The sequence below is a fragment of the Pempheris klunzingeri genome, chromosome 23 (genome assembly GCF_042242105.1).
Source record: "Pempheris klunzingeri isolate RE-2024b chromosome 23, fPemKlu1.hap1, whole genome shotgun sequence".
NCBI classification, from domain to species: domain Eukaryota; kingdom Metazoa; phylum Chordata; class Actinopteri; order Acropomatiformes; family Pempheridae; genus Pempheris; species Pempheris klunzingeri.
The window spans coordinates 18,079,163-18,223,341 of NC_092034.1; the positions used below are offsets into that span (position 1 = coordinate 18,079,163).

The window sequence follows — 144,179 nt, forward strand, 5'->3', positions numbered from 1 at the left end:
GAGTGGTGTGATTGCACAACAAAAACTTGACACAAATCCCATTGTTTGCTTCAGCCCTTTTCCACACGGTCAGTTCTCAGTCCTGTGATCAGTCAGATGTCAGGGGCTCACCCCACAAACTCAGGGCCAACGCTGCTCTGGAGAAGGGCCACCAAGACCGAGGCTAAAGTTAGCGTTAGACCAGTGCCAGGATTGCTCCAGTGTAAAGTGTGATACCACTGACACAGATTTGATTGACTTTTGCCCATTAAATATAAGGAGTGGAGTGAAAACCTACATGTACAAACCTTAATCATGTTATGATTGTCTTTTCTCTGTAATATTCTCCTTTCAACATGAACTTACACCTGTAAATAATGATAATAATAATGCCTGTATCCCTTCCTTCTGCCAGGTCTTATGGCCGTTCCAGATAATGATTTGGTCTCTCCCTTACTATGAGTCAGGCCACTTTTATCACTGCTTTGTCTTATTGTTCGCAATATGACAAAATTGAAAATTCACGTCATACTTTTAAGATAACAAAGGGTGGGTATACAAGAGAAGTTGGGTCACAGGCAAAGGAGGCTCTCAGGCTCTCAAAATATATTAGTTGGGTCATCTCCAGCATTTCTGTGGGCCTATAGAAATTTAATTTGTTTTTCCTGTGGTGTGATGTTGTTCCACATGGATGTTTTAATTTGATTTATTTTGTTGCCTAAAGGTATTCTTTAACAGTTTCATCATATGTCAGATACTTCTCCCATTTCAAAATGTAATGTAGTAACATGTCTGTGAAGATTCTCAGTCATCCAGGTCAGTTAAAGTCCAGTTGACTCTTGCTTACTTAAATGTCATTAAAGTAATATGCTTACTGGAGTGCAATGTTCTAGTATTGGGGCGGCTGTGGCTCAGACCTCATCAGAAGGTCGGGGGTTCGATCCCCAGCTCCTATGAGTCAAAATGTCGAAGTGTCCTTGGGCAAGACACTGAACCCCAACTTGCTCCTGAAGCCTGGCTTCAGTGTGTGAATGAGTATGAAAGAATAGTCTCCTCCAAATTAGATCCCATTAGATGAATGATGTGTGAATGGGTGAATGAGGATGTCATGTAAAACGCTTTGAGTAGTTGAAATAACTAGAAAGGCGCTATACAAATACAGACCATTTACCATTTAGTACTAGCACTCTAGTACCTAAACAAAGAGCATCAACTCAGCATAAGCAGAGTTTCATTCCAGCCTAACATAGGGCTCTATGATGACTCTGGAAAATGTATTTGTTGAGTTGAAAATGACCAACATGGCTGATGGTACCAATTTTGGATTTGGGATTTTTTTTAACCTTTTTATCTTTTTTAACCTTTGCAGATGAGAAGTGAACCTTTGGTTTCTTCGGTCACAGAAGTGCCGGAGATAACCCAACCAATATACTTTGAGAGTCTTGATATGGTGTGAATTTCTATCATGAGATCTTCAGTGCAAATGTAAGCTCCCTATTCAAATTTGGGTTTGGGATTGTAACCACATCTCTCTCAGGAACATTACTCAAGTCAACAAATGGACCATAGCTGCTTACGCTGAGAAACTTGGCAGGACCAGGCAGGACTTTGTGTTGCTGCCATGAAAAAGGTGGGGGAGCTCTAGTTTTGTTGACCTGAGGTTGTAGGGTCATATGTCACTCATTGACCAATGGTGGCTGCAAGGGGTAGGGGTCCAGGGGTAATTTAGCACATATGTGTGAAACTAAAGGACTCTGGGAAACTGAGTTCAGAGAGGGAGCCCTTTTGTTCAAAAGACAAAGAAACATGTAGTCCTCACCATTTCTGGAGGGTCCAACAACACTGTCATTCATTCATTGATCTGATGCAATGTTATAAGTCAATGAAGATAAGCACTTTTTACATAGTGAATAAATAGTGAGTACTGCATAGTGAATAAAATGGAAAAAGTCAACATCTGACTTTTTGAGGATCTTTGTCAGGATGGTATAATTACTTGTTAGGAGGAAGAAGTTCTAAGGTTACAGTTTTATGATAATGTTTTGGTCTGGTAGACAGTGTTGTCGGGAAACTTTTATGAGGGCCAATTTGAAAAGCAATAATGCTCTTTTGTACTCCAAACTGTGGTATCCGCATAAGACTGCAAACTAATTGATATGTGTATAACCTATGACCATATCAACCTAGCAAAGGATCACTTTGCTGCCTTCAGGGTCAACTTAATTAGCATTTCTGTGAATTTTGGACTTATTATTTGAGAGGTGATTAATATTTTGCAATCCAGAACAACTACTGTGCTAACTAACTGCAACTAACCCTTGGACTTGGCAGTTTATTATATGATAGAATAATACCTATATATAGAGCTGGAGCCAGGATTTCAGGTCATGAGTCCGAATTCCCTAAGAACTTCTTTTGTCAGTAGTCACCAACAATTTTTCCTTCTAACTATTCTTCTAAATCTATTCTTCATAACTGAGGGTCTTAATGTCTTTCCCACTCATCCAGAGACATAGTTTTGGTAGAGAAAATCTCACTGTGATGTTTGAATTTTATTTTATAGTCTTAGCCTTAAAGCAGCAAATTTAAAGATATTTGCTCTAAAAAAGATCAACCTTCAAAATTAGCATTCAAACAGGAGTTGTTTGTGTGTCATTGTTGGTTTTTCTTTTCCTGCTCAGGTTGCTTGAACCTCCACATCACCAGAATTAAGAATTAAGTTCTCTGTTTTCACATATTTATATTGTAGGACAAAGTTTGGACCATTTTTAAGTCACTCAGCCACTGCACAATTATTTTAGTTGCAGCTCACCATCGACATTTAGTTGTTAAAGTGAGTCGTTAGAGTCATTCATGTAATAAAGTTGTTTCCTGGTGAGGCCAGAGTCTCAAGTTCAGAAACGCATGAGGTGATCAGACCTGTCGCTGCTTCACTGGTAAACAAAGGACACATCTCAGACAGGAGGTAAGTTATTTTATCTCACTGGATTTATAGTTTACAGAAAGCTCTTGATTCATAAATGACTCATTGGAATTTGTTCATTTTTCTGCTGGAAAGTAGAAAATGTTCCTATGGCAATTGATTCAATTAAATTCAATTCAATTTATTTGTATAGCCCAATATCACAACAGAGTTGTCTCACAGTGCTTTACAAAGTTCACTGAAATAAACAAGAAGTGTAAGCGAACAAACAATTTAATAGAGAGTCCAGCAGTCAATGAGGCCAATGGATCAGTCCGGTGGATCAGTCCGAGGCATCACCTGCCCTTTATGACCCTCCTTCTTCGGGAAGGAAAAACTCAAAAAACCCAGTGGGAAAAGAGAAACCTCTGGGAGCACCACAGTGAAGGAGAGATCCAGCTCCCAAGGACGGACAGGCTGTAGCCTTGGACAGACGCACATCCATTGGCTGATGGAGAACCACATCAGCGGGACCAGGACCAGGATCCATAGGAACCAGAGAACCACATCAGCAGAACCAGGACCAGGATCCACAGGAACCAGAGAACCACATTAGCGGGACCGGGACCAGGACCCACAGGAACCAGAGAACCTGTGTACCATCTGCATTTGTGGATCATGTGACACACATGCATTCACTGATGTAGTTTTGAGACAATCTCTTTTTCTCTTTTGGCTTTTCACGTTGTTTCAGATGTGCGATTCACACACTCATATCTAATGCACCATTGAGGTGCCTGAAAAAAGAAGTCAGTCTGGGACCTGTAAGAAGGTGTTTATTAGCCAGGAGCGCTCCTCTATACCACACGCCTGCCGTTTACCTGACGTACCTGAAGTCCTTCATCAGAGGTGTAGGGGAAGAGGTTTTAAATGCTGTTCAACAAGCAATTGTTCAATCAGCACTCCTGTATACTGGCACATCAACAATCACTCTCTCCTGGATGTGGTATTAGATTTTATGATGTGCAGAATCATCTAATGTGGAAGGAGGCTAGCATAGCCAGACCTATCTTTACACTTCATTTATGGAAAAACTACTCACTTTGCCCATGATGCAGCAGTGGTGCCCTTGTAAAATATTGTCAGGCAGCCCCTGGCATTACATTTACCTGCAAAAGAAAACAATGTGATGATAAAAAAGCCAAACATAACTTGATTGTCGTAGTGAAGCCTTCCTAAACTTTAGCTGTGGAAGAACTCACTGGACTCAATAAAACCACAGACAATCTCACAGCTATGTTTAGCTCTTGCACAACAATATTAAACCGATATGACAGATGCTCGGGTCAAGTGATGCTGATGACATTTGAGTGTTGAGTTATCAAGTTATGTTTGATGTTCCTTAAAAAGTGATTCTTAAAAAGTCTTTTATCAGCAAAGGTTGTTGTTTGACGTTACTACGGGGACTTTGAAACACACAGGTAGAGAAAGGAAGGAGAATGCCGACTGAAATAGTCGACCAGCGGTGGGCTTTGACTCTGTGAATGCTTCTCAGTATCCTTGTTCACTGGGAAGATGAAGCTCCACAATAAACACTGTCATGTGTGATTATGTGTATGCTGCCATCTGTGTAATGTTGTTACATGTCCTTTTGGGTTGCGTATCTCTCAGCTGACTTTGGATGGAGGATGGCAGCGAATACATCAAATCCTTCAAGGACCCTGACTGAAGCCACACTCACCAAGAAGCAGGTAGTCTTGTTGTATGATGAGGACTGTACTTTATGTCCCCATGAACTATGCAGTCATGTACAGCACTCCTATGACCTACAGTGGCACAGTTAGTTAAGGAGAATATGTCACTGACATATTTGATTACAGCCTGTGTAGATCTACTGTACCTACAGGTACAGGATAGATACTGCTCAAGGGTAAAGGGAATAAGGGAGTTCCAAATTCTAGGTTCACCTTTCCTGGCAGGCTTAGCCTGATATTTTGTTTCTCAGCAAAGAAAATTCTCTGCCTTGTTATTAATAAGAAATTAATAACTTTTTAAGTAATAATTACACACAAACCCTCCACTTACCCCCTGATTCCCTAGAGCATTCTCCCTCTATGCTTACATATTTATACATGACAATAAACTGTAATTTGCAGGCTGTAATCTGAAGGGTTATCAATGTGGAGTATTAATTATAAGCTTCTCAAAGTTGGTGTTTTTTGCTCAGCTATCATTTCAGATTCATTGTCTTTGTAAAGTTGATGATTTTATGGTGTCCACCCTCTGTGTATCTTGTATATACATAGGCCAAAGCCATAGCGAAAACCACTGTTTCCAGCTCAGCACCATGGAATAAACCGTCCCTTAGTGAAATCAAGGTGAGCTAACATCACATAGCATGAGGATGGCACTAGGATTGATAAATGTCCAACAGGATTTCAGTTTTCACTCAGAAAGTGTCTTTTCATTCTGCTTCTACATATCAAGGTCAAGGATGTACAAGGATTATCAAACAGTTGTGTGCTTCCGAGCAGTTCCTCAGCAAAAAAGGTAAACGAGTGGTTACAATGTGTAAATGTGTAAGAATGTGAGTGAAGCCAGAGGATCACATTTCTTTCTTTGTTGTCTGTCTTTTCAGCCTGATCTGAAGGAAATGCAGACATTTACAGAGTGCCTCCAACTTCTTCATAAACTAGCAGAGGAGGTGAACAACATCAGCCAGGTACACAGTAGATCCCACTTACACACTTAAGAGCATTCAGTAGCACTGAAGCCTATTTTCTTGTGCTAGAATGCTCTTCCAAAGCATATTGATGTTGAGTTGTTGCCGTTTGTATCACATGATTCACAGATCTGTTCTTTGAGTGAAGCATGAAGTCAGTTACTGGTTCAGCAGAATTTAACTACAAATCCCACTTTCTTGGCATACACTACAAAACTACAATCTCAGAGGAAGCACTGCCTGTTCAACTGAATCTGTGAGACAGGCAGGCTATCAAAAAGAAGATTGATGAACTGAGAGAGTGTAAAATCAGCCAATGGAACCCCAAAGAGCAACACAGTAGTGTTAGTTTATTATTGATAACTAATAAATAAATAATTGCGTTTTACTAGATTGAAAAAAAACATGGAAAGTAGAACCACTTGAGTGACACATTTTTTAATGCATGAATTAACACAAGATAATAAAAAAATCTTCTTTTTTTATATATTTCCTGAGCTCTTAAAGGGGCACTGTGGACTAAAGCATGACATTCAGTGTTTCTCACCAAACCTCAATGACAATTTAAACTGGACGATTCCTGAAACCTGATTTGTTTGAGACAAACACAACAGGGACCAAGTCACAAAACTGCTCCATAGTGATACTAGAGGTGAAAAACTTCACAGGGGCTCTTTAATGGGAATCATTTGTTCACATCACTAATGGCTCTATTATTGCAGGTTATGGCTTACAATATATTACGTTTTTTATTATTATCAACAATTTATCTTACATGATCCACAACCTGGTACAAATTTACAAAAAAAAAACATTAAATTGATCTCAGGTGTTGTAACAAACGTTAATTACATGAGTTAATTGATTGAGATTAATTTATGATCAGGTAAGTAACACAATATCCTGTCATCACATATCTATTTATTGAAGATATGGATCAAATTCACATGCTCTACATTTACAGAGCAGAAAATAGCATGCTCATTAATGTGGACTTTTTTGAGAACACTAATTTCTAGAACTTATCCGGTAAAGCAGCAAAACTTTCAGAACTGAAACATTTAGATCATGAAAACCATATATCTCACATCCGTTTCAAATGTTCCATCTCTGCTATATTTAGGTGAAGTGTGGCAGTAAGAAGGAGAAACAGGAGGTGAGCAGCAATAAGGCAGGCAGTCTGGAGACCAGCAGAAGTCTGATCCTTCACTGGGCCAAGGAGCTGGAAATAAGCAAGGTTACTCTAAGTCACTCTACTTGTAAATGATAATAAGCAATTTTCCAATACAGACAGTGTCCTTAACTAACAGCCAGTCCTCCATGATAGAGACACATGACCTTGTTGACGACAGGTCTATGACACAATTACAATGCGTCATACAAACAGATGCCCTGGATAAACATATAACAGTATTTAGGCCACATTCAGACAGACAATTGCACTGTCTCACAAATGCTGCATTCTCCTTCATGTGAATGAGGTCATATGGGGGCTAAAGCTAAACTGTGAGGAATGAATACTGTGGCCTCTTTCTCCTTGTGCTATCAGTCATTGTTGGCATTGTAACTCTCTGGCTCTCCATTAATTCTATTCCTATAGGTAAACAGGGAAACCAAGTCAAAAGATGAAAAGAGAAGTAGTAGTGATGATGGAGGAAAGACAGAGAAAACAGATCTGGAAAAACAGAATGAGAAGCTTCAACAGTGGGCAGTGGAGCTAAAGAATCTAAAAGAGGTACGTGTGTGAGTGTGATGTGGCTGCCCAGAGAGACAGTGCTGCATTAGGGCCGCTGTGGACCAGCGGGAAGATACGGAGCAGCAGCCATGAACTCTGTGAACCCCTTGTCTCACAATAATGAAACCGAATTGAAACACAGAATGAAAAGTAGAAATCAAATCCTCTCAGCAAAGTTCAGTCCTGAAAATACTGTTTCTGTGTGTGTGCGTGTGTGTGTGTCTTACCAGGCTAACGGCATGTGTGATGAGGAACTGAAGAGAATGCTGTATCCCAGTGGACCAAAGGAGTCTAGAATGGCTGCCATTCTTCCCCTGCTGGAGTTTGTGGCTTGGTCACTATTATCGGAGGATACTGAGGTGTGAGGCATCGATGGAGAAATAGACACAAATTCTATTTGTACTTCGAGTTTAACTTTGCCATGATTCCCACACAGATTCTGGGATGTTTGATAAATACAGAATCAAAGTGTGTTCCTAAAACAAACCTGTCTCTTGAATGACAAGCAGACGATGCTGTTTGATGAATATGCCCCTACAGGAGGATGTGTCGATGCTGTGGCTCCCAACCAAACAAAAGGCCTGGAGGACAGGAACTGGAATATCCAAATACATACCTAACTCAGGTAACTCAGCTGGTGCCTTTGCTTTGAAGAAGCTTTTTATCAACTTGGTTTGATAAGTAGCTGTAATAAATATTCAGCATCTATCTCTATCTGATGAGGAACCCTTTGAACAGACTGTTGAATGATTATTATTAACATGGCGTCACACCAGCTCTGCCAAGCTGCCTTTGGGCCAGGCAGACAATGAGAGTTCATGGCTTAATGAGATGGAACGGAATAAGAAGAACAGCAACTACAAAAATGATCAAATTCAAATATTGTGTTTCTACTCTTCGATGTCTGAACAAATATCTACTGTAACATGATTCACAGCATTAGAAGCAGACCAGGAGCGAAACACAGGATAAAGAAATGATTTGTACTTATATAATATGTTATTGTGTTTCAGTGTGGCAGTGGATTCGGAGTGCCTCAGGTAATCTTTTAATGTTCCACAGCCCAGCTAGTGTGCAATGCTCTTTACACTACATAATTGGGTGTGCAAGCTTGATGTATACATATTATGAATATCCCAGTGCTTGACTTCTCCTTTATGTGACAAATAAGTTGTGAAACAGAATGTAATAAAAGCCAGGAGCATGATACAGTGCCACTTGCACCAAGTGCTGTGTTGTACCGCTTTTGACAATATGCCAAATATAATTCAGAAAAGAGTTTAACAGAGTCCTTCACCCTGACGCTTTCAAGATAACTATTGGTTGTTCATTATTAAGTGTGAGTGTTTTATTGAACAGAGAATAACATGAAATTGATGCCAGCACCATCATAACTACTAACAATGTTCCTGTGGATGAGTATTCCCAGTGTCCGTCAGGCTGGATGTCAGCACCAGCAGCTCCTGGCTGGTCGTGTCCTCAGACCGCCTGCAGGTCCAGGAGGCACCAGCGTGCCCCACTGCTCTCTCAAACAGCCAACGTTTGGATGAGTGGCCCTGCGTGCTGGGCGACACCATCATCACCGCGGGGAGACACTACTGGGAGGTGGAGGTTTCCCCAAACAGTAGCTGGAGAATAGGTGTGATGTTAGTGTCTGCTCCCAGGAAACAAAAGATGTCACCCCGAAGAGGACACTGGACCCTCTGGAAGGGCACCAGTTTGTGGGCCTGTACTGACACGCCCACGAAGCTTCAGAAGTTAGCCATGCCCAAGCTGATCGGGGTGTATGTGGATGTTGGGGAAGGTCAGGTGTCTTTTTATGATGTTGATCAAAGGGCTCACATTTATACTTTCTGTGATACCTTCAAACACAGTCTAATCCCTGTGTTCGGCTACCTGGATGGAAACACAGTCCTTAGAATAATACCAGCAGATGTGTCAGTCACTGCTGATGACAAAAACATGTAGGAGTGGGTCTGTCTAGCCTGGATCAGATCAGATCAAATCAGATCAGATCAGATAAACCTTTATTCGTCCCACGAATTTGCAAATTTGCAGCAGCAAAGAACAAGAACAGCAGTGCAAAGATAAGTTAAACAACAGGTGCCTGTAGAAGTAGAATATCGTATAAATAGAATAAAAAAGCTATGCAGTACACACAGATATAACAAAGAGATTGCACTGTAGTAGAATGGATGAAGTGATGAATTATCACACCAGTCAGAAAAACAGTACTGCACAGACTTGAATGAGGAGAAGATATTGTACATGAGTCCAGTTGAATGAACAGTTGTGATTGTACAGTCTAACAGCAGCAGGCAGGAAGGATCTGTGGTACCTTTCCTTCACACACCGTGGCTGAAGCTGAAGGAGCTGCCCAGAGAGATACAGAGAGGCACTCTGTTCAGTTCACTTCCATCTGCTGTCACTGTTGATGAAGATTCAATCAAAGCATCCTTCTTGAACAAAAAGGTGAAGAACTTGTAGTGTATAAACACTGTCCAGCTGTACAGTGGCTACAGAGGTAGAATTGTAGAAATTGAGTGTTTGTGTACATTTCGACTTTGTGTACATTCTTTGTGGGAAAAGTGTCCTTTATCATACAAATGAACAGAGTAAGAATAGATGAAGGATCTCCTCGCTACTTTAAAGTGATGGATAGATGAACAGATTTACTTAAATTACTTTATTTTGTATTATTCATCATTATGTCTTTCTTTCATAACTGCACTTGTCAATGTCTGCAATTTGTTGCAATAAATAAAATGAATCAAATACTCATCACAATCATATCTACACATAGTTTCCTCAGTAGTGGGAGGACAGGGAGCAGGTCCTGTGGGGGGAGTGAACAGAGCTCTTTGCAATCTTCTACGCAATCACATCAGATGTCACCCTGCTCCACTCATGTCACTCACAGGCCGTGTTAAAAAAACCCACTACGATGTCTTGATGTTCATTTCAGCTGGTGCCAGACCGACTCTCAAATAACACGAGCTCAAAAACATCCTTCCTCTGGTTCCTTCCTTACTTTAAACACATAACTTAATAATGCAATCTTAATGTAAATCAAATTTAAGGTTAATGTTTGTTTTAACCAAATAACAAGCCCCCATATATACTGTAAGGAAGAATGCAAGTACATGTTCCTATCAAGAGATTGTAATAAATAAGATGAGAAATAAATAAAAATAAATTAATCATTAAATAAAATAGACCCCCTCCACCCAGCCGACTAGTATTGGATACTACAAATAAGTGTTAAATATCGCTCTGTGTGCCCACTACGTGGCGCTGGAGGAACCGAAGGGCTAATGTCAGTCCGCCTGCTTGGCTCAGTGACTCCTGTGTGTGTCACAGCATAAGGGGCCGTGTTCAACCAGCGGAACCTTTGTATCACCGTGCGCACCGGTGGGACTCTTTATCTGTTGCACGTCTGATGCGAAACGTCACGTCTAACCTCCACAATGGCGGAGAAAGCCGTCCTGGATAAAGGCTCGTCCTTTATGGATCCTCTTAAAGGACTTCTGTTGACATATTTTATGCCTGAGTCATGTTATGACGAGTTCTTTCTGAACTTCAACTTCCTGGACGGTGAGTGGCTCCTTTTAGCCGAACAGGGCTCCCGGAAGCTGAAGCTACGTGAAGCGTCAGCTGCGTTTCCTCAGTGTAGAATCCACTGTAGGGTTATATGGATGAACGCGAACGTCAAAATGCTCAGTTAATTTAATATGTCAGTTAAAGTGAGACATATTCACCTCATTTATTAGTAATTACTCAGCCTGTCTCATGCTAAATACCTCCACTAACTGATCTCTGCTTGCTGTGTTTGTTTGAAACATTTGTGCCTGCACGGATCAGGATGTATTCATGACATGAACTGGTCCCTGGGATTGGAAGCGAGGTGGCTGATTATGTTAACATTGAGGGAAGTAGTGCTTCAAAAGCATTTTTACAGATCAAATACATCCAGCAGTGTTGGGGGAATCTGAGGACTCCTGATTCCTTTTGACTGTGAATACAAAAAACATCCATGACTGCAGTCACATATAACATGGGAAGTAAAATACTACAAAATATAATAAAATACTACATTCTATCTAAATCACTGCAGTACACAAAGGAAATTAGATGTTTTCCAGCATTTTGTGGGTCAGCAGAGGAGATGAACCTTTGTTCCTCTCTGCTTCCAAGTATGAAATCGTGGGATTAAATCCTGGGTGGTGTGAGGGAGTGGGTGGCACGGTCTGTCTTTGACTAATTAGTGCTGAACATGTAGATGTATAAGATGCAGAGTACAGTAGCATTAAACGTCTGTCCCGTCTGACATGGGACCCCTGCACAGTTTACCTTACCTCATGTTTCTTATGGTGAGGCAACAGCCATTGGTTGGAATTCTAAATGATCTTTATTTTAATTGCATGTGTTGACAGGACTACTGTGCAGATGCTTTAGACTGAAAGAGACATGACCGAAAAGATTCATGCAATCAGCATGATTTTACATTACATTTTAGATCTATAGCAAGCTGACTCTTGTTCAAAGTGCTGCAGAGTGACTGCAAAACCACACAGGGTGACAAATGTACTTGCGTGTCCAAGACCAGAGCCAGACCAGGTGCAAACGGGGGGGGGCTATAAGCCACAATCCTGTCTGACCCATGTCCATAAGCCAATATTACAAAAACACTAGTGTCGAACAAAAGATCACACCTTAACATACCAACAAAATCAGAGTCAAACTTCAGACAGAAATTGCTGCATTTAAAATCTGTTCATTTTGAAGAATATAGTCTTTACTTCTCTTTTGCTTGCAGACTCATGCGTTCTGTTCAGTACTTAATTGGTGTGTGTGTGTGTGTGTGTGTGTGTGTGTGTGTGTGTGTGTGTGTGTGTGTGTGTGTGTGTGTGCGTGTGTGTGTGCGTGCGTGCGTGCGTGCGTGCGTGCGTGCGTGCGTGCGTGCGTGCGTGCGTGCGTGCGTGCGTGCGTGAGAGACAGCCAGCTAATGTGTGTTCTTTTGCTTCCAGTACCATGTCTGAAGATTGTACTCAGTAAAGGCCTGGGACTCGGCATCATCCTGGGATCAGTGATGGGTAACACACCTCAGCTCACCTTCTCTTCCCTCTAACCTCTGCGTGCACAGAACCTCATGAACATTAAAATCTTTAAACATACAGTGGAAATCTTGTCAATACAGTTAGACTGATTTAGTTTTAGTTTAACATTTGTTAATTTGATTTGAATCAAACAAACAATAATCAATTATTATTGTGTTAGTCAAGCTTTAGTCAGTGAAAACCAGGCAATTTAGTTTGGGTCAGTGAGAAGTATATAAGATTGATTTTCATCATGTTTATGCCAATGATCAGCAGCTTGAAAGCTGTAATTGTGCTGTAGTAGTTTTCAGAGGATATTCCAACAGCAGTGTAAAAGTGATTATACAACATTATTACCATAATGTAACTGAAAGGCCCAGTCACTGAAATAGTATGTAACTAATAAGTCCCTGAGCTCACAGGTCCATTTATTCACACCTGAATGCTGCCCAGTACAGCTACAGTCTGACTCAGGGCTGTTCACTTCCAGTCCTGGAGGGTCAGAGTCCTGCACGGGCCACACCTGGACTCGGGTAGATCCTGGACAGATGTGGCTTATTAACCACCAGCGAGTAACAAAGAGCTGCAGGGCTCCATTCCTCCAGCACTGGAGGGGGACAGCCCCGTTGGCCCATGTGCAGAGCCACTGCAGTTGGGCGTTAAGGGTTTTGTTCAAAGGCACTTAGGTGGCAGTTCTGAGGAAGGGGTGAAGGTACATAGATTAGATACCGGCACTGTTTACTCTGACTCTCCTCCCTGTTTGTCCACAGTGAAGCTGCCTCAGGTCTTTAAGATGCTGGGAGCAAAGAGCGCTGAGGGGCTGAGCTTCAAGTCTGTGCTGCTTGAGCTGCTGGCCATCACAGGAACAATGGCCTACAGTATCGCCAACAAGTTCCCCTTCAGGTTGGGCCACATTCATATTAATTCTGTGTAAAGTCGAAATGTACACAAACACTCAATTTCTACAATTCTACCTCTGTAGCCACTGTACAGCTGGACAGTGTTTATACACTACAAGTTCTGCACCTTTTTGTTCAATATTGAGTAATTTGCTAAATGTCGCCTCAGTGCCTGGGGCGAGGCTCTGTTCCTCATGCTGCAGACAGCCGCCATCGGCTTCCTCATTCAGCACTATGGAGGAAGAAGCAGCAGAGGTAAGACTGCATGAACACTGCAGTCATTCAGGATCAGAACTGATGTCAGTATTAGTCCCTCTTGCGTGGTTACTGAAGAGTTGTAGCTGAAGAGTTGAGAGCTACGATACATTTTGAAAAGCAAACTCAAATGAATGATGTTTAAGCTGTAATCAGAAAACTGTACATATCATTTTAAACTTAAATATCAGGAGGAAAGAGTTCCCCCTAACAGCACATGACTGGGCTCTGATAGCCAATTCCCTTTTGGATTTAGGTCTAAATTCTTAAAAGATCTGCGGCCACCAAATTCCTTGAATCATCCAATCACAATCTCTGTTAGACTCATTGACTGAACATGGCTGAGGAGGGAACTCATGACAAGGGAGAGAAGTACCCTTCGCATAAATGTTTATCAGCCTCTATCATTTTAAACTTAACAACGGCTTGATCAGCCTAACACTGGTTACAATGCATTCTGTAACCCATCACATCCTCTGACCTGTAGTGCAACAGTTTTGTTTTTGGCTACAGGAAATAGAAGAAAAAACTTGGAGAGGAAATTCCAATCTGTCCATAATAAATCGCTGTTTTACTTTGGTCAGTCTCGGCTAGGCTGAATGGTAAATGGTCTGTATTTGTATAAAGTCTTTCTAGTCATTTCGACTACTCGGAGTGAGTTTACATCACATCCTCATTCACCCATTCACACATCATTCATTCAGGAGGAATCTGAGTTGCTTTCACACACTGAAGCTATGCATCAAGTTGTGGTCCAGTGTCGAACCCCTGACCTCCTGACTGAGGAGCCACAGTTGCCCTGAACTGGAACCCAAGCCTATGCCACTTTTTACACTGTGAAATAAAACTGAATCTAAAAGCAGACTCCGTTCTGATAGGAAATCCTTCAGAGTGTGTTTCTCTCCTCCCAGGTTTCCTGTTTCTGGTTGTGTATTTTGGCCTGCTGGTTCTCCTGCTGTCTCCAGTCACTCCCAAGTTAGTTGTTACCTACATGCAAGCCTCCAACATGCCAGCCATCATCATCGGCAGGGTAGGTGAAGACAACACCCATCTAATATGTATATAATAATGTAACGCTTGTATTTTTCATATCATCTTATATGGCATGTTGTGGATGTTGTCAACCAGTGAGTGGTTAACTATTATATTAACTATTAGAACTATTATTCTATCTGTTTTTCTCTGCTGTCCCATTTCTTTGAGAATGAATGACGTTGTATCTTTGTCATTAGGTTCAGATTAGAGTTTCAGTTCAAATCAATGTCATCTGGTACATGTCACATGATGTCCTAACCTGTGCCTAAATAATGTGTTTTTAAATCAGAACTCACAGACATACACAGACTGCTGCAGCCAGCAGGACTCACTACCTCCAGTGATAGTGAGCTAGTCTGCTTCAAAATCGTACCAAAAATATGTTCCCTAGAAGTCAAAATCATGCCTTCATAATTAAAACATTTGACGACACATTTTCATCAGTGTTTAAAGTATTCCAGTTGTCGTTGTCTATGGTAACGGCACATACAGGAAGAGGAACCGATGTAGACTGATTTTCTGTGTTGCAGATTCAGCAAAACATAAAGAAATGTATCTTGTGTCTTTCTGAACATAAAGAAAAGTTACTGATGTACATGCACACGCACACCACAGGAGAGAGTGACAGTGTCTGTGGTTGTCCCAGCTCATCCAGGCAGTCGCCAACTTCCGTAACGGGCACACTGGCCAGCTGTCCGCCATCTCGGTCTTCCTGCTGTTTGCTGGATCCCTCGCCCGCATCTTCACTTCACTACAGGTAGTGTGTGTGTGTGTGTGTCAGAGAGAGAGAGAGAGAACAGGCAACCAGGGAACAGATCCACATAGGGCAGGGCGATATCACCTCAAATAAACATCATGATAAATTCTCACAGTTACCTTTGTAACAGTTAATAGACCAACATCCTATCAAATCCACACATGCTCACATTCTCTATCTTTGCTGTGGAGCGCTTGATCTTTTCTACTGAACAATGAACAGAAGACGCTGCATTACACAGGAGTATTATTTAAGATTCAACACTTAAGGAGCTGCTCCAGACATGCATTCACTAGAATAGAAAGTGTGATTACAATATTATGAATAGTGCATCTATGGCTTCTGTCATCTCATTTCAACATGTTTTAGGATATGAAATGAGATGCATCCTGTGTAACAGTCCTGGTGTTTTCTGCCTTTACGTTTCTTTCCTCTCTCAGGTACTTGTCTTGTAGTGCAGCATGAATTTAATTTATCTGAATCTGAATGTGCAACATGCAGTTGGCCGGGTTAGAAAGTGAAATGTGCAGTGGGATAGGTCTGTAGAAGTGTAAAGTGTCTGTAGTTGAGTGTCAGGTATGAGGGGGAGCTACAGAGCACCGGCAGAGTTCAACAGTCTAACAGCTTCTGGAAAGAAGCGGCTCCTCAGTGTGGTGCTCCACAGCCTCCCGAAGAGTGAGGGTGAAGGGTGGGTGGAGTATTTCATGATGCAGATGGCCCTCTTCCTGCATCTGATGTAAATGTCTATGGTGGGGGGGCAGCCTTCAGCACCCTCTGCAGAGCCTTCCTCTCAGCTGGCACACGGTGATTCAGAGGACACTCTCCACCACACTACACATACTACCTGCTCTGCAAATCAAATCAAACGTTCGCCAGCAGACTCATAGGTCTGACACATAGAGGTCACCGTCACTGTCCTCTCCCATGAGTTTTGAATCTATTCCTGCATCCAGATCTTCGTCTGGATGCTGGGGCTGAAATAAAGCAGCTGCATAAAATAGTGTCCTCCTCTGCTTTTGAACTCAGTCTTCCAGTTGTCGAAGACGGCTTCTTCCCTGCTTCGAAAAGGGAAAAAGTCCAGACAATAGTGCAGCTTCATGGATGGCTGCCATCTTTTTTAATTTATTTTTTTTGTTTTTGGGGAGGATGTGACATTCAAGATGGGCAGACCAATCAGATCTCGGCGTGGAGTTGTATTTTCATCACAATAGATGAATTTATAAATCCCCAAAGGGAAATTAAATATAATACAACCATTTAAGGGGTATGTTGCAAATAACAGCCTACCTAACGGAATTAATTCATCGAACAGATACGTTCAGTTAGAGTTCATAATGTCAGCTTCTGTCTAAACTGCCAACCTGAATATTGATTCAGTTAACTACCCAGCCCTAAGAGAAAGTACAGCCACTGTAAGGTAACCCTTCATCATAACGGAAATGGAATTTGTTGCTAATCTAACATTACTCTTCAGAATGTAAAGTACACCATTATTTCTGCTTATATCCGCTTTTGTTCACGTCACACAAGGAGATAGTTTTGACCTACGTTGTGTTCCTGCAGGAAACTGGAGATTCACTGATGGCCTTCACCTACATCATATCCTCTACCTGTAACGGCATCATCGCTCTGCAAGTTCTCTACTACTGGAACAGCTCCCCAGAACACAAGAAGAAGAAGAAGAAGAAGAAAGAGTAGGCGAAGGACAATAACTAGACTCCAATCATTAAGCAACACTTGTCATTCCATATCCAACTTTAAACACTCACGGAGGTGTCTTCAAAACTTGAAAGAACAAATTGAAATGCACATAAGAGCCACTGGGAAGTGTTGAACATTGAATCTGCTGGACAAAACTTACTTTGTAGTGAGGATGTGAACCTAAGTGCGAGGCAGATCTTCCATGCTGGCCCACTGGCTTTATGAGCAGTAGTGTTTAGCTGAGCAGGGCTGCTGGGTCCACACTCCCCAGCTGTGATTCAGTTCTCCTCAGTACCATCAGGTTCACACTGTGTTCACACTGATGTGTTTAAATGTTTGGAAACAGTTTGTGCACTTGGCAGTTGATTGTTTTCACATCCAGGGCTTCGGATCACCAGTCTAATCATCAAGATGAAGTTTTTGAAATGGTTTTAACAGTTTTGACTCTGGATGCCTGTTAAGAATGATTTGTTGTTTTATTACTTCACATAAATGATTCCACACTAGCTTGCACAAGCATAAGACGTATTTAATGGTCTGTATTTGGTGATATGACATCATTGATGCTACCATTTGAACAGCTATAAATGCTTCTGAAATATTTCTGCAGCTCTGCACAGGATCACATTGACAGATATTTGGACAACAGTTTCAGCTCAGGTTTAAACTAAACTAAGTTTACGGTTGAGCTAGCAGTCTGTGAGACTGAACTTGGGCACAGTGGTGCTCTGAGCTAAAAGCTGTGCACACAGTAACAATGCTAACACTAATGGGAGGCAGGTATAATGTTTGGCTTTATTCAAATACACGTGCACTGAAAGTAGAGGTTCAATAATGATCAGTTTATTATCAGTTTACTGATAAACTCATACATTATCCAAAGAGTTTATGAAGACATTTTATATAGATTTCACAATAAAGTGATTATGTGAAAGATGTTTCCCATGAACAACACAACGTCCTCTGCATGATGACAGCTGTCTGTCCCGAGAGTTGACATTTGACAGATGTTTGGTGTTACCCATCGCTCCCCCTTCTGCTGTAGTAGCAGAGCAAAGTCTGTTTAAATTAACAAAGAAACACGTTAGTGAACTACATGACGACATATCCTTCGAAGGCATTCAGTTGAACCAGGTTCTGACAGTGTTCGTGAGGAACAGCCCATGTATTTGACTGTTGCAAACGTTTTCTTCAAATCCTGACATTTTCTATGGGATTCAGGTCAGGTGACTGTGACGACCACTCTAGTATCTTCCAGGACGGTTTCTGAAGCCTTGGTGGACTGTGAGGTATGTTTGGGATCATTGTCCTGTTGGAAGGTCCAGTGACGCCAAAGCTTCAGCTTCCTCACAGACAGCATGACGTTTTCTCCTGGATTTCCTGATACTTGATTGAATCCATGTTGCCCTTCAAACGCTGCAGGTTTCCAGAGCCTGAAGAAGCAAAGCAGCCCCAGAGCATCATTCTTCTTTTCAGCGTATTCTTCCTCATCCAGACATACCACTGATCCATAAACCTGAAAAGTCCCAGTTTCCTGATGAGGCTCTTCGCTAGATGCATCAGATGTGCTTGAGACAACATCTGATTTGCAAATGAGTGCTCTTATGAAGGATTCTACTCGGGGCTGAATCATTTTTAGACTGCAGTAGTCATTAAAAGTGGCATTTTGTGTTGAATTTGGAGAAACCAGCTGTAATGTTAGTTGTGTTGAGCTAGTTAACTTGTTCTTGTTTAAGTTGTTCATGGAACACAGCTGGAAGATTGTAAATCTTGCCAATGCAGCTTTTTTCAGCCATTTGCAGTGGGGGTTGAATAAGTTTGAGTGTAAGTATATATTGTAAGATGTTACACTCTGACATGTATCCAGGGGGGCTCACACTGTTTCGGCTTGCGAGCTACTTTTAAAATGACCAGGTCACAATGATCTACCTACATTAAAAATGTTAAACATATATTTATTTCTATATATACTGAGTATACTTTATATATACAGTATATGTTGGCATACACTGCATAACTACAGCTAATGTAACCCTTGGTATTACACATAAAGATTGACAGCAGCAATGCAGTGATGGAACATTCAACACATTTATGGTCACTACCTTCCTCTGATGACTTGCACTGAATGGAGTCAAATATCCCTTCCTATCCTGTTCCCTATCCCAGAGTATCCCTTCTTTAGTAGATATAAATTGGAAGGCTAACTAGTAGCTAGCGCGTTTGACCGCGCATGTCCCTGTTAGAGATGGGCTTTATGGCTCTTTGAAGGGAGCCGGATCTTCAGGAGCCGTTCAAACGACTGACTCGTTCTTATATTTACTTATTTATTCATTAGAAGTCAACCATGGGTAACTTGTTTTCATCAAGGAAACAATCACTGGTAGCAGTTGTAAAAGAAGATTTGGTTCAGAATAATTCAAACTTATAACAAACTTATTGAATTTTCCCCTCACCTAAAAAACTTTGTGGCACAATAAAGCTATGTAGGCTGCAGATAACTTCCATGCAAAACACATGAACATTTTAACAATACAGAAATAAAATGAAAATAATAAATAAGTATATATATAAAACTAGAATAGAAATTAGGACATGATACAAATGTGAATGCATAATTGTACTAAACTACCTGGTGTGTGTTCACCTGAACTACTTTACAAACAGGAACTCAGCTCCTTGACTCGAATCCGAACAATGGAAACAATAACAAATAACTTTTCTTCGGTCGTTAATATCTCCTGCTCCCTGAATGTGAATCTCTTCAGTCCAGTCGGGCAGCGCTCACTAATATCTCCTCCCCTGATGCTGCGCATCTGTAGCTGCGTTCACAAACTCGATGTCATTAGTCGTTCAGGTGAAGGCAGTGTGGACAACTCAGACTCGTGGGGCACACAGGTGACACATGAAGGCAGCGCGGGCAATTTGCATATAAGAACGGCTCGCAACTGCGAATCGGTTCTCATCGTTCACTTAAAAGAGCCGTTCAAAGACTCGACTCGTTCGCGAACGTCACATCTCTAGTCCCTGCCCGGGACCCGTAGCAGAGAATCACAGACCGCCCTGTAAACGCGACTTTTCTTTTTTAAACCGTCACGCGATCAACGTATTGGGCATGTTTATGCAGGTGCGTGTTTGAAGTCTGCTAGAATAGTCTGCAGCCTTGTCTGGCTGCTCGTTTAACCAGCAGACAGCATGAGGAGAGGCTACAAACTGGAAGAGGTCCTTGCTCCAGTCTTGCAGTCCTCTGAGGAGAATGGAGAGGATTTTGAAAGCAGTGAAGTCTCAGGTGAGAGCGAAGGATCTGGGGTTGAATTCCTGCCGGGGACAGAGGGGTCCAGCAGCTCAGAGGAGGAAGAGGAGGAAGATGAAGAAGCAAAGGAGGATGACACCTCTCCATGGCGCTCTAAAAATGGGGAAATCCTGTGGTCTCCCACACATGAAGAGGTCCTGCCATTCTTTCCCCCTCCTATTTTGACCCCAGGGCCGACCCACATGGCCATCGCCAGGATCAGCAGCCCTGAGACTGCATTTGACCTGTTTTTCACGGAGGACATCCTGCAGCTAATCCTGCACTTCACAAACCTGCAGGGGAGGAGGACAAGCAAACACTGGAAAGATGTGAGTAAGGAGGAACTGCGGGCCTACCTGGGGCTGCTGATCTTGGCAGGCATGTTCAAATCACAGCACGAATCCACTAAGAGCCTGTGGAACAGGGAGACGGGGGTGGGGCGTGCAATTTTTGCAGCATCAATGTCTCAGAAGAGATTTATACAAATCAATCTGGCCCTGAGGTTTGATGACCAACTGTCAAGGCCAGAACGCCACAAGAGAGATAAGATGGCCCCGATCATAGACCTCTGGAGCAAATGGAGCACCCGCCTCCCCAAGCTCTTTAACCCAGGGAGAGACATTTGCGTCGATGAGCAGCTGGTCCCTTTTAAGGGCCGCTGTTCATTCAGGCAGTATATGCCCTCCAAGCCTGGAAAATATGGGCTGAAGATTTGGGCTCTCAGCGATGTGCAGACCTCCTATGCATGGAGGCTCCAGGTATACACAGGGAAGTCTGACACCACCACACGACGAGAGATCAACCAAGGGATGCGGGTGGTGCTGGAGCTCACGGATGAACTTGAGGGCCACACAGTCACCACTGACAACTTTTTCACATCTTTTCCCCTGGCAGAGGAATTACAGAAGAGGAGGATGGCCCTGTTGGGGACACTGAGATCAAACAAACCTGAGCTCCCCCCCCAGCTGCTCAATATCAAACACAGAGAGGTGCTGTCCTCTGTGTTTGGATTCAGCCACAACAAGACTGCTGTGTCTTATGTCCCAAAGAAAGGAAAAAATGTTCTGCTCCTCAGCACAAGACATCGGGAGCCAGAGGTCCAGGAATCTGGCAAAAAAAAGCCCCAGATCATCCTGGACTACAACAAGTGCAAGGGGGCTGTGGACCATCTAGACCAGGTAAGCACAATCATACGCGGGGCGTGCAATTTTTTTTATATATACAATCAATTATTTACCAATTGATTTACTGTTACTCATTATGTATGATTGTCTGATATAGCCATAGACAATTTACTTAATTTTATTCTGTATTTTTGTATTTATCAAAATAATAAGAAGGATGTGTATAAATGGATTCATGTCTTTTCCTTTTGCAGGTTTGTGGCACCTACTCCTGCCGTCGACAGACGCGGAGGTGGCCCATGTCCCTGTTCTATCACATGCTCGACGTATCGTGCTACAACGCATACGTCCTGTTCACTGCCGTGGACCCCAGCTGGAACAGCGCCAAAAACTACAGGCGGCGTCTGTTCTTGGAGCAGGTCGGTAGAGCGCTAGTCACCCCGGCCATGGCTAAGAGGAAGCATTTGCCAAGAGGGCCATTTGCAGCCAGCCTGGTCCTACAAGCCCAGGGCCAGGTCCACGGTCAAGAGGAGGAGGAGGAGGAAGAGGAGGAGGAGGAACCACAGCCAGGGCCCTCTAGAAAGAGGAAGCAGTGTGCTTTGTGCACGCAGCGCAGGAGGGTCTGGAAGCAGTGTGCCAAATGCGGCACACATGCATGCAGCATGCACCTCAAAATAATCTGTCATTCATGTTTGTAAGTGTAAGTGTTTTGTGGGAGTTTGTTCATTGTTCCAAAAACAATAACGCATCAAAATCAATGTTATTATCACTTATTGACCTAGTCAAGGCTGTAATAACTTCATCCCAAATATTCCTCTTTGCACCTTATTTTTGGAAAATATAGCATATTTACTGTTTTTCACACTGAAAAAATCTGAAGTTGTTGAAAAGATTTGATGCGGTGAAAGTGAAAACAAATATTTATTTTTAACATTTTTATGACACTTTTATGAGAGGGCCCGTTTAGGGCCTAAGGGTAAAGAGTGGTTAAATGTGCGGGATAGTTGAAACTCAGCTTCTAACCATCCTCTGCAGCCATTATGACCATTTTCTGATATGATGATGCATGTAACTTCAGCTGTTGTTGCTTTTACTGTGTTGAGTTATTAGCTGTGCATTAGTGCATAGACCTGAAATCAGAATACCTTGATCGGAATGAATTTGGAGTGAATTTAGTGAAATATGACATTGAAATGAACAGATAAATGGAGCAAAAATGAATATTCTTTCCACAATTCACCGAGAGGATTTTTAGATATTATGATTTTGCCATATTTCATCAGAGCAACAATACATTTCAGTCATTCAGGCGCTGCGTGATGGTTTTGATGCAGGTGTTGCATCCAACCAGGTAAGTAAAGTACACTTTATTACACTGGTAGCAACAGTTTCATGAAAATGAAAAAAGAATCTTTCTGACCTGCAGAGGCTGGCACGAGCCACTCAAATATCTCCCCTGACAGTCGGCTGTGCCTGAAACCTTTACTGTAAGAGAGGAGAAAGGTCAATGGATTTATTGAGCTGTCCTGTCACTGCATCTCTCCCTGCTGTGATGTGGAGGGATGGAGGGGAAGGATGCTGGGGACCAAAGGTCCATCCCTGCATCTCTGTCCATGGCGGCCCTGACACGTGAAGGGTGCTCCCAGCTATCTTGAAGTTTTAAGGGGGGAGGGTTGGACTGTTATGTACTTGTAAACACTGGAGCCTCGTGCTCTGTCACCCCTAAACAGCTGTGTCTTTCTGTTACTAAAGGAGGGTGAGATACAGTGCTGTGAAAAAGTATTTGCCTCCTTACAGATTTCTTCTGTTTTTGCTTTATTGTCACACTTAAATGTTTCAGATCATCAAACAAATTTTAATATCAGACAAAGAAAACCTGAGTAAACACAAAAAGCCGTTTTTAAATGATGATTTCATTTGTTAAGGGAAAAAGGCTATCCAAACCAACCTGGCCCTATGTGAAAAAGTAATTGCCATACTTTTTCACAGCACTGTAAACTGCTGTGGCAGCGCAAGTGTCCAGTTAGAGTGACTGATGCAGGCGGTGGAAGGGCTTTATAAGATAGTGCCAGCAGAGGGAGGCCCACAGAGTTTAGGTTACTGCAACTGACTCTGTTTGTTAGTCCCAGCACCTCCAGCTTCAGGGTCCAGGGAGAAAGGGACACACAAGTTCCCTTGCTGAGTCACACTGGACCCTTGGGTCCCAGGGCTTTGGTACCTGATATTCTGGGTTTATTACCAGTGGTGTTATTACCCTATGTGGTTCATGGGATTTATGTGATATTTGACTGATGGTCACACACGTCGTGATTTTGATTATTTAGTTAGCCAAGCATTTGGTAAAAATGTTTTGCTGGCAAAGCTCCAGAATGGAGTTAAAGATGCACAGGGAGAATGGCCATCCTGTCTGTGTTTATAAAAGAAAACTCATATAACAGTCATGCTGCTTCAGGGATAATAACTGTTTTTACTGTTTTACTGACACCAAACTAGCTCTAACAGACAAGTGACACAATGAAAGTGCTCATCTCTCCATGGTTGTCTCCTCAGCAGGGAGCAGGGGAAGAAGGCTGAGGTGTATCCTGCACCTGCTTAAGAGCTCCAGGAGGAGGGCGGGGGGCTGGTATGTGTGATTATTTGAGTGTATTGTGTGTTATTGGTTAATTAGAGATATTTATTATATTCTGTTTTGGAATGGTGTCATGTCATTTTTTAATAGCCATATGTTTTTGTCCCACCTGCCTAACCACCTGTATGGAATCAGATTTGTTTCAAAAGTTTCAAGCAAAACTTATTAAAAGTCAATCAAAATAAATGGATTTGAGAGATAGAGCAAAAAATTATAACCTTCAAAGTAAAAAATGTCTCTTGAAAACAAATAACTCTCTCTCTCTCTTTTGGTTACGCTTCTGGCTTTTTCATTTGCGCTGCCAGATTCTTTGTTTGAGTTTTGACACAAACTTATCGCGTGGGCGGACTCTTTCAAGGGCGCGTTCCTATTGGCTGTTGAGTTTTTGAGCGACACGGCTGTGACCCGGAGGTTGTTCCCCTGTTTGCTTGAATTGACTCCTGGGGATCACTTTAATCTTGAAGCAGTTGCTTGTATGCCCCCCTATGCTTCCTCTTCATGCATGCCTTGCATGGCGAATGAAAGATTCTTTCTCCCGCTTGGTGATTAGAAAAAGTTCAAAAAACTTTATAGATCCCCAGGAGTCAATTCAAGCAAACAGGGGAACAACCTCCGGGTCACAGCCGTGTCTCAAAAGCTCAACAGCCAATAGGAACGCGCCCTTGAAAGAGCCCGCCCACGCGATAGGTTTGTGTCAAAACTCAGACAAAGAATCTGGCAGCGCAAAGCCAGAAGCGTAACCAAAAGAGAGAGAGGGCGAGAGCAAAACGACATCCTTGAACAAAATAAAAGACAGAGTTATTTGTTTTCAAGAGACATTTTTTATTTTGAAGGTTATCATTTTTTGCTTGAGTTAATTTTTTTCTCTCTCAAATCCATTTATTTTGATTGACTTTTAATAAGTTTTGCTTGAAACTTTTGAAACAAATCTGATTCCATACCTGTCCTTCACCGTGCACTGTGGAAGAGGGGGTGGGACGAGCAGTGTTGCCAGGTGTACGATAATTATCGTATTTGTACGATAATTTTGCCCTCTGTACGATCAATAATCCAAAAAAGGCCAAAAGTACGATCATTTGACAGTTTCTGTGAACGTGTGGTTCCAATCAGCCTTGCTCAAATCTGCCATACAGTTTTTGTGAACTCTGAAGGCATCTCTTATCATGTGACATTTCCAACCAATCGTAATTGGTTTAGCGTGAGATACGAGCACCTGGATACATGTGACGTTGGTCTCGGAATGACGAGCATGATTGGCTTATCGTGCCCCATTAAATAATTGATTTGTTTTATTATTGAGTAATAGTTGGCAGCAGGCACTTTTTAAGTTTGAAGATGTGCAGTTATTTGTCATTTTTGAGGACAAAGAGAGAATGTTCTGAATTATTCATTGTGACTGTGAATACAGGACGGTCATCACGGACTTTGTCGACTGGTGTGGACGAAACAACCTCCTAGTCAACGCCAGCAAGACGAAAGAGATGGTGGTCGACTTCCACAAGAAACCCTCCATCACTGCACCAGTGAGCATCCAGGGACTTGGCATCGAGAGAGTGAGGACATACAAGTACCTGGGTGTTCACCTTAACAATAAACTGGACTGGACAGACAACACTGACTCTCTCTACAAGAGGGGTCAGAGTCGTCTATACCTGCTGAGGAGGCTAGGATCCTTTGGAGTGAGCAGACCACTCCTGAGGACCTTCTTCGAGACTGTGGTGGCATCTGTGGTCTCATATGCAGTGGTGTGTTGGGGAGGGGGGTGCTCTGAGCGGGACAAGAACAGGCTCAACAGACTAATTAAGAGAGCCGGCTCGGTCTGTGGCTGCCCCCTGGACCCCATAGAGGTGGTGGGAGAGAGGAGGACCTTGTCCAAACTGTCCTCCATCTTGGACAACACCTCCCACCCTCTGCATCAGACTGTGGGGGCCTTAAGCAGCTCCTTCAGTCACAGACTGATACACCCCAGGTGTAAGAAGGAGCGCTTCCGCAGGTCCTTCATCCCGACTGCAGTCAGACTGTACAATGCTGCATTATAGTCTGCTGCACCAACCACCACCACCACCTGTGCACTTTACTATAACATAAACTGTACAATAATTCTCACCCCACTTCACTTCACCCTGTTGTTGTTTGTCTCTGTAATTACATTTCTTTGTGTACATAGGTTTTTACCACTGTATATATTATATTATATTCTGCTATTTAATTTTTCTAATTCTATTATATTCTGCTATTTAATTTTTCTAATTCTTAACTGTGTGCTTTTATTTTTCTATCTGTCCCTTTGAGCTGCTGTAACAGCAAAGTTTCCCCACTGAGGGATCAATAAATAAATATCTATCTATCTATTGAAAAAAGATTGTTCATTTAAGTAATTCAAATAGTATTCAAATGTTGGAATGCAAAAATTAATTTCACTAAGTGAAGCCAGATTTACTCTTTATTTTCTTTTCAGTTATTATGAATACTGTTTCAAAAAAGTTAACCTGCTGTGTCAGTTCCCTAACGGTGGGTGGCCTCATGATTTAGCTCATTAGTACCATTTGTCATTTGTTTATGGGGGACACATTAGTGTAACACAACTAAGTTGGAGCACACAGCAGTGGATGAGGACGCTTTTAAACACATATAGAACCACTATATTTGACTATCGCGCAACAGTAAGCTTGTTATTTTGGTTATGACGGGTGTACGATAATTTACCCCAAAATATGATAATTTCGAGTTTGTGGTGTGGTAATTCTGCATTTCCCACCTGGCAACACTAGGGACGAGTTATCTGTGTGCATCTCAGGTAGCTGAGATCCTGAGCTCCTACTGACTGACGTCACCAAGTCATATTTGTCATATTGATGTGGTCATCATGAAAAGCCCTCAGGTGTGGCTTTTAGAGAGCGGAGAAAAGAGGAGGCGGAAAAGAGGTCCCAGTGTAGAGGTATGTCGTCTTTTTAGAACATTAAAAAATGCTGTTTGACTTCATTTGTACAGCTAGAGGCTAGCTAAGTTGAAATAAAGCAAAATTGCCTAATAGTTCTATTGTGGATACTGCAGCTACTGTGTAACTATAGAATTCTAGTGCAACCTCTGTTATTTTAGTAATGCATAACCACTACTAGATAATTGATGTTATATTGAACACATCAGTAGTAGTCTGTCTGCTGCAGCTCCATGTTTTGCTTGTACTGTACATTCTAGTTTTATGTTGTCTTGTTTGCACATTCTGCTTCTATAAGGCCCCTTGTTACCAAGTATTCACTGACCATAGCACCATCTCCATTTATGTTGTTGAAAACAGATTTGCTGTCACTGGGACTGACTTTGAGTTAAACCTACACTGTAACTTTTGTATTCCGTTTTTATATTATATTGCACTGTTTTGTATTGTTTGAACATTGCACCTTTTTATTATTCATATTGTGGGAGCTGTCAGGACTTTCTAAATATTTGCACAAAACCTGAACAGGAACAGGTTTTATTTATGTTCTTTTATGTTATTTTAGTGTGTGTTTGTTTGTGTGTTGGTGTGTTTGATTAACAATTAAACCTTTAAGGTCTGTCATACGGCTGTTGTCCATTAATGACTGGGGTGGTGTGTGCGTGCGGAGGGGTGGCGGGCGCCAAACCATAATGTCGCCTAGGGCACCAGAGCCGGCTCTAGCCAGATAGTACTAACACACACATAGCCTGACAGTGCAAACAGGAGAACACACACACTGCAGTGATAGCGACCACTAAGGTACAAATGTGATTTCTGCTGTTTTCAGACAAAACAATGATCCTTATCGTAGTTTTAGAACCAGTCTGCCCAGCTCTATGCGTGTGAGTGCTCTCTCTGTCGCACCCTGGCACTGCATGCCATCAGCTTCACAGCGTGACGCTGACTCAAAGATGCAGTAGATCTCAAGTTCAGGCTGACGTTCATTACAACTGCAGTGGCGAGCTGCCAAAACAGCAGCCACCCATGTGTTCACCTGCATGCCAGCAAACACTACACCTCGTCTGACCACCTGAGGAGGAGGGAGTGTGATATATGAAAGCCACATGTCACAAAGACAGCAAGATGTGACAAGCCTGCAAATTTGAGGGTATTAGTGGCATTATTAGGGCATGGGTTGAGGGTTAATTCATCAATCAATATTTATTTATATAGCGCCAATTCATAGCAAATGTTATCTCCAGACTCTTTCCATAAAGAGCAGGTCTAGACCAAACTCTTTAATTAGAGAGAGACCCAACGATTCAGGAATTCAACATTAAGGATTCAAGAATCCCCACATGAGCAGCATCAGATATTAGATTCAATTTTCAATTTATTTTCAATTCAATTTATTTGTATAGCCCAATATCACAACAGAGTGTCTCACAGTGCTTTACAAAGTTCACTGAAATAAACAAGTGTAAGCGAACAAACAATCTAATAAAGAGTCCAGCAGTCGATGAGGCCAATGGATCAGTCCGGTGGACACAGTGGCAGGAAGAACTCTGGAACAGACCCAGGCTCAGAGGGGGGGGGCTTTCTGTCGGGGTCCGTGTTGGGTGGAGGTTGGACAGAGAGAGAAAAAAAACAAACACCAGCTATAGCACTGACAATAGGAATGTGAATAAATTAGCAATATGGTAGCACTGAAAAACATGACGAGTGGCTGACGATCCGCAGCAGTGATTCATGAAGCCAGAGAACCACAGCAGGAGAACCAGGACCAGGATCCACAGGAACCAGAGAACCACAGCAGGAGAACCAGGACCAGGATCCACAGGAACCAGAGAACCACAGCAGGAGAACCAGGACCAGGATCCACAGGAACTAGCGAACCACAGCAGGAGAACCAGGACCAGGATCCACAGGAACCAGAGAACCACAGCAGGAGAACCAGGACCAGGATCCACAGGAACCAGAGAGATGAGAAAAGCACAGAAAGGCTCTGGGGAAGATACCAAGTTAGTAACAGACATTAAAGAGACATGAGACATCAGGATGGAGAGGAAGAGGAGGAGAGAGGAGCCCAGTGCATCATGGGAGTCTCCCGGCAGTCTAAGCCTATAGCAGCATAACTAGGGGCTGGTCCAAGGCCTGATCCAGCCCTAAACTATAGGCTTTATCACTAAGGAAGGTTTTTAGTCTACTCTTAAATGTAGAGAGGGTGTCTGCCCCCCGAACCCACACACACACACACACACACACACACACACACATAAATACACTCCCTGTGTTTCCTTGGAAACAGTGTTTGAGCTGCTACAAAAATAGGGAATTGTGTATTAAAAAGACTGTCCCTTTGGGACAGACTGCTGAGACCTGATATTAACTTCAGGTCAGTGGTGGAAGAAGTATTCACATCTTTAACTTAATACCACAGTGTAAGAATACTACAAATAAATCCAAATTATCCAATCCAAATTAAGTAAAACTATAAAAAACGATTACTATCAAAATATACTTAAGCACCAACTTACTTTGCAGAATGGCCCATTTCAGAATAATCTATACTGTGTTTGTGATGGTCACACCTACAGCCTCATGTGAGTATTAAAGTAATAAATTATTAAATTATTAGAGTAATTCTGATTCTGATTCAGATTCTGAATGTCGGTAACCTTCTGGGACTCAACTTTTCTCTTTACTTACATTTGATCATTTGCTTTTCCTAATTTGACCTTATTGTCATCACACACACATAGCACATACATTAGTTAACAGATAAACGACGACACATAGCTTTTGTTTCATTCATCATTGCCATTTTATTGTTCTTTGCAGTAGATCAGTTTGTATTTGTTGGTAACAACCAGTGTGAGGTGTGCAGCTGCTGCTGGTGCATGGACAGACATGTTGGCAGGCTGGAAGAAAAGGATGGAGGCCCAGAAGCCAAACTCCTAAACACAGGGAGTGGCCAATCAGGCCATACCAAGTTTCTCTCCCATCAAGGGGGGGGACTGAGAAAGTTCATTGTACAGATTATGTATTTCTTTGGACTATGTTAGGTCGTTCATTTGCTTTGGTTTATTTATTATTTGGTTACTGTTCAGTCTAGCTGTCCTGTTTAGTTTTGAGTTTAGTTAGTAGGGTTTGTCTCTGGTTTCCCCTTGTGTGTCCAATGGTCTGATCGGCCATTGTATATGCCCCCCTTTACATATGCCCCCCTTCAGACAATGAATAACACAATAGCAAACACAGCTGTAATAATATAAAGTAGGTCTTCATAGGAGGAGTTAGAATTGCTGTATCTTAATTTAATAAACAATTCAAATGTCCTTGTATCTGCTGATAATTACAGTATAGCAACATATTCAGAGAATTACTGGAACAGAACGTGGTGTCTTTGAGAAGGTACTTTTATGTCATCATCACACAAAGTAATTTTTGATAAAATGATCCCCATCAACAGTAAAAACAAGTAAGTATATGGTGTGTGTGTGTGTGTGTGTGTGTGTGTGTGTGTGTGTGTGTGTGTGTGTGTGTGTGTGGCTCTACATGAGCATCTAATAGGAGTACTTGAAGTTTTTGGTATCTCTGGAGCTTCTGATGATTCTGATCTCCTCTGTGTTTCCTGTCCACGTGTATGTGCATATGAATGTGTGTGTATGTAGGGAGGTGTTAAGCCCACTGTGCATGCAGATAAGTGTTGTGTCTGGACGGCCGGAGGAATGCAGCGGGTACTATACATTAAAATCCAGGCAGTGTTTCCATGACTGCTTTTGAAGTGGTGGTTTCCTGGAGCAGTGTTGCTGAACTCATTCCTCTCTTTTTGTGTTGATATAATTCCTAATTCCTCCTCTTACTTGTTGGAATGTTCATTGAAGAAAGAGACAACAGCGGCCAGTGAATGAGGCTTGACCTGCCAGTGAGTGAGCATAAATTAGCCTCGCAGGAGGAGAGCTGGGATTCAAATCAAATAGCTGCAAAAACATGGAGGTTATGACTAGATTGTGTGTCACTAAAGTAGTAAATGCCAGTTTGCACTTAAAACACCCTGTTGGTAACCACTACCTGATTCTCACACACACACAGAGGCAGAGGCTCTTTGTAGAGACTTTTAAGTCACTCTCAGCGGATCCATGGCAACCACTTGTTGAAGCCTCACTGCTTGTTGCTAAGTGATGGGATGTATTGGACCAGAAAATCCCTCCATTGACATTCCCTCCACCCCTTCTCCACCCATTCCTTTCCTTGCCCCATCCCTACCCGCCTATGGACTGCAGCCAAAGAATCCCACATATATGCTCTAAGCTCTGCTCCACAGTGGAAACTGTTCCCCTCTCATCCTGGTTTTACACGTACTGTTGACCAAAAGCAGTGAAGCTGATATTCTAACTTTCTGTTACTGAGAAAGTGAAATACACATGTTCCACAAATGTTTCACAGCAGCAGATGAACCGTGCCGACCCTGGGTTCTTCAGATTCAGTTTCTCAGTAAACGTTTGGTTCACACACTTCTACCCCAGACGACAAACTTTTTGAGGAATCTTTGAGGGGCTCGGGAAGTTCCTAAGGGGGTCCCTGGAGTCCCTCTGGGGTTCTGTGGGTCCAGGAAGGAACTACAGAGGCTAAACTATGACTTTACAATACGATTTAGAAGAACTCTCTCTGTACACAGCTGAGCATTGTGACCACAGAAAAGTCTCATAATGAATCCACACAATAACTAAACTGTCACCTGAGAAATGTGCTCCAGTCAGATATAGTTTCTGGAGTTATTAGTGTTCGCCGACCTCCTGCATCTGTTCACCATGCTCCCCCCCCCCCGTTGATCCTAGTGCCCTCATGTGCCCCCTCCTCCTCTCTCCCCTCCCCTCGGTGACCGATTAGCCGGTGCGGGGACTCTCCCATTTCCATGAGAAAGGCGGCGGTCGGTGAAAGGGTTAAGCCTGAGGACGAAGCCCCAAAAAGCAGCTCTAATTTTCTGCCCGGCGGGGAAGTGGGGGGAGCGGGGAGAGGGAACAAAGACGCCCGGGGGAGGAGCGGAGACTCCGGCTTTACTATATGCACCTGCGGCCTGAAAAGCCCCGGACAATGCGCCTCCGACACGGCCAATTACGAGCGGGCCATCCACCCGCTTTTTCTGTGGAGAGACGTGGGGGAGGAGGCGGGGGAGTGAAAGGGAGGAGGAGGGGAACGGGGAAAGTGAATTTAAAGAGGGTAAAGATAAGAAAGTAAATAATCGAGCTTTAAATCATTCTCGGCATTATAGACCACCGCCCCCCATTCACCCTCACCCATCACATCTTCCCACCCCGGCAACACACCCGTGTTCTCCCGCTAATGTTCACTTTTGTCCGCAGCTTTATTCTGAGCGGCAGCAGGCAGAGAGGACTCTGTGGAGGTGGTGACTGCTGATGGATGGATGAGGTCATGTTTTAAGGAACAGAGGAGAAACAACCAGCTCTAATAATTCACCTGAGCAGGGGAAGAAATGGTTCTATTAGTCAGTCAGTCACGTTTTATACTAGCATAATAATAATAACTGAGCAATAATGTCAGAAAACCACGTATTTGTGTAATATGATCACATTCTACTGTAAGTGTGTATAAGGAGAAATATGGAAACAGGCTAAGGACCATACAAGTCATTTATCTGTTTAATGTTTTATTCAGTTCAGTAAAAATCATGCAGCCTATACTTAAGGCCTACATTCAATCATTTTGATAATCATCCTGTGGTGCTGTGGTTGTCACTGGTTCCTGTTCATTTCTCTGTGGGATATGAACACCTAGAAGCAGGAAACTTCTTTAGCCTTGATAAAAACATCCAAATGTGCAAGTCTGTTGGCTCCAATACCTGGACAGAAAGAGGAAGATATCAACAGCTGCCACCAGATTTCTGAGGAGGAAACTGACTGCAAAAGACCTGCAGTAAGATTTGGTGGCAGCAGTGACTGAGGTTTCAGCTCCCACAGTGAGGAGCATACTAAACACTGAAGGCCTCCATGACCGAACTCCATGATGTTTACCACTGCTGAACCACAAGAACAAGACAAGCTGGCTCCAATATGCTTGAAACCATAGAAATAAGCCTCAGAAGTTTTGGGATTCTGTTCTGTGGAGCGGTGAAACAAAACTTTAAGGGGCGTAGGATCAGCGGAAGAATGAGGCATACGCTGAAAAGAACACCCTGTCTACAGTGAAGCATGGTGGTGATGCTCTGGGGCTGCTTTTCTTCTTCTGGCTCTGGAAACCTGCAGCGTTTGGAGGACAAGATGGATTCAATCAAGTATCAGGAAATCCAGGAGAAAACGTCATGCTGTCTGTGAGGAAGCTGAAGCTTTGGCGTCACTGGACCTTCCAACAGGACAATGATCCCAAACATACCTCACAGTCCACCAAGGCTTCAGAAAAAGTCCTGGAAGATACTAGAGTGGTCGTCACAGTCACCTGACCTGAATCCCATAGAAGATATCTGGTGGGATTTGAAGAAAGCTGTCGCAGCAAGCAAACCCAAGAATATTAGAGAGCTAGAGGCTGTTGTCATTAAAAGTGGCATATTGTGCTGAATTTGGAGAAACCACCTTTTAATAGTTGCGTTGAGCTATTTGCTCTCTAATTGTTCTTGAGCTGTTCATTGAACACAGCTGAAGGTTTGTAAATGTTGCCAATGCACCTATTTTGAAGAGGTGGTTGAATAATTTTGAGTGCAACTGAATGTTATTGGAGACATATGTATATATTAGGCCCAGAGCAACACCACCAATACATCAACAGCTGAGTCAACACCCCACAGTGTCTCCAAAACAGGGCTTCATTTCTATTCTTAGACTCCATTAGCTGATGTGATACGAAAAAGCTTGCGAGCGAGTTGCATTTCATTTGATGAAAAAAATCCCAAGATTTGGAAATGTCCGATTTTTAGCAGAGCTCATTGTGTGAAATGATGCTTTTCATCATGTATAAAAGCTTTTGAACTAAAAGCACACAGACAACATTTAATGTGACAGCAGTAATGAAAAAAGATCTGTACTTTATTAATATTGTCATGAATGCCATAACAAAGACTTTTTAATCAAAAAGGAAACAAGACTCTTAGTATAAGAGCCTAAAAATGTATACATTATTTACATGAATGCTACATACAGTAACTCTAGTATACGGCAGCATTTACATACAAGAAAATCCATTCTAAAAATAGAGATACGAGTCAGTATAAAAGTTACGGTTTCAAATAGTCGGGTAGCAACATGTAAACATTCATGCATTACTTTAATAGAACTGCTCTCCTCTTTCAAAAATAAAAGTCAGCCATCTGTTTCCAGTGCATTAAGTTAGTAATAGAATGCTTCAAAGTTAAGAAGTGTCTGAATAATCTACACATTCAATATTCACTTTTTCTAGGATGAAAATTAAAGTTCCCTTTAGGTCCATAGCAGCACCAGTAACCAGACAGCAAACTAGACAGAAAAATAGACAATGACAGTACTGTCGGTTTGAGAGAACCAGGATTAAAAACACTTTTATTATTTTAGAGAGTGATAGAACTACCCCCCAGGTAAAGGTGAAAAAACGGTTTAGAAACAAGATGGAAGGTTTGCTTGAGATTTAATCTGAAACTCACTTTTATACATTCTCTGTACTGGCTGTAAAAACAAACAACTAAACATTAAAAGAATCTGGCAGTCCAGTTTACTTGGTGGAAGACATAACGTGTGAGACTTAAATCTGCTGTTTGGAATCAAACTGTCGCATTTCATATTAAATTTCATTCACTTAATGAAAAGCCTACAAAAAACAATATAAACTCTTGCCTAGAGCAAAGTGACAAAGAATACACAAAGCGACTCAGAATGCTGCCAGAATAACGCATCTGAACATTTACATCGAAATCTACAACTAATCATAGCCAATAAAACTCATACAGGCAGCAGAAACTGCATCACACCTCTACGCAGACTCAAAACTGTAAATCCAGGGATCTGGTGTGACCGACGACACCGGACCGACTGAATGCAGACAGAAGCCGGTGTGTTCTGTCAGTGTGCTGTGGATGCAGTGCTGATTGTCCAGGTGTTTGTCATCCAACAGGATTTCATCAGTTAAAAATAAAATAGAAAAAATACAAAAGTACTAAATCAAAGCCAAGGCACAAAGAGTTCATTTTAAAAACAGCTCTGTCATTCAAGTTGTGCACATCCTTCCCGTTTTGCCCAGCGGCACCCAGCTGTTCTCCAGGTCCCCGACAACAAACTACCAGCAACCACACTTCAGCTCAGGTGATCTGTTCGTCACCAGCTGAGAGACTGTGAGCCGTTGAGACTGTAGACAGCAGGGCCTGGCTCCATGGTGAACTGGCACAGTTAGTGGCTTCTGTCTTCCACTGACTGGGTACGATGGAACAGGCATGAGTATGGGTGTAAAAAAAGGTTAAGGATGGTATTAAGGAGTCTTCTGACGTATTATGGATAAGTTCTAAAAATACAAAAAAGGCAAAGCAACATTCCTAACATGTACACAACAAACAGATGATGGCCCATATTCACTGCTGCCCTTCGTAGAAACAAGTCTGCTGGAGGGTGGTGGGCAGGGCACAAGTCTCAACTCTGTACATTTGGTGGTGGGTGTGTGTGGTATTTATCTGAACTCATGTGGCACCAAAGAGGTAGTAAAACAGTGCGTCAAATCATGTAAAAATTGTAGCCATCAGTTGTGTGTCTGTGGTTACAGGTGTATCTGTGAGAGCTGTGAGACTACTGGATGCAGGGGAAAAGGTGTTCCCCCCCCCTCGCATCTTGTGTCTTTGCCTTGCCAGTCTAAAGTCATTAACAACTGACTCCATCTCTCATCCAGCCAGCTCTGCGTCACGAGCACTTCCGGCCCTCCCACTCAGCTCGCCCTCTGCTTGTGTCCTAAATGTGTGTGAGTGGGACGGTTCCAGTGAGGTAGTGCTGCTGAACGCTGGTGTAGCCCCTCTGTGCTGTCGTGGGGTCACCTGCATCCCCTCCTGGTCCAGGAATGTACATGCTGATCATGTCCCTGAGGTCACCCTGTAAAGGGCCCCGGTGGTGGTTTGGCGTCCCTGTTGGAGGCGAGTGGGACACTGGTTCTGCTTTCACCATGGACATGGTAACAGGGCTCGGCTGCTGGGGGCTGCTGCTGTAGGACATGGGGCTGTGGAGAATAACAGAAGATAGAGGTTAGACGCCACCTGAGGGGTTAGAACATGAATAAACATCTACTGAATGGGGAAATCATGCCAAGACAGGAAATCAGACCATTCATGCATCCATTAGTCTATCTTCCATTATGACTTTGGATTGATTTCATACATGCTGAAGCTCCATGCATGCGTTAACACAGCTAGTTAGGTTGACAGGGGTTCTTTTTTAGTGCTTTACCCAGATTATCATTCACATGGCTGTTAATAATTAGGTCACCAGGAAAAAAACACAAACATTTCATTTCATCTTCTGCAAAATTACTTTTCTAAGGTTTGATACTTTGGCACATTTTACTCCCCCTGTTCTGAAATCTGGAATGATGGTAATGAGGACGTTTACACTGCGATGTGTTGCTACTTTCCACAAGTTTGGATACGTCTTCCAAGAACGGAATTATCAACAAAAAGGCAATAAGTGTGTATGCCTGGGTTCAAACCACGACAGATTAATAATAATGAGCACCTGCATTTTGAGACCGAGTTGAGAACAGCTTATGTTTTCTCTACAGATCAATGCCAGCCGAGTTTACACAGCCGCCTACAAACTGTGGGTCTTCAGTCAAACACCTCTGCTTTTTCACTAATCTGAGCACAAAACAGAAGTCTGCAACAGGAGAATTAAACACACCTTAAAAAGGTAGGGATGCCAACATGTCTTTAGCAAAATGTAGATTTAAGTTACAATGAATGTGTAAATCGTTTTTCCATTAGTGAGCAAATGAAACCTGATGATGCAGTGCTCGTTTTAATAAGACTGGGTCTCAGTGGGGAGTCATTTCTCATTTCAAATGAACAGTTAACTTAGCATAGGCTCCCAGCCGACACAACAGGGGAATAGAAGTTAAGAAGGGAGGCCATCCGACTCCCTGCTCTCTAGATTTCACCCCACAGGCCATCGAACAGGGCTAATCAGCTCTTGTTTTTTTATATTACAACAGAAAATAGAAAGAAAAACGCATTTGACTTCTTTCCCCAAGATCAGTTGCATTTTTTTTTTTCCATATGATCTCAAACTCACAATCCAAAAAGATGTGGCACCTCACAAGTGGTTCTGACCAATCTTGTTGTTACTTTTAAACTTTTTGAAAACATGGTCTCAGACCCCAGTTACTGTGACAACGGTTGGGCATTAATGTGGTCTTCAACAGGACGCAAAGCTTTTAGCATCTAAAACTGACAAAGCATATTTCATGGAAGGTTTAATAAGTCAAAAAGCTCCAAATGATGAGATACTGAAATAAATTCAACATCAGACATCAGAACATTTATCCAAGTGTTCGGTCTTTGAGCCAATGGCAGGAGCCAAAGACACCGAGGGATAAGTGGGGACAATGGTTTAGCAGGCATGGGACCACACACAGAGCAGTCCTGCCATCAAGTCATACTGATCAACATTCCAGACAGGACCCAGCCCAGAGCGGAGCATTACACGCATAACAAGTAGGCAACAAACTGAAGCCTGTTGTTTCATCATATGCAGATTCCTCAGTAACTCAGTGGGACTGAATGCTCTTCATCTCAACATCTCTGCCCGAATAGCGTCTCTTTTTTTAAGTGCTCTCTTGCAAGTCAGGCCATCATACATCAGGCTCACTCTCTAGCTTGAGAGTTTGATTTGTTTTAGAGGTGCATTTTAGACCATTAAGACAGAAAAACACAAAAAGAATTATGCAAGTGTGTGGAGGAGTTATGAAGACAACTGGAATCACAGCCTTGTGAATGGTTTTAACAAACGGTGACTGTTTACCTGGACACACACACAAAATATAGAATGCATCAACCACCTCGATCCAAACGGACACATTTGATCACTGCACATGCTCTCACACTAACTGGAGATGAACCTCTCTCTCCTCCACCGTCATTTAGAGCCTTCCTCCATCTTGTCCATCTTTGGAAAGCTACCATCGGGTCACGTGATAAACAGTTGGCCTTTTGTCCAGTACATTGTACATTTTGATATGAGGGACCTTATCAAAAAAAATAGTGTGTCTGGAGAGATGGAGCATGTTGGAGACCTTAGAAAAGTTCTTGCTGAGTGGGGGCGCTTATCTCATTTCATTAAGCACATACTTCTAATGATATTATCAATGATTCATTTTGGAAGCAACAAAACTAAAACAGTTAAAGACGAATTTATGAAAACCACATGTGATTCTGAGTTAATAGTCCTGATTCCAGTTCAGTTTAATTAAAAAAAAAAAAAACTTTTAGTCCCCAGGGGACAATTAAAAGTGGAAGAGTTTGGACACAAAATGGCGCAAAAATTACGCAAAGTCAGTTTCACCCTTATTTTAAAACTAAATCCGAGTTTAAGCCGCACTTTTTATTCTCACTGCCTGTTTCCTCATTATTTCATATCCGTGGTAGACTGCCCTTGCTGGGCTGCCACTGACACAATAGAACCCAGCCCTGCTCACATGGCCACACTCACTGCTCACCTGTAGGAGTTGGCTCCGTTCATGTAGGTCTGTGCCGCCGTCATTGACGGGGGGTACTGGAGCGCTGACAGGTCGTACCGGTGCAGCTGCTGAGTGTAGCCGAGCGCCTCGCCCTGCATACCGGCGTACCCCCCGGTGGGGCCCCAGCCGTAGCTCTCCATCCTCGGACTACCACCTTGACCTTGCGCCGCCGCCGCCAGCAGGTTCCCTGCTGACAGCGGGTACTTGCCCACCTGAGTGTCCTTCTTCAGCAGGGGCTTTGTCTTGCGGCGCGGCTTGTACTTGTAGTCGGGGTACTCCTTCATGTGGACCGCCCGGAGCCGCTTGGCCTCGTCGATGAAGGGCCGCTTCTCGGCGTCGGTCAGGAGTTTCCACTCAGCTCCCAGTCGCTTACTGATCTCAGAATTGTGCATTTTGGGGTTCTCCTGAGCCATCTTACGCCTCTGTCCCCTGGACCAGACCATAAAAGCGTTCATGGGTCGCTTGACTTTATCCATGGGGTCGCCTCCGGGTGCGCACGCCGTTTTGGAGCTCGGGTGCGAGCTGCTGTTGCTGCCCATGTTCCCCGTCATGTTGCCGGTGACCGGTGACATTCCCTGGGAGGTCTGATGAGAGGGCGGCTGGCCGGTCGGCTTCAGCTCGTGCTCCATCATGCTGTACATGCTGGACAGGTGGAGGAAAGTTAGCAGGAGTTACAGAACAGTTGAAATGCTGAAGCGCGCCGCAGCCTTTTGTCGCCGTCCACCTGGCGTGTGGCCAGGCTTCCCTACAGGTTTAACCGGGTGATCCAAATTAACCAATTACTCCCGACACACCCAGGAGACACAGCACACTGCTTCTGTTCTTCTTCAGTTACAGCCTAAGCCTGATTGTGGCACTCATTATCTTGGTGCTGAAATGCACTGGAGATGTTGTGCGGCGGCCCCTCCTCGGTGCTCTGGACCAGTTCTAGGTAGAAAACCACTTGTTGTCAGACGGCCAGCTCACACACTGAACTCGTCTGCTTGTTCACTCAGAAGTTCTCCTGCTCCCGTGCAGCCGGTCGGCTGTGGACCAATGGGAGAGCGACAGGCTCGGCTGTCATTTGCAAATGAAAAGCCTCCGACAGTGCGCGAGACACTTGTTGATAACAGAGGTGGAGAGAGAGGAGGCATTCCAGAGAGACAAGCATCTTAATAATCAATTCTACTGATCAGATTGTTATTCCGCAAAGTGTAAAAGTCACATTCTTCTATTTCTCAATGACAGACTCACATGGGATTTTGTGGGCTTTTCCAAAAACAGCACCCTTAGCATGCCTCAAGTAGGAAAAGACATCCTGTCTGATAGCAAGCAAATCAAACTTCATTTCTGTAACACATTTCATTATAGATGGAGGCACGATGGGAGGCCACAAACACTTTGCGAATGGTGGCGAGCTAAAACATCAGACATGATTAAAACAGACACATTCATGGGAATTCAAGTCATTAAGAAAGTAGGAGTGAAAATCAAATAAGAGCAGTGAACAACAATCAGTAAAAATGAAGAGGTGTGAATTAAAAACCATTCAAAAGTAAAAAGTTAAAGTTACTGGAAGGGTAGTAGAATAGTTTTTAATCGTTTTAAATGATGGTAGCTTAGGAGCACACCACACATGATTGGGTAGGATGTTTCAGCAGCTTTGAGCATAAAAACTAAAGGCAGTTTCACCATTTTTCCTGGGGACATGGGGGGTAATCCCACGGCCTGGCTCATAACTCACAAGCATGTTAGAGGGATATTGGGGTGCCAGACCACATTGAACTTGGTGTTTTAAATGTTTTAAAAGCAGTCATAAAAACTGCTGGAAGCCACTGTAATGACCTCAGCACAGGTGTATAATGCTACAGTTCAGTAGTGATTTCTTGTCTTTAAGCCTTTTCCCCCAATAACCAGGATTTCCCTCTTGTCACGGTTCAGCTGTTAAAGAATTGCTAAACACCCAGTTATCAACATCCTTGCTACACTCCTGTGTGTCAATAGGGTTCAGATCAGCGGAGGGCAGGGGAATATAAAGTTGTGTTTCATCAGCATAATTGTGGTAACAGACATTGTGTTTCTTGATAAACTGACCCAGAGTCAATACGCACACAACGCACCCCAGGACAGAAACGTTTTTATGGAGAAGAAGTCCAGCGCCGACCCACCCCACCTCTCAAGCCCCTCAAGCCCCGCCTCTACATCCAATCATATGAGATTCCTCCATTGTCATTATGTATTTTTAGGTTATTGGTAACCTTGACCAGGCCCATTTCTGTACAACATCATGTACTGTGTTAGTCAACAGGTGGCTGATTCACTGCTTGGGGGTGACTTTTCCAATAGTTTTGCTTAGGAGAGGTCAGAGATTGGTCTGTAGTTACAAATATCTGATGGATACAGGGTGGGCTTCATCAAAAGTGGTTAACAGTTGAAGATTTTAGCAAGTGATGAAAATACCAGATTGTGAAAAAAAAGGAGGTCTGAGTGTGAAAAGTATTGAAATATTGAAGTGAGAAGAAGGCAAGGTATGAGAAGTATATATTATAATCATTACCCTGATGTGATTTAAGGCTGCAAAATTGTCTTAATGAAGTTATGGAGTCATTTATAAGTTTCTTTATAGTAGAAAAGAGGTGTTTTTGTTGACTTTCACTTCCTCCCATTCTGCAGTTTATGTAAGTTTGTGTTTAAGTCCCCACTAGGCACAGTGTGGACTACAGAAAGGCAGATTTTGACACAGTGCTGCTCTACACCTCTGAGCTTCAGCGTGAGGTTAAGATGCAGCGCCTGCCCTGACCCTGTCATCTTATATTGTGCTTAAGTGACACATTTTTCCAAACAAATTTGCAAGTAATCCAATTACCACAAACTAATCTCAATGTGAACCTGCAGCTTTTGGGACCCCAGCGGCTCTGGGCCTCAGGGCAGTTGCCCACTTTGCAGAGTTGGACATGAAAAGGTCACGACAGTTTTACTGCACTTCAAATAGATGAACGTTAATGATATAGTGACTCAAGACAGTTTGAAGAGGCAGTTTTTTCTACAATTAAATCTTGTGGAGTTATTTGCCTGATGGTTCTCACATACAGAAGCTCAGATATAGCGTTTCCATGTTTACCATTTCATCACTGGGTGACACTTTTTAAGGATGACTCATTTTCAACATATCAGCCTCTGCTCAGGTCTCTGGCACGTACGGGTAGAGCTGCTGAGTGTGATCAGCCATCATAAAATCACTTAAGGGCTTTTCACACTGCAGCCTGGGGCGAAGGGAGTTGACTGCATATTCTTTGCCCAGGGCAATCAATCTTTAGCCATTTGCTAACTTAACCCCTTTCCACACAAATTAGAGTACCATTGTTTTATTTAACCCTGTTTCACATGGGGACCTTTTAGCTCTGTGGGATAACCCCACAAACTCAGGGCTAACTCTGCTCCCGAGCACAGCCAGCAGGCCCTTGCCCCCAAGCAAGGCTAAAGTTAGGGTTAGCCCATGTCAGAAAGCCACGATTGTGCCAGTGTGAAGTGTGCAACAGCTTTCTTAGACTGGGCTAAGTGCAGTGTGAAAAGCTCTTAAGTCATGATTCCAAACTAAATGACCTGCTGCATATATTCACTGATGTACCCTGTTTACTGCTACGCATTTAAGCATGCTGAATGAAACCACTGCACTGGCGTAGTGGGAGCTTTGGCCAGAAAAAAGAAAACTCCACCTTTGTCACAAGGCAAGGCAATTTCATCTGGCAACCTGCTGCAGTGGCCAATCAAATATTTCCACATTTCCTGATGGATTACTTTGTAACCTGACTTGGATAACTGTTCACCTCATAATTATCGAGATGGAGGATAAAATGATCACCATTTGGGCAATAGAAAGAACACTGCTGACTCTTGCCATTTATTTTCCTTGTTCCTATCTGAGATGATCATATTACCGAGTCAAATGTGTACTTGAAAGAATCTTGGGCATGAGGTATGGGTTCCAGTAGCCTGTTACATTTTGGAACCATTCAGTAGTATGGATACAAAAGTCAAAGTCAATGAAACTGTGAAATGCAATATTTGCAAGAGGGTGCTTATTTTCCTTGCTTAGATATTTGTCAACCATCCATCATCTAAAGGGAAAAGTTGTGGCATTCGTGAGAAGGACAAGTCCTTTTCCTTAGCCTAGAAGCGATTTTACAGCTAATGTGAAGTGCATTGTGCGGAAAGCTTCTAGTTCAAGAAGCGGATTTGAAACCTGAATTCAGATTCAATAAAATGCTATAGACTCCCACCCCCACTTGCCAATGACTTGTCTGAGACAGATGGAGAACATGGCCAGAATACACTCTGTCGGTTGATTTCCAGTGCAGCCCAGTGTACTAGAAATAACTTCCAGTGGTGATGTTCAGTGCTAGCACAGGAATGTATGTAGTGTGCATGTTGCCAGATGTAAAGTAAGAGTGTGGGAGTTAGCTGAGGATGGAGTACATCTGACTTTCCTAAATTGTAGAAAGCAACAATTAAAACTTTGTCAATGGATGTTTAAAATATGCTTGGGTCTTGGGTCTATTCAGGGTTTTGCAGAATCGTCCAATATATTTTTTCTTATGTGAAACATGTACCAGAGAACACACAAGCAGCCAGTCACTGTTCCTGTGGTCCCAATGTGGGATCCACCAACCCAATGGTTTGGGTTCAAATAAGCCTATGTTAAGGTTTGGAGAACATTGTGGTTTTGGGTTCAAATGACCACTACGTTATGGTTAGGGGACCTTTGCCATCAGTCTTACAATAAAAACTACATGGGTATGGTTAGGAAACAATCATTGTCATGCTTAAAAATTAACGTTGACTGTCAGTTTGAAACAGAAAGCAGTGTCCCATGTCAGAGTCTGATGTTTTGTTAATCAATCCATCCATCTGCCAACATCCCTGCATGATCTTGTCGCATAACATACATAACATATAACATCACCTGACTTCCTACTTTGCTCCCATCATGATACCTGGGGTGATAACTGGGGGCACTTGCTGTAACGCCTGATGCTGACGTCCCTCTGGGGAGGACAGGCTCTTGGTACATGGAGGCGCCGTAACCCTGAATGTAGTTACATTTTGGAGGAGGCACATGTCAGCTCCAGTGGTTGTATGTGTGTGTGTGTGTGTGTGTAAACATTCTCAAAATAGCAGAACGCAGAATTACCGGCACACACACACACACACACACAAACAGATGAGACAGGTGAGATTTCTCTGCACTTATCTGACCAATCCATGAATTTGTGTGTGTGTAAGATGGTGAAGGACAAGTAGTGGCTGAACACGTCATGACAATATGACATGTGTCATGCAGATGTTTAGTTTGTATCTGTGTGTGACATCTTATCAGAAATGTGTGTGTTTGTTAAGTAGCCTTTCCAGAGTCAGTTGGAGAGCTGTGTGTGCATGCTGCAGGTGTGTATTTGAGACCACGTGTTTGTGACTAATTGGGAATTGTGAGGCTCTGGTCTCCCATTTCCATCTCCATGACAACCTTGTGTGGAATCCCTTCCAAACCTTGTCCTCTCCCTGCTTGTCCTCCTCCTCCTCCTCCTCTCCACTCCCCTGGCTTTCCTCTTTCAAAAACAACTCACCAAAACTCACACTATCAGCTTTTCTTCATCTGTCTGTCAACTTCTGTGGCTTCAGATGGAAAGAATGGCAGTGTAGTTTTTCAGCTCCCTCGGTCCCCTTACAAACTCTTATTTTACTCTTGTGCGCACATGCTGCATTTGTGGATGTCAGATCAGACACAGGAAAAGCAAACATGGCAGTGGGTTTCCCTCTTTTCCCATCACCACAGAGCTGTGCTCTGTCCATTTTTGGTGACTATAAAATGGTCATTTTCAACGTTGATAGAGGTGAAGGGAAGACAGCAGCAGTTTTCAGTCCCGACACCAACTTCAACTGAACAGCACTGACCACTGCCTGTTAAAATGATCATTTTCAAAGTTCACATTGAGCTTCATTATTATATTAAGTAATATTTTCCACACATGGAACTGTGATTAAATAAGCTTGATAAAGTGAAATAAGACAGTGTGGTAGACAGACTATGTTCTCAGCTGAGTGAATGTTTCTCCTGCCAGCAGCTGGAGGTAAGTATTAGTTTATGTGGTGGCTCATGGATCTCAGTGGTGACAGTTTACAGACAAACTAGTGTGGACCTTTGGTGAGTTTCATGTTGGCAGAGGCTGAGATGGCTGGTAGAGGGAGAGCCCCCCTGGATCATTATTTTTAATCCACTCCACCATCTCATTACCGTCGGCTTTACACTGCCATGAGACTAAGAGCCTCCTTTTTAAAGCAAAGTAGAAAGAAACCACAATTAAAATAGAGCAATGTTTAAATTTTAATGGTTGAGGCTGTGCATGTGTAAATATAGATGTGTGTGTAAGATATTCCACAGTATGGAGATCTGAGTGTTGAAACATCGTCACGGTCAACAGGACAACACGATTGTCATTTTTCATATTTCATTGGTTGCCGAGCTTCAAGAAGGCAGGCCTTACCTAATATGAGGCTGACAGACATTGATGAGACACAATGGGCCTGAATTTTGAAATGTTTCTCAACTGGAAAAAAACAACAACAACACATTGGTCCAGTGTCAGAACCTGGCCCTTCGTGACACCTAGATTTTTTGTCAGGGATTTAACAGAAGAGGTAAATTCACACTGCTGATGTTTGTGTCCAGCAGCTCTCATCAGTCCGTGCTAACAGCCATTTCAGGAGAAAAAACTCAGTCTGCTACTTGGTACCCACCCAGCATCAAACAGCAGCTAAAGAGCCAAATATTTTTCTCAGAGGTTGGTGGAGACCAAACTAGAGCTGAAAGGAAAGTGAATATTGTAATTACACTCAGCTGGTGGACAGACACACAACTCCCAATGACTGCTAATGTACAGTAGCTCTGTGTCTGTAGGCTGTATAAGTAGACGTCAGATATTTTTGTTTTATCAGCTTTAGAACCCGTGACAGGCTTGTGGCTGACTATCTGTCTGTTTTGGTGTTTTTCTGCTCCCTAGTGGCTAAAAATTGTTGAATGCAACTTTAACCTAATTATGCCATAATATCCCCTGCTGACTCAAATGTGGACTCAGTCAGCATGTCAGAGCATCAAGTCACATGACTTCTTTTAGTGTTAAAGAGCTTTGACAATGACATTTCCATTCACAATACCGACAAAGTAATGAGAGGATTCAAATGTTATGGAACTCACGGAGGTAAAAACAGCTTGATGGAAAGGAGGGAAAATCTGAATGAACAGAAATTAAGTGGGATGAAATCAAGAAGTAAGGAGGGCAGCAGAGTGGGGGTGGGGTGTAGATTATAGGGTGAGAGAAAAGCAGTGAAGACGGGTAAATGAAAGCCACAAAATGAAGGAAGAAAGGGAGAATGAGATGGAGAGGGAGAACAAGGGAGGAGGAGGGACGAAAGGATGAAGGGATGGATGATGAAGGGGTGGGGTGTGAGGGTTCGGTGCAGGGGGGTGGTTTTGGGTGACAGGCCTCATTGAATAGACCTCTTTTCTCCCCTCTGCTGGCTTCCCTTCTCATGCAAAACAGGTCTGTTCAGCCTCCCAGCCATCCGTCACACAACAGAAAGACCATGGCAGGCCCTTTACGAGCCTCACACTCGCATAATCCCCCCACCATCTCTCAAGCCCACCATCCAGCACCCAACAGGGGGTGGAGTGGGTAATTGTGAGTGTGTATGTGTGTTGGGAAGTTGGGGGATGGTCATGGGGTTTCTTCGCCCCAGAGAAAGTGCCTTTGGAAGATGGGCCACCTAGGCTGAGAGCAGGACAAAAAAGCAGAGACGCAACATGTTTTGAGGATGGATGGATGTCATATTGGGACACAGACATGGGGTTGGGTATTGAGTTGGAGGAGACATCGAAAGTGTTGGTGCGGGGAGTTACATGTCAGTGCTAGCCAGAGGGAGCTTTACTTTAATGTGTTATATGTGCATGCCAGTGCACGTTCTATTTTCATATTCACTGTGCATGACAATACATGTGTGGATGCTGAAAACATGCTTTACACGGTGTGTATGTGTATGCTTGTATGTTTGTGTGTGTGTGGCTGGGGGGGGGGGGGGTACACCTACAATCAGTGGTTTGGTTGAACTGCAAGTGAGCCACAACAACCTAAAGAGGTGATATCAATTGTGTACCTTCTGTTAAAGTACTGTTTAAAGGTTAAGAGTTGGTTTGAAGGGTAACGTTAAAATCAGATTTAGGTTATGTTTTGGGTAAGGGTTGGGGTTAGGCATTTTGTTGGTTTAGTTCAGGTCAGGGGCTAGGGACTGCCTTGTAAATGAGGGTCCTCAAACATGTACCAGTGTGCATGTCTAAAGCTCTACACCTGCTGAAAATGTGCTCCATCTCAGCTTTAACAGGTAGCCTGGCTGTGTGGCACAGGCAGGGTTTTCTCCAAACTTCGGTGTGGAATAATGGACCTCTGTAAATAAATCAGCAGAAAGCTATGATGTAATTGGTGTATTCAATAAAAGCATTTAAAATGTGTGGGTAGTATCATATAACACACAAAACAAATGACAAAAATGGAATATGCACAACCCAGGACAGGAGGGCTCTGCAGCAGTACTTCACTGGTATCCATGTACCCATCAGTCTGAGCAGAGCCCAAATCAATCAATCAATCAATCAATCTTTATTTATATAGCACCAATTCACAACAGCGTTATCTCAAGACGCTTTCCATAAAGAGCAGGTCTAGACCAAACTCTTTAATTAGAGAGAGACCCAATGATTCAGGAATTCAACATTAAGGATTCAAGAATCCCCACATGAGCAACATCAGATATTATATTAGGACACAGTGGAGGAAGAACTCCCCTTTAACGGGAAGAAACCTGGAACAGACCCAGGCTCAATGTGGGCGGCTTCTGTAGGGGTCCGTGTTGGGTGGAGGTTGGACAGAGGGAGAGAGAGAGAGAGAGAGAGAGACAACACAAACAGCAACCAACATACTAACAGTGACTATAGCACTAGCAATAGGAATGTGACTAAAAGATTAGCAGTATGATATTATTGAAAAACATGACGAGTGGCCGACGATCCGCAGCAGTGATTCATGAACCAGAGAACCACATCAGCAGGACCAGGACCAGGATCCACAGGAACCTGAGAGACGAGAAAGCACAGAAAGGCTCCGGGGAAGATAGCCAGTTATTAGCCAGACATTTGGCTGACATGAGACATAATGATGGAGAGGAAGAGGAAGAGGAGGATAGAGAATAGAGGAGCTCAGTGCACCATAGGAGTCCCCCGGCAGTCTAAGCCTATAGCAGCATAACTAGGGGCTGGTCTACAGCCTGATCCAGCCCTTAAATATATGCCTTGTCAAAAAGGTAGGTTTTTAGTCTACTCTTAAATGTAGAGAGGGTGTCTGCCCCCCGAACCGAAACTGGAAGGAGGTTCCACAGGGGAGGGGCCTGATAGCTGAAAGCTCTGGCTCCATCACTACTTTAGAGGACTTTAGGAACCACCAGTAGGCCTAACCCCCTAAGTGAGGAGAAGGATTTTAAACTCTATTCTAGATTTTACTGGAAGCCAATGAAGAGAAGCCAGTACACCAGTACCAAAGCATACTAAAATACAATTATTAACACTGCGCAGTGAGTTTTCTCTTGGTCTAAACCAAATGATGTATTAACCAATGACCACCTGAACCCATATTTCCCAACTTTACAAATGGACATGCATTGCTTGAGCAGTCCATCTGACCTAATTATGGAACAAGCTTTTTTATGCCAATGCCATAAGTTACCACTGCTTGTTACATGATGTCGATCCTTTATCTGAGCTAACTAACGAAGATAATAAATGTAAAGTAATTCACATCCATAAGAAAAGTGAAATAAGACATTGATGCTGCGAATGAAGTTGAAAGACGAAGACAACAGGAACAGGACAGGGAAACGAGGCCAATAAAAGATCAAAGTGTGTCACAAACTGTTAATGTGAAAAAATGATACCAGAGGACCTGATTGCTCCGACAGACTGAAGAGGTGTCTTTATTCCAGCCATCGTCTGCTGAGAGCCTTAATGTTTGGAAAGAGCTGTCTGTGTGAATATGCTTTCAAACTGCTGTTCGTACTGTGGCTAGGATTCAGTAGAAGTTCCAGAACATTAACGTACTTCCTGTTTGTGACATTGAGTGCCATGGTGAAGAAAGAACAATGTCTCCCTCTAGTGGCTTACAGACTAAAGCATCCAGCCTCAGAGCAGGAAATCAGTCTTCACTGGTCAGAAAAATGAGTCCAACTTTGAAGCCTAGGAATTTCATTGAATTTAACCTTGCATCCATTTCCATGAAGTTAGAACATTTACCAGTTAGAGCTGGTTTCTGATAACATGATGTACAGAAGAGATAGGGAACACCTCGGGGGGCAGAGGAAGAATCAAGGTGCATTTGCTCCTTTGGAGTTTGAACTGTATTTGCGCAGATGTGATGACTTAACAAAAAAGAAACCAGGGTGGACAGGTGGCTGAATGGATATGACACAAATGTACATTTCACTGTTTATTACAGAATAACAATCAGTAATGACATGCTAGAATGTTCTAACTCAAGTCCCATCTGAAGATGCTACGGTCACTGAGATGAAGCTGGAAATCAGTATATCAGGAGATAAATAAAGAGCAAGGAAGTTGTTTACGATTCCTCAAGATCCCACAGGTAAAAACTATCACTTGTCTCAAGCAAATAAAGCAAAAGGTTTTGAATATTCCACCTCCGTGGGTCCAGTCATGTGCGTCTGCAGCAGGACTACACTGTGTGGACGCTGAGAGAAGCTCAGCAGCACAGGGATGAATTCTGCAATGCCACCAGTGCTACAGCCCTGAACACACACGTGTGTGTAGCCATCGCACACAAGCCTTTCCATAAAGGACTGGGCCAGAAGAGCTTTCATGCTATTCAACAATGCAGAGGCCAGTTTACACTGTTAAAAAGGAGAAACCTTTATTATTTTTTTTTTTTTTTTTTTAAAGACCATTAAAATAAATACTATACAGAATCCAATGTAGAAAAGTTGATACACTGTTTCTGTCTCAAAAAGGTTAACAATTCCGTAAATTCATCTTAAAAAATAGCACTGACTATACACCCCAAACATGACAGTTCTCCTAAAGACACCAAACCTGATGATAGGCATTTTAATGTGAGCGCTTAGAAAGAGTAGAGAGCATTTTGTGGGAGTGGGGGGGGGGGGGGGGATCTCTATATAATCAATCATCTGTAGTTTGGTCCTTTCATGTCAGACGCCCCCGCTCCTAACATTTTGGTGAGGTAGGTTACAAAAAGTCACTACCACCTTATCAAAAATCCAAGATTTTGTTTAAAAATAAAAATCTAAATGAACAACAACGTCAAAAAGTTAGAGATGAAAAGCCAACAAGGCCGTCAGGGTCCAGAGGCAAAGTCTCCACAGAACTCACCGTCATGTTTGCCTCCAAACATCTGTGGTCAGTTAGTCTTCCATTGAATGATACTGCACTAATGACTGTACAAGTCAAGCAGTATGTACAATAGCAATAAAATATATCAAACAGCAGTAAAAGGATCAAAATGGTCAACAACTCATTCATGATGAATTTTACTATACAGGTCTTTTTATTTGAATATGCCCTGTGTACTCTAGCCCCAAACCTTCTGCTCTTAACATGATCAGGATGCGTGTTTAAGGCCGTTTTCATTACACTGAAGGTTGTTTAAATACTGGTCTGGTGAAATGCAGTATTTCTATTCATTTAGATCATTGTTAGGCTGAGCTCAAACTCAACTGCAGTCTAAACCACTCATCCAGTCACTAGGAGGCAGCACCTGGTGACAAGGCAGGTACAAATCACAGCCACATTTCACAAAAGCAATCATCGTGTAGGCATTGTGCATGTTGACATGAAATAACTGATGAATTGATAAGTTTTTGCTAACAGTCAGCTAGAATCCTTTCAATCATCTTTGTTTCATCCTTAAATGTGCTTTTGGATATGCAGTTGTGTTGTGCACTCAAGGGACCAGTTACAAAGTCAAAGTTTGGGGAAGTCCAGTTTGCAAAACATCAATGTGGAAATGTTGAAATGCTTTAAATTTGAGAGAAGGATTAGCTGCAGGGAGAATTTAGGTGCCGATATGGGATAATAGAGTATGGCAAGCAGATGAAACAGGTCAGTAATTTATCCTTCAAAAGATGGCCAAAAACTTTCAAAGACTAGGCAGTCTAGAATAATGGCTGCAGTCTTTTCTTTAGAATGTAGAGGATATAAAGTCAGGGTGGAATTTAGCAAAAGAAGTTCTTAGAATTCAGATCGTATAAGAAACAAGGTTTGACTTCTAAAACAAGTGGGGTGGACGAAGGGCGTGTGGCTTCTTCTAGATAAGATCAGCCACATTCATGGGCATCTCCTCAATGGTGGTGTTGTAGAACGTCTCAATGTCCCTCAAGGTTCGCTTGTCATCCTCAGTCACCATGTTGATTGCTACTCCTTTTCTGCCAAAACGGCCACCTCGGCCAATCCTGAGAAGACAAATATCATAATCATCCATTCGGCACTGCTAGATGCATGTTTTCCAGTGAAACTGTTTGGAATACTTGTTCATGACAAAGAACGGAAGATTGAATGTTTAAGGTTCTACAAATGTTTGCTGTTGACATGAACAGCACTTACAAGTTGAAAGGGTTTTAAATGCCCCGCTCATGTCGTTATACAACAGACAGAAAACTTGTCTGAAACTTTTCCTTGATAACAAGTCAAATACCTATTCACTGTGGTGGTGTCACAAACTAAGCAGAAGTAGTGTTTAACAAATTGTGAAGTTCAGCATATTCATGAACCTTGTTTTCTGGAAAGTTTAAAAGCTAACACTGTAGCACTTTCATTGCTTAAGTCAATTTTAATCTATTACTTTGCACTCTTCATTGCATCTTTACCTGTGGATGTAGTTTTCCCTATTGGTCGGCAGGTCGTAGTTGATGACTAGGGACACCTGCTGGACATCAATACCTCTGGCCTGAGGAGGAACATAACCGCCATTAGTTACACATGATCAGCCATCTGTATGCAAATGGCACATAAAGGAATGACCACAACTGATGTGCCAACATTGTGCTTAAGCTTGATGTCAGTGTGTGTCGAACCATGAAGAATGGATTCCCTTTTGGAAGAACAAACTTCAGGGGACAGACACGCCGATGCTTACAATGTGTTTTGGAAGCCTTACAGTAGCACCTTCAGACACCTTTGTGGGACTTCATGAACTATTAAGTGTTTAGTGTACTATCCAGTCAGAAGTCCCTTCAAAACAAGATAAAAATGTAATCTGCCAATTAGTTGTGAGTCAAGGACTGCAACCCAGCCACAGTGGAGGGCAGATACTTCTTTACCAAGGAACATTCAGTCCTTCACCAACACAGCAGATGGGAGGAGAGGGAACCTTGGACTGCACACAAGACTCACCTTCACTTGTCTTCCTACTTTATGTTACACCATTCACTGCATGTACAGACAGTATGAGGTTCTGACCAGAGAGGGTCCAACAGTGTAAAAGGCAGTTATTTTACATACCAGCAAGTCAGTGGTAATGAGGACTCGACTGGAGCCAGAGCGGAACTCCCTCATGATCAAGTCCCTCTCTTTCTGGTCCATGTCACCGTGCTAAAGAGAGCAGGATAGAAGTGAAGACGTGGGCAAACAAGGACAAACTGTACAGTATACACAAGTCTCAAATGTATGCCAGTGATGGAACTGTATCAGTCTAAGTTACCATTTAATTGGAGACAGTTACATTTGTCAATTTACTTGGTACAATAGTTTATCGATTTATCCAAACCATGACCAAAGATGGTGCACCAAGAGCTAGGAGAGATTCTTTGTGATCACTACCAGATCAAGACATTGCACCATGACCAGGTAACAACCAATGCCGAACACTGAGGCATAAGAAAATCTGTACTTAAAGGTTGTTTTGCCATTTATGGGATTTTATATAACCTGTCACGTTACTTGTAACCAACTGGCCATTTATTTGCTTTTGTGGCTAAAAGATGCCCCAAGCCTAAAAAGATAATCAAGCAGTGATGAGGTGGGCCAAAGCACACTGCGATTGAGGTCACATTGGGTGCTGGTGCATGTTGACAGTCAATTGTGAAACTGAGCTTTGACAGAATGGCCCATACTGTACAGAGATGCTCAGGGTTTGACATCTGAACATGTGCACTATAGTTTTAGAATTATAAAAAAAAATAAATAAATTTCAAATAACTTCTGTCAATTGCCAGTCTAATCTGAAATCCCTTACCAGAGCGGAGACAGTGAAGTCTCTGGCATGCATCTTCTCAGTAAGCCAGTCGACTTTCCTCCTCGTGTTGATGAAGATGACAGCTTGTGTGATGGTCAGGGTTTCGTACAGATCACACAGTGTGTCCAGCTTCCACTCCTAAGGACACCAGCAAAAACAATGTGCTTTAAGATCTGGATACATTACACTCTGTAATAAAACTGTTTAGCAAGCTTCATGAATGTAGCTGCCAGTTTATCAGGTGCAGTCCTCTAATAAATCCAAATTGAACAGTGTAGGCTTATTGATTCAACTGTACAATTTAGGTATGTAAATTGATTGATCACATCTGTACTGCTTTATACATAAGATATTTAGCCTACCCTCTTAGATAGGCGAGGTGAAAACAAAATCCAGTTAACAACAATACAGCATACTCCGAAGTAACTAACAAGTTAAATGTTGCCATTCATGGCCTCATTTGTCTAGTTTGATGACTAAATTACATATCAGCTGGAAAATGTTTCCCTACCTCCTTCTCCACATTGATGTAGAACTGCCGGATGCCTTCAAGGGTCAGTTCTTCCTTCTTTACAAGGATTCGGACAGGCTCGCGCATGAACTTCTTTGTGACCTCCAAAACATCAGCTGGCATGGTGGCCGACAGCAAGACAACCTAGAAAACAGGGCAGATTCAAACCTCATGCAACTTTTCCTCCAAATCAATATTCCCTCACAGTGCTAAACAACTTTTTTTTTATATATATATATATATATATATATATATATATTTTAAATAATTGTATTCCATTGGACTGTATCAATACAACACATGTTCAGCTCTTACTTGTGTACTGCTCGCCAGTTTCAGGAAGATGTCATAAATCTGGTCCTTGAACCCACGACTTAGCATCTCGTCAGCCTCATCCAGCACAAACATTTTAATGTGCTTTGAAGCTGAAAAAGAGTAAGTGAAATAAATGCAAAATGTTTAATGTCTCCTGTAACTTACTACAGGGACATCCATGTTTGGATGCATACCACACAATCAGTGTCCACAGTTTGATTCCAGCCAAGAACCTACATTGCATGTCCTATCTGTCTTGCTTGCCTTCAATAGTACTCTAACATCTTTTCATTCCATGCCCCATACAGATTTAGGGCTGCATTGACCAGAAGCAAGGCAAAACAGTCTTGGTAGATGTAACAAAAACAAAATGCACCCCTCTGCAGGCTGACATTCAACATTTGTGACCACTAATATTTACTTGCATTACTCCGACTGGCCTTCCTGATTGTATTTGTCCCACGGTACCTAAACACCACTCCTCCAGCTAAAACACAAAGCAGCACTACGCAACTGTTCCTGCATTAAAATAAAAATTCATCATGAGACAGCCAGTGCACAGGCTGGCTACCACGCAACAAGGACCACCGACTGAAAATATTTAGCGAGCATTTCAGAGAGGAATTAAAAGAATATACAACACAAGCTTTGCATTACCGACAATTTGAAAATTATACAAGATTATGTACTTTTAATGTTGCGCTTTTATACAGTCATATGGAATTTTTCTAGAACATATTCTAGTGAGACTGTAAACACTAGCTAGAGACTCTCAGAGGGGTGATGGGTGCTGTATTCAGAAGTAATGATTTATGATCATGTCCCTGCAATCCTGTTGTACTGAGGACCCAAGCTAGCAAAACACTAGCCAGAGCAACAACACACCAGGCGTTTACAGAGTCAGCTGACACGCATGGGTTTCATCATTATACAGCAGTTCTTTTGGATTGTCTTAACTGGAAGGCTGATTTGACTCTTGTACTGTGACAAACTGATCACATTTTACAGGCTGATCTTGCATGTACCCACTCCAAGTGCAAGGCAAGGGCTTAAATGAGGACAAATGGATATGAAGATCAATTCTCATTTAGACTTACAGAGGTTTCTGCGAGTTAACATGTCAAAGACACGGCCAGGAGTTCCCACCACGATGTGAGGGGCTTCAGCCAACAGCTTCTGGACTTCACTGCGAATGCTGGTTCCCCCAATGCAGGCATAACAACTGGCTCCCATGTAGTCACCCAAGGCCAGTACTACCTTCTGGATCTTAAAAGAAACACCATTTGTTGATTCATGTTTTAGGCCATTAAAACTAGTAACAATTCAATTCAAGGCATGTTGAAATTTGACCAGCGATAAACCAATTGGCAAATACGTATGCATTTGACATTGATGATAATTCTACACATTTAGGATTCCAGTCAAACTTCGTTTTAACAAGAGAAAGCTGGGGCCTGGGTTGAGTTATACTTTTCTCAGCAGACAGACCTGTTTAAACCTACATACTGTGCTGAATTTTTTTTTTTTTTTTTTTTAAACATGGTTTTACTAAAAGAAAACACTTATTGTAAAAGTGGTTGTGTATCAGCTAACAGATGCTTATACTGGTCTAACTGTAAAAACTGGCTGACATGTCTAGCGTCCACCTTCAGGCAGTGCAGTTAAAGGACATTACACCAAAATTCCAATTACAACTTCTAGCCATATCTAATGTGATTAGAACCATGTTTACATAAGTGACCTGCTTAAGCACATCTTGTGTACACCCTTGTCTCCAAGTTAACCTTCTTACAACACTGGATACAATTGTTATGAAAGCCCAATCAGGGGCTGGATTAGACGTGCGTTAATGACTCCCTTTCAGAAGAGTGATGGGCGCTGTATTCAGAAACAGTGATTTATGATCATGCCCCTGGAACCCTGCTGTGCAGAGGACTCAAGCTAGCAGAACGCCAACCAGAGTTACAACACACCAGACGTTTACAGAGTCAGCTGACACGCATGGGTTTCATCATTATACAGCAGTTCTTTCAAATAGTCTGTGGCTGCCACCAAGTATTAGTGTTCAGACGTTGTGGGTTGTGGCAACAGGAACATTTGGAAGCATATGGACTGGAATACTGTGCAGATTGTCAAGTCTGAACTCTACGACTTAAGTTGGAAAGAACTGCCATCTACAGCCTGTCAGATACATTTAAAGCAGGTTACCGTTTGACCTGTATGCATAGCTCATCAGTACTGAGAGAATAATGGGGAGGAGTTTGTCTGATAGCGTCGACTCAGGCTTCTTACATGGACTGAAACCCAATTTGAACCAAACCAGGCTAGTCTCAGGCCACAAGTTTCTATGGTAACTCAGTTAATCAGGTTTACTTTCAGTCTGACCTGAGACCAGCTTAACTGTAAAGATGTGCCATCAGAAAACTCCATTATGCTATAGGCTGTACAGAACAGTGATGGTTTGCCTCTTATCAAGAAAGAACCAAATTACATTGCCCTTATCATTATCTAAACAGGTTGTGCATTCTCAATTTTTAATGTGATCACTGCTCGATCTAATTAGTTACATGCATTAGAAAGATCATGTCCATATACTGCCCCATATGTTGCAACTACATTACCTACCGCTAAAATTCTTTACCATTAACTTAGACATGTCAACCAAATTTACAAGGACCAACTATGTTGCATCTCAGAAATTGATCAGAAGTTTGGATACACAAGACAGTCTAAAACTAGAAATGACAAATTTGGGGAAACCCACACAAAGACTGTACTTTGTTCACAGGCTACCTACCTGTTGAGCCAGCTCCCTGGTAGGAGCCAGGACCAGAGCCTGAGTGTCTTTCAGTTCCACATCAATCTGCTGAAGGATGGAGATGGCAAAGGTAGCAGTCTTTCCAGTTCCAGACTGGGCCTGAGCAATCACATCGTAACCTGCAAAAACAAACCACCGCCCCAAACAGGTTCTTATTAAGATTCCACAAGAGCAGTGAGTGTTAGACAAACCAAAAACCCTTTAGAAGCACTACAGCACTGTATTTCAGTACAGGAATATTTCCCCCATATTCTAGCTCCTTTCCTATAACTTCAATGGCCTGCATGCATGCACTGAAAAAGTGATATACAGCTGTACATTTTTTATTTTGCTTATTTATTTGTTTGTATTCATGGTGGTGCTCACTTAACCTTCTATGCTATTGTAGCACCAGAATTTCCCCCCCGGGGATCGATTAAGTATTTCTATCTAATACTGCATTCTACAAATACTGTACTGGCCCAAGAGACTTTCCCTTTTTGTATTTGAAAAGTTGGAAATCTTAATAGACCAAGTCTCCCACAGAAGGGTGATGGGTGCTGTATTCAGAAGTAATGATGTATGATCATGTCCCTGCAATCCTGTTGTACTGAGGACCCAAGCTAGCAAAACACTAGCCAGAGCAACAACACACCAGGCGTTTACAGAGTCAGCTGACACGCATGGGTTTCATCATTATACAGCAGTTCTTTTGGATTGTCTTAACTGGAAGGCTGATTTGACTCTTGTACTGTGACAAACTGATCGCATTTTACAGGCTGATCTTGCATGTACCCACTCCAAGTGCAAGGCAAGGGCTTAAATGAGGACAAATATGGATATCAACTTAACGTGGTGATGGTCAAGCCACTTATTTGTTCCCAAATATTATATATTAGAAGTGGCAGTGCAAGTAAACAATAAGCTAGTAATAACCTTTAGACAGCAACAACATGGACTTACCGGCAACACAAATATCAGCATACATTTTGTCCAGGCAAGTCAATTACAGCAACTTTGACAATAAATGTAATTAACAATTGTGTCAATTGTTCAGTGTTCACTATGACCGGACTCTTGTGTCACAACATAATACTGACCATCAGGGTGTTGGGATCTTTGGTTTTTTTTTTTGTTTTTTTAAAAACAGTGATGAGATGCATAATTATTTACCAAAGTCTGTAATAGCGTTTCCACTGTATGGTCACTTTTACAATAGTGCTCAAGTTAGATGACTTTACCCTTTGATACAAATTTGCCAAGTTGACCTAGGATGTTTCTCTTCCATTCAGCAAGAAGTGAGCCTTTGGTATGGACGATTGGGTTTAGGGACGCCTCTGACTCAATTCAAATCTCCAAGGAACCCCCTGAACCGTTTTTGGCTGTGGAGCCACTGTGCTAGTGTTCACAGCAGTACTTTAGCTCAATACTTAGTTCTTTGACTGCAAAATGTGACGTTTTCCCAAGATGACCAGAGGCATCATCATTTTAAACTGAAGTCAAGGACATGTCCGCATCTACACTAGAATTCCCTCCTCACACTTTAATGCCTCTGACAACCAGTTAACTTGCACATTATATCCATATCTTTTAAGATTAGCAACACAGATTCAGTAACTAAGCAAATGTGAAATATGGTCCCATGTTCCCCTTCTGTTCCTGAGATATGGTGCTGAATAAGGGCCACGTTTTGCAGATTATGTCGTCACTGATGTACATCTTTGACCTTTAAGATACAATATAGTACTTAATTTAGTCCCATTACGCGTTCTGGTGAAATGTTATTACAATTGGCATAAATTCTTTAATTAAGCCCAAAATGTGAGAAATTTGTTTCGTGGGGCAGTGACATTGACCATCAAAATCTAATCAGTTACTCCTCGAGACCTTGAATGGACGTTTGAGCCAAATTTGAAGAAATCCTCACAGCTGACAATAGCAGAGGATGTTATAGTAGTATGTAATTGGATATTTCTTCAGTACATCTTACTTACCCTTGATACAAGGGACAATGGCTCTCTGCTGGATAGCGGAAGGCTTCTCAAAACCATAGGCATAAATTCCTCTGAGCAGAGCCTCACGCAGATTCATCTCATCAAAACTGTCCACGATCTGATTCCAGTTGCTCTGTAGGGGGCACGAAACGGGGAGCACAACAAATAAAGACACACCTTAAAAGTAGGGTGTGAAATGTGCAATACATTAATAAAACACACTCACCTCAATGATTCCATCTGGCTCCATGCCCTCTGGGCCATTATCCCTGAGAATGACAACACAAATTCATTGACATTTTTCCATGGAACCTTATTTTTGTATCACATCAGAACACAAGGACATTCTGTGACCAGGAGCAAGCATAAGACCAAACTTAAATGTCAGAAAGGTTCACTGAAATACCAATATGACAAAAGATCTGTGGTTACTGCAATCATGTAAGGACTGGATGAACACAAAGCTCAGCGGAATTCTCTCCTAGAAATTCTAATTCCACGTCGCCAGTCTTTAAGGACAATACTTGTGATCTAATTAATCTCTTGAGGTTAACAGTTGATATCATGATCATATCCTACCATCTAAACACGTCTGCTGGATTAAACCATTTCGAAAAAGATCATTACTCAATGTTCCGTTTTAGTCTTGTGCTTGTGACCAACCGCCTTTTCGAGAGTCCGCCATTTCTACTACACACAGTCAAGATGGTCGTTTTTCCCAGTCAGGGCTTAAAAGTCGGAAGCCAGTCGATGGGAACAGCGGCCAGAAAAAGCGATGTAGTTCAACGTCAGCTGGGATTAAATATGAAACCTTTGTGAATCACCATGAATCTGGTGTGAACGGTGGATTGTAAGACGTAGTTCTGATGCAAAAATGCGATCGTAATGTTGAGGATAAAGAAAAGCTCGGGGGGTTGTAGCGACGGCACACAGGCCCTACTCGTCATTATGTGACTTTATTACATTTTGTCTAGTCAGCGAAACACAAACGATACTCGACACCGACACAAACCAGGCATCTGTTTCACGGAGGTACCGTAAACTGTTAGCATATACTCATCGGCAGCAATGTCAGGAGGAACGCTCTCCGCAGCCCTCGGCGGCCTACACTACCGGCATTGTCCGAGCCGCCGACACACTACCACGACCATGTGCGTCTGTCGTTCAACAGAAATAATGACGTTATTTAAACTTGTGCCACCAAATTCAACACCTTTTCTATTCTACGCGAAAAGCCACGACTTTCACAGTTACAATCACACCCGATATTAGACCATAAACGACTAAATCATCCGAAATAAAAATGAGGAAGGCCCAGACCATGCTAGCTCACGTGCTACTCGAAGCGCCGGTTGCCATTTAATTTGCTTCGGTAGCGTTCAGGACCAACGGTGATGGCCAACAGTTCCATCCAAACACACTCGTGAGTTACAATTCAGACAGCAAAATATTAACTTCGAGTCTACAAAAACGTCAAATTTCAGCCCCCCATTAGCTTGTGAAAAGCGAAGCCCGGAGACGTTAGTTTAAGGCAGGCTATCGACAGGCCTCATGGTGGGTCGAGCTCTGAAGCACCACCATGGTTCGTTAAATATCTACATCCCAAAGAGTCATCCACAGCAAAGACACACCTATCAGTGTAAATAAGCAAATCAAATTCTGAAACACGAAACAGCCACAACGAGCATTTAAAATTTGCCTCACCTATTGTCATATTCAGCCGACATTATTCCAAAGAAAGAAACTGCGGCAGAAATGTCTTTTATACGTTGACAACACACAAAGAGACTTTCTCATTGCAACAGATCGCCGTCATTTAGCTGTAAGCCCGCCCATAGAACCTCGTGATTGGCCGACTTATACGTCATATACAAGTAGGCGGGTCATTACGTGCATAGTAGTGTACGATTGTTTCACCTTTAGCATGCCAAGAGGGCGGGGTTTACATTTCATAAGCAAACTGCTAAAGGGGTAACCAAGCTTCCTTCAGCCGGGCTACCCCGGGAACTAACTTTTTAGGTCAACATTCTTCAGCCATTTGTCAACGCGGACAAAGAGCAGAATCCCACCAGTTCCCGTTTTCTCCTGAAACTCCTCTGTTTCCTAGCAATATTTCGTATTTTGAAAATCAAAACTTAGAAACCACTGTAGTGACAAGTCTCATTCAGTGATGTAATCTACACAACATGAAACTGGCATGAGTCTCTGTAATGCCATATCATGACACGAATTGCAATATTAGAGCAGAAAGACTCACATTCTAGTGTTTTATAGCACATTCCTGAAGATGCAGTTCTCCAAAGTTAGAATTGATTGAATCATTCTGCTAATAGCATGAGGCAAAAATATGGATTATTATTGTCTTTTGTTTATCCAGAGAAACAATGGTACAAATGTCACCCCCTGAATGTCTGAATGCAGGGATGTGTAACATTTAAGTGGCATATATACAATACTTGAGTGGCTATACAGTTTAACCTTCCACCAACTGACTTGATAGGATTGTGGATATCGAATGTGAGTATCCTCAACTGATGCCCTTGCAGTACCACTGATAAAATACACAATCACTTGTTTGCCGCATATTTTTATTTTTAGCAACCATAATGCATTGTAGAAGAGATATAAAACTGTCAACTCTGTTGCATCAACTCATTTGGAAAAAAAAAAAAATCAAAAACACACAGCTATCAACAAATTTGTCTTTTGTTATAAAAAGAAGACGAGGGTACTGTAACTCCATTGTGGACATACTGGATCTGTTGTGTAGCAGTTGTGGTCCTCATCAAAATGGCTCTCAAACTTTCAAAGAAATACTAACCAGAGGATCTCTTTTGTACCTACTTTGAAAATAACACAAATTAGTAGTCCTCCTTTTAACACCATTTGTTTAAAGCAATAAGCATATCAACACATTTACTGACAGAGATAAAACACAGAAAAAGATAAATGCAATGTAAAGATACCCCTTTCTTTGGGCCAATAAGTAAGTTCTGGTTTGGGCGTTGATCTATGGATGCAGATCCAGTCTCCCACTTTAAGATGTTCTATTTGTATGACTAGCAAGAGAGACAGAGTCAGAGGAATTTTTCAGCACAAGGGGCAATGTGTGGCATGTTCCAAGGTTGTTGTGGAAATTCTGATTTCCCTTAGCAAAAACTGCACTAGAATGGCTCTTCACATGCTGGAACTGCGTTTTCTGATGTCAACATGGCAGCCTCAACTATGCATTCTACGTTCCATTTACATCTTGTAGGAAACCGTTACACAAATATCATACATTGGAAATGTCACGTCGCACTACAGTAGCAAACATCATGTGCTGACTAGATGGATAGTATCGTCAATGTAACATTGGCTGTAGCATGAGGGGGTGCATTTTATGTTTGGTGTTTTTCCTTGATTTTTCAAAGTTGTCAACTGTTTCACACTTGTTACATTTGGAATGGAACACAACATACTATATGGACTGGATGGATGGAAGGCATTAAAAACCAATGGTACTATTTAACCTCAAGCTTACACTGACTGGTTCAAATAATTTTGCTGTCCACCCACGCTACCTCTGCCCTCAGTGTTACATGAAAGCAGTAGTCAGGTTTGACTAACTGCGGTCCAATCCTTCATCTAGACTGGATTCTTTAGATATCTTCATCTTCTTCTTCATGCTCCCACTCAGACTACAGTGGACTACAATAGGATGGAAGATTAGCACATTCCCAGAATGGAAGCTAGTATTGGCCTCTGTCAACCACAAAGGAATAACCATGACATAGAAATTAAATGAGAGCTTTCAAAGGGTGGAAAGAGGGAAGCAATGAGAGACAAAACAAAGTGAAACAATGACACCACCTACAATAGAAGTAGCTTCTCTGGATGTTGACAGAGAAAAATAAAGTTTTTGAAAAGTTTCTCTTTTTCCAGTACATCATTTGCTCCCCTTGTCCTCTTCTTGTTATGTCATTGTCCGCCATCTTGTTAGGGTTGGGAGTGGGAGCAGGTGGACATGGCAGGCTGGGGTAGGGGTGGTGGGTCACAGGGTGAGCTTGCAGTGACACAGTTCTTTGTACATTTGCCTCCTCAGCCGGGGCATATCCTGCTGGCCAAAGCTGAATGGCTGCCCTAGTGCCAGACACTTGCAGTACTGTAGGATGGTGGATTAGAAAAAACAAGTTGTTGTTATTTGTAATAGTGCATTCACATTACATGCAATACAAGTCAATAGGTCTGTGTTTCTTTGTGCTAAGGGACATGGTCTGCATATTTGCTGGCTGACAAAGTTACTGCTAGACAGCAGTTTCCAGCCTATATCATAAACACTTGGTATGGTAGAAACATGGCACTCCTAACAGACTGCCTACCTCCTCAGATGGGCACATGAAGGTTTGTTGAGTTAGCTAAATGCATCACATTATGTATGGCAAGTGCTTACAGTCTCTAAGCCATAGACTCAGAACTCTGTCTAGGGATGGACGGACAAATATTTGTGTGGCTGAGCAGATCACAAATGAGATCGCATACAGGCCTGAATTGTGTGATTATAGATATAATTAATCATGCAGTCCTAACAGATTATCAATCTGAATGTAAAGTTACAATGACAAGATTTCACTTTTATCTGCGCATGGACAAAGACCTGAGAAACTCACCTGTAGCACAAAAGCCCCACAGTCACTGTCGTTGTTTTGACGACCCACATTCTGTAACATACAATCCACAATATTAGCAAAACTGTGGAGCAACTACCCACTTTTCCCCCAGTGATCAGAAATTGCACATTTAATTCTTATGAGTCAAAAATCAAACAAAGCATCTCACCATTTTGAAAAAGCCTTTCCATCCCGTCAGAAAGTCCTGTTGGTCTTTTTTGATGGCCTCCGCTTGCAGATACTTGAAAATGTGCTGAAAACAACAACAAAAGTACAAAGATAAAGCAAAGCAACACAGATCAACACTTCCATTTTACCAAATTTTCCAAAAAAAAAAAAAAAAAAAAAATCAAGAAAATAAATTAATTGTAATATACAACAGCCCTGCAATAATTCCCACTGCATTGTTGAATTGAATTGTAGTCTTATAAAAAGATATAAAAAGTCTACACACCCCTGTTAACATGCCAGGTTTTTGAGATGTAAAAAAAATGGGAAGAAGATAAATAATTTCAGAACTTTTATCTTCTCCTGGTGAAGCCGTTCTTTTGGTAATTTGGATGTATGCTTTGGGTCGTTGTCATGCTGAAAGACGAAGTTCCTCTTCATCTTCAGCTTTCTAGCAGAAGCCTAAAGGTTTTATGCCAACATTGACTGGTATTTGGAACTGTTCATGATTCCCGCCACCTTGACTAAGGCCCCAGTTCCAGCTGATGCCTCCACCATGCTTCACTGTGGGTGTGGTGTTCTTTTGGTGATGTACAGTGTTTTTGTTTTTGTCTTGCCACCCTACCCCAGTTTTCTTCTCATCTTTTCATCAATTTTGGAGGGACGTCCAGTTCTAATGTCACTGTATCTTCTCCACTTGATCTCTCACTGTGTTCCATGGCATATCTAATGCCTTGGAAAGTGTACCCTTCTGCTGACTGATACCTTTTAACATTGAGATCCCTCTGATACTTTGGAAGCTCTCCGCGGACCGTGGCTTTTGCTGTAAGATGTGACTAAGAAAATGTGAGAAAAAGCTACTAGAACAGCTGAACTGTATCTGGGGTTAATCAGAGGCACTTTAAATGATGGCAGGTCTGTAGACTCCGATTAATATGATTCTGAATGTGATTGGTTAATTGTGAACACAGCCACATCCCCAGTTATAAGAGGGTGTGCACACTTATGCATCCACATTAGTTTAGTTTAAAATGACCATACAATTGAATCTGCACCGCTCTAAAATAGTTTCAGTACACACTGAACACTTAAACCTTTAAGACGAGAGGATTTATTGTAGGGCTGCTGCATTAGACTACATTAGCTCAGTGTACCTAATAAACTGGCAACATCATGACACAAATAAGGACACTAATGACTAAATTTGAGAACAACAAAACATGTGAACCCACTATGGTTAGAAATAATGACAATTAACAGTTTCGATTGAAGACCCTTCCAATGTATTATGTTAAGACTGCTGGGGGACTCCTATGGTGCACTGAGCTCCTCTATTCTCTATCCTCCTCTTCCTCTCCATCGTTATGTCTCATGTCAGCCAAATGTCTGCCTCTAACTTGCTATCTTCCCCGGAGCGTTTCTGTGCTTTTTCATCTCTCAGGTTCCTTTGGATCCTGTGGATCCTGGTCCTGGCCCTGCTGATGTGGTTCTCTGGTTCCTGTGGGTCCTGGTCCCGGTCCCGCTTATGTGGTTCTCTGGTTCCTGTGGATCCTGGTCCTGGTTCTGCTGATGTGGTTCCCTGGTTCCTATGCATCCTGGTCCTGGCCCCGCTGATGTGGTTCTCCACCAGCCAATGGATGTGCGTCTGTCCAAGGCTACAGCCTGTCCGTCCTTGGGAGCTGGATCTCTCCTTCACTGTGGTGCTCCCAGAGGTTTCTCTTTTCCCACTGGGTTTTTTGAGTTTTTCCTTCCCGAAGAAGGAGGGTCATAAAGGGCAGGTGATGCCTCGGACTGATCCATTGGCCTCATCGACTGCTGGACTCTTTATTAGATTGTTTGTTCGCTTACACTTGTTTATTTCAGTGAACTTTGTAAAGCACTATGAGACACTCTGTTGTGATATTGGGCTATACAAATAAAATTGAATTGAATTGAATTAAGGTGTTGCCCATAACAGTTCATTCATTGATGCTCTCTAATGTCCTTAACATTTGCTCTTTTTTCCACTAGTATAAGGGCCTGGCTCTGCTGTCCAGTCCTACCTTTGGGCAGCGTCTGTTAAGGGTCCGCTGAGAGTCAAAGTAAGTGATGGCTCGGCGAGGAATGTCAACACTGACCAGTGACCAGTGGACTTCCAGGTGGATGGGGATCAACAAGAGAGCCTTCTGAAAGATGTCAACCTGATAGAAGAAGTATGGTGAGGAGAGGAAGGGAAATTTACTTACAGCAGTTACTGTGCAATAAAATGGTCCCTGTCTGTGTTTTCCTCTTATATCTGATGTTTTTGGATGAACATTACTGCTGCTTTAATGCACATGTTGCATTTTACTGCTGCAGATGCTTATGGTTGCGTTAATTCTGATTGCTTTACAGTCAGCCATTGGGTAATTTCATCTATAGAAAGGCATCATGGTCTATAAGATCATCGTGTTTGTAGTGTCCCTATCCTGTGACAACCCTGTACCTCTGATCAGAAAAACCTGCCTCTTTTCAGCTTTGTGACGATGCATTTCTCAGCTGATCCAAGAGTTTCTGTAAAAAAAAATTTGTAATAACTTTTGCTTAAGAAAAAGGAGAATGTTCTCAACCCATAAAGTAACACTTTATCCTTTAGTTTATCACAAATATTCAAGATCAACATCAATGCATTACTATATGGGTCATCACTGATCCATGGCTTTCCCTGGGCAGGAAGAGGATGAAACTGTAATCTAAAAAGTAAATAAAGCTGTCAGACAGATGTAGTGGAGTAGAAAGAATAATAGTTCCCCCATAGATGGAGTAAACATAAAATTGCAAAAGATGGAAACCCTCCAACAAAGTACACGAGTAAATGTACTCAATTAAACTCCTCCGGTGGTGCCAAGATAGCTCACTGTTTAGTTACTACTCCCACTGAAAAATACAATAATATCCAGCCATCCATCCATCATCTATACCGCTTATCTGTGAGTGTAGCGGGTGAGCAGGAGCCAATCCCAGCTGACTTCAGGCGAGAGGCGGGGTCACCCTGGACTGGTCACCAGCCAAATACAATAATATAATTCAATTAATATAGCTATCGAATAGAATTGTCTAAAATTGTGTTTACCTTTTATAGGCTTACAGTTGGAAAATGTGTAGATGGAAATATACATGTCATATCACCCCATAAAAACATCGAGCTGTTATTTCTAGTCCATATTGCCCAGCCCTAGACAGCTGGCAGAGTATTCGATGAGCATAGCCTGTGTGTTGTGTGCTGGAAAAAACGCACAACTAAGCACAACAGTAGAGAACTTGCTCGGTAAGTAAGAGGCTAGGATAACAGGGTGAAAACCCCCAGTTCTAGATTACACATCTTCCCATGTAACTTGATGTTAGTCTACTAGCTGCAGTTAATGTACTTACACAACTCACAGCTCCATTATTTCCTTGAGTTTTTGGTTCTATCTGTCTGTATGACCCTACATCCATCAAGGCTAATCTCAGTGCCAGTACAGACGCATCAAGCCACAAGATGCAGTCAAAGCAAAAAGACCATTGGCCATTAGTGTGGAGTCATAAACAGTCAGTGCAAGCTACAGCTCCCCAAGAGCCAAGCAGAGCTCCATTTCCAGGTAAACATTTACCAGTAGCTGAATACAGTCCCAATATAGTCTAACTCCATGGTTAGCTACGACCTACAAAAACCCACAACTCCTAAATCTGTAGAGAGTTTGGCCTATGATTCCCAACCAAAAACTTAAGGCTGAAGCAGGTCATTTCAGATAAAGCAGTACGGATGAAGGCAGTAATCCATCAGTCAATCACAGAGCCAACATATAGAGACAGACAACCGTTCATGCTCACACTTTTGGCAATTTAGAATAACCAAGGAGGTGGGGGGAAGCCGGGCTGCCTGGAGAGAACTCATGCAAACTCCACACACTTGCAGTGAGGCAACAGTGCTAACCGCTGCACAACCGTGCTGCCCCTTTCATACATACAGGAAAATGAAATACACAGCTTCTACCAATCGTATTTGTGATCCCAATGCCATTTCACTGCATAGTGGCAATTCTGAGAATTACAATCTTCTTTCATATTTCTTTGGAAATATGTGGACCTGTAAAACCTTCTGAGATATACTATGATTCGAAGATAGCATTAGCTATATAAGCATGAACTGGAAGCAGCCACAGCCTTTCACTACAGTTAGCAGAAGACTAAACTACACCTCAAAAAAATGAAGGCAACACTAAATCATCACACTATAACACCAAGTCAAATAAACTTCAGGGATATCAATCTGTCCAGTTAGGATGCACAAGCAATTCTGAATACATTTCACCTGTTTTGGTGCAAATGAAAGTGACAACAGGTGCACTAGAGAGGCAAAAGCAAGACAACTCAGAAAAGGGGAATGATTTTGCAGGTGGTGGCTACAGATAACTGCTCTCTCCTCATCCTGCCTGACTGATTCTTCTCTAGTTTTGCGTTTTGCTAGTGTCCTTGTCACTACTGGTAGCATGAGGTGGAACCTGCAGCTCATTCAGGCTGCACAGACAGTCCAGCTCCTCCAGGATGGCACATCCATACGTGCTCAAGAGCATTGAGGAGATACCAGGAGACAGGCCATTACACAAGGAGAGCTGAACAGGGCCGTAGAAGGGCATCACCCCAGCAGCAGGACAGCTATCTGCTCCTTCGTGAGAGAAGGAACAGGAGGAGCACTCCGTAATTCACAGGAGAACACCAGAATTTGCAGGTCTGCCTTTGGCGCCCCATTCAGTGTATATCCTTGGAGGGTCGCACAGACCTCCACATGCTACCCAACGGTAACCTGACTGCTGTTAAGTACCAGGATGAAATCCTCAGAGCCTTGCACTGGTGCAGTGGGCCCTGGGTTCCTCCTGGTACTTTGATTCTCCGTGTGATTTGAATCCAGCCCTCAGTCGGTTGGTGATTTTGACTTCCATTGAACGTTGTTAGGTTGTGCACAGTAAAAATTTTGAATTCTAATATTTAGTTCATCGAGATCCAATGTATGATTTAGGTGTTCCTGTAATTTTGAGCAGTGTAGTAGCAATATTCAACATAGCCACTTTTAGTAAATCTACATACATCTAAAACCTTACAAACCACTGCAACACATTTAGATATTACAGGCAATGAAGTGAGCAGCTTCTGTCATCCCAATGGTGATTGTGAATCTGATGCCATTATAGAATGTTACATAAACATAAACTTGAATGAGCCACAGCCACTAGCCTTTGGCTAGCTTTATAGTTAGGAAGAGGCTAAACTACTAGCAACATTCAACATAAGCTCTCATCACCTGCTTTTATGGTAAATCTACCTATACAACTTATGGGTGTATTATAAAGCTCTGATATTAATGTTACATCCATGACAACTTAAACCACTCCAACATATTTGGTAAATATGTTGGTATTTGTATAGCGCCCTTCTAGTCATTTTGACTACTACGACTACATCACATCCCCATTCACACATCATTCATACAGGATCTAAGCTGGAGGAGACTATTCTTTCACACACTGACGCCGCTTCAGGAGCAAGTTGGGGTTCAGTGTCTTGCCCAAGGACACTTTAACATGACTCACAGGAGCCGGGGATCGAACCAGATTGATGGACGACCCACTAACTCTGAGCCACAGCCGCCCCATATCTCAACGTTACAGGAAAATGAAGTTAGCTGCTTCATCATGAAGTTCTCTTCATCCCTGAAACTCTGTTTCATTGCATTCATTTTCAATAGGAATGCTCTCTCTCTGAAAGAATCTATGATGGCCCAAAGTCTCCTGTCACAGGTTAGATTTTCTAAGGCCTAAAATCAGAGCTGTGTGGAGGCATTCGGGATGCTCTTTGTGGAAGTATTCACATCCAGCCCCAAAACTGTGGGAGGGCTTATCCCATATAACCTTGTGGAAGAATGGAAGATATGGTGGAGATGGACCTCTGGCTTGCCTTGCTCAGCCTGCTGCCACAGTGTCAGAGAACCAGATAAGTGGCAGAAAATGGATGGATGCACATATTAATTTCCTTACAAAAGTTGCCAAAGGAGAAGATTTGAATCACATTTCCAGAAAAAAAAAAATCAGAAAGACAGAACCACTATGAGAACACCAACATGCGCACTGAGAGGTCTGATTTGTTTCTCATGTAGTGTGTATACAGTAATGATTAGTGATCACGAGTTGATATTGTCATGAGAGAGAATGACGGTAAAGTCCAGGCACAACCTTATGACTACGCCTCTGTCTTTGTTGCGTGAATGGAAAGTTGCACTTGCTCTAAGATATAAACAATTGAAAAAGCTAACAGCTATCAACTCATAAACAGAACACACTACATTACATAAAACATCCTGCCTAACAACAGTGACCAACAAAGAGTGGGAAGGTTCCAACATCCACTTACATTTTTCGTCCATCGTTTGACTCCTTCATAGCCTTTTGTCCTTAGTTTATCATAAAAGAAGCTGTTGAAAAAGTGAACCTGAGGAACAGAACAGAGAAATGTCGACATTATGGTAAATGACAAAACAGTTGTCATAATAGTCATAAAGAGGATGCTTCTAGTATTACCTTTACCATAAGTCACAAAGTATGCCATTATCATGGTCTTGTGAAATGTGTGATGACACAACGTCACCATAGATACCTGTAGTTCATCAATATCTAATGGTAAACATTTTGAAATGAAAAGTAACAAGAATTTAGACACACAGTTGCATGCCTACACCAACCAGTCTACTTGCAGTTTAACCTATGTCTTTGGTATCAAACCAAATGTGAAATATTTTCACAATCTCACAATTTTGTAAGGTCACAGTGACTTTAAAGAACAAATATATTTCTCATGGATTTTTACCACAGTCCAGTCAGTCCAGTCTGTGTCATGTCAGTCAGGTCTGTCTACAGCACTGAGGCACTGAAGTCCACGATCCGGCAACTTGCTGTGGATAATCCATCCGGCGTTTACAGCAGAGCTACCCGACATAATCACTCAGTGAAACACGAACTTGGAGCATGGAACAAAGAAAACGGGCACCAATTTTTCTCTCCGAACGGACGGACCCACCACTTCCTTCCTTTGCACAGCGCAGCCATGGATTTATTGCCGTCCCAATTTAAGAAGTGGTGTCTATCAGGACTAGCTAATCATTAGTGGCGTGACTGTGATTAGGTTGGGTGTGTGAGAAGTAGGTCAAATATTCAATAACCTCCCATGGCAGGGGTAGCAGCTCACTACATTATAACCGGCAGAGCAGTCTGATGCAGCTTAAGTGAGAGGTTACACTTGTAAAAATATCAACATATACAGTTGTGTTCAAAATAATAGCAGTCCAACATCACTAACTAGAGCAATCACTGTTTTTGGTAAAAACTATATTTCTACATGGAAAATAATTAACTAGTAGGTGTAGTAGAGTAATAGAAACCCAACAGATCCAACAGTCATAACATGCATGCTGTTGATTATGTGTTATTGAATCATTAATTAAAAGGGGCCTGTTCAAAATAATAGTGTGGAGTTCAATTAGTGAGGTCATTCATTCTGTGAAAAAACAGGTGTCAACCAGGTGGCCCTTTTAAGAACAAAGGCAGCAAATATTGTACATGCTGGTTATAGGGCATTTATCTCTGAAAATCTGAGTAAAATGGATTGTTCCAGACATTGTTCAGAAGAACAGCGTACTCAGCTTTTTAATTAAAAAGTTGATTGGAGAGGGGAAAACATATAAAGAAGTGCAATGATTTGCTGCTCAGCTAAAATGATCTCAAATGCTTTGAAATGGCAACCAAAACCAGAAAGACGTGGAAGAAAATAGAAAACAGATAGCAATAGCCAAACAATAGCCAAAATGGCAAAGACTCAGCCAATCAGCTCCAGGGAGAACAAAGAAGGTCCAAAGTTACCTGTGAGTATTGTAACAATTAGAAGACGCCTATATGAAGCTTGGCTTCATACATAGACATAACCCAAAAGGAGAAGCCCACAGTGCACCACCACCTTCAGGTGTCCAACCGTTTCTCCCCACTCAGCGACACACCCGCTGAGAAACAGACTCTGGTCAGGAACGTGAAGCTAGCGGCACCGGCGAACATAGTTAAGTGCATCCCGGGGGCCAGAGCGGGCAACATAGAATCAAATTTAAAACTGCTGGCGAAGGCTAATTGTAAATTTAAGAAGATTGTAATTCACGTCGGCGTTAATGACACCCGATTACGCCAATCGGAGGTCACCAAAATTAATGTGGAGTCGGTGTGTAACTTTGCTAAAACAATGTCGGACTCTGTAGTTTCCTCTGGTCCCCTGCCCAACCTGACCAGTGATGACATGTACAGCCGCATGTCATCATTTAACCGCTGGCTGTCGAGGTGGTGCCCAGCTAACAATGTGGGATACATAGACAATTGGAAGTCTTTCTGGGGAAAACCTGGTCTCATAGAAGAGACGGCATCCATCCCACTTTGGACGTAGCTGCGCTCTTATCTAGAAATATGGCGAAGCTTATAAGTCCTAAAACTTGACAATCCAGAGTCGAGACCAGGAGGCAGAGCTGCAGTCTTACACACTTCTCTGCTCCTCCATTAGTACAGTCACCCACCCAACATCCCATAGAGACTGTGTCTGTCCCCCGACTACTCAGATCTTTTAGATCTATTAAGTCCAACAGGAGAGGAGTTCAGCCTAAACATTTAATCAGAGTTAATACCACCATTGGCCCTATGAAACAGGACAGGAGTGAAATGTGGACTTTTAAACATCAGATCTCTGCCATCCAAAGCTGTAAATGATCTGATATCTGACCACTTAATGAGGCCACTCCTCCCAGTCATACTAATACTCATATTTCCCAGAGATTCTGGACAAGGAGGTGGAGTTGCAGCAATCTTTAACTCTAGTTTAATAGTCCAACCTAGACCCAAACTTAATTATACCTCCTTTGAAAGCCTTGTTCTTAGTTTTTCACACCCAACCTGGAAAACTCTAAAACCAGTGTTGGTTGTCACAGTGTACCGCCCTCGATAATGATGGTCTCAGCACTGCCTTTGTCTCACTTTTGGACTCAATTGGCTTCTCCCAGAGTGTAAATGAACCAACTCACTGTTTTAACCACACTCTTGACCTTGTTTTGGCTCATGGTGTTGAAACTGAACAGTTAACAGTCTTCCCACTCTATTTTATCAGACCATTACCTGATAACATTTCCTGTTACTGGACTATGCTCTATATGACAGGGAGGTCCTCACTAGATCCTTATCTGATAGTGCTGCTGCCAAATTTAGGGAGGTGATTCCTTCAGTATTTCAGCCAGTGTGTCCCTGTGCTGTGGATGACCCCCATGTTAATCTTAGCCCCTCCCAAATTGATTATCTGGTCGATAGTGCTGCAGGTTCACTGCGAATGACACTAGACTCTATTGCCCCTCTAAAAAAGAAGAGAATTAAAGAAAAGAGACAAGCTCCCTGGTATAACTCCCAGACACGCGAGCTTAAGCAACATTCACGAAAGCTAGAAAGGACATGGCGGGCCACCAAATTGGAAGAATCCCGTTTAATCAGGCAAGATAGTCTTAAAACCTATAGAAAGGCCCTCTGTAATGCCAGAGCAGCCTACTACTCCTCATTAATAGATGAAAATAAAAGCAACCCTAGATTTCTTTTTAGCACAATAGCTAGGCTGACAAGGAGCCAGAACTCCATTGATCCTCGTGTTCCCTTAGAGCTCAGCAGTAACGACTTCATGAGCTTCTTTAATGATAAAATTCTAACTATTAGAGACAAAATTCAGCACCTCCTGCCCTCAACAGGGTCTGGTCCAACTTCAAACTTAGGAACCATAGACACAGCTGTTACACCTGATGTGTACTTGGACTGTTTTTCTCCAATTGATCTTGCTGAATTGGCCTCAATAATCTCCTCATCTAGATCGTCAACATGTCTCCTAGACCCCATTCCTACTGGACTACTTAAAGAGGTCCTGCCCCTAATAAACACGTCCTTACTGGATATGGCAAATCAGTCTTTACTAACAGGCTATGTACGACAGCCCTTTAAAGTAGCAGTAATTAAACCTCTCCTGAAAAAGCCCACTCTTGATTCATGTGTATTAGCTAACTATAGACCTATATCCAACCTTCCCTTTCTCTCCAAGATCCTGGAGAAAGTTGTAGCTAATCAGCTGTGTAATTTTCTAAATTCTAATAGTCTATTTGAGGATTTTCAGTCAGGTTTTAGAGAAAAACCATAGCACAGAGACAGCACTGGTGAAGGTTACAAACCACCTCCTTATGGCATCAGACAGAGGACTTCTCTCTATCCTGGTCTTGTTAGACCCGAGTGCTGCTTTCGACACCATTGACCATCACATCCTGTTACAGAGACTGGAACAGTTCATTGGTATAAAAGGAACTGCATTAAGCTGGTTTAAGTCCTATTTATCAGAACGATTTCAGTTTGTACATGTTAACAATGAATCCTCTGTCCACACTAAGGTTAGACATGGAGTTCCACAAGGTTCAGTGCTTGGACCAATACTCTTTATCTTATATATGCTTCCTCTGGGTAATATTATCAGGAAGCACTCCATTAATTTCCACTGTTATGCAGATGATACACAATTATATTCATCAATAAAGCCAGATGAACCCAGTCAGTTGGCTAAACTTCAAATCTGCCTTAAGGACATAAAGTCCTGGATGAGCAGCAACTTTCTGCTGCTAAATTCAGATAAAACTGAAGTTATTTTGCTTGGCCCCAGACACCTCAGAGACAGCTTTTCTACCAACATAACGGCTCTGGATGGCATTACTCTGGCCTCCAGCTCTACTGTGAGGAATCTGGGAGTCACCTTTGATTACCTCCCACATTAAACAGATTTCTAGAACTGCCTTTTTCCATCTACGTAATATTGCTAAAATCAGGCCCATCATATCCACAGATGATGCAAAAAAATTAGTCCATGCATTTGTCACTTCTAGGTTGGACTATTGTAACTCATTATCAGGCTGCCCCAATAAGTCGTTAAGGACTCTCCAGCTGGTCCTGAATGCTGCTGCTCCTACCATATTTATCCTGTACTGGCTTCTCTTCACTGGCTTCCAGTAAAATCTAGAATAGAGTTTAAAATCCTTCTCCTCACTTACAAGGCTCTTAAGGGTCAGGCCCCATCATATCTTAAAGAGCTCATAGTACCCTACTACCCCACTAGAGCACTGCGCTCCCAGAATGCAGGTCTACTGGTGGTTCCTAAAGTCCTCTAAAGTAGTGCAGAAGGCAGAGCCTTCAGCTATCAGGCTCCTCTCCTGTGGAACCTCCTTCCAGTTTCGGTTCGGGGGGCAGACACCCTCTCTACATTTAAGAGTAGACTAAAAACCTACCTTTTTGACAAGGCATATATTTAAGGGCTGGATCAGGCTGTAGACCAGCCCCTAGTTATGCTGCTATAGGCTTAGACTGCCGGGGGACTCCTATGGTGCACTGAGCTCCTCTATTCTCTATCCTCCTCTTCCTCTTCCTCTCCATCATTATGTCTCATGTCAGCCAAATGTCTGGCTAATAACTGGCTATCTTCCCCGGAGCCTTTCTGTGTTTTCTCATCTCTCAGGTTCCTGTGGATCCTGGTCCTGGTCCTGCTGATGTGGTTCTCTGGTTCATGAATCACTGCTGCGGATCGTCGGCCACTCGTCATGTTTTTCAATAATATCATACTGCTAATCTTTTAGTCACATTCCTATTGCTAGTGCTATAGTCACTGTTAGTATGTTGGTTGCTGTTTGTGTTGTCTGTCTCTCTCTCTCTCTCTGTCCAACCTCCACCCAACGCAGACCCCTACAGAAGCCGCCCACATTGAGCCTGGGTCTGTTCGAGGTTTCTTCCCGTTAAAGGGGAGTTTTTCCTTGCCACTGTTGCTCAATATAACATCTGGTGCTTGCTCATGTGGGAATTCTTGAATCCTTAATTTTGAATTCATGAATCGTTGGGTCTCTCTCTAATCAAAGAGTTTGGTCTAGACCTGCTCTTCATGTAAAGCGTCTTGAGATAACGCTGTTGTGATTTGGCGCTATATAAATAAAGATGGATTGAAGCTATCGGCAAGAAGCCCCCGCAAAATCCCATTGTTGCAAAAACGACATGTGCTGAAGAGGTTACAATTTGCCAAAGAACACATTGACGGGCCTAAAGAGAAATGGCACGACATTTTGTGGACTGATGAAAGCAAGATTGTTCTTTTTGGGTCTAGGGGCCGCAGACAGTTTGTCAGGCGACCCCAAACACTGAATTCAAGCCACAATATACTGTGAAGACAGTGAAGCATGGTGGCGCAAGCATCATGATAAGGGGATGTTTCTCATACTATGGTGTCGGGCCTATTTATCGCATACCAGGGATCATGGATAAGTTTGAATTCATCAAAATACTTGAAGAGGTCATGGTGCCTTATGCCGAATAGGAAATGCCCTTGAAATAGGTGTTTCAACAAGACAACGACCCCAAACACACCAGTAAGCAAGCAGCATCTTGGTTCTAGACCAACAACATTAACGTTATGTAGTGGCCAACCCAATCCCCGGACCTTAATCCAATAGAAAACTTGTGGGGTGACATCAAAATGCTGTTTCTGAGGCAAAACCAAGAAATGCAGAGGAATTGTAGAATGTAGTCCAATCGTCCTGTGCTGATGTGATGTGCTGAGGTGTCAGAAGTTGGTTGACTCCATGCAACACAGATGTTAGTTCAGTGATTCACAGGAAAGCTCAATCTTAAAGCATTTTTCAGTTTTTACAGTAAATGTACAGTAAAATGCAGACACTGCTATTTTTGTGAACAGCCTAATATTCCTTTTTCTTCACTTTCTGTAAAGTAACAAACAAATTTGATGCATTTTTCTTCATGTTTTGATTTGGAATAACATGTGCAGTGTTCCCAATGCATTTGCGTGTATGGAAATAAAAGCTATTATAAGGATTTTGAGCTTTACTCACTTTTTTTAAACAAACTGCTATTATTTTGAACACAACTGTATACAGAATTGATTTTTTATCAACATTTTTATGTTTTCTTTTATATAAAAGTCTTAACAGACATACATAAAATATTATAATAAAACAGGCATGATTATGAAATCCCTTTTTACAAAAAAATCATCTCTGTTTTATATCTCTCAATATAAAATAAAGTGTGAATAATGTAAATCACCATTCACGGAAGGAGAAGTTGTTTTGACTTGTGTGCTAGCCAGGTTACTAATTTTTTAGAAGAGTGACAATCCAGAACCTGGAATTACATTCAAAACCTTTAATGGAGCACAGCTGCAATGCTCATGGTTCTCTCGCCATTTAAAGTCCCATGAATTCTTGTGTGAAATTTTGAGTTTGCAATGAATACTGAAGTGATGAGTATTAATAATGAATGGAAAAGATAACTTACACATTCTTTTGTCAAGAGCATGACTGGGCATTTTAGAGAGTTGTTACCAGGAGGGTCCATCAACCTCCAAAGCGCAGATTAAAACAGTGAGATGTTCAGTACAGTTGCACCTCATTGCAAATTAGGTGACTTGGTGGCAGCGGGCACTGAGGTCTCAGTTTCTACAGCAAGGTGCATACTAAACACTGTGAAGGCCTCCATGCCTGAAATCCAAGACGTACACCACTACTGAACCACAAGAACAAGACAAGTTGGCTCCAATATGCTTGAAACCATATAAATCAGCTACAGAAGTTTTTTTTTCTGTTGAGAGATGAAATAAAACTAGAACTTTTCGTGTGTATGGATCAGCGGTATGTCTGGAGGAGGATGAATGAGGCATATGCTGAAAAGAACGCCCTGCCTACAGTGAAGCATGGCGGTGATGCTCTTCTTTTTGCTTTTCTTCTTCTGGCACTGGAAACCTGCAATGTTTGGAGGGTAAGACGGATTCAATCAAGTAATCAGAAAATCCTTGGAGAAAACGTCATTACACCTGTGAGGAAGCTGAAGCTTGGGTGTCACTGGACCTTCCAACAGGACAATGATCCCAAACATACCTCAAAGTCCACCAAGGCTTCAGAGAAATCCTGGAAGATACTAGAGTGGTCGTCACAATTTTGAGACTGCAGTAGCCATTGAAAGTGGCATATTGTGTTGAATTGGAGCATTTGTTAAAGAAAACCAGCCAGTCAGCAGGCTAGGTCCACAGAGTCGGTTACCATGGTAAATGACCCAGTGCTGGTGACCTCTCTTTGTGGAAGGGTAAACCCAGGCTTTCCCTCATATCATGGTCAACAAACTCAGGAGTTTTCACTAAATCCACAGTGCCCTGTGCAGTCAAAGTTATATGACGATCATAAGTCAAACAGTGTGGTTGCTACTTTAATCGGACTATAGCCGCTAGTATGGGTCAAGCTCTGTAATAATTTTTTCAGACTTGGCAGCTCTGAAGGGAGATTTCCATACAACTGTCTTCACAAGTGCAGCACTCCACATGATGAGTTGACTGAACTTTGAGTAAACAGACCAAAGTCACCCCTAAAATGAAAAACCCTTTAAAGACCATTTTCTTACCTTCTCTGGCACAGAGTCCATGACCAGGTCACCATACATGTTCATGACCTGAATAAAACAATAATAACAAAAGGTAGATGTCAAATGTACAGCCACAACTTGTAAATGACAAAGTAAATATACTGATCAATAAGCAGTGATTACAAAAGTTGGTAATAACCCATTTAGTCAATTTATCGGTTCAAAAGAACATCTGAGAATCTTCCCTGTATTTGTAGAGCCTGAACATACTAGGCAGAAAGTGACAACTGTATTGATCTTAGCAGGATAAAGAGGAACTGCTGCTGTGTCTATTTTCAATTTGCGTGTTAGGGGATAGTGTCAGAACAGCTACTTCATCAAGTAAACCCGTTTTTAGGGAACTGTGTCGTCTTTCCCCTGAAAAGTCAAAAAGTATACAGCACCTTTCTAGTCATTCCGACTACTCAAAGCACTTCTACATCACCTCCTCATTCACCCATTCACACATCATTAATTCAGGAGGAGACTATTCTTTCACTCTCATTCACACACTGAAGCTGCTTCAGGAGCACACTGGTGTTCAGTGTCTTGCCCAAGGACACTTTGGCATGCTCATAGGAGCCGGGGATCGAACCAGCAACCTTCCGGTTGATGGATGGTCAGACAATTCTCTGACAATTATCTTTAACTCCAAGTCCTGGTATTGTTTATTTAGGCTTACTGGGACACCAAAATAAGCCACTGTTAATGAATTTTGTTTTCCTTTGTACTATGACATGTCAAAGTGCCATGAATAACATTGCGTTAAGCATTTAGTGTTAAAAGCTTCTTCTGTTGTACCTGGTCATTGAGCCAGTTCTGTCCATACAGAGTGCCCAGGTCATCCATGGTCAGGACATGGCGTTTGTAGTTGACCCTGAATGTTTTAGCCAAGACTGATCCTGATGAACGCTGGAAGGATTGTATTAGGTGCTGGACCACTGCTTTCCTAATGAGGAAAAAATAAAACACAATTATTAGTAAGCTGTTTACTTTGCAATTTAGCTACAGAGCATCACTCCAGGAGTGTAAAATATCACTAACAACCATCTGAACCCCTCAACAAATGTCATACATTTCTTTTGGAATGCCATAAATTATTAGATAAATATAGAGTTCTACTATCAGACATTTTTCTGGATAATCACACTGTATGCATTAAGCACAAATGAATAGTTATAGGGGCTGGTGTCTGATGATTATTGTGGCTTTCCAGGGATATTTTATTCCTCCTTTGCATTGCACTAAGACTGGAGAAAATAAGCGAAGGATTTTTAGGGATTCACATGACTTCTAAAGATTCTCCTGTACAGCTTAACACTGGCTCATCCACTCTCATCTGTAAACCAACAAGTGCTTTTTCTTGTCAAGAACCAAGATGGACACATGGAAATTATAACCTCAGGGTGGCGGTGGAGTCAGCGTATCATAAAAATGCTAAGAATTCTTGAGAGTCAATTAAGTGTTCATACAAAAATGATTGGCAACAGAGTCACATTTGTAAAGCTCTTTGACAGACATCAGAAATCAATACACCAAGACCCAAAACTTAGGTGGATGGCTACAGATAAAGGCATCTTTTTTCCCCCTCTTTAAAATTCCCTCTTTTTTGCATTCGAGGCCACTGGTGGGTGTAGTGGACAGAAGCAGTGCTCCCAATACTGTTCTTTTTCTTTCCTCTGTAATTTCTGGATGCTTTGAGCATGAGTTTCACCTTTACTTTACTGGTGTGGAAGCTCTTGTCTCGCACATATCCTGCTGATACCCACTGTCAGAGGTGCAAAAACAGTGATAAAGATGCAAAAGCCCCGTTTCACACTTTCAAAGACTCTCAGATCTACCTGAATCCCAGTCACAAATTACCCATTTTGGATTCAACACAGCAAATTTCACCAAAAGGCAACAAGTTTGCCCCCCTAACCGTTGAGAGTTTTTCCATTTTAGGGGTGATTTTGGTGAGCTGAGGCTTTTAGGGCACTACGTTGGTAGCTGGAAAGCCAGGAAATCAAGAAAAAATTAATCAGTCAATTAATCAGGCAGGCAAAACGCTCTGCCTCTGAAATGCTCCTGTATGAAGCCGCACAGAGGATGAAACATAATTGGGTCACAGCCGAAACACAACGCAAACAAATTAAGTCTGATTTACACTTCTGCGTTAAATCTTCATTGTGGGCTCTGAGTCAACACAGAAGTATAAATCTGGCTTTAGACAGGTTCAGCTCAGTTATGCTTACCTGCGTTATATATTGTTTGAGGGAGCTATAAAGTTAACATTAGGTAATTGGATGCCACCATTACGAGTGATTGAAGCTGTTATTTTTCTAATTTGTACAATCTAAACTGGTAGCAAAGACGATGGCTATTGGTAATTTTGTTGATTTAAACTAGGCTAGCTAATGTGTGCTGATGTCAGCTCTGCCACTAGGGCCAGGTTTCTGTTGGAATGAGCAGCTAAATTGCAATGTTTCAGTCCTGAAAAGGACATTCATAAAGTAAACAAATCCGGAACAGCATGGATTCATTTCTCCACAACAGGGCCCTCACTAGGTCACATTCAGAGCCAACAGATCCTCATAGGATGCCAGCTCCATTGCCCTCCCCTCAGTCTTTGCTGATTTTAGCTCAGCATTCAACGCAATGTCTCCCATGAAACTGTACACAGTTCCTCATAAACAGACTCCAAATAGCCCCAACTGGTGGTCACACCTCCTCCACTCTAGTGTTGAACACCAGTCTCCCACGGCTGTGTGCTCAAGCCTGCTCTTGTTCATGCTGTATGCCCACGACTGCAATCCCCACAATGGCAAGGCTCCAGTCAGACACAAGGGAATTCAAAGTGCTTTACAGGGAGATAAAACCCAATAAAAACAAGAACTGCTACCAAACCGTTGCAAACCCTTGGTAAACCATTTTATCCCTCCTATGTAAACAGCAGACCCAACACTGTGTCTGACCTGTGTGGCTGTGAAAAGCTCTCACTGAAGATGTCCTGAAGCTTCTCCACGATGTCATCCACATGGATAGGGATCAAACTGCCATACTGCTGTAGAGACTCTTCAAGTATACCTCAAGACAGAAAAAAAGCCACATTATAGTTGAACCATTATTTTCACAACATGCTGGACAAACATACATTCCAGAAGACCAAGTCTTTTATTTTAATATTCTTATATGTTTTATATGCAATTTAAGCAAATGTCAAAAGGTGCCATTTATCTTGCAGCTGATATGGATCCACAACAAACACTAATAACTTGTAGCTTGAGTCTTGGCTGAACATTCCAACAAATCAATGTGAGAACAAGCAAACAAAAAGGACCAAAAACAGCAGACTTGGCAAAGGAAACGGTTTGTGAAGCTACAGCTTTAGATTAGAGTGAATGGCAAAGGTATGACAAAGGATCTGAAAATGCTAATTGGGAAAAAAAATTATCTGACCTACTATAAAAAGCAGCATTATATTTATCCAAGCGACAGCGAACATTAACCAATATCCTGAGTCTTTGATCCTTACCAGTGACGCAACTCATGTGCTCCTCAGTAAGAGCCAGCTCCACTGGTTTGTGTTCCACTTCCCGTCTCCCTCTGTCCTCTTGTTCATCTGAAGAGCAGCCATTTATCTGTGTATCTGCCAGAGAAAACAAGCAAAAATACACACACAGAAGTTTGCCAGTGTCATTTTACTTTGATATAATAGGGTTGCAGTATTCTTGAAACAAATTTTAAATGTGCAGACCAAACCAAAAATGAATGTATCCCAGTATCGAGTGTATCGATCGCGTACCTTTTTCCTCTGTGCTTTGGGGCTTAATTGTTGCTCAACTGTGTCCAAAACTACTGAACATATATCACTGAGCCACACTTTTGCAGAGGGTGACATGTTCCTTCATTACCATGGCCACACTCACTGTAGTTTATTGACTCAATCCCCCATACAGCCTCCAGCTGCTGGAAATGCTCACCAATGCATGAAATGTGGATTTACCCACTGCTTAAAATAGTCGCCAACAAATGCAACATTTCCTCGTTTGGAGCTAAATTTGATAAAACCCACAGTGTCCAGCTGTTTTAACAATAAAACTATACCTTCGTGAACTATTTCTAAAGATTTACATCGTCAGTAAGGGCCAAGGGGCTTAGGGGTGAAAGGCACAGACAGGGTTCATGTTAAATATTTTCTTTCTCAGTTGATGTTTTTTTTTAAATAAACCGTAACCATTGTTGTGCGTGAATTGTGTTGTTGTCACCAATAAAGAAGTTGTCCAATAACTTTAAAAAGTCTTCATGAATAACACTGGTCGAATTGATTGAACTTGAGAGTGACTCTACTTGATATGACACTGGCATAAACACTTACCTTGTGAAACCTGATCTATTTCTCAAAAAAGAAGAAGGCCGACCCTATCAGGCTTACTTAGGCTTCAACTGGATTTTGAAAGACAGTAGTGTATCCATAGCGGAAGATATAATTAATAACAAGATCCAAGATGGAACAGTTTTAAACTGCTAGGTACTGCATGTTTGGCTATGAACAACTGAGAGGTAGGTCTGACAATATGGAACTCTACAGTGTAACATTTGCAGTTCCACACTAATACAATGCCCATTAAATTGCTTATCAAGCAACTCCAAAATAAACACATCTATATTGACAAAAATTAATAATTATGTCTACCTATCCATCCATCAAAACATAGACGACTGACATAGGATGAATGAAGTTCACGAACAGTGGGTATAAATGTTACTACATAACCACACAGTATTAAAGAATGACTTACACTAAACTCTACAACATATCATGCTGACTTATGTGTGATTAAGGTTTTCTGAGGTGAATGAGATTCTGCCATTCAGATATACACCTTTTTTTTCCTGTTCACGTGAAAATAACACAACATGCAGACACACAGTAAACCTACTATGTGAAATCAAGGGACATAATTTCAACCTTAGATGTCAAATGTATTTCTTAATATCTATATACACTACTCACAAAAAGTTAGGGATATTCGGCTTTCAGGTGAAATTTCAGGATGAACCTAAAATGCATTCTAACCTTTCCAGGTGAACTTAATGTGACCTTCTCTAAACCTTTGAATGCACATGTCCAACTGTTCAGTGTCTCAGTACTTTTTGCACAAGTTGCTGTTCTCTAACAAGAAGCTTAACAGCAAAATTCACAACAGGTTGGATCCATGAATCGACCAATACATTTCCTGGTTCAGTTAGAATTGGTATTTAAACAGTCCTCCTCATCATACTGTTCACATTCTGACATCATGAGACCAAGACGACACCTAACAGTTGATCAGTAGCACCTCAACACTGGAGGCTTCAAACAGGAAATCCTCAGACGGAGGTGTTCACTGAGCTTAGAGGGTCACAGAGTGTCATCAGGAGGTTGTAACAGTGATACAGAGTGACTGGAAGAGTCACAGAAAGGAGAGGAGTGGACGTCCTTTGGCCACATCCCAATTAATTGAGACATTAAAAAATGTTTTGTTGTGGTATACCCACCACTGTTAGATTTTCTTTCAATAAATTGTTTAAGATGAATAAAATTACCATTGCATGCTTCTACTTAAATGCCCTACTTTCATGATATAATATCACTGTAGCGTTCACTTTTTACATTTTCCATATATTTCACCCGAAAGTCAAATATCCCTAACTTTTTGTGAGTAGTGTATATTCATTTATTATGAAAATGAACGGCTAAAATCAAGTCATTTTATTTTCAAGCAAGTCGCATTGGTGCTCCTAGTTATACAATTTTGTAGTATTGTGTCCAAAAATGGTTGCAGTCTGGAGCCATATGTGGAGCAACTGCAGCACATAAAGATAGACCCCTTTGGGACAAGACTAGTCTCTCCGGATAATGGAAAAGGTTCAACTCAAACATTTGATTTAAAATTCTCTGAGTTGCAAGACAGAGCAGTGAAGATGTCATGTTTGATGCTAGCAACTTGGTACCAAACACAAAAAACACAACCATGCAGACTATTTATATAGCAAACAAAAAAGTGCGTAAAAGTCAAAAACAGTAGTTCTGTGCTTCCAGTGCTTGGGCAAAGACAGTGGTGTCTGACGATGACCTGATGCCACATTTGGAAATCTTTCACTCAAGTTGGCACCCAATCTTTCGAATGGGAAAAAAACGACAGTCTCGAGTGTACAGAGCACATTTGCTGATGAAACATTGGCAATGTCTCCAGTGATAATGCTCTTTTTCTGGCTACACTATTCTGCTGGAAACTTGTGATACTGAACATGCTGCACCAATAACCTGTGTCACAGACGATCACTTCCTGGTCAATACACTCTAGTCACTGAGAAAAGATCCAAAAGATAAGAACAAAAATAGAACAGTGCCATTTTTTTTTTAAATTCTGTCCACATCAACTAGTCGTCTTTAAAAGTAAATGTAATGTATGTCAGTACCTCTCTTAGATTCTGTGAATCTCTCATCGTTGCTGTCATCTTCTCCATCGGTGTATGGTGATCGCTGATACCTTCTTATTCTCCTTTGCTTGCCGTACAGACTGTATTTTTGGCTTCTCCGACTCCATCGGTGCCCTTGAGAGGAAACCCATTGGGCCCGCTGGCGCCAGCTCTTCCAGTGCTGGCTGAGCCGAAATCCAAGGCCTCCACGGGATCGTAAGCGCTGCCAGCGCCTGAGCCTCCTCAGAGCCCTGTACCTGCTAAGGTGGGGCCTGAACAAGTCCCCTGCTTCGGCCTGGGAGACAGTATCCTCTACAGTGACATCACCACCTTCTTCTGCCTTCTGTTGTGGTCCATAATGTTGGTGTTGTTGTGAATGAGTGTGCTGGGTGGGTCGGGAGAGAAAGTCTGGGATCTTCCACTCCACCTCCGCCTGGTCTCCTTCCTCTCCCTCCTCCTCTTCGTCTTCCTCCTCATCGTCGCTATCCCAACCTTTACCCGCAAACTTGCCCTCGTTCTGCCCATCCAGATTGTTTTCTTCCCCCTCATCCCCAATTGCCTCAATCCTACCCATCCCATCCTCCTCCTCCTCCTCCTCCTCCTCTTCCTCCTCCTCTACATACTCGCCTGTCCACACCTTTTCTTTCTGCCCCAGTCTGAGGTGCATGGGGCTGGGTACACTGTGGCCTGACACTGGGACTATGAGGTGGTCTCCAGGAATCCCACCTAAGCACAAACATGAGCAGTGATTAATGGTTGTTCATTTCCACTAAATACTAGTAGAGTTAATTTCACTACTGTGATACTGTGTACTGTGCTGAGTTAAAAATGTTGGGCTTTGACATCCCAGAGCAGAAAGCTCATGAAATAAGTGCAAAGCGCAAATCATCATAACTGAAAAAGAGGTGCAGGGAAATGCTTGACATGCTTGTAAAATTACTTAAATAACAAAATATGAAAATAAGTGTAGATTATTATTCTGTCACTGATTGATTGATTGATTGAAAATTCTGAAAAATAATCCTTATTAGATTTGATATTGGATTTGGACAGTTTGAATGTTATCAAACCCTTATACTGATTATATCCTTTCTCACTTTAACTTAGCGAAGTGGGTGTGTCAGCATTATTTGCTTCTTTTTTTCCATTAATCAATTAACGGACAGACAGAAAAACCATGTTAATGAAAAATCATTTTATCGTATCATTTTCAAATAGGGGTATACTGGTACACATGATCGGGCTGAAAATTTCTGCCTTGGCTTTTTTAGTTCAGCACACAAAATGAATTCAGCCCCGGTTTAACCACTGCACATGCGCACACCACAGAGAGATGATGCAAATGTGAACATCACTGGTACAAGGAAAATAGAGTTTTGTTTCTTTTTTCCCCACTGTACTGAAAACATCCCAAAGTGTGGTTTAAAAACCAACCTACATAAAGAACCATAATTTTTCTGTACTGTTTCACAACTATTATCAAAACCTTTTGACAATCATTTAAGTGATTTTTTTCAAGCATGCCAAACAAGCAATTTGAGGATATCATCTTTAGGACATAATAATAAAGAATATAATCTGTGGATTAATCAGTAATTAATAATTAATAATAATAAGCATTTGTAGCTGATGTAACATTTTCTTTACTCTCTCTTTTTCCTTCCTAGGCCTGCACCATCGAGACAATTTGCTATTAAAAGTAAGATAAGTATCACTTACAACCAGGTGCATAATATCAGCACCTGCAACATCATTCATTCATAATACATACCTAACTAGAGTGGAAACATATTATGTTATTGCTGGACTCTTTATTAGATTGTTTGTTCGCTTACACTTGTTTATTTCAGTGAACTTTGTAAAGCACTATGAGACACTCTGTTGTGATATTGGGCTATACAAATAAAATTGAATTGAATTGAATTGAATTGAATTAACATAACATAAGATAAGATGCCAACCTCCTCCTGTGTCGTCCTGCCCCACAGCAGTCAGACCGAGGTCTCCCTGCCAGCGGTTCTGGGCCAGGCTACCGCCACTGTCTCGCATTATCCACGGACAACCCACGACCTGCGCCAGCTCGTCACCTACAAACAACAAACAGTCTACAGTGATGGTGCAACCATACCATCTGCTTAAAGATCAGTTTGAGAAAACTATGCTCCTCACTCACTCAACACTCACATTGACGACATCTATGATGTGTAATCACCAAATTTCTGTACCATGAATCCCTGATTTAACAAACGATCACTTGATAAAACATATGGTCAGGTGGAAATCATCATAAAAAAGCAGACTATGACAGTATCACTATGTCAATTCAATGATTTACATTCTAAATGCATGAATTCAAAGTGAAATCACTGATCAATGTTGTCATCTTTAAGATGCACCTCTACTTTGAAATTCCCATGGTATGACATTGTTACAGTCACAGAGGCTTCAGGAGGCGAGTGATGTCAATTCCACATGTACACTGGTATTCTTGAAGGAGTTTTTCTGTCTTTAAAAAAAGAATTCCGCCCACTTTAGTATTCTTAGCACTTGACACAGTTTCAATTCAAAACATGCTAGTGATCATTTCATCTGCCAAAAAGTGGAGTGCACACACAACTTTTTTAACAGCACTGACAGTTGATCTCTTCACATTTTTCTACCCCTCTCTGCATGAGAAGCAGTTTACTCAAAAACTACTACAACAACCACTTTGTTGTCGTCGTTGTCCCAGCAACTGGAGGCCTGAGTGGATGTCGTCCAAAACCTGCAACACTGGCAGCAGGGTCTGTGTCGTAGGAACGTTAGATTATGTGGCAATGACCGGTAATGTCGTAGCCAATTTTGATGCCTCTGCTCTTGAATGTAGTGGAAGAGTAACTGTACATGTATGCGAAAATATATTGAAAGCTATGTTGGCATGGAAATGTCCCCTCATGATATAAACAAAGACACTGGCACAAACTGTACCTTGACTCCCAATGTGTATGTTGTCTGTCTACACCATAGACTGTACAAAACAAGTGGACATGGCTTCTGGGTCTGAGGGTTATGTCTAGGCAGAAGGAAAAACCAAGTAAGCATGGCTCCTAAATCAGGATAGCGAAAGCAGTTACAACAAGATGGAGATTTAGAAAATGCTAAAGTCCATGCTTCAAAACAGTAGTAAACAAAACCAAAGAATGGCGTCCCAATGGCTACGTCCACTTATTCTAAACAGTCCATGGCCTACACATCAACACTGAAAACTGAGTTCCTGAATATCTTCACCTTGGGATGAGTTTTACAATAAATTCATTTTCAGTGACATAAAAAAACTTTTGTGTAAGTAGAAAAGACAAAAATTAATTTAAAAAAATAGCTACGTAATAATAATAAATAAAAAGCGGACTGGGCCTGTATATTAAGGTATACAGGCTCCTGGGCTCAACTCTTTCACTCTTTTTCTATTGTTCCACTCATTAATAACACCACAACACTCAGAAATGCAGTACTATCAGGTTTTGAGGGTTAGAACAATATTTCAACCTTAAACGTCAAGTTTAATGAGTCGAATTGATTTGAAATTATTGATTTGTGTTGTTGCAGACATTCTGAAATTTGTTGTCCAAGAAACTGATATATCATATTGTGATTAAACTTCTGAGTGGGGTGAGTACAGTGTGTGGAAATTATTTAAGCACTTATATCACAGCAGGCATGTATCTTCTCACTTACGACCAGCAGCTGCTGCTGGATATCAGCTAGCAGGGTGCTCATCCCTACCGGGCTACACACTGAACTAGAAGTTTTCCATTCAATGCCAACAAGCAACAAGGAAGTAATACTGACCTGTGACCGGAACATGAGATAATTCATAAAGGGGAAAAGAACTGTTGTGTTTACACCGGGATTCTAGTTAGCATGTGCACCCGGTCGGAGAGCTCACATGTAGTTTAACTAGCCATGCAAAATGAGCGGATTTACTATAACAACGCACAGCTACGAGAATAACTGAGCTGCTAGGTGGAAGAGCATTGCTACTGCAGAATAATTTGATGGGCCTGTGTCTCGTGTAGGAGGGGTTCTTTGAGAAAAACCGCTCTACTAAGAGAACAAATCTTTCCGGTGCAGGAAATAGTCATAACCGTGCTAGCTTGTGAGTGTTTAGCGCAGCGTTAGCAGCAACACCGTCGTGGTTTCACACACCAAATCCGAAACTAAATCCACTATTAATGGAAACCTTGTTTCGTATGCAACTATAGGTTACCGAAGACACTGCACCGCGACTCAGAACTATCCGAGTTCTTCAATAATCCGTTGTCCATCCGTGCTAAAATATTAGCTAGTTAGCCATGTTGTCATTAGCTAGCAAAGCTTCGGATAGGCAGATACCATGTTAGCAACAACAAAATAATACGCCCGGTGTCCTGTATTACTTACACAGATAGGCCCTGCAGCTGTATGCTTACCGTTAACCTGCAGATTTATATGAATGTGTGTCCAGCTGCTTCCGACTGAAAGTTGGTGTGTTTAATTTCGTGTGGTTATCGAACCAAAACAAATGCTAAGTGGTGTTGAACCTCATTCAATGAAGTCAGGTGTGGAGCAGCCAGATGACACCTCCGTGTGAACTTTGATTGCTTTAAGGTCTTCCGGTTCAGCTAAAAGCGCAAATACTTAACAAAAGCGGTGGATCAGAACCAAGGATGTGCGTGAAATCGACGGGAAGAGTCTATTTCAGTTTTCACGGTCTCTACTAGAAATGCGCTCAGCCGGATCACTGCAGATTTTTCCTCTCATGTCGACTACAAAAAATCCGTCGCGCAGCAATGGCGTCATACAGAGTATGTTTTTTATGGATCGCTTTTTCAATTTTTGACCCCCAATTTCAGTCTTTTGGAGAAACTGTAGAAGCTTTGGCTGCTTTATTTTGGATTTGTCCGTTGAATTAAAGTCTGTGATACTATTAAACACGCATGCCTTTTTAATTCCTTGAAAATATCAGGATTTGGTGAAGAGTTCATGAAAGTTCTGTTTTACAAAGACGCCAGTTGTACAACACTACCCGAAGATCTAATGTGAATGAAATAGTGTATTTGCTTTCTTTCTTTGCTCTAACCTTTGGGACAGACTGAGGCTACTTTCTTCTAACTCCCAGCTAAGATAAACTAAGTTAAGCTAAGATGAGCTGCTGTTGGCCCACTCCATGAAGCCATGAGTTATTATTTTGATTCCCAAACCAAAAAAGAAATTGTACATAGATAATTGGTACTCATCGCATTGTTAATTATAAAATACAAACCTCTCTATATGTAAGTAGATTACAAATATTTAAATGTCACACTCCCTATTACACATATTTCTAATATATTTTCACCTTATTTTAGATTTACTGGATTACTCTTATTCTGTCATTGAACTGACCCCCATTTTGTCCTTTTTTTTTTACCATAACAAGGCCTTGATACTTTAGAGGAGGCTTTTATTCATAAGACTTTTTATTACTTTGATTTTGGTCACACCCTCAGAAAAACACCTCACATACATTTTACAATTATACCAATAGTAATGTTTCCTTATCAGGGGGAACAGTTTTGTCTTTTACAGGACAATAGTTTTTATATTAGGATGATCCTACTTAAACTTCATTTTGAAGTCCTTCATAGGTTCATTTCAATCAACACATTTTTTAATTGTCACACACACAGTCATGCACAGCACAACATGTAGTGAACGTCTTTTGTGCCTATAGCTCCAGAACGGATCAACAAATAGATCAAGTAGAATCTTTTCCAAACAAAAGTGAAATACATAATTCATGAAATTCTATATGAAATTCTAATTATATATTCTATATTTGTGGTAGTAATGTGAAACCATCTATCAAAGATAGAATCACAAATGATTACCTTAGAATTGCAATACATTTTTAAATTTCTGGTTACAAAGACATTCAGTTCAGTTCATAATATTTTATAGAAAAACAAAAGCGTGTATTTGAAAAACTGGAGTGGGAGTGGCATCAACTTCATCACAGACATTATGGATGAATGGTAATCTTTATTTATATGAATGGTGATAAATGGAATTGCAATTACAGTAACAGTATCATCAGAGTATTTGGGGATTTGGCAGAACTCAGAGTTGTAGTTGTAGTCTGTTGTGTACAAGGTGAACAGGAAGGAAGCTAAAACAGTAATCTGGGTAGTGCTGCTCACTGCTATCCCAGAGACTAGCTTGAAGAACTGTGGTCATCCTGTCAGGTAGTCTGTGGTCACAGGAAAGATCCATCCCCTTCCTTTCAAACTAGTCATCAGGTATGGGGGTTTGGATGTTGTTAAATGTGCTTGAAAATAAAAAAAACAAAAGAATGTAATCCTCACGTAGGTCCGGTGGGGCATGTAGAGGACAGAAATGTGTTCCTGGTACATGAACTGTAGGGGGTCTAGTGTGTGTTTTACATGGGATTACAGTGGTTAGGGAAGCAAATCCTCCAGCATCTTCATGATGTGTGATGTGAGGGCCACCAGTCAGTAATCTTTAAACTCATCTGGGCTCCATACGTTGGATACAAGTGCCCAACCCTGTAGGCACAAGGTGAAGATCCTCTGGGGAGGCTCACCCAGTTGGGCTGTGCCTAAGGAGTCTCAGACACACACTATCAGAGTGCAGCCTTCCAAACACCCATAACCTATTCACCTCATCATCTGCTGTGAAGGACAGGGGAAGGGGTGCACATGTGGGGGGAGAGGCAGCTGCTGTGATGGGGGTGCCAATGTGTGGAGGAGATGGAGGAAGGGAAGCTGCAGGTGAAGTGGTGGGAAAGAAAATGGACGAGGCTGTGCAGAGTAGTTGAAACAGTCTAAGCGTGCTCTTTTAAGAATAACATTAATAGATATGGGGTTCTCACATAAAAATCAATTCAATTTATTGGTCTAAAGATTTATTCAAATGGGGGAAAAAAACACATATAGCTGCATGCAGCAATGATTGGGCTCCAATAGGTTTCTGACAAGGTGTTAAAAATTTAATTTTGAGGAAATTTTAGAAAAAAACACAAATGTTTCACATTTTTGGAGAGGAAGACAAGATGTAGATTTAAAATTTAAACTGCTGAAAGCGGAGGACAAAGAGAAGATAACAAAATGTAAAAATTCAAACTGTCCAAATATACAGTATATGTAGCACTTGGTCACCGAGGGGCTTGATTCCCTCTGGATGAGTAGTTTACAGAGTTTACCCACTGTGGTCCATTAATCAAGACCTATATTTGTCACATACACAGTTATACACAGTGTAATGTGCAGTGAAGTGTTTGTTTTTTCAAACAATAATAGATAAAATAAATATAAAATAACACACAAAGTGTGTATATATATATATATATATATGTGTGTGTGTGTGTGTGTGTGTGTGTGTGTGTGTGTATATATAATCTAAGTCAAGGGTACTGACAAATATAATGTGCCTAAAATAATAACACAAAATAATTCTTTCATGTCTTTATTAAGAACAACCATAAAAACCTCATAGTGCTAGTGGAAAAAGTATGTGAACCCTTGAGTTAATGACCTCAAAAAAGCTAATTGGAGTCAGGTGTTAGCATACCTGGACTCTTGTTGAGAAAATGAGTTTCTAGGTGTGGACTAGAGCTACTTTGACTGATAAAAACCTTATGTGAGCCATGCCTCGCTAAAAAGAGCTTTCAGCTGGAAAGGGTTACAAAGTGATGTCAGAGACTTTAGAAAGTCACCAGTCTACAGTTATAGGCAAACGATCTACAAATGGAGACACTTTGGGACTGTGGCTACTCTACCAATAAGTGGGGGCCCAGTCAAAATGACCCCAAGAGCATAACGAAGACTCATCAATGAGGTAAAGAAACAACCCCGAGTGACAGCCAAAGATTTGAAGGCGTCACTGGAACTGGCTGACATCTGTCTTCATGAGTCTACAGTACGTAAAACATTGAACAAGCAGGGTGTCTATGGCAGGACACCACGAAGGAAGCCACTGCTTACTAACATTGCTGCACGCCTGAAGTTTGCGAAAGAAAAAGTTTGCGATGAAACTAAGATTTAACTATTTGGAAAGAAAACACAGCACTACATCTGGAGTAAAAAGGGCTCTGCATATCCTCATGAAAGCATCATTCCAACCGTAAAGTATGGTGGAGGAAACATGATTTGGGCCAGCTTGCAATCATTGAGGGGAAGATGAATTCCCAAATGTATCAAAAAATTCTTCAGGATAATGTGTGACTGTCTGTCAGCTGAAAAGTTGATGCAACAGGACAATAACCCAAAACACCGGAGCAAGTCCACAACAGTGAACTTTGTAAAGCACTATGAGACACTCTGTTGTGATATTGGGCTATACAAATAAAATTGAATTGAATTGAATTGAATTGAATTGAACAGAATGGCTTCAGAAAAATAAAATCTGCTTTTTGGAGTGGCCATGTCAGAGCCCAGACCTCAACCCAATGGAGATGCTATGGAATGACTTGAAGAGAGCCATACACATGAGACGTCCACAGAATATGATGGAGCTAAAGCAGTTCTGCCAGGAAGAATGGGCAACAATTCTGAATCCTGAACGATGTGCAGGTCTGATCCACAGCTACAGGAAGCACCTGGTTGAGGTTATTGCTCAACCAGTTATTATTTCTAAGGGTTCACTTACTTTTTCTACTACCATTTTGAATATTGAATGGGTGTGTTCAATAAAGACATGGAAGATCAGAATTTTTTTTGTGTTATTTTAGGCACATTATATTAGTCAATCCCCTTGACTTATATGAAGATCAGATCACATTTTATGACGAATGCAGAAAACCATGAAATTCCAAAAGGTTCACATGATTATGATATTATTTTGTGATTACATTGAATGGGGGATAGCGGGTCACATGGATATGGGCGGGGATATTAAGCTAATGACTCACCTGTTGATTTTTCTTTGTCTGAGGTCGCTCTTTGATCGCTGTGATTACTTTGATCATGAGTTTGCGTACATTATCATGAGTTGATCATCTTTTTGTTATTAAATAAAAGGCTAAATGTATTCTTTGAATTCTTTAGTTTCGCGCGTCAGACAAACAGGCCCAACCTCAGTCCCTCGGCGACTCTTCTCTGAAATCGCCACATTTTGTCAACAATAAAAGGCATTAATTAGAAACCTCATCAGACGGAGCGAAGAACAGTAGGATGGAATTAAAGCTGCAAGCAGCATTGAAGGGCCCTCGCAAATGTGTACGCGTCGGGGCGTGTCCGCGGACGTGGCCACGCAGTTCGGCTGAGGCTGCCTGAATTTGCGTGACATCTGCGTGGAAGCCTTCACGGAAGCCAGGCATACGTCACGCGTATCGCTCCAAAGTTTCACATAAATCTGACCATCTTTGTCACAAGAGACTGAGATCCTGTCGTCTGCGGCTGTTGCTGTGACCGTGAGGCAATGAGGGCACGTAGATGTCTGTTAATCCTAAACTCTTATCCAGCATTTGATGTGTGAAAGAATTAGTCAGTCAGTAAGAATGTACACAAAACACGTAGAATTCAAAGAACCTGTGTGTTCATGAGATCAGATACTATAAGATGTTCCCTTAATAGTGTTGCAGTAGAGTAACACACACTGAAAATACATTTTTAACTCCTTCCAAAGAGGTTTACATCCATTAGAAAGCCAGTATTGCCCTGTGGTGGCAGATGAAATAAATGCAGAATTAATGTTGCTATTTCTAGTGACTTTTGAGCCAAAGTTGTTTTTTACCATGCATGTAGTTACACTGAAAGAAGACAGATTGTCAAAGAACCATCTTGGAGGATTTAAAAGGTTAAAATGACCGCAATTCAGGTCGGTGTAGTTTGTCTGCTTGGAGCCTCTTTTTAGACACATAATTAAAAAAATTATAATAATTTTTCTGTTGGTTTTAGGACATGGACCCAAGAGACTTTTTTGTAGGTCTTGGCATTAGCCATACACACAGTGAATTTGAAACATCTGGGTGAAACAGTGTGCGGGGGCTGCTTCGTTAAATTTTTGAAGAAATATTGTAGGTGGCGCCGTTGAGCCGTTGTCACTAATCCAAACCTATAAACCAGATCAAATTACTCATTTTAGGCCTCTTGATGTGTGTGGCTGGTTTTGTGAGGTTTGAATCATGCTTGGCCGTTTACAGCAATCGCCAGTTTTATGGCGAAGGAGGCGTGGCCACAGGGACAGCGTTTCACGAAAGCTCACGAGCTTCACATCATAGCATCATCAAAGTCTGGGGAATGTTTTCACTACATTTGAGATGGTTTGGTGAAGTTTCAGCTGTGCTTGGACACTGTACAGCAACTTTCCATCAACTTTTTGCTCTGAAAACAAAACGCCACGCCACGGCCACGCCCTTAAGATTCTACACAGTCTTTTGATAACTGTTCATCGGTAATATTATGGTAACACACACACCAAGTGTGAGGGAGATCTGATAAACCCCCTTGGACTAGTTAGACCATTTACAAACCCTATTTATGGCCAAAAATCCATTCAATTTTTCACTTTATTAAAAATAATAAATTTCCTGTTGGCTTTACAATGTGGCTCCAAGAGACTTTTTTGTAGGTCTTCTAATTCTTTATATACTCACCAAAGCACATATCTGTAGGTCAAACGTAGCGCGGGGCTGCTTTGTTGAAATGTTGCAGGGGGCGCCGGTGAGCCGTTTTGCCACACCCAAACTCATAAACCAGATCAGATTATTCATTTTAGGCCTCTTCATGCGTGCGCCAACTTTGATGACGTTTGAATCACGTTTGACCAGTTTTACAATAAACGTAAGTTTCATGGCGAAGGAGGCGTCCCAGGCCTACCTGCTCGGGGCCTATGAGGTCCGTACACCTCTTGGTTCTTGGGTACTGGCCCGTTTTCCTCCCTTGCACGTTTTTCCCCCACACAGTTTCAATAGGGTCCTCGCACCGCTTGGTGCTCGGGCCCTAATAACTATGGAACATTAATTGAACACAGAACGTTGTGACTTCCAAAAAGGGGGATGTAGTTAGCCATCCCTCAAGGTCCCTGTTGGTGGGAGGAGGGTAAAGTGCCTCTTCGCTGTGGGGGCCCTCCCTAGTAGTGTGGGAATACCCACTTTTACTAGAATTGTCCAACATTTGGAGCTATACAAAGCACTCCCTCTAATCGGTTCCTCTGATTTAATAACATACATTGTGAGTCATTTGTCCTGTGTGGCCCACAGTGATGTTTTAAACAAGCTCACACTAAAGTAAATGTTCATTCAAATAAAGTAATAATAATGTCTGAATTCACCTGGGCCACGTTTATCTCTTCATTCCTTTCAATTTTGTTGCTCGGTACCTCGCCTGAACTCCGTCAGCCTCTCTCTTGCACGATGGGCTGCTCTGTCTGTAGCGTTGGTGCGTTTCCACGGCATCACTACGTTTAGTCGCTCCTCTGCGGCCGCTGCAGCGCTCATCTTGGCCATCACTGTTACCTTGACTCCGCGTCGATTCAGGTCCTGGGCTGCTTTGTCCGCTGTCCCGTAGATCTGCAGTCCAGAGTCCCAGTACACTCACATCTTCGTGTAGGGTGTCTGGTATCGGATCCCCTTCTCCTTCAGCGTCGCTTTGATGGGACCATATGCCTTGCGCCTCCACATAATATCTGTCGCGTAATCGTTATCAAAGTAAAGTCGTTTGCCATCCATCTCAATCTTCTGCTGCCATGACTTCTTAAGGATCAGCTCTTTAACATGAAACTGTAGAAAGTTTACTATTATTGATCTCGGGGTTGAAGTCGCGGCTGGCTTTGGAATCAGCGCTCTATGGGCTCGCTGGATTTGGGGCTCCACTCCATCTGGCAGGGAGAGGTGACTTTTAAGCAACTCGGTAACAAACTGGGTGACAAACGCTCCCTCCTTTCCTTCTGGCACTCCGTAAATCCTGATGTTGTTCCTTTGTGAACGGCTCTCCAAATCGACAACTTTATACCACATCCACGTGTTCTCCTTTCCTCATTATTCTTTTGACTTCTTCGCAATTTCCCTCCTTTCATACTTCGTTTGAAATGTCTAAGATGTTATTTATATTGTTCGGAGGTACTTTTCCCTAACCGACTAGTAGGAGCTCACCACTATGCGTCCATCTCGCTGTAGCGCCGCACCGGAAGTCGTCCTCATAAACGGTTCTTAGGTCAACATGGAGTTAGGGATAATGGACTAGAACAGAACACCACACACTGCAACAACAGGATGCCACATGTAATTTGCCAGAATAACCACAAACGCACACAATTGAAATATCAAGATATACACGCCCAATGCAATACACACACTGTAAATGACGCAGAATTAAAGTATAAAAGCTGTCGTGGAAAAACCATTTCTGAATGAACAGTGTTACAACCCTTGCTCATGGGTTGCAAGAAAGGAGATAGTCCACACCAAAACGTAGCAGGGAGATATTTATTAATGTAGCAGCATAGAAATTGTGCTGCCATTATTATACTCTGACGGTGCCAATTGGCAGCACCATAGCCAACCACTAACGGCGCCATGGCTATTTAAGGGGTGGATTTCCCCCTGCTGGCTCTCCCTCTCTGCTTCCTGGTTGGTTGCGTCACTGCCGGCTCGACCACGCTCGTATCGGGCAGGTAAGGCGGCTAGTCTGCTCACCTTCTGTGTAGGCCTGTGGGTTATTATTAATTGCTGTGTTGTACTGCAGGGCCCTTGGTTCGAGTGCCCCGGAGTTTTTATGGATCGTGTACCCTGCTCACTGTTGGCACGGTGATTTTTGCGGTCAGGTGTGTGGCGTCAGCAGCTGACTACACAGTTGGCGCTGCTCGTAGCTGGGGATCGCTGCTGCTTTGTTGGGACCTGCTTTGTGGGGACCTGCGTTGTGTGGATCGCTGCTGCTTTGTGGAGATCGGCGTCAGTGAGTTTCCTCGGCGTGTCCGCTACAACGCGCCGATTTCCATCATCCGTCTGGTGGAGAGGTTCTACTTCACCAGCTGTGGACCTGCCTTCTTAAGACAATTGCTTTTCCCCTGGCTTACATCACTCGCAAGTATTGCGTGGTACTCTGGTGTGCTGACTGTTATTAATTGACTGGCTTGATTGGAGCCCTTTTTAAAGTCTGTTTGTTGGGAGTGTGGGTTGCATTTTTGTTTTCATTGCCCTGCTCCGTTGTCTTGATTTGTTGTATTGATTATTTTTGTATTTAGATTTATTTGTTTAGATATTTCATTTGGGCAGAGTTTTTCTTGTTTCTTACCTTGTTTATTTTTCTTTGTATTTTGAATAACTTATATTTGGCAACCGGTAGTTTTGTTTAGTTTAATTGATTTCTGCTGCCATTTATTTGTTTCCAAGTTTTTGTATATTGTTTGTTCTGTTGGATTACTGTAACCCCACTAACCTGTGTGTGTGTGTGTGTGTGTGTGTGTGTGTGTGTTCCTTTTGTTTTAGTTGCTGAGGTCCGGTGGTCTGGTGGTGGGATCCCCTTTTGTGTGCTGTGCTCCCTGGGATTCGGGTATCCTTCACGTGTGTGTGTGTGTGACTGTCACAGCTGGGTGTCTTCTCTTTTTTTTTTTGTTTTTGTTGGGATTCACCGCTCCATCAACTCGTGCACCGGTATCCTCAGCTTTAATTTAGTCCCCTAGTTTAATCCCTGTGTGAATGGTGTGTTTTTATATCATTTTAATCAAATTCTGTTAATAAAACTTATTTTTTTTGAGATTGGAACACTGTCTCTTGCTATTTGAGTGAACGGACCTGTGCGCCTTTAAAGGTGCGTCATTCAGTTCTTTGGGCAACTTGATTTGTTAAATAGAGTAAGAATGACTATTTCTTTATTTTCCTGACCCTCCGCTCGCCACATTAACTCAACATGAGTCAACATAATTATGAACAATGTAGCATGTCAGTGGTGTAAGATGTGGATGGGTGAAAGAAATGAGTGTGGGTGTGCGTAAACAAGAGCAAAACTAAACTACAAAGGTTTTCTGGCCATGTGGCCAGCCAGCAACTCAGCCCCAGAAAGAGAGCAGAAGGACTGAGATCAGGGCCGGCTCTTCCAATAGGCAATATAGGCAAATGCTAAGGGCGCCGTGGCCTCCAGGGGGCGCCACAAAAGGGGGAAAAAAATACCTTAAATATAATTATATTAAAACTAGTTATTACTATTAACTCTTAAAATGGAAAAGCTCACATTGATTCAAATGTAAAGCAATGCGGCGGCGGAGGGGGGCGAATTTATTGATGTGACCCCAGAGAACCTTGTAAACATGTCAAAACGACTGAAACTGTCCGGAGCACAGGGAAGAAAAAAAAGAAAAGAAGAGGAAAAACGGGAGAAAGAAAGAGGTAAAGAAAAGATACAGTCATGACATGAAGCAAGCATCAGTTGTAGCAGTTATCACAGTGTAAGAGCAAGTTGTTCACTTGCTTCTGAGCGATTAGCCTCAACATCGTATGCTAATCAGTAAATAACCAGTTTTATATTTCTGTAGCTGAGCGGCATGGAGAGGTCTTTACTGTTATGGATCATTTGTATAGATTAAACCTACTCAGTAGGTGTCTACATTGGCCTAATCTATGCTTGTTTTATTTACATCTGGCATTCTGGCTAGCTAACGTTTTTCCTGCTTTTAATAGTCAGTCAAAATGCTATTCCATTTTCAACCCTTAATGTATCTGATTTTTAACGCTAGTTGTTGGTTGTGTTACAGTTCATATTATCTAAAGCATGTTAATTGTTTTAAACTTTACGTCAGCCTTAAAGTACACATTATTATTATTATTATTATCAATCATTATTCACTTATTTACAGGTTTTTATTTTGTGGTAAGGGTATTTATATTGTATTTCAGATTTTTTTGTATTCATTTGTGATTTAAGTATGTAAATTTGGTGACATGTTACCTTACAAATTAAAGACAATGATAAAAGCAATGCTATTCGATTTCTTTTGTAAGTGCATGTAAATCGCCGATGGAGGGGGGCGCCATCTAAAATCTCACCTAGGGCGCCACATTGGGTAGAGCCGGCTCTGACTGAGATGGCCTTTTATAAGGTGATACCACAACTACAGGTGTGGCCAGGCAATTGTGACACCCACTCTCCAGACTCAGGAAGGAGAACTGCAGGGTAGCAGACACAACACAAGGCTGTCACACCCCCTCCCGTAAAGATGAGGGCCCGAGGGCTACTTCTAATACAACAAAAAACGTGCACAAATATATGAGAGATGTTTCAGTAACCTCGGCATCTTGCCCCAAACTACTCACTCAATCCACTCCACCCCAGCAACTTTGGTACCTAGAAGAAGCAAATTAAGAGAGTGAGGGAGAGAGGAGCAGTTTAAAAGAATGAAATGGCTCAGTGGTAGAGTGGGTCGTCCCTCAATCAGAAGGTCGGGGGTTCGATCCCCAGCTCCTATGGGTCAACATGTCGAAGGTCAAGAAACTGGACCCCAACTTGCTCCTGAAGCATGACTTCAGTGTGTGAATGAGTATGAAAGAATAGTCTCCTCCAAATTAGATTCCTCCTGTATGAATGATGTGTGAATGACGATGTCATGTAAAAGCGCTTTGAGTAGTTGAAATAACTAGAAAGGCGATATAGAAATACAGCCCATTTACCATTTAGTTATTAAGTTAATTATTAATCATAATTCCAAATTGATAGCTTAGTTATTATTGTGAGACCAGTCAATTAAACTGGCTACCTTTTTCCTCGTTTATCGAGGTGGTGCCCCAATCAAGGTGGACTTTGTCGAGGCCATCCACAGCCAGCCAAAGGACCGGGTCGTTGACACCAAAGTCAGAGGACCAGACCAGCCATCCAGAGGACCAAACCTGCAGCAGCCAGTCATACCCGGCCAGATTACCAGGCCGTCCACAGCCAGCCACAGGACCACATCCGCATCTACCAACCACAGCAGGCCATCCACAGCCAGCCAGAGAACCAGACCCGCAGCAGTCAACCACCACAGGCCGTCCACAGCTTGCCAAAGGACTATTCCGTCCACAACCAGACAGATGTCCAGGCAATCAACAGCCACCAGAGGACCAAGCCATCCACATTCAGCCAGAGGACCAGTCTGTCCAAAACCATCCGGAGGTCCAGGCCGCCCACAGCCAGCTTGAGGTCCAGAATGCCCACAACCACCAGAGGACCAAACCGTCCACATTCAGCCAGAGGACCAGTCTGTCCAAAACCAGCCGGAGGTCCAGGCCGCCTACAGCCAGCTTGAGGTCCGGAATGCCCACAACCACCCAGAGGTCTAGGCCGTCCACAGCCAGCCAGAGGAAAAGACTGTTCACAGCCATCCACAGCAGGCTGTCTACAGCCATCCAGAGGGCAAGACATTTGACAGCCAAACACGTCAGACCCTCTACAACCAACCAGACAACCAGGCTATCCTCAGCCACCCAAAGGACAAGGCTGTCCACTGCTACAGCCAGTGGACCAGACCCAAAGCAATCAACCAGTAATTTTGTTGGATGTGGACGGCCTACTGTGGTTGGCAGCTGTGGGTCTAGTCCTTTGGCTGGCTATGGAAAGGCTGGTCCACTGGCTGGAATCGGACGCCCTGGACCTCCGGCTGGATGTGATTGGCTGCTGCGCGTCTGGTCCTCAGCCTGGCTGTGGACGGCTTGCTGTGGTTGGCTGTCAAGGGTTTTTACCTCTAGCTGGGTGTGGACAGCCTACTGCTGTGGATGTCGTCCTCCGGCTGTCTGTAGACGGCCTGCTGCATTTGGATGCTGCAGTTCTGGTCCTGCTATGATCAGCTGTCAAAGGTCTTTTTCTTTCGTGGGCTTTGGATGGCCTGCTGTGGTTGACTGCTGTGAGTCTGATCCTCAGCCTGGCTGTGGACGGCCTGGTCCACTTGCTGACAATGGACAGCCTGCTGTGGTTGGCTGTCAAGCTTCTTTACCTCTAGCTGGGTGTGGACAGTCTGCTCTGGTTGACTGCTGGTCAATGTGGTCCTCCGGCTGGCTGTAGATGGCCTGTTGCATATGAATGCTACAGTTCTGGTTCTGATATGTTCAGCTGTCAAAGGTCTTTTTCTTTTGTGGGTTAGGGTTAGTCTGGTACAACCACAGCAGGCTGGCTACTGCTAGCCTGAAGACCAGACCTTTGACCTTTGACAGCTGATCAAAGCAGAACACGAACTAAACCATCCAAATGTAGCAGGCCATCTACAGCCAGCCGAAGGACCACATCCGCAGCAGTCTGCCAGAGCAGGCTGTCCATACCTAGCGGACCAGGCCGTCCACAGCCAGACTGAGGACCAGACGCAGAGCAGCCAATCACATCCGGCCAGGAGACCAGCCTGTCCACAGCCAGCCAGAGGACAAGACCCACAGCTGCCAACCACAGCAGGCCGTCGACATCCAGCCAAAGGAAAAGACCTTTGATTGCTAATAACAGCAGGCCGTCCACAGCCAGCCAAAGCACCAGCCAAAGGCCTATGACAGCTGATCATAGCAGAACCATAACTGCAGCAGGTCGTCTACAGCCAGCCGGAGGACCACATCCGCAACAGTCGGCCAGAGCAGGCTATCCACACCCAGCTAGAGGTAAAAACCCTTGACAGCCAACCACAGCAACCTGTCCACAGCCAGCCAGAGGACCAGACCCACCGCTGCCAACCACAGCAGGCCATCCACATCCGACCAAAGGAAAAGACGTTCGATAGCTAATGACAGCAGGCCATCCACAGCCAGCAGAAGGACCAGGCCGTCCACAGCCAGCCTGTATTGGAATCAGTTCATTTGTAGCATCTGCACTGTGTTGAGCACCACCTGGTGGTGAAAAGTAAGTAGCTGCTTTGAGCAGGAAGTGATGCTTTGAGCAGGAAGTGATGTTTTGAGCAGGAAGTGATGTTTGCAGGAAGTTATTTTCCCTCCATGGACTCAGTGCAAACACATGTGTGCCTATCTGATTGCATCCTGGCAGTTAAGTCCATAGAAACGTCTTCATCCGTAAGTTAGTCATTAATGACGGTTATGTTTACATGTTTATGTGATTATTCTTGAGATTTAACACAGCAGGTTAACATGTTGGCTTATTGTTAGCGACATAAATGTATATGCAAGTTAACTAATATTTAATACTTACCTGCTTGTATTTTTTGTGCTTTTTTCAGTTTTACAAAGAAATTAGTATGAGTATTTTCCTATATTAAATCCTGCCAAATACATCACCCGTCTGATCCTTGGAGGATGCAACATTGGATTATATGCATATGAATGTTAGCTAGCTGTATAGCTAAAATACGTTGCCTGCAACAACCTTTAGTGAGGACAGCATAGTAAAAGGATGACCGCTTGCTGTGGAATTTAAGAAGGATTACGATACGGCTACACTGTACGCTACTATGGAAACTACAGTCGAATCAGAAGAGGCTCCAGTAGAAGACAGGGCATGTTCACAAGATGGCATTGAATCAGGTTCAGTTCTCTCTCACGGTCTCTCCAGACGCTCTCACTCTTCACGCTCATCAACAGGATCTAGAGTCAGCTTAGAAGCAGCAAGAGCCTGCGCCAGAGCAGAGGCAGCCAGAGCCAGGTTGGCCTTTACCAAAAGAGAGAGTGAACTCAAAATCGAAAAAGCAAAGCTGGAAGCCAGCTTCTGCACATGCAGAAACTGTAGCGCTGGAGACAGCAGCAGCAGATATGCAGGGCTCTGATCACAAGAAAGAAATGGAGTTCTTGCCCCTGCGAGAGAGTACACAAAAAAGAACTGATGATTACGTGACCCAGCATGCACAGCATCACTTCACACAAGCACCAAAAGAGGAGGAGGATGTTTGTTACCCCTTACCACCAACATTCACACACCAACAACACAACACAACACACTCCCAGTCACAGACCATCAATAGGAGACGAGTGTACCAACAAAGAGCTTATGGTCAGCAGAACGGTATTCTTCCCATCAGACCAGCACACGCTAACCCAAATCATGACACTGCAACAGCAGATCTTGCCAAGTGCCTTGCTAAGAATCAGCTTGTGGCCTCAGGATTAACAAAATTTGATGACTTACCTGAACATTACCTAGCCTGGAGGGAAACTTTCATCAATACAACTGAAAACCTCAGCCTGTCACCAAGTGAGGAGATGGACCTGCTCATCAAATGGCTGGGTAAGGATTCAAGTGAACAAGCGCTTAGAATTAGATCTGTAAATATCAGACAACCCTCCCTTGGTCTTAAAATGATGTGGAAAAGACTGAACAAAATGTATGGATCTCCAGAAGCAATACAAAGAGCTCTATTTAACAAAATTGAGAACTTCCCCAAAATCCATAACATAGACAGTCAAAAACCTCAGGAGTTGGCAGACCTACTCACAGAATTGGACATTGCCAAGAAAGATGGTTACTTGCCAGGCTTATCTTACCTTGATACAGCAAGAGGAGTGCAGCCCATTGTCGAGAAGCTTCCCTTATACCTCCAAGACAAGTGGATATCTCATGGGTGCAAATACAAAAGAGAACATTTTGTTGCTTTTCCTCCTTTTTGCTTCTTCCAAGAGTTCATCTGCAGGGAAGCTGACGAGAGAAACGACCCCAGCTTCAACCTGCCCACTCCAGATACACCCTCTTACAGGAAAGAGAGGTTTGGTCAAATGAAATCTGTGTCTGTACATAAAACAAACACATCCGTATCAGATACACTGTCAAAAACAGAAAGCTCTGACAAACTATGTCCGATGCATAATAAACCCCACCCACTGACGAAGTGCAGAGGTTTCAGAAAAATGAGCCTTGATGAAAGAAAGAAATTCTTAAAGGAGCACAATATATGCTTCCGTTGCTGTGCTTCCACTACTCACCAAGCAAAATCATGTGAAACTCCCATTAAATGTACAGAGTGTGACAGCGATAGACACCTTGCAGCTCTTCACCCTGGTCCTGCTCCACAGTCACAGACAAGCTTTTCCCCTTCATCAGAGTACGGCGGGGAGAGAGAGGACACAGGGCAGCCAGATGTCACATCAAGGTGCACTGAGGTATGTGGTGAAAGCTTCAAAGGAAAATCCTGCTCGAAGATCTGCCTCGTGAATGTGCACCCCAGTGGTCATCGTAAGCCACAGAAGAGGATGTATGTCATTTTAGATGACCAAAGTAATGTGTCATTGGCTAGATCAGAGTTCTTTGACATGTTCAGCATAAGGGGAGCAGCAGTGACATACACACTTAAAACCTGTGCAGGGATAGTGGAAACAGCTGGCAGAAGAACCCATGGTTTCACCATAGAATCTATAGATGGAGAGATTAACATCCCATTACCTACGCTCATTGAGTGTAATGAAATCCCAAACACCAGGTCAGAGATCCCAACGCCAGAAGCAGCACATCATCACCATCACCTTAAACAGATAGCTAATAAGATCCCACCTCTCGATCCAGACGCCGACATCCTGCTGCTACTGGGAAGAGATATTATTCAGGCTCATAAGGTTCGTAAACAGTACAATGGCCCTCATAATGCACCATACGCACAAAAGCTGGACCTTCGGTGGGTCATCGTAGGTGATGTCTGCACAGGGGGTGCTCACAAAGAGAACACTGTGAGTGCTATGAAGACGTGCATCCTCAACAATGGAAGACCAACCTGCCTCACTCCATGTGAGAATCAGATACAGGTCAAGGAAACATACAGTATTGAATGTGATGGAAAGAACACTCTCCTGCACAAACCAACTCAAAATGCATTGCTGGAGTTAAACAAAGATAGTCTTGGAAAAACAGTCTTCTGCAGAACGGAGAATGACAACATGCTTGCCCACTCAATTGAGGATCTAACCTTCCTTCAGATCATGGAACAGGAGTTCTTTCAAGATGACACAAATAGCTGGGTTGCTCCTCTGCCTTTTCGCCACCCACGGAGACGTCTCTCTAATAACAGAGACTATGCTTACAGTCGTCTGATGTCCCTGCGACGGATGTTAGAGAAAAAGCCCAGGATGAAAGTTCAGTTCACAGAGTTCATGAAAAAAATGCTTGATAATGGACATGCTGAACTTGCACCATCACTCAAAGGAGAGGAATGTTGGTATCTCCCTACCTTTGGAGTGTATCACCCCCAAAAACCAGACCAGATTCGAGTCGTATTTGATTCCAGTGCACAGTACGAAGGAATCTCACTGAATGAAGTATTGCTTTCTGGGCCAGACCTCAACAACAGCCTCATTGGAGTGCTTCTCAGATTCAGAAGAGAACCTGTTGCAGTGACGGCAGATATACAGCAGATGTTTTACTGTTTTGTGGTGCGTGAAGACTGCAGAGACTTCCTACGGTTCTTGTGGTACCGTGATAATGATCTCAGGAACGAAGTTGTGGATTACCACATGCGAGTGCACGTGTTTGGGAACAGCCCATCACCTGCAGTAGCAATCTTTGGCCTGAGGAGGGCAGCCAAACGTCAAGAGGATGACTATGGCAGTGATGCAAGGCGCTTTGTAGAGAGGAATTTTTATGTTGATGATGGCCTTCGATCATTCGCAACCGAAGCTGAAGCCATTGATGTTCTGCGTCGAACACAGAAAATGCTGGCTGTATTAAACATAGTGCTACATAAGATAGCTTCAAATCGTACAGAGGTGATGAACGCATTTCCTGCAGAAGAAAGAGCAAATGGCATCAAAGAACTCAACCTCTCTGTTTATGAGTTACCTGGCCAATGAAGCCTGGGGATCAGCTGGAATATTATGTCTGACACCTTCACGTTCCATGTCCCTGAGAGTCAGAAACCATTCACGCGCAGAGGTGTCCTGTCAACCATAAGCAGCCTGTTTGATCCACTCGGCTTCTTAGCTCCTGTAACCATTCAAGGAAGACTGCTGCTCAGAGAGCTTTCAACTCAAGATACTGAGTGGGACACATATCTTCCTGAGAACAAATTTGAAGACTGGAGAAGATGGCATGAGTCTTTGCCAGCTTTAAAGAAGGTACATATCCCACGCACATATGCCTCTTTCTCCATTTCCAAAGCACAGCACACAGAACTTTGTGTCTTTTCAGATGCCTCTGTTAAAGCAATATCAGCAGTGGCTTACCTGAAGGTTACAAATGAGCATGGTAACAGTGAAGTTGGTTTCATCTTTGGAAAATCCAAGCTTGCTCCTCAACCAGACCTGACGATCCCCAGGTTGGAGTTGTGTGCAGCTGTATTAGCTGTTGAGATTGCAGAGTTAGTTACCAGAGAAATTGATCTGAAAGTGAATGCAGTGAAATTCTACACAGACAGCAGAGTTGTGCTAGAATACATACACAATAAGACCAGACGATTTTACGTCTATGTGAATAATCGGGTACAACGCATCCTACAGTCATCCCAGTCAGAGCAATGGACGTATGTTGCCTCAGCGCAAAATCCAGCGGATCATGGGACCCGGTCCGTCCCAGCTGCCGAGCTTGTAAGCACTACATGGCTGACTGGACCAGCTTTCTTGACCAAGCCAGCAAGTCCAGAGATCATTACTGGAGATGAAGTGACCTATGCTCTTGTAGGTCCAGATTCTGATGCAGAGATTCATCCAAAAGTGACATCGCTCGCCACACAAATTACTGAAGACAAGCTGGGTTCAAAGAGGTTTGAGCGTTTTTCTAAGTGGAGTTCACTTACAAAGGCTGTGGCCCGCCTCTGTCACGTTGCTCGATGCTTCTCACTCCCATCAGGGAATCATGGCTGTGTTGGCTGGCACATGTGCAAGAACCAGCTGTCAGTTACTGACATCACGAGAGCAGGGGATGTCATTATAAAGTGTGTGCAACAGGAATGCTATTCCGAAGAGCTGAAATGCATTCAGTCAAACTGTGAACTTCCTAAAACCAGTCCTCTTCAGAAACTTCATCCTTTCATTGACAGTGAAGGCATGCTGAAAATTGGTGGACGCATTGATCAAGCACAACTGGACAGAGATGAAGCCCATCCTCTGATCATCCCAAGTTGTCACCATGTAGCAACTCTACTAGTCCGCCACCACCACGAATGTGTGAGACATCAGGGCAGACACTTCACTGAAGGTGCAATCCGTGCCAGTGGTCTGTGGATAGTAGGAGGAAAGCGTTGCATCAGCAGCTACATTCACAGGTGTGTCACATGCAAAAAGCTCAGAGGAAGAATGGAACAACAGCAAATGTCGGACTTACCTATGGAACGTCTACAAGTCGATCCCCCATTCTCCTATGTAGGACTTGATGTCTTTGGGCCGTGGGAAGTCATCAGTCGTCGTACCAGGGGTGGTCAAGCCAAGGAAAAAAGGTGGGCAGTTCTATTTACATGTATGTCCACACGTGCCATTCACATTGAAGTCATTGAAAACATGACCTCCTCAAGCTTCATAAATGCACTCAGGAGATTTTTCTCCATCAGAGGCTATGCAAAACAGCTTCGATCAGACTGTGGGACCAATTTCATTGGAGCATTCAAGGAATTAAAAATGGATTCACAAAATCCCTGTGACTTGGACATAGAAGATTACCTTCTTCAACACAAGTGCACCTGGGTTTTCAACCCTCCACACTCATCTCATATGGGTGGCGCTTGGGAGCGCATGATTGGAGTCGCACGACGGATTCTAGATTCCATGCTCCTACAAGTTGGACTTTCAAAACTTACCCATGAGGTCCTAATTAGAGGTCAGTGCCATTGTGAATGCCAGGCCACTGATTCCTGTATCTACCGACCCAGAGGCTCCTCTCATTCTGACTCCCTCCATGCTGCTGACACAGAAAATAGGCACATCGCCTCCTCCAGCTAGTGAGTTGCTCAAGAACCAGTGGAAAAGGGTTCAAGCCTTGGCAGAGACCTTCTGGGCAAGGTGGCGTCGAGAGTATTTAAGCACACTACAGAGTCGGCAGAAGTGGCGATCACAGAAACCCAACCTCAAAGAAGGAGACATAGTTCTGATGAAGGACAGTCAGACAAAAAGAAATCAGTGGCCAATGAGACTTATTGTGAAGACTTTTCCTAGTAAAGATGGACTGGTCAGAAAGGTGGAAGTCAAAGTGACAAGGAACCAGGCAGTCAAGACTTTCTCTAGACCCATCTCTGAGGTTGTCCTGCTTTTCTCCCAAGAGGACAAGGAAAGCCAGAGATGTATCCGCAGTTCTCCAGTAAAGACTGATTAAAGACATTGCTTAATATGTATATAGTGACATATTTCTTAATATGCCAGGCGGGGAGTGTATTGGAATCAGTTCATCTGTAGCATCTGCACTGTGTTGAGCACCACCTTGTGGTGAAAAGTAAGTAGCTGCTTTGAGCAGGAAGTGATGCTTTGAGCAGGAAATGATGTTTGCAGAAAGTTATTTTCTCTCCATGGACTCAGTGCAAACACTATCTGATTGCATCCTGGCAGTTAAGTCCATAGAAACGTCTTCATCCGTAAGTTAGCCATTAATGACGGTTATGTTTACATGTTTATGTGATTATTCTTGAGATTTAACACAGCAGGTTAACATGTTGGCTTATTGTTAGCGACATAAATGTATATGCAAGTTAACTAATATTTAATACTTACCTGCTTGTATTTTTTGTGCTTTTTTCAGTTTTACAAAGAAATTAGTTTGAGTATTTTCTATATTAATCCTAACCACAGCAGCCTGTCCACAGCCACCCAGGGCACCAGATCCACCACTGCCAACCACAGCAGGCCGTCCACATCTGACCAAAGGAAAAAACCTTTGAAAGCTAACGACAGCAGGCCGTCCACAGCCAGCAGAAGGAATATGCCGTCCACAGCCAGCCAGTGTACCAGACCCACCACTGCCAACGACAGCAGGCCGTCCACATCCGACCAAAGGAAAATACCTTTGATAGCTAATGTGAATGCTAACCACAGCAGCCTGTCCACAGCCAGCCAGGACACCAGACCCACCACTGCCAACCACAGCAGGCCGTCCACATCCAACCAAAGGAAAAGACCTTTGATAGCTAATGACAGCAGGCCGTCCACAGCCAGCAGAAGGACCAGGCCGTCCAGAGCCAGCCAGTGAACCAAACTCGAAGCAGTCAACCACAGCATGCTGTCCAAAGCCTGCGAAAGAAAAAGGCCTATGCCAGCTGATCATAGCAGAACCAGAACTGAAGCATCCAAATGTAGTAGGCCGTCTAGAGCCAGCCGGAGGACCACAACCAGCTAGAAGTAAAAACCATTCACGGCCAACCACAGCAACCTGGCTACAGCCGGATGACCACATCCGCAGCAGTAAACCAGAGAAGGCTGTCCACACGCAACTAGAGATAAAAACCCTTGACAGCCAACCACAGCAGGCTGTCCACATCCGACCAAAGGAAAAGACCTTTGATAGCTAATGTGAATGCTAACCACAGCAGCCTGTCCACAGCCAGCCAGAGCAGCAGACCCACCGCTGCCAACCACAGCAGGCCGTCCACATCCAGCCAAAGGAAAAGACCTTTGATAGCTAATGACTGCAAAACGTCCACAGTCAGCATTCACAGCCAGTGTACCAGACTCGAAGCAGTCAACCACAGCAGGCCGTCTACAGCCAGCCGGAGGACCACATCTATGGCAGTCAACCAGAGCAGGCTGTCCACACCCAGCTAGAGGTAAAAACCATTGACTGCCACCCACAGCAGGCTGGCTACAGCCTGTCGGAGGACTACATCCACAGCAGCCAACCAGAACAGCCGGTCCACACCCTGCTAGAGGTAAAAACCCTTGACAGCAACCCACAGCAGCCTGTCCACAGCCAGCCAGAGGACCAGACCTACCACTGCCAATCACAGCAGGCCATCCTCATCCAACCAAAGGAATAGACCTTTGATAGCAAATGACAGCAGGCCGTCCACAGCCAGCCAGTGTACCAGACTCGAAGCAGTAAACTAGTGCAGGCCATCTATTTCCAGCCGGAGGACCAGAAGGAGAGCAGCCAAGCACATCCGTCCAGGCGATCAGGCTTTCCACAGCCAGCCAGAGGACCAGACCCACAGTTGCCAACGACAGCAGGCCGTCCACATCCAGCCAAAGGAAAAGACCTGTGATAGCTAATGACTGCAGAACGTCCACAGTCAGCAGAAGGAACAGGCCGTCCATAGCCAGTGTACCAGACTCGAAGCAGTCAACTAGCGCAGGCCGTCTATTGCCAGCCGGAGGACCAGAAGCAGAGCAGCCAATCACATCCGGCCAGGCGATCAGGCTTTCCACAGCCAGCCAGAGGACCAGAACCACAGTTGCCAACGACAGCAGGCCGTCCACATCCAGCCAAAGGAAAAGACCTTTGATAGCAAATAACAGCAGGCCGTGCACAGCCAGCCAGTGTACCAGACTCGAAGCAGTCAACCACAGCAGGCCGTCCACGGCCATGCTGAGGACCAGACGCTCAGCAGCCAATCACATCCGGCCAGGCGATCAGGCTTTCCACAGCCAGCCAGAGGACCAGAGCCACAGCTGCCAACCACATCAGGCCGTCTACAGCCAGGAGGAGGACCACATCCGTAGCAGTCAACGACAGAAGGCTGTCCACACCCAGCTAGAGGTAAAAACCATTGACAGCCAACCGCAGCAGGCTGGCTACAGCCAGCCGGAGGACCACATCCACAACCAGAACAGGTTGTCCCCACCCAGCTAGACATGAAATTCCTTGACAGCCAGTCAGAGGCCCAGGCCACCCACAGCCGGAAAGAGGACCAAATCGGCTGTAGTCAACCACAGCAGGCCGTCCACAGCAAAGCTGAGGACCAGACGCACAGCAGCCAATCACATCCGGTCTGGCGATCAGGCTGTCCACAGCCAGCCAGAGGACCAGACCCACTGCTGCCAACCACAGCAGGCCGTCCACATCCGACCAAAGGAAAAGACCTTTGAAAGCTAATGACAGCAGGCCGTCCACAGTCAGCAGAAGGAATATGCCGTCCACAGCCAGCCAGTGTACCAGACCCACCACTGCCAACCACAGCAGGCCGTCCACGTCCGACCAAAGGAAAATACCTTTGATAGCTAATGTGAATGCTAACCACAGCAGCCTGTCCACAGCCACCCAGGGCACCAGATCCACCACTGCCAACCACAGCAGGCCGTCCACATCTGACCAAAGGAAAAGACCTTTGAAAGCTAATGACAGCAGGCCGTCCACAGCCAGCAGAAGGAATATGCCGTCCACAGTCAGCCAGTGTACCAGACCCACCACTGCCAACCACAGCAGGCCGTCCACATCTGACCAAAGGAAAATACCTTTGATAGCTAATGTGAATGCTAACCACAGCAGCCTGTCCACAGCCAGCCAGGGCACCAGACCCACCACTGCCAACCACAGCAGGCCGTCCACATCCAACCAAAGGAAAAGACCTTTGATAGCTAATGACAGCAGGCCCTCCACAGCCAGCAGAAGGAACATGCCGTCCACAGCCAGCCAGTGTACCAGACTCGAAGCAGTCAACCACAGCAGGCCGTCCACAGCCAGGCTGAGGACCAGACGCTCAGCGGCCAATCACATCCGACCAGATGATCAGGCTTTCCACAGCCAGCCAGAGGACCAGACCCACAGCTGCCAACCACATCAGGCCGTCTAAAGCCGGCCGGAGGACCACATATGTGGCAGTCAACCAGAGCAGGCTGTCCACACCCAGTTAGAGGTAAAAACCATTGACCACCAACCACAGCAGGCTGGCTACAGCCAGCCGGAGGACCACATCCACAGCAGCCAACCAGAACAGGCTGTCCACACCCAGCTAGAGGCAAAAACAATTGAAAGTCAACCACAGCAGCCTGTCCACAGCGGGCAGAAGGACCAGGCCGTCCAGAGCCAGCCAGTAAACGAAACTCGAAGCAGTCAACCACAGCATGCTGTCCAAAGCCTGCGAAAGAAAAAGGCCTTATGCCAGCTGATCATAGCAGAACCAGAACTGAAGCATCCAAATGTAGTAGGCCGTCTAGAGCCAGCCGGAGGACCACAACCAGCTAGAAGTAAAAACAATTCACAGCCAACCACAGCAACCTGGCTACAGCCGGATGACCACATCCGCAGCAGTAAACCAGAGAAGGCTGTCCACACGCAACTAGAGATAAAAACCCTTGACAGCCAACCACAGCAAGCTGCCCACAGTCGGCCAGAGGACCAAACCCACAGCTGCCAACCACAGCAGGCTGTCCACATCCGACCAAAGGAAAAGACCTTTGATAGCTAATGTGAATGCTAACCACAGCAGCCTGTCCACAGCCAGCCAGAGCAGCAGACCCACCGCTGCCAACCACAGCAGGCCGTCCACATCCAGCCAAAGGAAAAGACCTTTGATAGCTAATGACTGCAAAACGTCCACAGTCAGCATTCACAGCCAGTGTACCAGACTCGAAGCAGTCAACCACAGCAGGCCGTCTACAGCCAGCCGGAGGACCACATCTATGGCAGTCAACCAGAGCAGGCTGTCCACACCCAGCTAGAGGTAAAAACCATTGACTGCCACCCACAGCAGGCTGGCTACAGCCTGTCGGAGAACCACATCCACAGCAGCCAACCAGAACAGGCAGTCCACACCCTGCTAGAGGTAAAAACCCTTGACTGCAACCTACAGCAGCCTGTCCACAGCCAGCCAGAGGACCAGACACACAGCTGCCAACCACAGCAGGCCATCCACATCCAGTAAAAGGAAAAGACCTTTGATAGCTAATGACTGCAGAACGTCCACAGTCAGCAGAAGGAACAGGCCGTCCATAGCCAGTGTACCAGACTCAAAGCAGTCAACCACAGCAGGTCGTCTACAGCCAACCGGAGGACCAGACACACAGCTGCCAACCACAGCAGGCCGTCCACATCCAGTCAAAGGAAAAGACCTGTGATAGCTAATGACTGCAGAACGTCCACAGTCAGCAGAAGGAACAGGCCGCCCATAGCCAGTGTACCAGACTCGAAGCAGTCAACTAGCGCAGGCCGTCTATTGCCAGCCGGAGGACAAGAAGCAGAGCAGCCAATCACATCCGGCCAGGCGATCAGGCTTTCCACAGCCAGCCAGAGGACCAGACCCACAGTTGCCAATGACAGCAGGCCGTCCACATCCAGCCAAAGGAAAAGACCTTTGATAGCAAATAACAGCAGGCCGTGCACAGCCAGCAGAAGGAACATGCCGTCCACAGCCAGCCAGTGTACCAGACTCCAAGCAATCAACCACAGCAGGCCGTCCACGGCCATGCTGAGGACCAGACGCTCAGCAGCCAATCACATCCGGCCAGGCGATCAGGCTTTCCACAGCCAGCCAGAGGACCAGACCCACAGTTGCCAATGACAGCAGGCCGTCCACATCCAGCCTAAGGAAAAGACCTTTGATAGCAAATAACAGCAGGCCGTGCACAGCCAGCAGAAGGAACATGCCGTCCACAGCCAGCCAGTGTACCAGACTCCAAGCAATCAACCACAGCAGGCCGGCCACGGCCATGCTGAGGACCAGACGCTCAGCAGCCAATCACATCCGGCCAGGCGATCAGGCTTTCCACAGCCAGCCAGAGGAACAGACCCACAGCTGCCAACCACATCAGGCCGACTACGGCCAGCAGGAGGACCACATCCTTAGTAGTCAACCACAGAAGGCTGTCCACACCCAGCTAGAGGTAAAAACCCTTGACAGCCAACCACAGCAGCCTGTCCACAGCCAGCCGGAGGACCAGACGTAACGCTGCCAACCACAGCAGGCCATCCACATACAGCCAAAGGAAAAGACCTTTAATAGGTAATGCTAATGCTAACCACAGCAGCCTGTCCACAGCCAGCCAGAGCACCAGACCCACCGCTGCCAACCACAGCAGGCCGTCCACATCCAGTAAAAGGAAAAGACCTTTGATAGTTAATGACTGCAGAACGTCCACAGTCAGCAGAAGGAACAGGCCGTCCATAGCCAGTGTACCAGACTCAAAGCAGTCAACCACAGCAGGCCGTCTACAGCCAACCGGAGGACCAGACACACAGCTGCCAACCACAGCAGGCCGTCCACATCCAGTCAAAGGAAAAGACCTGTGATAGCTAATGACTGCAGAACGTCCACAGTCAGCAGAAGGAACAGGCCGTCCATAGCCAGTGTACCAGACTCAAAGCAGTCAACCACAGCAGGCCGTCTACAGGCAACCGGAGGACCAGACACACAGCTGCCAACCACATCAGGCCGTCTACAGCCAGGAGGAGGACCACATCCGTAGCAGTCAACCACAGAAGGCTGTCCACACCCAGCTAGTGGTAAAAACCATTGACAGCCAACCACAACAGGCTGGCTACAGCCAGCCGGAGGACCACATCCACAGCAGCCAAACAGAAAAGGCTGTCCACACCCAGCTAGAGGTAAAAACCATTGACAGCCAACCACAGCAGCCTGTCCACAGCCAGCCAGAGGACCAGACCTAACTCTGCCAACCACAGCAGGCCGTCCACATCCAGCCAAAGGAAAAAACCTTTGATAGGTAATGCTAATGCTAACCACAGCAGCCTGTCCACAGCCAGCCAGAGCACCAGACCCACCGCTGCCAACCACAGCAGGCCGTCCACATCCAGTAAAAGGAAAAGACCTTTGATAGCTAATGACTGCAGAACGTCCACAGTCAGCAGAAGGAACAGGCCGTCCATAGCCAGTGTACCAGACTCAAAGCAGTCAACCACAGCAGGCCGTCTACAGCCAACCGGAGGACCAGACACACAGCTGCCAACCACAGCAGGCCGTCCACATCCAGTCAAAGGAAAAGACCTGTGATAGCTAATGACTGCAGAACGTCCACAGTCAGCAGAAGGAACAGGCCGTCCATAGCCAGTGTACCAGACTCGAAGCAGTCAACTAGCGCAGGCCGTCTATTGCCAGCCGGAGGACAAGAAGCAGAGCAGCCAATCACATCCGGCCAGGCGATCAGGCTTTCCACAGCCAGCCAGAGGACCAGACCCACAGTTGCCAATGACAGCAGGCCGTCCACATCCAGCCAAAGGAAAAGACCTTTGATAGCAAATAACAGCAGGCCGTGCACAGCCAGCAGAAGGAACATGCCGTCCACAGCCAGCCAGTGTACCAGACTCCAAGCAATCAACCACAGCAGGCCGTCCACGGCCATGCTGAGGACCAGACGCTCAGCAGCCAATCACATCCGGCCAGGCGATCAGGCTTTCCACAGCCAGCCAGAGGAACAGACCCACAGCTGCCAACCACATCAGGCCGTCTACGGCCAGCAGGAGGACCACATCCTTAGCAGTCAACCACAGAAGGCTGTCCACACCCAGCTAGAGGTAAAAACCCTTGACAGCCAACCACAGCAGCCTGTCCACAGCCAGCCGGAGGACCAGACGTAACGCTGCCAACCACAGCAGGCCATCCACATACAGCCAAAGGAAAAGACCTTTAATAGGTAATGCTAATGCTAACCACAGCAGCCTGTCCACAGCCAGCCAGAGCACCAGACCCACCGCTGCCAACCACAGCAGGCCGTCCACATCCAGTAAAAGGAAAAGACCTTTGATAGTTAATGACTGCAGAACGTCCACAGTCAGCAGAAGGAACAGGCCGTCCATAGCCAGTGTACCAGACTCAAAGCAGTCAACCACAGCAGGCCGTCTACAGCCAACCGGAGGACCAGACACACAGCTGCCAACCACAGCAGGCCGTCCACATCCAGTCAAAGGAAAAGACCTGTGATAGCTAATGACTGCAGAACGTCCACAGTCAGCAGAAGGAACAGGCCGTCCATAGCCAGTGTACCAGACTCGAAGCAGTCAACTAGCGCAGGCCGTCTATTGCCAGCCGGAGGACAAGAAGCAGAGCAGCCAATCACATCCGGCCAGGCGATCAGGCTTTCCACAGCCAGCCAGAGGACCAGACCCACAGTTGCCAATGACAGCAGGCCGTCCACATCCAGCCAAAGGAAAAGACCTTTGATAGCAAATAACAGCAGGCCGTGCACAGCCAGCAGAAGGAACATGCCGTCCACAGCCAGCCAGTGTACCAGACTCCAAGCAATCAACCACAGCAGGCCGTCCACGGCCATGCTGAGGACCAGACGCTCAGCAGCCAATCACATCCGGCCAGGCGATCAGGCTTTCCACAGCCAGCCAGAGGACCAGACCCACAGTTGCCAATGACAGCAGGCCGTCCACATCCAGCCAAAGGAAAAGACCTTTGATAGCAAATAACAGCAGGCCGTGCACAGCCAGCAGAAGGAACATGTCGTCCACAGCCAGCCAGTGTACCAGACTCCAAGCAATCAACCACAGCAGGCCGTCCACAGCCATGCTGAGGACCAGACGCTCAGCAGCCAATCACATCCGGCCAGGCGATCAGGCTTTCTACAGCCAGCCAGAGGAACAGACCCACAGCTGCCAACCACATCAGGCCGTCTACGGCCAGCAGGAGGACCACATCCTTAGCAGTCAACCACAGAAGGCTGTCCACACCCAGCTAGAGGTAAAAACCCTTGACAGCCAACCACAGCAGCCTGTCCACAGCCAGCCGGAGGACCAGACGTAACGCTGCCAACCACAGCAGGCCATCCACATACAGCCAAAGGAAAAGACCTTTAATAGGTAATGCTAATGCTAACCACAGCAGCCTGTCCACAGCCAGCCAGAGCACCAGACCCACCGCTGCCAACCACAGCAGGCCGTCCACATCCAGTAAAAGGAAAAGACCTTTGATAGTTAATGACTGCAGAACGTCCACAGTCAGCAGAAGGAACAGGCCGTCCATAGCCAGTGTACCAGACTCAAAGCAGTCAACCACAGCAGGCCGTCTACAGCCAACCGGAGGACCAGACACACAGCTGCCAACCACAGCAGGCCGTCCACATCCAGTCAAAGGAAAAGACCTGTGATAGCTAATGACTGCAGAACGTCCACAGTCAGCAGAAGGAACAGGCCGTCCATAGCCAGTGTACCAGACTCAAAGCAGTCAACCACAGCAGGCCGTCTACAGCCAGGAGGAGGACCACATCCGTAGCAGTCAACCACAGAAGGCTGTCCACACCCAGCTAGTGGTAAAAACCATTGACAGCCAACCACAACAGGCTGGCTACAGCCAGCCGGAGGACCACATCCACAGCAGCCAAACAGAAAAGGCTGTCCACACCCAGCTAGAGGTAAAAACCATTGACAGCCAACCACAGCAGCCTGTCCACAGCCAGCCAGAGGACCAGACCTAACTCTGCCAACCACAGCAGGCCGTCCACATCCAGCCAAAGGAAAAAACCTTTGATAGGTAATGCTAATGCTAACCACAGCAGCCTGTCCACAGCCAGCCAGAGCACCAGACCCACCGCTGCCAACCACAGCAGGCCGTCCACATCCAGTAAAAGGAAAAGACCTTTGATAGCTAATGACTGCAGAACGTCCACAGTCAGCAGAAGGAACAGGCCGTCCATAGCCAGTGTACCAGACTCAAAGCAGTCAACCACAGCAGGCCGTCTACAGCCAACCGGAGGACCAGACACACAGCTGCCAACCACAGCAGGCCGTCCACATCCAGTCAAAGGAAAAGACCTGTGATAGCTAATGACTGCAGAACGTCCACAGTCAGCAGAAGGAACAGGCCGTCCATAGCCAGTGTACCAGACTCGAAGCAGTCAACTAGCGCAGGCCGTCTATTGCCAGCCGGAGGACAAGAAGCAGAGCAGCCAATCACATCCGGCCAGGCGATCAGGCTTTCCACAGCCAGCCAGAGGACCAGACCCACAGTTGCCAATGACAGCAGGCCGTCCACATCCAGCCAAAGGAAAAGACCTTTGATAGCAAATAACAGCAGGCCGTGCACAGCCAGCAGAAGGAACATGCCGTCCACAGCCAGCCAGTGTACCAGACTCCAAGCAATCAACCACAGCAGGCCGTCCACGGCCATGCTGAGGACCAGACGCTCAGCAGCCAATCACATCCGGCCAGGCGATCAGGCTTTCCACAGCCAGCCAGAGGACCAGACCCACAGTTGCCAATGACAGCAGGCCGTCCACATCCAGCCAAAGGAAAAGACCTTTGATAGCAAATAACAGCAGGCCGTGCACAGCCAGCAGAAGGAACATGTCGTCCACAGCCAGCCAGTGTACCAGACTCCAAGCAATCAACCACAGCAGGCCGTCCACAGCCATGCTGAGGACCAGACGCTCAGCAGCCAATCACATCCGGCCAGGCGATCAGGCTTTCTACAGCCAGCCAGAGGAACAGACCCACAGCTGCCAACCACATCAGGCCGTCTACGGCCAGCAGGAGGACCACATCCTTAGCAGTCAACCACAGAAGGCTGTCCACACCCAGCTAGAGGTAAAAACCCTTGACAGCCAACCACAGCAGCCTGTCCACAGCCAGCCGGAGGACCAGACGTAACGCTGCCAACCACAGCAGGCCATCCACATACAGCCAAAGGAAAAGACCTTTAATAGGTAATGCTAATGCTAACCACAGCAGCCTGTCCACAGCCAGCCAGAGCACCAGACCCACCGCTGCCAACCACAGCAGGCCGTCCACATCCAGTAAAAGGAAAAGACCTTTGATAGTTAATGACTGCAGAACGTCCACAGTCAGCAGAAGGAACAGGCCGTCCATAGCCAGTGTACCAGACTCAAAGCAGTCAACCACAGCAGGCCGTCTACAGCCAACCGGAGGACCAGACACACAGCTGCCAACCACAGCAGGCCGTCCACATCCAGTCAAAGGAAAAGACCTGTGATAGCTAATGACTGCAGAACGTCCACAGTCAGCAGAAGGAACAGGCCGTCCATAGCCAGTGTACCAGACTCGAAGCAGTCAACTAGCGCAGGCCGTCTATTGCCAGCCGGAGGACCAGAAGCAGAGCAGCCAATCACATCCGGCCAGGCGATCAGGCTTTCCACAGCCAGCCAGAGGACCAGACCCACAGTTGCCAATGACAGCAGGCCGTCCACATCCAGCCAAAGGAAAAGACCTTTGATAGCAAATAACAGCAGGCCGTGCACAGCCAGCTGAAGGAACATGCCGTCCACAGCCAGCCAGTGTACCAGACTCCAAGCAATCAACCACAGCAGGCCGTCCACAGCCATGCTGAGGACCAGACGCTCAGCAGCCAATCACATCCGGCCAGGCGATCAGGCTTTCCACAGCCAGCCAGAGGAACAGACCCACAGCTGCCAACCACATCAGGCCGTCTACGGCCAGCAGGAGGACCACATCCTTAGCAGTCAACCACAGAAGGCTGTCCACACCCAGCTAGAGGTAAAAACCCTTGACAGCCAACCACAGCAGCCTGTCCACAGCCAGCCGGAGGACCAGACGTAACGCTGCCAACCACAGCAGGCCATCCACATACAGCCAAAGGAAAAGACCTTTAATAGGTAATGCTAATGCTAACCACAGCAGCCTGTCCACAGCCAGCCAGAGCACCAGACCCACCGCTGCCAACCACAGCAGGCCGTCCACATCCAGTAAAAGGAAAAGACCTTTGATAGCTAATGACTGCAGAACGTCCACAGTCAGCAGAAGGAACAGGCCGTCCATAGCCAGTGTACCAGACTCAAAGCAGTCAACCACAGCAGGCCGTCTACAGCCAACCGGAGGACCAGACACACAGCTGCCAACCACAGCAGGCCGTCCACATCCAGTCAAAGGAAAAGACCTGTGATAGCTAATGACTGCAGAACGTCCACAGTCAGCAGAAGGAACAGGCCGTCCATAGCCAGTGTACCAGACTCAAAGCAGTCAACCACAGCAGGCCGTCTACAGCCAGGAGGAGGACCACATCCGTAGCAGTCAACCACAGAAGGCTGTCCACACCCAGCTAGTGGTAAAAACCATTGACAGCCAACCACAACAGGCTGGCTACAGCCAGCCGGAGGACCACATCCACAGCAGCCAAACAGAAAAGGCTGTCCACACCCAGCTAGAGGTAAAAACCATTGACAGCCAACCACAGCAGCCTGTCCACAGCCAGCCAGAGGACCAGACCTAACTCTGCCAACCACAGCAGGCCGTCCACATCCAGCCAAAGGAAAAAACCTTTGATAGGTAATGCTAATGCTAACCACAGCAGCCTGTCCACAGCCAGCCAGAGCACCAGACCCACCGCTGCCAACCACAGCAGGCCGTCCACATCCAGTAAAAGGAAAAGATTTTTGATAGCTAATGACTGCAGAACGTCCACAGTCAGCAGAAGGAACAGGCCGTCCATAGCCAGTGTACCAGACTCAAAGCAGTCAACCACAGCAGGCCGTCTACAGCCAACCGGAGGACCAGACACACAGCTGCCAACCACAGCAGGCCGTCCACATCCAGTCAAAGGAAAAGACCTGTGATAGCTAATGACTGCAGAACGTCCACAGTCAGCAGAAGGAACAGGCCGTCCATAGCCAGTGTACCAGACTCGAAGCAGTCAACTAGCGCAGGCTGTCTATTGCCAGCCGGAGGACAAGAAGCAGAGCAGCCAATCACATCCGGCCAGGCGATCAGGCTTTCCACAGCCAGCCAGAGGACCAGACCCACAGTTGCCAATGACAGCAGGCCGTCCACATCCAGCCAAAGGAAAAGACCTTTGATAGCAAATAACAGCAGGCCGTGCACAGCCAGCAGAAGGAACATGCCGTCCACAGCCAGCCAATGTACCAGACTCTAAGCAATCAACCACAGCAGGCCGTCCACGGCCATGCTGAGGACCAGACGCTCAGCAGCCAATCACATCCGGCCAGGCGATCAGGCTTTCCACAGCCAGCCAGAGGAACAGACCCACAGCTGCCAACCACATCAGGCCGTCTACGGCCAGCAGGAGGACCACATCCTTAGCAGTCAACCACAGAAGGCTGTCCACACCCAGCTAGAGGTAAAAACCCTTGACAGCCAACCACAGCAGCCTGTCCACAGCCAGCCGGAGGACCAGACGTAACGCTGCCAACCACAGCAGGCCATCCACATACAGCCAAAGGAAAAGACCTTTAATAGGTAATGCTAATGCTAACCACAGCAGCCTGTCCACAGCCAGCCAGAGCACCAGACCCACCGCTGCCAACCACAGCAGGCCGTCCACATCCAGTAAAAGGAAAAGACCTTTGATAGTTAATGACTGCAGAACGTCCACAGTCAGCAGAAGGAACAGGCCGTCCATAGCCAGTGTACCAGACTCAAAGCAGTCAACCACAGCAGGCCGTCTACAGCCAACCGGAGGACCAGACACACAGCTGCCAACCACAGCAGGCCGTCCACATCCAGTCAAAGGAAAAGACCTGTGATAGCTAATGACTGCAGAACGTCCACAGTCAGCAGAAGGAACAGGCCGTCCATAGCCAGTGTACCAGACTCAAAGCAGTCAACCACAGCAGGCCGTCTACAGCCAGGAGGAGGACCACATCCGTAGCAGTCAACCACAGAAGGCTGTCCACACCCAGCTAGTGGTAAAAACCATTGACAGCCAACCACAACAGGCTGGCTACAGCCAGCCGGAGGACCACATCCACAGCAGCCAAACAGAAAAGGCTGTCCACACCCAGCTAGAGATAAAAACCCTTGACAGCCAACCACAGCAGCCTGTCCACAGCCAGCCAGAGGACCAGACGTAACTCTGCCAACCACAACAGGCCGTCCATATCCAGCCAAAGGAAAAGACCTTTGATAGGTAATGCTAATGCTAACCACAGCAGCCTGTCCACAGCCAGCCAGAGCACCAGACCCACCGCTGCCAACCACAGCAGGCCGTCCACATCCAGTCAAAGGAAAAGACCTGTGATAGCTAATGACTGCAGAAAGTCCACAGTCAGCAGAAGGAACAGGCCGTCCATAGCCAGTGTACCAGACTCAAAGCAGTCAACCACAGCAGGCCGTCTACAGCCAACCGGAGGACCAGACGCACAGCTGCCAATCACATCCGGCCAGGCGATCAGGCTTTCCACAGGCAGCCAGAGGACCAGACCCACAGTTGCCAACGACAGCAGGCCGTCCACAGCCAACAGAAGGACCAGGCCGTCCACAGCCAGCCAGTGAAAAAGACTTGAAGCAGTCAACTACAGCATGCTTATGGCCTATGCCAGCTGATCATAGCAGCACCAGAACTGAAGCATCCCAATGTAGCAGGCCGTCTACAGCCAGCCGGATGACCACAGCCAACTAGAGGAAAAAACCATTGACAGCCAACCACAGTGTTGTGCTTCACTATACAGTGAATAGCACATGGTGAAACCGCATGTTTCTTTGTCTGTAAAACTATTACACTCCTTTCCCCAATGTCCCCCAGTTTCACAGATAGGTGTGAAATCACCCCCGCACCCAGCTCCACAGTCGCCATTGGCCGGAGGGGACACATGATTTTACGACCGCAGGCCAACAAAACCAGTTCACCCCCACTGAACTTTCTCTTTTCTGCTCCCTCTTTTCCGGACGTCTCTCCTGAAGAGGAGAGACCAGCTCTCCTGATCTCTCCTGAAGAGGAGAGAAGCTCAATTCAGCTAAGCTCTGCCTCAGTGTGGTCTGTACCAGAACAGCCACCTCCTTCATGGGTTAGGGTTTTTATGAGACTAAATCAATTAAAACGGCTGTCTTTTCCTCGTTTTTCGAGGTGGTGCCCCAATCGAGGTGGACTTTATTCAAAGTTCATTTATTTTAATAATTATTAATTATCTTTGATAATTATTAATTATTTCTGATAGCCAAATTGAACATTACCACTTGTCAAAGCACAACAACAGCAAGCTGTCCACAGTCGGCCAGAGGGCCAGACCTAACGCTGCCAACCACAGCAGGCCGTCCACATCCAGTCAAACGAAAAGACCTTTGATAGGTAATGCTAATGCTAACCACAGCAGCTTGTCCACAACCAGCTTGAGGTAAAGACCGTTGACAGCCAACCACATCAGACCTTCTCCAACCAACCAGAGGACCAGGCCGTCCACAGCCACCCAGAGGACAAGGCCGTCCACAGCCACCCAGAGGACAAGGCTGTCAACAGCCAGCCAGATGACCACAGCCAACTAGAGGAAAAAACCATTGACAGCCAACCACAGTGTTGTGCTTCACTTTACAGTGAATAGCACATGGTGAAACCGCATGTTTCTTTGTCTGTAAAACTATTACACTCCTTTCCCCAATGTCCCCCAGTTTCACAGATAGGTGTGAAATCACCCCCGCACCCAGCTCCACAGTCGCCATTGGCCGGAGGGGACACATGATTTTACGACCGCAGGCCAACAAAACCAGTTCACCCCCACTGAACTTTCTCTTTTCTGCTCCCTCTTTTCCGGACGTCTCTCCTGAAGAGGAGAGACCAGCTCTCCTGATCTCTCCTGAAGAGGAGAGAAGCTCAATTCAGCTAAGCTCTGCCTCAGTGTGGTCTGTACCAGAACAGCCACCTCCTTCATGGGTTAGGGTTTTTATGAGACTAAATCAATTAAAACGGCTGTCTTTTCCTCGTTTTTCGAGGTGGTGCCCCAATCGAGGTGGACTTTATTCAAAGTTCATTTATTTTAATAATTATTAATTATCTTTGATAATTATTAATTATTTCTGATAGCCAAATTGAACATTACCACTTGTCAAAGCACAACAACAGCAAGCTGTCCACAGTCGGCCAGAGGGCCAGACCTAACGCTGCCAACCACAGCAGGCCGTCCACATCCAGTCAAACGAAAAGACCTTTGATAGGTAATGCTAATGCTAACCACAGCAGCTTGTCCACAACCAGCTTGAGGTAAAGACCGTTGACAGCCAACCACATCAGACCTTCTCCAACCAACCAGAGGACCAGGCCGTCCACAGCCACCCAGAGGACAAGGCCGTCCACAGCCACCCAGAGGACAAGGCTGTCAACAGCCAGCCAGACATTCAGGCAATCCACAGCCAGCAGAGGATAAGGCTGTCCACAACCAGCCAGAGGACCAGGCCGTCCACAGCCAGGCTCAGGACCATACACGCAGCGGCCAGTCACATCCAGCCAGGCGACTAGGCTGTCCACAGCCAGCCAGTGGACCAAACCTAAAGCAGTCAACCACAGCAGGCTGTCCACAGCCAGCCAGAGGACCATACCCAATGCAGTCAACCACAGCCGACCAGGTGACCAGACTGGCTGTGGAGGGACTGTTGTGGTTGGTATCTGCTAATGTGGTCCTCTGCCTGGCTGTGGACAGCCAAAGGACCAGATCGTTTACAACCAGTCAGAAGACAGACCCGTAGCAGCCAACCACAGCAGGACATCCGCAACTAGCCAGAGCACAGGGCTGTTCACATCCAGCCAGCTGACCAGACACTCCACTGCCAGCCAGAGGACCAGACTTGCAGCAGGCCATCCACAGCCAGCAAGAGGACAAGGCAGTCCACAGCCAGCCAGAGGATTAGGCCGTCCAATGCCAGGTAGAGGACCAGACCCAAAGCAGTCAACCACAGCAGGCCGTCCACAGCCAGCCAGAGTACCAGACTCGAAGCAGTCAACCAAAGCAGGCTGTCTACAGCCAGCTAAACAACCAGGCCGTCTACAGCCAGCCAGAGAACAAGATCGTTGATAGCCAACCGCAGCAGAAGGTTAACAGCAAGCCAGAGGACCACGTCCGCAGCTGCCAACCACCACTGGCCATCCACTGCCAGCCAGAGGACCAGTCTGTCCACATTCAGCCAGAAGACCAGTCCGTCCACAGTCAGCCAGAGGTCCAGCCCACCTACAGCCAGCCAGAGGTCCAGGCCATCCACAGCCAGCAAGAGGACAAGGCTGTCCACTGCCAGGCAGAGGTTCAGGCAATCCACAGCCAGCCAGACTACCACATCCGCATCAGCCAACCACAACAGGCCACCCAAAGCCAGCCAGAGGGCCAAGCTGTCCATAGCCAGAGGACTACACCCGCAGCAGCCATCCACAGCAGGCTGTACATAATCAGCCAGAGAACAAGGTTGTTAACAGCTCGCCATAGGTCTAGACCAGTCCGTCCAAAGCTAACCAGTGGTTTAGGCCGCCTACAGCCAGCCAGAGGAAAAGACTGTTCACATCCATCCACAGCAGGCTATCTACAACCAACCAAAGGACCAGGCCGTCCTCAGCCACCCAAAGGACAAGGCTGTCCACTGCCAGCCAGAGGTTCAGGCAATTCACAGCCAGCCAGACTACCACATCCACATCAGCCAACCACAACAGCCCACCCACAGCCAGCCAGAGGACAAGGTTGTCCACAGCCACCAATGGATGAGGCCGTCCACAATCAGCCAGAGGACCGGACTCGTAGCAGTCAACCACATCAGGTAAAGATAAAATCTGATAAATCTAGTGCATCTAGTGCATCTAGTGCATCAGGCCATTATGATCTGATCAGATTTTCACCTTTTCAGAGAGTCCAAAATTGTTCATTTTAGACCTTCTACTGGGCTGCAGCGCATAGTTTTAAAATGCTTGTATACAACTGTTTTCACAGGCCTAAAATGACCAGCATTTTGGCCTACACATATCCTCCTGTATTTCTGCCGGGCCTGTCTCAAACCAAACATGTAAGGCTTCAAATGAAAACATGAAGAGCCTGTCCTTTCTGGTAAGAGGAGAATCTAAGCTATTATAATATTTAATCAAGGTCATGTCTTGGTCAGTGGTCAAATCTGTTTTACTTTCAGCTTTATTTCTAAAGATTCAGTATCATGGTCATAATCACTTAAGCCATACCCAATTTAAAAGGTCACATTCTAAGCTTTCCATAGAGTCCAAGGTCATACACGTTTGACGTCCAGGAGTTCGATGCACCTCCGGCCATGTGAGCTTGGTAGCCCCATTCAATATAATGGAACTTTTTTTTTTTTTTTTTTTTGGTAAAAATACTCAAAACCCACCACCATCGAATTTGTCTCAATAAGACGAGTGGCACTTGTGATGTGCATGAATCCTGGAAATTATAAATATTTGTAAAAAAAAAAAAAAAAGGAATAGATACCTGTGGATTTACATCTTGGTAGAGCAGTCTCTGGCTCCTGTTCATTTTGAGTCTTTACTGAGCAGTACTTGGGTTATCACAGTTTTCACAGGCAGAGCTATGCCTGATGTGACCAATAGTAGAACAGTGTCGTCCTCCCTCTCATATACATTACCACTAGAGAGAGACTGGAGACCCAATGCAGATTTGTTTTTTTTAATCATGTTTGTGAGCTTCTTCTAAAGATGACCTCTTTCAACATTCTTTGGATGATAAGCAGAATGCTGTCTCAGGTGAATACCTACTTTTTTCTGCCACAAACTACACTGTATTGTTAACAAAATAGGAGCCATTGTCTGATGACATTTTTTCTTTCACATTGGTATGCTCTCCTGTAAGAAATGTTTAGCAGTTGATTTTGCATCTGCCTATTTACAGGAAAAAACTTATATCCACCTAGAGAACAGATCTATAATCACAAGGCAATACTCAGCCTCCTGCTAGAGTTAGTTCAATAAATCAATAGAGGTGCTGAAATGGACCATGAGGAATTGGAAATGCAGATTGTGTTGTGTTGTGTGACATATCGATGTTGTGTTGGGCACACAACAGACATCTTTTGCAAAAATTATCTGCCACTCTACTGTAGAGTTGTATCACTAGCATGAACAACAAAATCGATCATTCCTGTTTTAGACAAATGGTCATAGCCATATAGGAAAAAAATTCTTGGGCAGACAGGAGTCTTTTGACAAATCAAGAATACCTAGAGGAGGAGCAGAAGCTAGAGATTCCTTCAGCTTCACAAAGGAGTCAGTAGTTTCAGGAGTCCATGTCACTGGGTCATTTGCAGTCAAATGTGCCATGTCATAAAGCAGTTGAACCAAATTAGCTTAATCACAGATCCACTGTCTACAGTATCCTGTGCATCCTAAAAAAGACAACAACTGGCATCAAAAGACAAAAGACATCACTAGTTTAGGCATTGACAACACCACTTTGATGCTGTCTTTGCCAATGGTCCGTGTGTTATGTGAGATCTCATGTCCTAAGTAGTGCACTTGTTGTTTCACTAGTTGGAGTTCTTCTAGGGTTCTATGCTCTTGAGAAGCAAAATATTTTAACAGGGCATTTGTATCTGCGGTACAATTTTCTTCAGATGTGGAACACACAAGTAAATCATCTACATACGAAATCAAAGTACTCCCTTTGGAGAATACGAAACCTGACAAACTTTCCTACAACACAGCTGAATAAACAGCAGGCGATTCTGAAAATCCCTGTGGGTGTTGAGTCCACGCATATTTGTTTTAACTTTTGAAGGTAAAAGCAAACTGGTATTGGGAGGCCAGATCAACTGCTAATCTAAAGAAGGCATTAGCCAAATCTATCACAGAAAACCATTTTGCATGGCCAGGCACACAAGATAAAATTGTAGCTGGGTTGCTCAATAACAGGAGTCATGCTGTCTTCTGCATCAGGATACCATCGTTTTTTGGGCCTGTAAACTGATTTTGGGGTGTGGCATCCTTAATCAGACCAACGTCATAATTATTATTAGTCTATAATTTTGTGACATAGTAGTTGCCTGATGAGCATAGTTGGACTCAGGAATGTCTGTGTTAGAAGACAAATTTGAATCTACCGATTGAACTGTTCTGTGGGCACTCAATGTGCAGCGGAAAGGATGGAAAGTGGCTCTCTCCTTGCAATTTCCCTTCTGACCATCTCTATATCATGGCCTGAAAAAGTTGTTGACCGTGCCACAACAACATTAGGGATGCCAGCTTTCCAGAACATTTTTTCTGCATCTCATTTAAATCAATAAACAACATAAATAAATTTCATAGGTGGTGCCATGGACATTGGACTGTGATCTTAGACATTAGGAGCTCTTTAGACTTGTAGCACAGAGATAGATAGAAGGGGGCAGCATTTCTAGAATCACTTGTCTGGGGCTTTTCACTCTTTTCCTGACAAACAATGTCAAGGGTCATGGCTTGCACATCTAGTCATGATCTTTTTGATGTGATGATGATGTTCCCAAAGGGTCACCAAAAGATTGGCGTGCTGTTCCTTGTTCGCCTTGGACTATCAGTTGATTTATCTTTTTTTCATCCTGTACAACAGTCTCAGCATGTATGCAGTATTTCTTATCACTTAGTCTGGCACGTTGTCTTGCCACACTGCCTGACAAAGATGGCTCTGATCTCCGGAAGATAGATTTTGAAATCATATTACTTGCTTACAAAGCAATAAATGGTCTTAGACCTTATAAGTAAGTCAGTTATGTATTTGGGTCCGAGGCGTCCAGACCTCTCAGGTCATCTGGTCTACTCAGGTGTTCAGGAAGCTAGGTGGGGATCTAAAAGCTGCTTCACCTTGCTTGGTTTCGATTCTGGGAACGCTGAGGTACAAGTGTCAGTGCATTTAAATCAGGCCTTAAAACATTACTTTACTGTGGCTTTCCAATAATAGAGCTACATAACTTCTCTGAATTGGTATCTATTTATACATATGCTTTTATCATCTTTTAATTAATATTCTCTAATTCTCTCACTTTGCATTTCAACACATGGGAATTCAAATAGCTGGTGAGTTTTGATGCGTGTCGATGTCAAGTAGGGACTTGACATCAAGAGAGTAAGGGTTAGGGGGATGTGCAGTGTTGGAGGGTTTCCTGTGAAATTCGACCACCATCTCCTTTGTCTTGCTGGCATTAACTAGAAGGTGATTCTACTCACACCAGTCGACAAACTCCATGATGAATGCTCTGTATTCACAGTCGTTCCCCTGTGACACACATCCCACATGAATTTGCTAATAAAGTAAAAGATTGATTTGATTGCTGCCCATCTGATCTTCTCGCTCCAAGATCAGATCATTTGCTTCCTGCAGTGACAGAGATATGGGGAAACTCTGCTCTGAATATCTCTTCCATCTGAAGGGTATGTCAGGTAAGTTATAACAATGTCCTCAGCAGACCTTGATAGTACAGGAGCCGATCCAAGTGTATTTTAATGGATTGGTATGGACTGAAATATATAATATAATGGTAGTTTACTTGTATAATGAACATAGAGAAATACTGAAGACAGAAAGAATAGTCAAATATTTACAAGGAAAATCATGTCTCTTAATAAGTGTGCAAACTGATTTTTTTTAGTGATGACATTGACTTAAACAGTCACGCCACTGTTAGATTCTCTGCTCCTTTGCTTTCCTGAATTTAACTTTATTACATTCTTTTCTACTCAGGCTGATTATTAAATAGGTCAATAAATAATAAATATGATATTAAAAAATACAGATCATTATTCACAGTTACTGTGCCTGTACTGTATCTGAACTTTCATAGCACTCTGTTGCCACCTCATCCCGTTAAAAGAAAAGCTATTCTGGAAAATATGAGTGAAACGAGACAATGCATATCAATCTCATGTTTATTCATTCAGTAGTAGCAGTCTATATCTGAAAGCTTATGTTAAACTAATCCCCTGTATGATTTAGTATAAGAATATAAAATAATAATGGATGATAAAGTCTGGATCACGTTTTACTGATGTTTTTTTTCCTTAATAGCAGATGAGCATTATTACCTTCTGTTACTGACGCTGTTTATTTTTGAATTTTAGTTGAGGAAGTGGCTCTTGGAGTCCAAGTTGACCTTATCTTTAATTAAGCTCATTTTTGACAGTGCAGTAACACTGACTTGCCAGCAGGTGTCACCTACAAAGTTATGCAGTTTAGTGTGGGAATGTTATATCATAGTGGTTAATGCATTTTGGTTGAAATTTTACTGATGAGTTTGAGTCAAACTAAATTCTGCATGGTTTAGTATAAGAATGTAAAATAATAGTGGATGATGAACAGTGGCAGGGAGCACCTCCCTTTAACGGGAAGAAACCTCGAACAGAACCAGGCTCAGAGGTGGGGGGCTTTCTGTCAGGATTCGTGTTGGGTGGAGGTTGGAGAGAGAGACAGAGAGAGAGAGAGAGAAAGAGAGACAACACAAACAGCAACTATACAACAGCAGCTTTCGCACTGACAATAGGAATGTGACTAATGAATTAGCACTATGGTAGCACTGAAAAACATGACGAGTGGCCGACAATCCGCAGCAGTGATTCATGAAGCCAGAGAACCAGCAGCAGGACCAGGATCCACAGGAACCAGGGAACCACAGCCAGGAGAACCAGGACCAGGATCCACAGGAACCTGAGAGATGAGAAAAGCACAGCAAGATACCAAGTTAGTAACAGATATTAAAGAGACATGAAGCATAAGGATGGAGAGGAAGAGGAGGAGAGAGAATAGAGAGGAGCCCAGTGCATCATGGGAGTCCCCTGGCAGGCTAAGCCTATAGCAGCATAACTAGGGGCTGGTCCAAGGCCTGAGAGCCAGCCCTAAACTATAGGCTTTATCACTAAGGAAGGTTTTTAGTCTACTCTTAAATGTAGAGAGGGTGTCTGCCTCCTGAACCCAAACTGGAACGACATTCCACAGCTGAAATCTCTGGCTCCTGCACTACTTTTGAAGACTTTGGGAACCACCAGTAGGCCTGCATTCTGGGAGCGCAAGATTTAGATGGCACTCTGTGTTACAAAAAATTACAAAACACTGCTAATTGTTTCATTCCTCGCATATAGTATGTATGACCTATAAAGAGAGAAATAGAGGTTTAAAAGGCTGATGATGAATAACATTAGTAAGATCAAGTTTCTTAAGATAATTTGTCTGTGTTCATCATATGTTCATTTTCATGTTTTCTCCCCAAACTAAGCTTATTGTGGACACAGTAGGTGAATTGTGTTTCTGGGTCTGACAGGTCTGAAATCCTTTGCAGGAAACACTGGCACACCTGAAATCTTGTACAGGAAACACTCAGAATAGTTAAGATGATGAATTGCATTAGTAAAATCAAGTTTCTTAAGATAATTTGTCTGTGTTCATCATACGTTCATTTTCATGTTTTCTCCCCAAACTAAGCTTATTTTAGACACAAGAGGTGAATTGTGTTTCTGGGTCTGACAGTTCTGAAATCCTGTGCAGGAAACACTGGCAAATCTGAAATCCTGTGCAGGAAACACTGGCTCACCTGAAATCCTGTACAGGAAACATTCAGAATAGTTAAAGATGATGAATTACATGAGTAAGATCAAGTTTCTTAAGATAATTTGTCTGCATTCTTCATACGTTCATTTTCACGTTTTCTCCCTGAATTAAGCTCATTGGACAAAGGAGGTGAATTATGTTTCTGGGTCTGACAGGTCTGAAATCCTGTGCAAGAAACACTGGCTCACCTGAAATCCTGTGCAGGAAACACTGGCACACCTGAAATCCTGTACAGCAAACACTCAGAATAGTTAAGAAACTTGATCTAACTAAAGTAATTCATCATGTTTAAGATAATTTGTCTGTGTCCATCATATGTTGATGTTCATGTTTCCTCCCCAAACTAAGCTCATTGGACACAGGAGGTGAATTGTGTTTCTGGGTCTGACAGGTCTGAAATCCTTTGCAGGAAACACTGGCACACCTGAAATTCTGTACAGTAAACATTCAGAATAGTTAAGAAACTTGATCTAACTAATGTAATGCATCATGTTTAAGATAATTTGTCTGTGTTCATCATACGTTCATGTTCATGTTTTCTCCCTAAACTAAGCTCATTGGACAAAGGAGGTGAATTGTGTTTCTGGGTTTGACAGGTCTGAAATCCTGTGCAGGAAAGACTGGCACACCTGAAATACGGTGCAGGAAACACTGGCACACCTGAAATCCTGTACAGGAAACATTCAGAATAGTTAAAGATGATGAATTACACGAGTAAGATCAAGTTTCTTAAGATGATTTGGCCGCGTTCATCATACTTTCATTTTCACGTTTTCTCCCTGAATTAAGCTCATTGGACACGGGGGGGGGGAATTATGTTTCTGGGTCTGATAAGTCTGAAATCCTGTGCAAGAAACACTGGCTCACCTGAAATCCTGTGCACGAATCACTGGCACACCTGAAATTCTGTACAGGAAGCACTGGCACAACTGAAATCTTGTACAGGAAACACTCAGAACAGTTTAATATGAAGAATTTCATTAGAAAGATCAAGTTTCTTAAGATAATTTGTCTGTGTTCATCATCCGTTCATTTTCATGATTTCTCCCCAATCTAAGCTTATTTTAGACACAAGAGGTGAATTGTGTTTCTGGGTCTGACAGGTCTGAAATCCTGTGCAGGAAACACTGGCACACCTGAAATTCTGTACAGTAAACACTCAGAATAGTTAAGAAACTTGATCTAACTAATGTAATGCATCATGTTTAAGATAATTTGTCTGTGTTCATCATACGTTCATGTTCATGTTTTATCCCCAAACTAAGCTCATTGGAAAGAGGAGGTGAATTGTGTTTCTGGGTTTGACAGGTCTGAAATCCTGTGCAGGAAAGACTGGCACACCTGAAATACGGTGCAGGAAACACTGGCACACCTGAACTTCTGTACAGGAAACACTCAGAATAGTTAAAGATGATGAATTACATTAGTTGGATGAAGTTTCTCCAGATAATTTGTCTGTATTCAACAGTGTCCATTTTGGCTTTCTCTCACCATTCTAAGCCTATTTTGGACACAGGAGGTGAAATGTGTTATCATGGACTGATAGACTTACATTTCTGCCCAGAAAACACTTAGAATAGTTAAAATGATGAATTACATTAGTTGGATGGAGTTTCTCCAGATAATTTGTCTGTATTCAACAGTGTCCATTTTGGCTTTCTCTCACCATTCTAAGCCTATTTTAGACACAGGAGGTGAAATGTGTTACCATGGACTGATAGACTTACATTTCTGCCCAGATAACACTTAGAATAGTTAAAGATGATGGATAACATTAGTTGGATGAAGTTTCTTAAGATCTGTATTCAACAGTGTCCATTTTGGCTTTCTCTCACCATTCTAAGCCTAGGAAACATTCAGAATAGTTAAAGATGATGAATTACATTAGTTGGATGAAGTTCCTCCAGCTAATTTGTCTGTATTCAACAGTGTCCATTTTGGCTTTCTCTCACCATTCTAAGCCTATTTTGGACACAGGAGGTGAAATGTGTTATCATGGACTGATAGACTTACATTTCTGCCCAGAAAACACTTGGAATAGTTAAAGATGATGGATTACATTAGTTGGATGGAGTTTCTTAAGATAATTTGTCTGTATTCAACAGTGTCCATTTTGGCTTTCTCTCACCATTCTAAGCCTATTTTGGTCACAGGAGGTGAAATGTGTTATCATGGACTGATAGACTTACATTTCTGCCCAGAAAACACTTAGAATAGTTAAAGATGATGGATTACATTAGTTGGATGAAGTTTCTTAAGATAATTTGTCTGTATTCAACAGTGTCCATTTTGGCTTTCTCTCACCATTCTAAGCCTATTTTGGACACAGGAGGTGAAATGTGTTATCATTGACTGATAGACTTACATTTCTGTCCAGGAAACACTTAGAATAGTTAAAGATGATGGATTACATTAGTTGGATGAAGTTTCTCCAGATAATTTGTCTGTATTCAACAGTGTCCATTTTGGCTTTCTCTCACCATTCTAAGCCTATTTTGGACACAGGAGGTGAAATGTGTTATCATGGACTGATCGACTTACATTTCTGCCCAGAAAACACTTAGAATAGTTAAAGATGATGGATTACATTAGTTGGATGAAGTTTCTTAAGATAATTTGTCTGTATTCAACAGTGTCCATTTTGGCTTTCTCTCACCATTCTAAGCTTATTTTAGACACAGGAGGTGAAATGTGTTACCATGGACTGATAGACTTACATTTCCGCCCAGAAAACACTCAGAATAGTTAAAGATGATGAATTACATTAGTAAGATCAAGTTTCTTAAGATAATTTGTCTGTATTCAACAGTGTCCATTTTGGCTTTCTCTCACCATTCTAATTCTCCATTCTAATTCACCATTCTCACCAGCCTATTTTAGACACAGGAGGTGAATTGTCTTTCCAGGGGCTGGCAAACCTGAACTTCTGTACAGGAAACACACAGAATAGTTCAAGATGATGAATTACAGTAGTTGGATGAAGTTTCTTAAGATAATTTGTCTGTATTCAACAGTGTCCATTTTGGCTTTCTCTCACCATTCTAAGCCTATTTTAGACACAGGAGGTGAATTGTCTTTCCAGGGGCTGGCAAACCTGAACTTCTGTACAGGAAACACTCAGAATAGTTCAAGATGATGAATTACAGTAGTTGGATGAAGTTTCTTAAGATAATTTGTCTGTATTCAACAGTGTCCATTTTGGCTTTCTCTCACCATTCTAAGCCTATTTTAGACACAGGAGGTGAATTGTCTTTCCAGGGGCTGGCAAACCTGAACTTCTGTACAGGAAACACTCAGAATAGTTCAAGATGATGAATTACAGTAGTTGGATGAAGTTTCTTAAGATAATTTGTCTGTATTCAACAGTGTCCATTTTGGCTTTCTCTCACCATTCTAAGCCTATTTTAGACACAGGAGGTGAATTGTCTTTCCAGGGGCTGGCAAACCTGAACTTCTGTACAGGAAACACTCAGAATAGTTCAAGATGATGAATTACAGTAGTTGGATGAAGTTTCTTAAGATAATTTGTCTGTATTCAATAGTGTCCATTTTGGCTTTCTCTCACCATTCTAAGCCTATTTTAGACACAGGAGGTGAAATGTGTTACCATGGACTGATAGACTTACATTTCCGCCCAGAAAACACTCAGAATAGTTCAAGATGATGAATTACATTAGTAAGATCAAGTTTCTTAAGATAATTTGTCTGTATTCAACAGTGTCCATTTTGGCTTTCTCTCACCATTCTAATTCTCCATTCTAATTCACCATTCTCACCAGCCTATTTTAGACACAGGAGGTGAATTGTCTTTCCAGGGGCTGGCAAACCTGAACTTCTGTACAGGAAACACTCAGAATAGTTCAAGATGATGAATTACAGTAGTTGGATGAAGTTTCTTAAGATAATTTGTCTGTATTCAACAGTGTCCATTTCGGCTTTCTCTCACCATTCTAAGCTTATTTTAGACACAGGGGGTGAAATGTGTTACCATGGACTGATAGACTTACATTTCCGCCCAGAAAACACTCAGAATAGTTAAAGATGATGAATTACATTAGTAAGATCAAGTTTCTTAAGATAATTTGTCTGTATTCAACAGTGTCCATTTTGGCTTTCTCTCACCATTCTAAGCCTATTTTAGACACAGGAGGTGAAATGTGTTACCATGGACTGATAGACTTACATTTCCGCCCAGAAAACACTCAGAATAGTTCAAGATGATGAATTACATTAGTAAGATCAAGTTTCTTAAGATAATTTGTCTGTATTCAACAGTGTCCATTTTGGCTTTCTCTCACCATTCTAATTCTCCATTCTAATTCACTATTCTCACCAGCCTATTTTAGACACAGGAGGTGAATTGTCTTTCCAGGGGCTGGCAAACCTGAACTTCTGTACAGGAAACACTCAGAATAGTTAAAGATGATGAATTACATTAGTAAGATCAAGTTTCTTAAGATAATTTGTCTGTATTCAACAGTGTCCATTTTGGCTTTCTCTCACCATTCTAATTCTCCATTCTAATTCACCATTCTCACCAGCCTATTTTAGACACAGGAGGTGAATTGTCTTTCCAGGGGCTGGCAAACCTGAACTTCTGTACAGGAAACACTCAGAATAGTTCAAGATGATGAATTACAGTAGTTGGATGAAGTTTCTTAAGATAATTTGTCTGTATTCAATAGTGTCCATTTTGGCTTTCTCTCACCATTCTAAGCCTATTTTAGACACAGGAGGTGAAATGTGTTACCATGGACTGATAGACTTACATTTCCGCCCAGAAAACACTCAGAATAGTTCAAGATGATGAATTACAGTAGTTGGATGAAGTTTCTTAAGATAATTTGTCTGTATTCAACAGTGTCCATTTTGGCTTTCTCTCACCATTCTAAGCCTATTTTAGACACAGGAGGTGAATTGTCTTTCCAGGGGCTGGCAAACCTGAACTTCTGTACAGGAAACACTCAGAATAGTTCAAGATGATGAATTACAGTAGTTGGATGAAGTTTCTTAAGATAATTTGTCTGTATTCAACAGTGTCCATTTTGGCTTTCTCTCACCACTCTAAGCTTATTTTAGACACAGGAGGTGAAATGTGTTACCATGGACTGATAGACTTACATTTCCGCCCAGAAAACACTCAGGATAGTTAAAGATGATGAATTACATTAGTAAGATCAAGTTTCTTAAGATAATTTGTCTGTATTCAACAGTGTCCATTTTGGCTTTCTCTCACCATTCTAATTCTCCATTCTAATTCACCATTCTCACCAGCCTATTTTAGACACAGGAGGTGAATTGTCTTTCCAGGGGCTGGCAAACCTGAACTTCTGTAGAGGAAACACTCAGAATAGTTCAAGATGATGAATTACAGTAGTTGGATGAAGTTTCTTAAGATAATTTGTCTGTATTCAATAGTGTCCATTTTGGCTTTCTCTCACCATTCTAAGCCTATTTTAGACACAGGAGGTGAAATGTGTTACCATGGACTGATAGACTTACATTTCCGCCCAGAAAACACTCAGAATAGTTAAAGATGATGAATTACATTAGTAAGATCAAGTTTCTTAAGATAATTTGTCTGTATTCAACAGTGTCCATTTTGGCTTTCTCTCACCATTCTAATTCTCCATTCTCACCAGCCTATTTTAGACACAGGAGGTGAATTGTCTTTCCAGGGGCTGGCAAACCTGAACTTCTGTACAGGAAACACTCAGAATAGTTCAAGATGATGAATTACAGTAGTTGGATGAAGTTTCTTAAGATAATTTGTCTGTATTCAACAGTGTCCATTTTGGCTTTCTCTCACCATTCTAAGCTTATTTTAGACACAGGAGGTGAAATGTGTTACCATGGACTGATAGACTTACATTTCCGCCCAGAAAACACTCAGAATAGTTAAAGATGATGAATTACATTAGTAAGATCAAGTTTCTTAAGATAATTTGTCTGTATTCAACAGTGTCCATTTTGGCTTTCTCTCACCATTCTAAGCCTATTTTAGACACAGGAGGTGAATTGTCTTTCCAGGGGCTGGCAAACCTGAACTTCTGTACAGGAAACACTCAGAATAGTTCAAGATGATGAATAACAGTAGTTGGATGAAGTTTCTTAAGATAATTTGTCTGTATTCAACAGTGTCCATTTTGGCTTCCTCTCACCATTCTAAGCCTATTTTAGACACAGGAGGTGAAATGTGTTACCATGGACTGATAGACTTACATTTCCGCCCAGAAAACACTCAGAATAGTTCAAGATGATGAATTACATTAGTAAGATCAAGTTTCTTAAGATAATTTGTCTGTATTCAACAGTGTCCATTTTGGCTTTCTCTCACCATTCTAATTCTCCATTCTAATTCACCATTCTCACCAGCCTATTTTAGACACAGGAGGTGAATTGTCTTTCCAGGGGCTGGCAAACCTGAACTTCTGTACAGGAAACACTCAGAATAGTTCAAGATGATGAATTACATTAGTAAGATCAAGTTTCTTAAGATAATTTGTCTGTATTCAACAGTGTCCATTTTGGCTTTCTCTCACCATTCTAAGCCTATTTTAGACACAGGAGGTGAAATGTGTTACCATGGACTGATAGACTTACATTTCCGCCCAGAAAACACTCAGAATAGTTAAAGATGATGAATTACATTAGTAAGATCAAGTTTCTTAAGATAATTTGTCTGTATTCAACAGTGTCCATTTTGGCTTTCTCCCACCATTCTAAGCCTATTTTAGACACAGGAGGTGAATTGTCTTTCCAGGGGCTGGCAAACCTGAACTTCTGTACAGGAAACACTCAGAATAGTTCAAGATGATGAATTACAGTAGTTGGATGAAGTTTCTTAAGATAATTTGTCTGTATTCAACAGTGTCCATTTTGGCTTTCTCTCACCATTCTAAGCCTATTTTAGACACAGGAGGTGAAATGTGTTACCATGGACTGATAGACTTACATTTCCGCCCAGAAAACACTCAGAATAGTTAAAGATGATGAATTACATTAGTAAGATCAAGTTTCTTAAGATAATTTGTCTGTATTCAACAGTGTCCATTTTGGCTTTCTCTCACCATTCTAATTCTCCATTCTAATTCACCATTCTCACCAGCCTATTTTAGACACAGGAGGTGAATTGTCTTTCCAGGGGCTGGCAAACCTGAACTTCTGTACAGGAAACACTCAGAATAGTTCAAGATGATGAATTACAGTAGTTGGATGAAGTTTCTTAAGATAATTTGTCTGTATTCAATAGTGTCCATTTTGGCTTTCTCTCACCATTCTAAGCCTATTTTAGACACAGGAGGTGAAATGTGTTACCATGGACTGATAGACTTACATTTCCGCCCAGAAAACACTCAGAATAGTTAAAGATGATGAATTACATTAGTAAGATCAAGTTTCTTAAGATAATTTGTCTGTATTCAACAGTGTCCATTTTGGCTTTCTCTCACCATTCTAATTCTCCATTCTAATTCACCATTCTCACCAGCCTATTTTAGACACAGGAGGTGAATTGTCTTTCCAGGGGCTGGCAAACCTGAACTTCTGTACAGGAAACACTCAGAATAGTTCAAGATGATGAATTACAGTAGTTGGATGAAGTTTCTTAAGATAATTTGTCTGTATTCAACAGTGTCCATTTTGGCTTTCTCTCACCATTCTAAGCTTATTTTAGACACAGGAGGTGAAATGTGTTACCATGGACTGATAGACTTACATTTCCGCCCAGAAAACACTCAGAATAGTTAAAGATGATGAATTACATTAGTAAGATCAAGTTTCTTAAGATAATTTGTCTGTATTCAACAGTGTCCATTTTGGCTTTCTCTCACCATTCTAAGCCTATTTTAGACACAGGAGGTGAATTGTCTTTCCAGGGGCTGGCAAACCTGAACTTCTGTACAGGAAACACTCAGAATAGTTCAAGATGATGAATAACAGTAGTTGGATGAAGTTTCTTAAGATAATTTGTCTGTATTCAACAGTGTCCATTTTGGCTTCCTCTCACCATTCTAAGCCTATTTTAGACACAGGAGGTGAAATGTGTTACCATGGACTGATAGACTTACATTTCCGCCCAGAAAACACTCAGAATAGTTAAAGATGATGAATTACATTAGTAAGATCAAGTTTCTTAAGATAATTTGTCTGTATTCAACAGTGTCCATTTTGGCTTTCTCTCACCATTCTAATTCTCCATTCTAATTCACCATTCTCACCAGCCTATTTTAGACACAGGAGGTGAATTGTCTTTCCAGGGGCTGGCAAACCTGAACTTCTGTACAGGAAACACTCAGAATAGTTCAAGATGATGAATTACATTAGTAAGATCAAGTTTCTTAAGATAATTTGTCTGTATTCAACAGTGTCCATTTTGGCTTTCTCTCACCATTCTAAGCCTATTTTAGACACAGGAGGTGAAATGTGTTACCATGGACTGATAGACTTACATTTCCGCCCAGAAAACACTCAGAATAGTTAAAGATGATGAATTACATTAGTAAGATCAAGTTTCTTAAGATAATTTGTCTGTATTCAACAGTGTCCATTTTGGCTTTCTCCCACCATTCTAAGCCTATTTTAGACACAGGAGGTGAATTGTCTTTCCAGGGGCTGGCAAACCTGAACTTCTGTACAGGAAACACTCAGAATAGTTCAAGATGATGAATTACAGTAGTTGGATGAAGTTTCTTAAGATAATTTGTCTGTATTCAACAGTGTCCATTTTGGCTTTCTCTCACCATTCTAAGCCTATTTTAGACACAGGAGGTGAAATGTGTTACCATGGACTGATAGACTTACATTTCCGCCCAGAAAACACTCAGAATAGTTAAAGATGATGAATTACATTAGTAAGATCAAGTTTCTTAAGATAATTTGTCTGTATTCAACAGTGTCCATTTTGGCTTTCTCTCACCATTCTAATTCTCCATTCTAATTCACCATTCTCACCAGCCTATTTTAGACACAGGAGGTGAATTGTCTTTCCAGGGGCTGGCAAACCTGAACTTCTGTACAGGAAACACTCAGAATAGTTCAAGATGATGAATTACAGTAGTTGGATGAAGTTTCTTAAGATAATTTGTCTGTATTCAACAGTGTCCATTTTGGCTTTCTCTCACCATTCTAAGCTTATTTTAGACACAGGAGGTGAAATGTGTTACCATGGACTGATAGACTTACATTTCCACCCAGAAAACACTCAGAATAGTTAAAGATGATGAATTACATTAGTAAGATCAAGTTTCTTAAGATAATTTGTCTGTATTCAACAGTGTCCATTTTGGCTTTCTCTCACCATTCTTATTCTCCATTCTTATTCACCATTCTCACCAGCCTATTTTAGACACAGGAGGTGAATTGTCTTTCCAGGGGCTGGCAAACCTGAACTTCTGTACAGGAAACACTCAGAATAGTTCAAGATGATGAATTACAGTAGTTGGATGAAGTTTCTTAAGATAATTTGTCTGTATTCAACAGTGTCCATTTTGGCTTTCTCTCACCATTCTAATTCTCCATTCTAATTCACCATTCTCACCAGCCTATTTTAGACACAGGAGGTGAATTGTCTTTCCAGGGGCTGGCAAATCTGAACTTCTGCACAGGAAACACCCAGAATAGTTCAAGATGATGAATTACATTAGTAAGATCAAGTTTCTTAAGATAATTTGTCTGTATTCAACAGTGTCCATTTTGGCTTTCTCCCACCATTCTAAGCCTATTTTAGACACAGGAGGTGAATTGTCTTTCCAGGGGCTGGCAAACCTGAACTTTTGTACAGGAAATACTCAGAATAGTTCAAGATGATGAATAACAGTAGTTGGATGAAGTTTCTTAAGAAAATTTGTCTGTATTCAACAGTGTCCATTTTGGCTTTCTCTCACCATTCTAAGCCTATTTTAGACACAGGAGGTGAAATGTGTTACCATGGACTGATAGACTTACATTTCCGCCCAGAAAACACTCAGAATAGTTCAAGATGATGAATTACAGTAGTTGGATGAAGTTTCTTAAGATAATTTGTCTGTATTCAACAGTGTCCATTTTGGCTTTCTCTCACCATTCTAAGCCTATTTTAGACACAGGAGGTGAATTGTCTTTCCAGGGGCTGGCAAACCTGAACTTCTGTACAGGAAACACTCAGAATAGTTCAAGATGATGAATTACAGTAGTTGGATGAAGTTTCTTAAGATAATTTGTCTGTATTCAACAGTGTCCATTTTGGCTTTCTCTCACCATTCTAAGCTTATTTTAGACACAGGAGGTGAAATGTGTTACCATGGACTGATAGACTTACATTTCCGCCCAGAAAACACTCAGAATAGTTAAAGATGATGAATTACATTAGTAAGATCAAGTTTCTTAAGATAATTTGTCTGTATTCAACAGTGTCCATTTTGGCTTTCTCTCACCATTCTAATTCTCCATTCTAATTCACCATTCTCACCAGCCTATTTTAGACACAGGAGGTGAATTGTCTTTCCAGGGGCTGGCAAACCTGAACTTCTGTACAGGAAACACTCAGAATAGTTCAAGATGATGAATTACAGTAGTTGGATGAAGTTTCTTAAGATAATTTGTCTGTATTCAATAGTGTCCATTTTGGCTTTCTCTCACCATTCTAAGCCTATTTTAGACACAGGAGGTGAAATGTGTTACCATGGACTGATAGACTTACATTTCCGCCCAGAAAACACTCAGAATAGTTCAAGATGATGAATTACAGTAGTTGGATGAAGTTTCTTAAGATAATTTGTCTGTATTCAACAGTGTCCATTTTGGCTTTCTCTCACCATTCTAAGCCTATTTTAGACACAGGAGGTGAATTGTCTTTCCAGGGGCTGGCAAACCTGAACTTCTGTACAGGAAACACTCAGAATAGTTCAAGATGATGAATTACAGTAGTTGGATGAAGTTTCTTAAGATAATTTGTCTGTATTCAACAGTGTCCATTTTGGCTTTCTCTCACCATTCTAAGCTTATTTTAGACACAGGAGGTGAAATGTGTTACCATGGACTGATAGACTTACATTTCCGCCCAGAAAACACTCAGAATAGTTAAAGATGATGAATTACATTAGTAAGATCAAGTTTCTTAAGATAATTTGTCTGTATTCAACAGTGTCCATTTTGGCTTTCTCTCACCATTCTAATTCTCCATTCTAATTCACCATTCTCACCAGCCTATTTTAGACACAGGAGGTGAATTGTCTTTCCAGGGGCTGGCAAACCTGAACTTCTGTACAGGAAACACTCAGAATAGTTCAAGATGATGAATTACAGTAGTTGGATGAAGTTTCTTAAGATAATTTGTCTGTATTCAATAGTGTCCATTTTGGCTTTCTCTCACCATTCTAAGCCTATTTTAGACACAGGAGGTGAAATGTGTTACCATGGACTGATAGACTTACATTTCCGCCCAGAAAACACTCAGAATAGTTCAAGATGATGAATTACAGTAGTTGGATGAAGTTTCTTAAGATAATTTGTCTGTATTCAACAGTGTCCATTTTGGCTTTCTCTCACCATTCTAAGCCTATTTTAGACACAGGAGGTGAATTGTCTTTCCAGGGGCTGGCAAACCTGAACTTCTGTACAGGAAACACTCAGAATAGTTCAAGATGATGAATTACAGTAGTTGGATGAAGTTTCTTAAGATAATTTGTCTGTATTCAACAGTGTCCATTTTGGCTTTCTCTCACCATTCTAAGCTTATTTTAGACACAGGAGGTGAAATGTGTTACCATGGACTGATAGACTTACATTTCCGCCCAGAAAACACTCAGGATAGTTAAAGATGATGAATTACATTAGTAAGATCAAGTTTCTTAAGATAATTTGTCTGTATTCAACAGTGTCCATTTTGGCTTTCTCTCACCATTCTAATTCTCCATTCTAATTCACCATTCTCACCAGCCTATTTTAGACACAGGAGGTGAATTGTCTTTCCAGGGGCTGGCAAACCTGAACTTCTGTACAGGAAACACTCAGAATAGTTCAAGATGATGAATTACAGTAGTTGGATGAAGTTTCTTAAGATAATTTGTCTGTATTCAATAGTGTCCATTTTGGCTTTCTCTCACCATTCTAAGCCTATTTTAGACACAGGAGGTGAAATGTGTTACCATGGACTGATAGACTTACATTTCCGCCCAGAAAACACTCAGAATAGTTAAAGATGATGAATTACATTAGTAAGATCAAGTTTCTTAAGATAATTTGTCTGTATTCAACAGTGTCCATTTTGGCTTTCTCTCACCATTCTAATTCTCCATTCTAATTCACCATTCTCACCAGCCTATTTTAGACACAGGAGGTGAATTGTCTTTCCAGGGGCTGGCAAACCTGAACTTCTGTACAGGAAACACTCAGAATAGTTCAAGATGATGAATTACAGTAGTTGGATGAAGTTTCTTAAGATAATTTGTCTGTATTCAACAGTGTCCATTTTGGCTTTCTCTCACCATTCTAAGCTTATTTTAGACACAGGAGGTGAAATGTGTTACCATGGACTGATAGACTTACATTTCCGCCCAGAAAACACTCAGAATAGTTAAAGATGATGAATTACATTAGTAAGATCAAGTTTCTTAAGATAATTTGTCTGTATTCAACAGTGTCCATTTTGGCTTTCTCTCACCATTCTAAGCCTATTTTAGACACAGGAGGTGAATTGTCTTTCCAGGGGCTGGCAAACCTGAACTTCTGTACAGGAAACACTCAGAATAGTTCAAGATGATGAATAACAGTAGTTGGATGAAGTTTCTTAAGATAATTTGTCTGTATTC

General features: G+C 43.4%; 6 protein-coding genes and 3 non-coding genes across 10 annotated transcripts; 3 read left to right on the forward strand and 6 right to left on the reverse strand.

Moving 5' to 3' along the window:
* The first annotated feature begins 2,847 nt into the window (after positions 1-2,847).
* On the forward strand, positions 2,848-9,338 carry LOC139222608 (E3 ubiquitin-protein ligase TRIM21-like). The gene is made up of 11 exons (XM_070854429.1): positions 2,848-2,944; positions 4,553-4,632; positions 5,188-5,259; positions 5,375-5,431; positions 5,520-5,603; positions 6,727-6,840; positions 7,204-7,338; positions 7,569-7,697; positions 7,879-7,963; positions 8,352-8,378; positions 8,768-9,338. The coding sequence occupies exons 2-11, from the start codon at positions 4,570-4,572 to the stop codon at positions 9,304-9,306; spliced, it is 1,305 nt and encodes a 434-aa protein (XP_070710530.1). The 5' UTR covers positions 2,848-2,944; positions 4,553-4,569; the 3' UTR covers positions 9,307-9,338.
* Positions 9,339-10,758: 1,420 nt separating this feature from the next.
* mpdu1b (mannose-P-dolichol utilization defect 1b) lies at positions 10,759-17,587 on the forward strand. Its single transcript, XM_070854589.1, has 7 exons — positions 10,759-10,932; positions 12,366-12,431; positions 13,205-13,337; positions 13,503-13,588; positions 14,500-14,618; positions 15,270-15,380; positions 16,944-17,587. The coding sequence occupies exons 1-7, from the start codon at positions 10,806-10,808 to the stop codon at positions 17,076-17,078; spliced, it is 777 nt and encodes a 258-aa protein (XP_070710690.1). The 5' UTR covers positions 10,759-10,805; the 3' UTR covers positions 17,079-17,587.
* A 2,689-nt stretch (positions 17,588-20,276) lies between these two features.
* LOC139222609 (piggyBac transposable element-derived protein 4-like) lies at positions 20,277-26,950 on the forward strand. Its single transcript, XM_070854430.1, has 6 exons — positions 20,277-21,551; positions 21,752-22,117; positions 23,250-23,253; positions 24,048-24,120; positions 25,535-25,976; positions 26,924-26,950. The coding sequence occupies exons 1-6, from the start codon at positions 20,277-20,279 to the stop codon at positions 26,948-26,950; spliced, it is 2,187 nt and encodes a 728-aa protein (XP_070710531.1).
* Positions 26,951-35,864: 8,914 nt separating this feature from the next.
* Positions 35,865-39,375, reverse strand: sox19b (SRY-box transcription factor 19b). Its single transcript, XM_070854561.1, has 2 exons — positions 38,714-39,375; positions 35,865-36,223 (listed from the first exon to the last, which is right to left on the reverse strand). The coding sequence occupies exons 1-2, from the start codon at positions 39,373-39,375 to the stop codon at positions 35,962-35,964; spliced, it is 924 nt and encodes a 307-aa protein (XP_070710662.1). The 3' UTR covers positions 35,865-35,961.
* A 10,987-nt stretch (positions 39,376-50,362) lies between these two features.
* eif4a1a (eukaryotic translation initiation factor 4A1A) lies at positions 50,363-60,480 on the reverse strand. The gene is made up of 11 exons (XM_070854374.1): positions 60,392-60,480; positions 58,914-58,956; positions 58,688-58,820; positions 56,694-56,833; positions 54,994-55,162; positions 53,897-54,006; positions 53,582-53,725; positions 53,071-53,208; positions 52,338-52,427; positions 51,704-51,783; positions 50,363-51,289 (listed from the first exon to the last, which is right to left on the reverse strand). Exons 1-11 carry the CDS (start codon positions 60,412-60,414, stop codon positions 51,145-51,147), a joined length of 1,215 nt encoding a protein of 404 aa, XP_070710475.1. The 5' UTR covers positions 60,415-60,480; the 3' UTR covers positions 50,363-51,144.
* Positions 54,689-54,828, reverse strand: LOC139223342 (small nucleolar RNA SNORD10). The gene has a single exon (XR_011585982.1). It is a non-coding gene; the product is annotated as a small nucleolar RNA SNORD10 (small nucleolar RNA).
* On the reverse strand, positions 55,777-55,916 carry LOC139223343 (small nucleolar RNA SNORD10). The gene has a single exon (XR_011585983.1). It is a non-coding gene; the product is annotated as a small nucleolar RNA SNORD10 (small nucleolar RNA).
* Positions 57,256-57,395, reverse strand: LOC139223341 (small nucleolar RNA SNORD10). The gene has a single exon (XR_011585981.1). It is a non-coding gene; the product is annotated as a small nucleolar RNA SNORD10 (small nucleolar RNA).
* Positions 60,481-61,270: 790 nt separating the features above from the next.
* senp3b (SUMO specific peptidase 3b) lies at positions 61,271-89,149 on the reverse strand. 2 transcript variants are annotated; one of them, XM_070855025.1, is made up of 12 exons: positions 88,937-89,149; positions 86,450-86,575; positions 84,489-85,214; positions 81,559-81,672; positions 80,999-81,110; positions 78,846-78,993; positions 78,045-78,092; positions 69,910-69,987; positions 65,547-65,684; positions 63,506-63,589; positions 63,337-63,387; positions 61,271-62,831 (listed from the first exon to the last, which is right to left on the reverse strand). In XM_070855025.1, exons 2-12 carry the CDS (start codon positions 86,535-86,537, stop codon positions 62,721-62,723), a joined length of 1,698 nt encoding a protein of 565 aa, XP_070711126.1. In that variant the 5' UTR covers positions 86,538-86,575; positions 88,937-89,149; the 3' UTR covers positions 61,271-62,720. The 2 variants fall into 2 exon arrangements, with proteins under 2 accessions (XP_070711126.1, XP_070711127.1); XM_070855026.1 differs by having other exon boundaries at positions 88,908-89,149.
* Positions 89,150-144,179: the final 55,030 nt, after the last annotated feature.

Coding starts and splice junctions, on each gene's coding strand:
- LOC139222608 (XM_070854429.1), top strand. CDS start 4,570: ATGGCAGCGAATACATCAAATCCTTCAAGGACCCTGACTGAAGCCACA. Junction 5,260..5,374: donor CGTCCCTTAGTGAAATCAAG/GTGAGCTAACAT, acceptor ATCAAGGTCAAG/GATGTACAAGGATTATCAAA. Junction 6,841..7,203: donor AGGAGCTGGAAATAAGCAAG/GTTACTCTAAGT, acceptor CTATTCCTATAG/GTAAACAGGGAAACCAAGTC.
- mpdu1b (XM_070854589.1), top strand. CDS start 10,806: ATGGCGGAGAAAGCCGTCCTGGATAAAGGCTCGTCCTTTATGGATCCT. Junction 12,432..13,204: donor CATCCTGGGATCAGTGATGG/GTAACACACCTC, acceptor GTTTGTCCACAG/TGAAGCTGCCTCAGGTCTTT. Junction 13,589..14,499: donor TGGAGGAAGAAGCAGCAGAG/GTAAGACTGCAT, acceptor CTCTCCTCCCAG/GTTTCCTGTTTCTGGTTGTG.
- LOC139222609 (XM_070854430.1), top strand. CDS start 20,277: ATGAGGAGAGGCTACAAACTGGAAGAGGTCCTTGCTCCAGTCTTGCAG. Junction 21,552..21,751: donor CTGTGGACCATCTAGACCAG/GTAAGCACAATC, acceptor TTCCTTTTGCAG/GTTTGTGGCACCTACTCCTG. Junction 25,977..26,923: donor CCCTGGACCCCATAGAGGTG/GTGGGAGAGAGG, acceptor TGTGCATCTCAG/GTAGCTGAGATCCTGAGCTC.
- sox19b (XM_070854561.1), bottom strand. CDS start 39,375: ATGTACAGCATGATGGAGCACGAGCTGAAGCCGACCGGCCAGCCGCCC. Junction 36,224..38,713: donor AACGGAGCCAACTCCTACAG/GTGAGCAGTGAG, acceptor TATTCTCCACAG/CCCCATGTCCTACAGCAGCA.
- eif4a1a (XM_070854374.1), bottom strand. CDS start 60,414: ATGTCGGCTGAATATGACAATAG. Junction 58,821..58,913: donor AGCCAGATGGAATCATTGAG/GTGAGTGTGTTT, acceptor TGCCCCCTACAG/AGCAACTGGAATCAGATCGT. Junction 53,726..53,896: donor AACTGGCGAGCAGTACACAA/GTAAGAGCTGAA, acceptor CCTGTTTTCTAG/GTTGTCTTGCTGTCGGCCAC.
- senp3b (XM_070855025.1), bottom strand. CDS start 86,537: ATGCGAGACAGTGGCGGTAGCCTGGCCCAGAACCGCTGGCAGGGAGAC. Junction 63,590..65,546: donor TTAACAGACGCTGCCCAAAG/GTAGGACTGGAC, acceptor TGTTGTTTTCAG/CACATTTTCAAGTATCTGCA. Junction 62,832..63,336: donor GTGGGGCTTTTGTGCTACAG/GTGAGTTTCTCA, acceptor ACCATCCTACAG/TACTGCAAGTGTCTGGCACT.